This window comes from Notolabrus celidotus, chromosome 14, assembly GCF_009762535.1.
Source record: "Notolabrus celidotus isolate fNotCel1 chromosome 14, fNotCel1.pri, whole genome shotgun sequence".
Lineage (NCBI taxonomy): Eukaryota > Metazoa > Chordata > Actinopteri > Labriformes > Labridae > Notolabrus > Notolabrus celidotus.
In genome coordinates, this window is record NC_048285.1 from 2765714 (window position 1) to 2868177 (window position 102464).

The following is a 102464-nucleotide window of genomic DNA, read 5'->3' on the forward strand; positions in this document are numbered from 1 at the left end:
ATTTGCATTTTTCAGAGTGACTTTGTCTTAAGGTCTGCCCTACACTTCTTCGACTTGGCATTTCCATTCTGTAGGTTTATATTTGTTTGTGCTCCTCTCTGTATTACTGTCTGACTCACTCTCGCTCTGGCTCTCAGATACTTGAAACCTCCAGAGATTACACTTCAGCTCATCCTCTATGTTAATCCTTGAAAAGAAAAATTCTCTGCACACCCAACTTTTCAAGGGCATGCATAGTGAGCATGCACAGAGCGTTGGACTGTTTCAAGATAGGGGCAAGAGGCAGAAGAGGACTGGCTTTTGGAAAAGAAACTCTTAATAAGAAGTTTCAGATGTGTAACTGCATCTTTAAATTAAATCATGTCTCTGCTTCCCCTCAGGCAGAGTCTCCGGTCTGACGGGTACCTTGTTAAGAAAAAGCAATTTCACTTGTTGGCCCCATGTCTGAATAAGTACTCGTATAACTTTGAAGAATTTGATAAAAGTCTTATCAGGCTACATTTCTGTTACACTTTGAGCACTGCATACTTCAGTATCTAACACTGTCAGATATGTGAAGGGCTTCAACTGATAAAGCCAATAGTTTACCTTTTCCATGTCTGAAAAGAGACGCACTTTGGGTGAGAAGTGAACGAAAGGAGGAGCTACTTTGGGACTAGGGATGGGGATCATTACTTATGTTGATGTTGTGCCATTATCACGCCTCCTCAACGATCCAGGTCTTTATTGACTCCACTATTGATAATTTTCTAGTACATTATTAACAGAACTGGTAATGCTTTTATTGATTACATTTTATTTACCTTCACCTCGTAATCATTTTACTGATCCCACCTGAGTGTTACCCTTTGCCACCTTGTTCAGTTTGCTTACTTTTATCCTGCTGAGTTCATCATAGATTCTAACACACAATGACTGTTTTTAACTGAGAGGACTAGCTATAAAGTTTGTGTGTGCTGAACATGGCTGCTTTGACTGGAGGAGGACTGTTCTGCAGCAGCAGCAGCAGTCAGAGTTTAGACGATCAAATGTACTGCGTTTTGGTTTAATTTGATGCACCATGCTGATGTGCTCGGCCATAGAGGTTGTGTTCCTTCAGTTGTAAGAAATTGTTTTGCAAAAGAAATTGCATTTTGCTTCTTCTTTATCTTTTACTTTGGTAAAAAGTAGCAAAACATGGAAGGCAACATCAATACTGAAGACTTCTGTAGGATAGCCCTTTGCAAGGGTGCAGACTGGGATCAACTGAAAGTACCAGAAACCCTTAGGAGGAGATAATTCTGCTTAGGATTAGAATATTTGGATTTATTTGTTCTTTTCTTCATTTTTTCCAGATTTAGCTTCTGTGTGTCACCACAGCTTCTCTAAATTGTTTAAACCCTGATCAAATGACTTAGTGAGGGCCGGATCATAATGGGATTTGCACCAGTCGTTTTGTCAGAGCATTTTAACATTTCATCATGACAGATGCCTCATTTTCATTTCAAAACACTCCCAAGTCATCCCACAACAGTGACAGTGCTTTCTGGTACAAACACGCAGATGTTATGCTGGAACAAATGAGGAATTTGTTTCACTTTCATGTGTCTTTCAGTCTTTCATCAGAGTGATGAGAGGTTAGAATGTGATACAACAGATTTAAGCCACAAGTACTAACACAAACTCCTGCTGAGATGCCTCTGTCAGACTTTGGAAACCAGACTTCTGCTCTAAGTCTCCAGTTTCCTGATTTTATCTCACTCCCCTTCAACGACAAAGTCATCTCTTTCTCTCTCTCTCTCTCTCTCTCTCTCTCTCTCTCTCTCTCTCTCTCTCTCTCTCTCTCTCTCTTCTCAATTCAATTCAATTCAAAGGGCTTATTAGCATGGAAAACATACGTAATCATTGCTAAAGCTTAAAAGAAATAAAACACAAAATTACAAACAATTACAGAATAATAAGATTCAATGTTAAACTAACAGAGCTGTACAGATGAAAGAAAATATATGAATAATAAAAATAATAATGATAATAAAAATAACGATAATAATACTAATAACAACAAAAATAATAATTACAACAGTAATACTAATAACAACAACAATAATTATAATATTTTAATTTATCTTTTACAGATGACTCTCTCTCTCTCTCTCTCTCTCATCAAGTCTTAAGTCATAATAATGAGATAACAAGATTGAAACTACAAGTTTACAAAGTTTGCAGGATAGTAAATCATAATTATGCAAAAAAAAAAGGAAATTATGAGATAAAAATATCTAAAATATTTACATTAAATATTATGCAACAGTATCTCATAATTTTGACCTTTTATCCTCACTTTTAACTTTTTTAATACCTCATACAAACTTTCTTATATTTGACTTTTTTCTCTTATTTTTTAAGATTTTGAAATACAATAAAAAATATTTATTTCAATCATTTTCATCATGAAAGTTAAGTTTCTTCTTTTGTTGATTGTAGCAGGTGAACTGACGCCTCCATACCTGTGATTTAGAGTTTCTTAAAGAGTGGTTGCTTATTAAATTAAAAAATGAAGAAAGATTTGTAGAGGTGAATAAAAAGTGTAGTCTCTGTTGGATCCTGACTGTAAAAGTGTGAACCTGTCATAGCTGAAGTTTAGGTTAACACACTTTGATCAGGAGCATTTTGATGATGTTTCAGCCTGTTGTTGGTCCCAGCTGAGAACACCTGCTGGAGTCATTTCTAACCTTGTTAAACCAAAGACTCCTTCACACCATGAAAATAAAGAAAGGTTGATAAACTCCCGGATCTTCCTGCACAGCTGGAGTCCTCGTCCCTCCTCCGTGCAGTGACTGTCTCTGCAGAAGGTCTGCAGAGGAAAGAGGAAACCACACTCAGGGTCTCTGCTCAAACTTCCCCGAAACAAACCCTGCAGCTCATGCACTCATGTCTCTGTCCCACGCAGCCCGAGGACCAACTTTAATACATCTTCACCGACATCAGAGGAGACCTGAGCTCACACACACAGACCACAGGAGACATGTCGTGGATTTCATCCCTTTGAATTATCTTTTTGCCTTTCAGTTATAAGTTTGAAGATGGAGTTAAATTAAAAACCAAGAACTTAGATTCTCTCAAAGTCCTGAAAACTTCATCACTGCTTTATTTTTCCACCCTCTTGATCCTCCTCCCCTGTGTTTCCTGTGATTGAAGGTTCCACATGCACTTTAACCTGAATGTATTTAGATCAGAAGGAAACAGCAGAGATGATTCCTCACGGTTAAAAGAAAACTTAAAACCTGAATGAAGCTGGCTGCAGACTTTGATCCGTCTTTCTGTGGCACAGGATCTGAATCCAGGGGAGAACATGTTCTGTTGTTCTGGGTGTATTTGTAGTTTATTACATCTGATGTTCATTCCTTTTTATTTGTCTGTTTGTTTGTTGCTTTTACCTTTCCTATTTATCTATATCTTTATTCTTATTTTAAATGAACCTTTTTGTTTATTTATTTATTTTTAAATTATTAACCTATTTATTTATTTTTTTTAAATATTAACTAGTTTTTCTTCTTCTCTTCTCTATTTATTTATTTTCTATTTTAGATTAGTATAATTGTTTTTGGGGTTTTATTCATTAACAGATTTATTTACCTTTTTACTTATTTTTGTTTCCTTAAAATAAAAAAAACTCTTGCCTAAATTGTTAAAATTGACCCCCTGTATATAATGTTAAAATGTTTTAATTTTATTATGATTTGAAATGTATTAGTTTTTACAAACTTTCAAGTAATGAATAATTTCAATATGATAGAAAAACAAAACAAAAATAATAAAATAATAAAAAATAAAAATGTTTGAATTAAATAAAATGAAATGAAATAAAATAAATAAATAATCCCAAAACAAACAGACACAATTTCCTTAACCCAAAGCTCCAGGAATAATAACCCAGTAATATATATGTAACACTAAAAGAGTACATCTGTTAGGGGTGATTATTCTAACACATGAAACATTCTTAATAGTTGTAATATTAAAGTGACTCCAGGTGTTTTGACTCCATCAGACAGTGTAAAATAAAAGCCTGTTACTGAGCCTCATATAAAAGTGTGTTTGCAGCTCAGACCGCCTGCTGCTACTGTTCATTTCCTCTGAGTGTTGTGGTCGACGCACGAACACAGCTTCTAAAGGTGACAATAGACACACACACACACACACACGCACACACACGAGCTCGACGTTCACACCACACACTGCTCGATATTCTGAGTACCTCCATGTCTGTTCTGTGAATACACACAGAGCAGAGTCAGAGACGAGCTTCAGGCCGAGGAGGAGGATGGTTTCTGTCAAAGTGGGGCGCTCCTGAAACTCAGGTAAGGAAGATTTATGTGATATCAGCTTCTTGTTCTTCTTGTTCTTGTTCTTGTTCTTGTTCTTGTTCTTGTTCTTCATCTTCTTCTTAGTCTTCTTCTTCTTCTTCTTCTTCTTCTTCTTCTTCTTCTTAGTCCTTTTCTTCTTCTTCTTCTTCTTCTTAGTCCTTTTCTTCTTCTTCTGCTTCTTCTTCTTCTTCTTCTTCTTTATCTTACTCTTCTTCTTCTTCTTCTTCTTTTTAGTCTTCTTCTTCTTAGTCTTCTTCTTCTTCTTCTTCTTCTTCCTCTTCTTCTTCTTCTTCTTCTTCTTCTTCTTTTTAGTCTTCTTCTTCTTCTTCTTTTTAGTCTTCTTCTTCTTCTTCTTCTTCTTCTTCAAGTCTTCTTCTTCTTCTTCTTCTTCTTCTTCTTCTTCTTCAAGTCTTCTTCTTCTTCTTCTTCTTCTTCAAGTCTTCTTCTTCTTCTTCTTCTTCTTCTTCTTAGTATTCTTCTTCTTCTTCTTCTTCTTCTTCTTCTTCTTCTTCTTCTTCTTCCTCTTCTTCTTCTTCTTCTTCTTCTTCTTCTTCTTTTTGTCTTCTTCTTCTTCTTCTTCTTCTTCTTCTTCTTCTTCTTCTTCTTCTTCTTCTTCTTCTTCTTCCTTTACGTCCTGATAGTGATAGTTTGTTGTGTGGTTGAACTTCCTGCGTTTTCAAACATCATTCTCCAGGCCGCAGTGAGGCGCGTTCACAGACACCAGCCGCATTGAGCAGGAGACATGATGCACCATAACACCACCAGAGATCCGTGTGCAGGTGAGATTTACCTGCAGGTGTGTTTACTGACAGAGAGTGAGAGCATGTTTTAACTGAGTGTCTCTGTCCTGTGGTTGGTTCAGGTGGGCCACTGCAGCCGCTCGTCTTCGGGCTGATCGCGGCCCTCGCCTTCACCGTCATCGTGTCCTGCCTGCTCGGGGTCATTTACCTCAGAAAGTAAGAGAGAGGATTTTTATTTGATCAAGAATTCACAGCAACATCTGTCATCTTTGTGATCTGATTCTTCAAATTGAACAAGCACATCCCTCTGTTAAAGATTTTTTGTTTTACAGCTAAACAGGTCAGAGTTTCCTTCATGTTTTTATTGCTTGTACAAATCCTACAAACCGGATCAGCTCACAGCAAAACTGCGAGCTTTGGTTTAACATTAAAACAAGTTTTAATCCTATCTGGCAGCAGCAAAGGTGAAACAACAACATAAATCTGCTCCTTATTAAATGAGCATCAAGTACTTTGAAGCCTGAGCCTTGTTGTGCTCGTTGTTTTAGGGCTGCGTCAGTAAAACAGACTCAGTGCATCTCAGCAAATCAGAATGTCACGACAGAGGTTGTTTATTTCTTCATTTTAAATATTCTTTATGATCGCATGTAAATTAAAATATTTTAACCCTGTTTCTGTTTAAATTCTGATGATTTTGTTTCATAAAAATCTGAAATCCTGTCCTTAAAATTATCAGAATATTTACTAAGATAAATCCCAAAGACGGATTTAAAATACAGAAATGTTTAACTTCTGAAAACAACATTCGTTTATACATGCAGTAAATGTTACGGGCTCTTTAAGCACGAATTACTGCATCAATGCGTCATGTGGAGACGATCAGCCTGTAGCTCTCCATCAGACCACATCAGACCTGTGCTGCTCTCTATATCGGCTTCCGGTCCGTCGCAGGATTGGTTTTAAACTTTACCTTCACCTTAAGGTGCTTCTCGACCGCAGGAACTTTCCACAGGAACTACCGACCTTTGTGAGGGTCTAAATTTAGTTCTGGGGTAGTACTTTTGGGGCGGGGTCTGCAATGCTGAATGTTTCTGATTGGTAGAGTACCCGCAATGTTTTTATTTCACCCTCAGTCCACCATGACATCACACACAACTGAGTGATCTTCCCCAATGTTTATACTCCAGCTCTGAGGTTAACCAATCAGCTGCTTCTCGATGTGCCTAAAACTAGAGCCTTTGCAGGAGTGGACAGTCAAGCACAATAACATCATGCTCAGTGAACCATTTACTGGAAGTTTTGGAGCTGTGGGCAGATGCAACATCCTCAGCTTGTCCCTGAATCATCACAGACTGCAGAATCTTTACTTTGGTCTTTCCACACACACCTTGATTTTCCACACCTTGGATTCTGTGCTTACACGTCAGACTTTCTCCCACAAACCTTGCACAGTTTTAACGATGTCAACACTCACTTTCTTGCAGGTATCGTTCTCTGGCGAGGAAAGTTCGGGAGCTGCAAGGGAGCAGACTGATGCAGAGCGCTCTCTCTCGGCTGCAAACTCCCATCACACCCCCGTCAGAGACGGAGGAGGAGAGGGAGAGAGAGGGGGAGGAGGCTTCTGAGATGCCCCTGCAGCCAAGCACCACGGTCAGGCTGTCCTCCAGGAGGCTGTGGAGAGGCCTGCAGCAGGTGATCACTGACAGTTACACCACCTTCCTCATTATAGTCACATGATGCAGAAAGACATGGTGTTGAAAAGTAAAAAGTGCAAAAACTGCAGTTCCTCAAGTGTCCACTTGAGGCTGCCCCCAAAAGACAAATCAAACTGTATCTGATGCTGCAGCCTGTTCCACCTGATAAAAATCTTTACTGTCCTTTGAAGCATTATTCACCAGACTGCTCTAATATATCACTTTTCTGTCCCACCAGAGTCCCCGTTTCACAAAGTTAGACCTGAACCTGCTGCAGCTGATCAAAGCGGGGAAGGAGGGCGTCTTCTACCAGGCCAGGATGACCAGAGGGACGTGTAAGGGCCACAGCATGTTCACCTGCAAGATCAGCAAAGAAGGTACAGAGTTCTCCAGAGGAAAGACGTTTTAATCTGATACAGGCGTAATAACTTATCTCTGTGTCTTTCTCTCCTCGAGGAGTTCGTCCTAAAAGCGTGGAGGCCGAGGTTTCTATCATGAGGAAGCTGGTGCACCACAAGAACATCCTGCAGCTGCTGGACTGGAACACCACTGAGGGTAAGAGACATTTAAACACTCCTTGTTTGTCAGGTGTTAGATAAAGGTGGATGAATCCCTGTTCACACGTGCATTAAACTCCTGATAGCTTCCTGAAATGCTTTGAGGTGGGCTACTTGTGCAAGTTCTTTCAGCCTGACGTCAGCTGCCATCTTTGAAACCTTGTAAACATTATGCAGAGACCCTTGCAATGACTTTATCATGACCTTCCTTGCCTCCTGAGACCCCCGCCTCTCCTGTCCAATAAGGAAAACTTCACGTGTTGAAGGACGTGTGTGAACAAGCAACTTTTGGAGGCCGACACTCCAGAGTGAATGTCTAAAAAAAAGTTCTTGTTTGTGGATTTGTGCAGAGCCTTACATCCTGATCATGGAGTACGTGAGCTACGGCACCCTAAGGACCTTCCTGCAGACCAACAGAGCTCACCTGAGTACAGACAGTGAGCTGCAGAGCCTCCTCACCATCGCCTCCTACCACATCGCTCTGGCCATGCAGCACCTGCGCTCCAAAATGGTGACACCTCATCCTCACATATAGATTCAGTATACATAACTTAGAGCTGTACTAAGCTGAGCTGTCGTGTCTCCCCTGCAGATCCTTCACTGCGACCTCGCTCTGAGGAACATCATGGTCAACAAGTTTCCCTGGGAGGTGAAGGTCGCCGAGTTCGGCCTGGCTCGAGATTTGACGAGTATGACGAGCCGACGAAGCAGCCGCTGGAGAAATCCACGAGTAAGGCGATGACACACACATCAAACATCGTCACCGCTGCTGTTCAGGGGTTCATATCATTTAGGTCGTTTAAAACATTTGCATTGCATTGCATTATGTAAACCCTCTTTTGGAGCCTCCAAATTAACATTTTGGTTGTTTTTTTGAAACTTATTTGGAAGACAGTTTGGATTCTTAGCATTCTTGCAGCTCTATCCTGTATGTTAGGTTGTTGTGGGAGTCTAAACACCATGCTTTATTTACAAGGACTTGAAACCTCTTGAAACTCATGAAGGAAATGTTCACTGAACCAAAACTTGACTTGAAAGTCAAATCTACTTCTTCTTTATGTTCTTCTTCCACAGCAGCGTGTGCCGCTGCGCTGGTACCCACCCGAGTACTTCAAGAACAACTACTACAGCTTCAAGGGAGACGTGTGGGCGTTTGGCATCGTGCTGTGGGAGATGCAGACATTCGGTGAGCTGATGTTGTTTGTAGTTTTGATTCTTTTATGTCTGCTTGACACTTTCTCAGAAATGAGAGATGCATGTGTCTGTTAGAGAATATAGATATTTGCAGGACAAATCAGTAGAGACAGAGGAGGCACACGCTTACTCAAAGTGTGTTTAGAAACATGCAAACTACTTAAATATGTGCAGCCATTCGTTGATTTATATGTGCATGAAATTAAGAAGCACCACGACAGATCTTTGGTAGAAAAACAGAACGTTTTTGATCCGTACAAAAACCTCAGGAAGGGTTTCTTTCCCTCCTTTATGTATCCTTCATCATAAAACTGTCGCTCTTGCAGGAACACTGCCGTACCCAAACCTGGAGACCTCAGACGCCGTGGTGTATCACATCTGTATCGGTCATAAGAACCCAAACCCAGAGGGCTGCAGGCCGGAGATGTGAGATGAATAAGGATATGCAGATATAACTTGTAGGCCTTGTGTTGGATTGATTGTTTCGTACTGATACGATCCTCACTTCCAACCTCACAGGCTTCACATCATGAGGGATTGCTGGTTGGAGCCGTACACTCTGAGACCCTCGTTCTCGAACATCGTCTGCATGCTGGAGAACATCATTGAGAATGACGCAGTAAGAAATCACTGATTCATTTAGTCACAATGTGACATTATTCTGAACTTCTGTATCTTTAAACATGTGCTGATTTTTCAGTGACAATAAACTGAACCTTGAGACCAGTACTAATGCGTTGGAAGAAGGTAAACGGAATGTTTGCACTGCTTTGGCATGTAATAGATTAATGCTCTTTTGCAGGATTACGTGGACGTCGAGAGTCCGCAGCATTTGGTGAAAAATGAAGGAGAATATCATGAAGCTCAATGTCTACGAGCGGCCAGCGTCTCCTTGGAGGATCAAAACTGATTAATCTGAGTGAGAGAGGGGTAAAAAAATGCTAGACAAAAAACACAAAATCTTTAAAGTAACTGTAAAAAAATGTATATTCATTTTAATATTTCAGATGTCTGGAATATATTATATAAATAACATGTATTACTAAGTTAAATAGATATTTTTATCGTTTAAACTGCAGAAGAGTTTAGATTATGAGGTTAGAGGTGTAAATGCATTTCATTGCAGCTGAAACAGAGTGTGACTGTAAATACCTTCCTGAAAATGTGCTGATGTTTAAAATGTTAAATGTCTGCAAATATAAATATAGGTTGTAAATATTTCAAGGTTTTAAACTGGGTCATTTGTGTAAAAGAGGTGTAAGTTTTTGCAGTTGTGCAGATTCAACTTTAGATTTCCTCTTACATCTTAAATTAAAGTGTTATTTTTTAACATTTTTCATTAGTATTGAACTCTTTTATTGTTCTGCTTCTAAAGAAAGAAATAAACATAAAAAGAATGTATTAAAAATGTTTATATTGCAGATATAATATTGCACATCATCGTGCTATGCTAAAAATATTCGGTATTTCCGAGGCGTACCTGAAGCAGCCTGACCGATGCCCTCTCCTGTTCGGGACGGATGGTGCGTTCAGGAACGCCTCTGCCTTCCTGTGAGCCAATGGGATCCACTTCATGAACACGCGTTTCTACGACACACACGCCCCAGGAACTCTCCCTGCTCCACTTTATTTACGTCCTGTTCCCTGAAGAAGCTGAGGATCATGGCTCTCCGTGTTTTAGAGATCATCTTCTTCTTTTATTTCGCTTCTCACATCCCGATCACTTTATTCATCGACCTGCAGGCTCTGCTGCCCGGGCATGTGTTCCCTCAGCAGGTGAGTGTGAGCTGCAGGAGGACATGAGGACTCAAACTTCACCCAGCTGTCAGTCAGAATAAAGTTGAACTCACTTCATGTTTTTCTCCTGCAGCTGAAGGATCTTCTTCACTGGTATGCAGAGGACTTCAAAGACCCCATGGTTCTGGATCCTCCTGAGTGGTTCAGGTCTTTTATTTTCTGTGAAGCTTTGGTTCAGCTGCCTTTCTTCCCCATCGCTGCATATGCTTTCCTGAAAGGTCAGTAAGATAAGATAAGATAAGATAAGATATTACTTTATTGATTGATGGGGGGAAAATTCAGTTGTTACAGTAACCAAGACAAAAGTACAATCAAGAAAGAGTTTCAATCAGTAAAAATAAAATAAAATAAAATAAAATAATATAAAATAAAATAAATAAAAATAGAATAAAGTAAAGATAAAATACAATTTAAATATATACAATGTTACAAATGGAATTTAGATGAATTGCAGTAATTACAGGCAGTATTAAAATGATTCAGTAGTGACAGGTTGACATGGTGTGATTATGTTTGGTAATGACAGATTAAGCAATAAATAAAATAAATATGGATATGTAAGAATTAAACATGAAATAATGCATGTAACAATAGTCTAATATGTCATTTTAATGCTGTGTGGCTAATTTATGTAGAAAACAGGAGCATGAACACAACTTAACATTGTCTTGGAATGTTCAGAGCACATCCTTGAATTCGTCATCGATGAAGTCGGTTAACCGATTAACGTTTCTGCATGAAGTGACGTAATAATACTGTATTCCTGTTAACCCTGTGAGAAGATAAGACTGCACAAAGTATTCTTTCATATGATAACATACTACAAACACACTGATAGATTTGTAAGACTAAAACATTATCGCTTAGAATATAATTCATGTATACAGTGCTGTGAAAAAGTATTTCCCCCCTTCCTGATTTCTCATATTATTGCACATTTTTCTCACTTAAATGTTTCAGATCATCAAACACATTTTAATATTAGACAAAGATAACCAGAGTAAACTCTAAATGCAGTTTTTAAATGATGATTTTATTTAATAAGGGGAAAAAGTTATCCAAACCCACATGACCCTGTGTGAAAAAGTATTTGCCCCCCCTTGTTAAATCACAAATGAACTGTGATTAACCTGCTTTCTTGGAAAGCTGAGCTCAATTTCACTCTCCACACCCAGGCCTGATTACTGCCAGACCTGTTGAATCAAGAAATCACTTAAACTGAACCTGTCTGACAAAGTGAAGTGGGCTAACAGATCTCAAAAAGCAACACATCATGCCACGATCCAAATCAACTCCAGAACAGATGAGAAACAAACTCATTGATGTCTATCAGTCTGGAAAGGGTTACGAAGCCATTTCTAAGGCTTTGGGACTCCAGAGAACCACAATGAGAGAACATTATCCACAAATGGAGAAGGCTTGGAACAGTGGTGAACCTTCCCAGGAGTGGCCGGCCTACCAAAATGACTCAAAGAGCACAGCGACGACTCATCCCGGTCACAAAAGAACCCAGAACCACTTCTGAAGAACTGCAGGCCTCACTTGCCTCAGTTAAGGTCAGTGTCCATGATTCCACAATAAGACAGAGATCGGGCAAAAACAGCATCCATGGAAGTGTTCCAAGGCGAAAACTACTGCTGACCAAAAAGAACACAAAGGTCTCACATTCACCAGACAACATCTTGATGATCCCCGAGACTTCTGGGAAAACATTCTGTGGACTGACTTGACAAAAGTTGAACCTTTTGGGAAGGTGTGTCTCTCGTTACATCTGGCGTAAAACCAACACAGTGTTTAAGAAAAAGAACATCATACCAAGTCAAACATGGTGGTGGTAGAGTGATGTTCTGGGGCTGCTTTGCTGCGTCTGGACCTGGACGACTTGCTGTGATTGATGGAATCATGAATTCTGCTCTCTACCAGAAAATCCTGAAGGAGAATGTCCGGCCATCAGTTCGAGACTTCAAGCTTAAGCACATTTGGGTTATTCAGCAGGACAACGATCCAAAACACACCACCAAGTCAACTTCTGAATGGCTTAAAAAAAACAAAATGAAGGTTTTGGAGTGGCCTGGTCAAAGTCCGGACTTGAATCTGATTGAGACCTTAAACAGGCCGTCCATGCTGGAACCCTCCAGTGTGGCTGAATTAAAACAACTCTGTAAAGAAGAGTGGGCCAAACTCCTCCAGAGCGATGTTAAAGACTCATCACCAGTTATCACAAACACTTGATTGCAGTTTTTGCATCCTAGGGTGGCACAACCAGTTATTAGGTTTAGGGGGCAATTACTTTTTCACACAGGGTCAGGAGGGTTTGGATCACTTTTATCCCTTAAAAAATAAATCATTTAAAAAGTGCATTCAGTGTTTAATCTTGTTATCTTTGTCTTATATTAAAATTTGTTTGATGATCTGAAACATTTAAGTGTGAAAAATGTGCAAAAATATAAGAAATCAGGAAGGGGGCAAATACTTTTTAATAGCACTGTATTTTAATCAACTTAAAATGTTAAATTAGTCTGCGTTAAATGTATGTAGTTTGGCACAGAAGCTAGCTCAACCCTGACCTCTGTAGGACTTTTACTGAGCTTCCAGAAGGAAACTATGAGGTAAACAGTGAGTTAGTAAAAGTGAATCCAATTCAGTTTGGCTGAATATATTTAAACGCTTCATTTTATCACATTAACCCACTTGCAGTGCAGCTAGCTTTGGTTTTACATCTTGAAATTTCTGCCACTATATACAAAAATAGACTACAGATGGAAATGAAATCTAATGCCTGATTAAAATCCACAATAACATCCATAACAAAGATAAGAAAACTATCAAAAATTAGCACAATATATCTAACACGGCTACAGACCACATCACAGAGCTATCACCACCAGCCGCACTCCCAAATGACATCTGTCACCTGTGCTCGTTTACATCCAGGTAGTAGAGCTTTATAGTGGCGGATGGATGCATTACAGCTTAGACGCACCATATGACTATTTTGGGGCCACCATAATACAAAGAAAATAATCAATTAAATGTTTATACAATTAATAATTCTGATACAGACTAGCAAGGGTGTCTATGTTTAAGTTAAGTTATATTAAATACTTGATTTACTGCTGAATAGGAAAAGGAATGCCTTGAGATTTCTACCACCATAAACAAATATACAGATGTTAATGAAATCTGTTGCTTGCAGTATTAAAATCAACAATACATCCATAAAAGAGGTAAGAAAACACTCTGAAAACAGTCAACAGTTCATCTAACAGAGCTGCAGACGACATCTCAGAGTCTGGGAAATTGATTTGCAGAGTCTGTCTAACAATGGCAGAGCTAATACCACAAGCCTTCAGTCCACCTTGCAGGTTAGCGTCCTCATGCCTGTGCCGGTTCCTCATGTCTCTGGTGACGCGGTTATGTCAGTTCAACCAGACACAGCTTACGCTGCGCTACGAGAAAACATCAGTCACCTGTGCTTGTTTACATCCAGGTAGTAGAGCTTTAGAGCATTATGACAGTAGCTAATAACTGGAGCTGCAGCCCTTACTAGAGGCAGATGGCTGCGTTACAGCTTAGACTTATGACCATTTCAGGCCCACAATAATAAAAAATACATAGACTATAATACAGAGTTACAAGAAAAGAGTTAATTTACTGCTGTAGACTTATACAAAATTATATCAGTGAACTATTTCAATCATTTTGCTATATTTTATTGTTTTTAAATGTAAAATAGCAGTTTTAACTTGTGCTTAAATGTTCATTAAATGAAAACGGCTATACTTTAAGTGACAACAGTGGTGTGGTCTTGTTTATCTATGCATGAAGTTTAAAAAAGAATACCATAATCCAGAGTGTCCAAAAATGTATCTGTGTGGAGTTGTGATTGATTGGATATGTCAGAGTCTGGATCATCTTTTGACCACGTTCTCCCTTGTTGTTGTTGTTCCTCAGGCGGCTGTAAGTGGATCAGGACTCCCGCCATTATTTACTCCACACATGTCGCCACCACGCTGGTCCCGATCCTCGCTCACATCCTCTTCTATCAGTTCCCTCTGGAACCCCACGCCGGACCCCAGACCCTGAAGGAGCGCTGGCTGCTGGTCTCCATCTACGCTCCGTACCTGCTGATACCCGTGCTGCTGCTCCTCACCATGCTGTTCTCCTCCTCGTACAACACCACCACTAAAGCCAAAAAGAAGTGAACCCAGGGATTTAAATAACTCTGATTTTATGAGATGTTGTTCTATTTTTATGATTCTGTGTGTTTGTTGTACAAATATTCATGAAGCTGAGACTCAGACTGAAATACACTGTGAATTTAAGGACATTTTCATTGTTTTATGAGCAAAAGTGTGCCTTTGATACTTGTTTTGAAAGTAAACACTTGTTTGTTGAACATGTTTGTTGTTATTTTTAAGAAGAATTAGTTCACCAATAAAACATAATTATACTTTTTATCAGAGCTCTTTTACCCTTACAGTTCTGGATTAAGATTCCTGTGTATATATATTTTATTAATTTTCAAATCGGACATCAACAACAACAACAACAAAAAAACAGAAACTGCAAGACAAAAAACAACAACAAAACAACAACAAAACACATCAGTACGAGACAAAGAAGATAAAAGAGAAAAAGACAGAGCACCAAAACAACCCACAAGATACAAACAAAACAAGACAAGAAGACAATAACCTGACAGCCCCCAGATCAAGACTCACAACAAGACAGCAACACCCCATAGCACATGCCGCTCGAGTAGCAAAACACACACTGGCAAAGAGGTAAACATATACACGGCATCATGCCACAAGCCCTCCCCAGAGAAGGAGAGGGCAAACGGCAACCCGCCAAAACAGCAAAAAGAGATGGGAAAATCCAATTCTTATTTATAAAATAGGGTTCAGATTGAGAGGCACTCCGCCTTTTTGTAACAAATCTGTAATTTCATAGGGTAAATAAACTAAGACTGGTTGCCAAATTTCAAAAAAATATCTGTTGTTCCCTTTTAACTTTGCAGAGAGGCTCTCCATTGGTATAACCTTGTATATTTCTCTGTACCACTGTGTCACTGTTGGTGGTTTGTCCTTGATCCACTGAAACAAAATACACCTTCTTGCTAGTAAAAACAATTTCATTAGAAGGGTGTGTTGTGATGGATTAAGATCTAGACCATCTTGTGGAAATCCCAACAGAAACAATGCAGGTTCAAGTTATGTTTTTTTGTTTAAGATAGTATGTACCTCTTTTCTAACGTTTTTCCAGAACCATGCTATCGTACGGCACTGCCATATTGGATTAAGATTCCTAAATCAGGATTTAATTTAAATACATTTTTAAAGAGGAATAGCTTTAATGCAACACAATCATCAGACTTTATAGACTTTAGCTCTCATACCGAGGACTTTAAATGAGCCAGATCGATCACTTTTGATGTTTCTATATTAAATAAACACTTGTTTACATTTCTGCAGTAACATATTGCTATATCAACGTTTTAGGTTTTTAAAATGAGCTGTTTTGCATTTGTATTTCTCTCATTTTCAGGTAGTAGAGGACGTAGAGTGTACAGTTTCACTCGTTTGGGATGAGCGGAATTCTCACCCAGACTCTGCCTTTATATCTCTGTTTTTTCTCTCCTCTTTTTCCTCTTTGCATGTGGATATGATTGGTGTTAAAAGCTAGCATGGAGGAGGGTGGTTGTGGGACACACTGGTGCAGTAAAATGAGGGAAACACTGAATATAACCTTTATAACATAAAAGAAAGTAATGGAGAAATAATCATAATGTTCTCAGTATATAGATCTGCACATTTAAGGAGCTTGTATTACAGAGGTCAGCCTTTGTTAAAAATGTCACCAGGTTTTTATCCACTACTATTTTTCAGCCACCAGGGGGCATCAAATATAAACACAGGTTGGACATTGTAGACTCTTCCCTTGTTTCACCTGCATGCTGTATATTTTTTAAAAGAATATACTAGTTTGTTATCTATTGTGAAAGAACTGATTGTTTTCATTGGTTAAAAATGGACTAACAATCATAACAGAGACAAAGCCAGAGTTTTTTAAAGGCCGTATTAAGATCTGTTTTCATGTATTATCAAATAATTTGCCATGTAACATCTTCAAATGTTGAATTTTAATCATTACTATAAGGCTCTAACATGTGATATTAGATGATTAAAATGTGAATTTGAAGGAGAAAAAGGTACGTAAATACAAATTAATTGGATGTTAAAGTAATTCAAAGCTCCTGTGAGAAGTTTTTGACTGGTGATGAAACAGACTGAGACAAACAGAGACTGACAGCTTTTATTTTGTAATCTTAATGCCTTTAACCGCTGTCAGGTGGTAGGTGTTAAACCAAACGACTGACAACACATTGGAGAGGAAGCCTATGTTACTTTTCCACAGCAATTATTCAGAATAAGTGACACACTCAATGATACACATGTGCAGGACAAAAACAGCAAAGAGAGAAGAGGTACCACTTTGTCCACAGAGAGGGCAAAATCAGAAAGGTCCTCACTGGAGCTTTAAATATAACACATTTATACACAGCGTTAGAATAAAATTGACTTTAGCCATGCAAATCATTCTGTAGTTCTCTAGATGTAGATTATCAAATGTGGTGGTTACTCTTTTTATTTCTCAGTTTATTTTTGGTATTATTAATATTATTATTATTATTATTTTTGTTATTGTTAGTTGTTTTTTTACCTTTTGCACGAACTTAAAACTTTAAATATCAACCTACTTATTTCATTGTATTATTATTATTGTTTATTTTGTATAATTGTTATTTGACCTTTTGCACTTATTTATTATGGAATATTTATTCTATTGTATTTTCACTATAATTGATTTACTTATTTATCTTTGATTTTAAATTATTATCATTTATTGTTATTGTTTTTTTTCGTTCATTCTCTTATTTTGTTTACTTTCACAAAAGCATCACTTGCTTTAATTGTTTACATTGATCTTCTGTATATAATGTGTACAAATTCAAATAAACTGATCTTTGATGATTCATTTACTGATTAAATCGTCTCTTTACGTCGTTTTTACAGCCATAACAGAGGGACTATCCTTAGCAGCGGAAGGCACGGTTGAGCTACTCCGCGGAGGGATACTATATATATAACGAGCAGGGCTCTACCTTCCATCATTGTTTGAGTGAACTGCAGCAGCAGCGGTCCTCCTGCTTTGTGTCTGAACTGACAGCTCTGACCACTAATACCTGTTTATTTACTCACCTGGTTCACCGACAGCTGACTCACCTGGACCTATTTTCCCTGGAGGACACGGTGCTAACGATGCTGAGCTAGCTGTCGGAGGAAATGTTCTTTAATGAAATGAAGAAATGAAGCTCCGCGGATGAATCATCTGTGTTTTCAGAGAGGACACTCATCTTTCCCCCCGAACACCATCGAGATTATCTACATGTCATTGTTAACATGTTACTGTTAGCATGTTATTGTTAACATGTCTGCAGAGACTCACTGTGAGCAGCAGCAGCTATGATGTTAGCTGTAGCATCCTCCTTGTTGTTATGTCACTGTCAGGCTAACAGATAGCTCTCTGTCTGCAGCTGCTCTCTGCCTTCTGCATGCTCATGTCCTGCAGGGCTGGCATCATGTAGACTGTCCCTCTGAAGACGCCTGGAGACCGGGGACAGACTGAATGCAAAGCTGGATTGCGTCCATCCAACTGGGTCAGAGACTGACAGCTGGCACTGAGGACAGTTTAGCTCTGGATTGTTGCTTAGCCATGCTCAGAGCCTTCTGCTGTGTGTGACATTACAAACATCACAGCCTGCTTAATTACAGGGGCATGTAAGTGCAGCATGTCCTGACTGTGACTCTTATTTATGCAGTAATCAGTGAGGACTATTATTCTGCTGATCAGTGGATGAAATGTGCAGAATTTGTGCAAAAAGCTCATCAAATATTCAAAGACAGCTCATCTAAAGGCTGCAAATTACCAACCAAGAGTCCAGGACCCATGTGTGTAATGTACTGCAGCATCTATGAGACTGGGAGCAACATTTTGTGACAGCTCTGCTTAAAATATCCTTCAAACTCTCGCTCAATTATTGAAAAAGCATCCTGTCATGAAATAAACCTGCAGTGCAAACACGAAAGCATCGCCCGGATTGAGTGGACTCAGAGGTTTTACCCACCAGCTGGACCATCAACACCACCACCATGGAGAGTGTGGGGGACTTTGAGTACAGCAGGAAAGACCTGGTTGGACACGGAGCCTTCGCTGTGGTGTTCAAGGGACGACACAGGAAGGTAAATAAACAGCTCGTCTGCAGCGTTTTCTTCCATGCAGAAAAAGAAAAGGGGGCACTCAGGAGAATCTGGGTCAATGCAGGATGCAGTTCTGCAGCAGAAGCAGCATTATGTGGGCTGGCACTGCGTGGCGTGGTGTGGGACTGACTGAACATCAAGGTGAAGCCTGATGGGTGGTTTTAGGGTTTTATGCTCGTTAGTTGTGTAGATGTGTTCATGTGGTTTTGGTTCATTCATGAAACCAGGATGAGTCAGGCAGCAGTGAATGACTTGCTGACGTAAAGAGGAGGGAGGATGGAGGATGGGGTGCAGTGTTTTTCCTTCTTAAGGATGCAAGCCTCCCTTTTATGTAAGAGCTGCAAATTCAGCTATTCTAGTTGTATTCAACCTCGTTTAGGTCACACAGATCTTCAACATGTGAGACCACAACAAGACGAGGATTGTGTCACGCGTAAATCCATCAGAGGCTTCAAAGATGTCTCAAAACAGTCAGGATTTTGAAGCTTCGGGTGGGACAGATATCGATATGTCAACATATTCTCCTCCAATAATCCCTGAACACATCTGCAATCATTACCCATCATAGTCTGACGATGTGATGAACTCCTCTGGGGTCAGACTGCATCCTTTAAGTGATGCTGGTGTAGCTTGTAGTTAGTGTTCATTGACCTCCTTTTCCGTGCAGCATTTAAACCCTCCGTTACTTCCCCTGGAGTAGTGCCGTTCATTCACTTAAAGTAGGGCTCAGATTAGTAGTAGACAGTTGTTACACCAAGGCCACACTCTGGCTTTCTTCCTCCCAATAAAGAAACCTATTCTCATTGTATACTTAGGATTTACGGATCTCTAGTTGTGGAATTGGCATCGTTATTTAGATGTTTAGAGAGTAAAAAGTGAAGTGTTTGTGAGCTGTGCTTGGATGAAGATATCTCTTTATGAAGAAGCCACTCTGTCATTGCATTGCAGTATGTGTCCCTCCTGCTGTTGCTCTCCATACAGGCAGTTTTTCCCTACATACACCAAACCTGCTGATACATGAATGGTCTATACCACTCAGACAAACACACTGCAAAGTCTGCTACCTATGTCTGCTGTGCACATCCTCAAAGATGAATGCAAGATGCAGTATACACATGACCAGTAGGGGCAGTGTAAAGTCAAAGGGGATGCGACAGTGTCAACACAGCAGCATGGACGACAACAGAAGGACGCCACTGCACAGCAACAAACATGCCCATCAAATATATCTGTCCAGAGATTAGTCCTGTTTTGGTTGTTGGTGTAAAATTCTGCAGTTCGGGACTGTTGCGTTCAAGCACAGGGGACAATGTAGGAAAAACTAGGAGGGGGCGGAGCCTGCAGAATGTTCTGTCCATCGTTCATCTGTCGCCTGAGATAGCTAAGGAATCTGCCACTCACTGAGTCAATGAGACCCAACAGTGACCTCTGTTTTGTCTCTCCAGGTAGCTGCATACAGCTGGTGTCGCCCTCTAGAGGTGACCTCCAATAAGACGTGTAGCGCACAGTCAAGTTTGAGTACGGTTATATTCATGATGCATATGTCTAGACTTAGAGGCATTTTGTGTTCGAATGCATCTTTGGAGATTGTTGTGCAATTGCAGAATCGCTGTGTCATGGTATATTGTGATACAGCGATCATACAGCGGGGGCAATCACCAAAATAAGGTCGGTAAAAGGATGCAGAAAGATATAGGTTCAATAGGAAACAAGAAATGCAAGAGTTGAGATCTGTAAATCGATTTTCTCTTGCAGGAGGAGCAGAAAAACTGAGCTTTCTTTCTCAATTCAGTCTGAATTTTGGGAACAAAAGTCACTACAGTAATCTATGTCTTTAAGTTTTCAGAGACAGGATAGGTAAGAAGGAGTTTTGCCCAAATTTGAAAGTAAAAACGTCTCTGTCTTTTCGCTCTTCCAGCAGCTCCTTTCACTTTTTGATACTCTATAAAATACAGTGGTGAGTAAACCACCTTTTAAAACAACCCTCAGAAGCCTTATGAGCTCATCCCGCTGTACTCGGGTGTGGTTATGTATCACAGCGGGACTCGGTGTCGCTGGGATTGTGTGTGAACATGTGACGGTGCAGGAGATGACATCACGGTGCCCCCATCGCTGCTGGTGTGAAGCAGATGGTGCTGAATTCCTCAATGAACGCCACATTAGAGCCTCCCATCATCCCCTGCTGCTGTGGACTCGGCTCCTGTGTCTCTGCTGGGATGATCCCGTATCACTTAATCCTTTCTGACACTGGTATCAGATAGTGTTGTCATAGCATCAGGCGGATGGATGTGAAGCCCAAGCCGGGGATATTACCAGTGACTCTTTTGACTGTTGCTTTAAAAGTGTGACCTTTTGGACCACAAACCACTAATAAAAGTCAACATTTAAAATACAAAATACATATAAAAACCAAAATAAGTCACCAGAAAACTACAAATACGGACAAATTAGGAACAGTTAGCGCTTGATTAGCATTTTAGGTGCATTAATGAAACTATTTTTGAGTAATCTAGTGGTAATTCTGGCACTATTTAACGATGGTAGCTACATTTAAATCGTTAAGGCAACTAAAGCCTCTCTAACAAATGCTTAGAGCTCCCCCTGGTGGCTGGTTGCAGTGTAGTTCATAAAGCCTCCATCGAATGTAAATAAAACTAGCATCCTTTAAGTTAAATGTGTTTATCGTTTGTGAAAAAAGGATGTTAGTCCTGCAGCTCCCAGCCCAGATCGCTTCCTGTGTTGCCAACTTAGTGACTTTGTCTCTATATTTAGTGAGTTTTCAGACCCTTCTAGCGACTCTCTTGCAAAAAAGCGACTAGCGACAAATCTAGCGACTTTTTCTGGTATTAATGGAGACTTTTGGAGAGCATGCATCGTTCTTACTGCACTCAGCGAGCAGTGGATGCTGCTGTGAGTCCCTCCTAGCTGCATTCAGAGCAGGAGGAGTTCACCCCTCAGCATCCAGACTGCTAATGTATCACACATGTACGAAGACACCGCTGGCTGATCCCGCCTGCTGTCTCTTTGTGGTCCATTTAGATAGTTCATGTAGATTATAGTATACAATAAACATGTAGAAAATGTTCTGGTTGTAAAATGTAATGTTTGACTTTGATTTGTTGTAGGCTCCTAAGTGTAGTTAGAAACATATTTAGGGTGTTTTTTAAACCTCTTTTTGTCTCTCCCTCGTCTCTCCTGCAGCGTCCATTACAATTCAAATTACGCAAATTAAGTGATGACGTCATTTAGCGACTTCTAGCGACTTTTATGACAGCCAATAGCCTCTTTCCTCACTGAGGAGTAGGCAACACTGATTGCCTCTGAGCATGCTCCTTTGAGGCAGGTTTTTGGCTTCACTTCTCGCAACAGGAGAAGGAGATGAAGGAGCATCAGGCCCATTTTTCTCCTGAGAGTTTGAGAAGTACATGAAGCTGATTTTAATAACAGTATCTGTTTGTTTTGGAGGGAGAGACACTTGAAGGGTTAAATCTTCTCTGTTAAACCTCGGGAACGATGAACGATGGAAGCTTACCGACATAAAAGAAGGAGAGCGCCTACAACAAGCTCAGCTAACGTTGTTCAGCCTGCAGCTCTTGGAGAAACAGAATTTGTAATCCAGGCGTTCATTGCTGCAGGTTGCAGGTGTTAGCCTTTACACCTCCGTGCAGCAGCACAGCTGTCTCAGCTTTTGTTATGGACGAATAAGAAGAATTGATTTCAATATCGATTTTATTCCCAGCTGATAAATTACTCTTTGTTGCATTGACTGCTGTCCTCCAGTTTCCTGACTCTACCGCACACAGTCCTGTGTATCTATCCCTGCACAGCTCCACAGGCCTCCTTGCCGTGCGTTCAGTGTATTAACTGTTTAAGACGTATCATCCGCGTGTCGTTTGGCCCATTAATAGGTTAATTCTATCCACGTCGGAGGAGCAGGAAGGTCAGAGCCACCTGCATGCTGCAGACGTGATGGATGGCTTCATTGCTCAGGCAGTGTCGAATGTTACACCTGGCATGAGCTCCTGTGACAGACGCTTTAAGAAATGATGCAGAGGCTCAGGAGAGATGAGGAAGCACACTCGGCTAATTATGCTTTTATCGCTGAGAGCTCATTTTCTTCACACTTCGTCAACAAAAATTGCAAAAATTCAACGATTTTAAAGACTATTGCAGCATCTCGACACTCTGCACCCTCAGCCACCGGCACCCTCAGATTCAGACCTTTACGTTAAAGTCAAGGATGCATTCTGAAACCAGAAACTGCTGTTTCATTGCTCTCTCTTCAAAGCCAGACTGCACAGTAAACCTACCTCTCCAAAGATGGGAGTTACTCGTCTGCAGCTTCCGTCGCTTTACCAGACCTCAGACTGCACGATAAGTCACGGTTTTACTGTAATTGCAGTTTTGGCATATGCAATAAGCAAAGTGCAGAACTGTCAGTTCATCGCTGTAAATTTAGGATGGAGGCCATGGGGTTTATTTGGGATTCAGGAGGATCTTGCAAAGTCAGAAATTGTATAAAACAAGGAGGACAGAAGATAGAAACATAGAAACTGTGAGTGTAGGAGTCTTGCACATTCGTGCAGTCCTTATATGGACATGGAAACACATGAATCTGGTAGAAGGGTCAAAGACATGGCATGTCATTTCTGTCGTCCAAAGCATAATTATAATGTTAAAAATATATACAGATTTAAAAATACCACATTACAGTACTCAACTCTCTCCACTTTACCTACTCATATGAGTTTTCACTATAAAAAAAATCAAAGTTAAGGAGCAATTGAGCTCAAAAATACAGAACTGTCCTTCCTGGATAACGTCCGGGCTTAAAATCTAAGTACAAAAATATTCTTAAAATGTCAGAAATCTTAATAAAAGCATTAATTATGTACTGGGGCATAATTGTGTTGATATTTGCAATGATTCTCCACAAATATAGTCACAACACTAATCTTATATACATATTTATACAATAAATACTTTTGTCTACATATTTGGATTTCTGAATGTCCTTCCTGGGTAACACCATAGACTGTAAAAAATATGGACGTAGTATCCGTGACGTCACCCATCTGTTCCTGAGAGCTGTTTTGAAGCAAATCGACGGCAGCAGCCATATTGGTAATGCGGAACTCAACTAGGCAGAGTGTGACGTAGTGTGAGCCTCTTAGCCAATGGCTGTGTGTTCCCGACCGGGAGTCACGTCAGTCATGTCCTTATTTGGGCAAAACTCATAATCTTAATATCTTCTTAACCGTCACGTTAGAAAAAAATTCACCCCCCGTACAGTGTGTGCCATTAGAGAGATTAGCTTTGTAGGGCCAAGCCGTTTTTTAAACCAGGCTGTAAACATGTTTATTAATGCTGCAAAGATCGTCTTTTTCCCATTCATATCTATGTGGTTTCCGGTGTTTCTGCAGCCAGCCTCAAGAGGATTTTCGATGTATTGCAGTTTATATCACTTCCGCATTGGCTTCATCGTTTGAGATCGGAGTTTGCTGCTTGGGTAACACCATAGACTGTAAAAAATATGGACGTAGTATCCGTGACGTCACCCATCTGTTTCTGAAGAGCTGTTTTGAGACCAATCGGCTGCGGCAGCCATATTGCTTCTGTCGAGCCAGTGTGACGTAAAGAGGCGGGCTTTGAGCCTCCTAGCCAACAGCTGCAGTGTTCCCACAGGCAGCTGTGCCTCTCATTGGAAGACTGGTAATCTCAATGTCTTCGAAATTGCCGAATTAGAAAAAAAAATTCACCCTCCTCACAGTGAGAGGACATCTAGAAATGAGCTATTCAGACTACACTCATCTTTTGTACCAGGCTGTGAACATGTTTATTAATGCTGCAAAGATCGTCTTTTCCCCATTCATGTGTATGTGACTTCCGGTACTTCCGGAGCCAGCCTCAAGTGGATCCTCGATGAACTGCAGCTTTTAACACTTCAGCATTGACTCATATTTTTAGACCGGAGTTTGCCGCTTGGGTAACACACATAAAGTGGCTACATATCACCATATTTGGATTTGGATAGTCATGTGACAGGCCATTGCATCAGCCAACAGTTTCTGGAGGACCCCCAAAAGATATCACATGGTCAGAAAGTCTCTCTTAAAATGTTGATATTTTGACCTTTTCAGTCACAGGTGCACTATGTCCTCAAATCATGTGTCTTTCTGGATAACGCTAATAAAACTTTTATAATGTTTATATATTTAAAAATGATCTATTTCATGTTAAATATGACACTGGTGTGTTGAAGGTTAAGCTAACATTTTACACAGTAGGACTAGTTAGTGCCTGATTATAAAGGGAAAATATTGTTTTTGTCCTTCCTGGATAACAAAGATCTTCTGTTACCCAGGACATGTCCTCTGTTATCCAGAGTGGACATGTTAATCAATACAGATTTATATTAGTATATGTTGCTTTTTAGGCATTGACTTGATTTTGTTAGATTATATTAATAACAATATTATGTATTTTTGAACTTTTGTGACATTTTTTGATGTTATTTTTCACATTATTCAATGATAGCAACACTGGTCATTATCATAGATTTTTGTGAAGTTTTTGCCCAAAAATGAACCAATAATATGCTTTAATAAGCTGCAAAGCCTGCAGAGCTAGTTCAGGCAGATAAGGTTTTAGTATAGCTTTTGATATTTAAGGTTAACTTTTGTCCTTCCAGATGCAGCTGTCTAATAAAGAGAGGCAGAGACTTTTCAGGGCCAGGAAGAATGCTGACCCAGGAGCTAGGGCTGAGTATCTTGAGAAAAAGAGAGAAAGGTATTGTGATTTAGTAATGAAATGACAAGGCAGATCAGTTAAAAATAACTTGCAAAAGGCTTAGATATGTTAGTTAAGCAATGTGTCAACTTAATGAACTCATGGACAACACGCCAGAATCTATTCATGAGTCCGCTCTTGAAGCTGGATCTGAAGTTGCATTTCTGCATAAGTTACATTGTTGCATGAAATAAAATCTAAATGGAACGCATCAGGAGGCGAAATGCCTGGCACAGCTCTGCCTCTTTCTTTGCTTCTTCAGTTGATTGAAAGCTATGTTGGGCTAGCATGTCCAGGATGGAGACCGCCATTGTAAGGCATCATAACCCCTCTTTAAAAACCAATGGGCGTCCATATTTGATGCAGTCTATGCTGGTAGCTCCTTGAAGAGAGCGATTTGACTGATGTTTCTTTTTAAAAGCGTCTTTCTCTTTTACAAAATCTCTGCAGGGATTCTTTTCTGTAATGTTTTCATAAACTGAGAGCAACAATCTGAGCCTGTCGGAGGTAAAACAAACATTTCTCAGTGAACACTCTCTGATCAGGCGTATTTCTCACAGGGATTATGTAAGAGCTCGTTGCTGTACCTGGATAAAGCAATCTACTGGAGCTGCTCCAAATGTTTTGCACCAATTAGACATAAAAGCTTTAAAGTATGTTAAAAAAATACGCAAAGGGCCGAGTTTGAAAATCCCAGGTTGATCTCCTTCTGCTGCCGGTCTCATTCTCACGCCGTCAAACACTACACAAGGTCTGGCTGCGGCGCTGCTGACGCTAATCTGTTTGTTGCTCTGTAATCAGCTGTGGTTCATAAATGAGATCACGCATTATTCTGGAAAATGAGAGCTCCTGTTCCTGTCTCTGCAGAGAACTGCTTACTCTGCAATGCTTAACTCCCCATTATGTGGTGCACTACCAAGCCATTAGTTTGGTTTCTCCCCCCCTCCGCCTCCTCCTTTCGGCATTACATGACGGGCCAGCGAGGTCGTCCCTTCTTGTTTTTTCTCTGGGTGTAGTGTCGGCAGCTCGGTCACAGCTGGCTGCGCGGGCTGTCAGTGATCTGGGGATGGATGCAGCTCAGTTGGCAGCGCGTTACAGACACACAAACACACATGCACTCTCACCCTGAGTCACATTCTGTGCCAGGCTTTAGGTGAATGCGGCACCATTCATTCACAACCTCATGTTTACATCAGATGTGTTTAAATTAGGCTGAAAGGAAAGATCATGATCACATGAACTCTTATAGATCGATGTACAGCTCATTATTTCAGCGCCTCTCTGTTTCCCACAAGGGCATTGTGACGGTCTCTCCTGGGGGTTCATTCCTGCGTCCTCAGTTTGTGTGTGCAGAACACACTCCGAGCTCACGTGACCTCCAAAAGTCTTTTCACACCTGCTCCAGGAGCTCATCTGGAAACTTTACCCCTGCAAGGCCTCACTCCCCCTTCCTTTAGCTTTTAGCGTAAGTAGGCTGGCTGCTGCTCGAGCTGTCATCCGAGCGCCTCATCATTCAGCTCGTCATTCAGGTCGTCATTCAGCGCGACTGTCAGAAACTGAAGTGACCCGGTGTTATCGGAACGTATACAATTTCCTTCGTCCTTCTATCGAGCGCTCACACAGAGATGCTGACTGAGAGATTTAAGCCAACCGGCTTTCAGACTACACACACACACACACACACACACACACACACATATTTACATATTTCTCATTTAAAGGAAAATTCTCCGGCCTCAAAGAGCAGGGATGGGCGCTATTACTAAGATTATGCATCCTTATATTTAATGCACTTTTCTTTCCAGTAAGGATGTAAACGACAGTCGGATTTATAAACCATAATTAAAGCTTTAGTTTCACTTATTTGATTAAAAGTAAGTAATCCTCACAGTGTCGGGTTATAAATAAGGCAGCCTCAGCTGTATCAACAGACTGCCTCTGTTAACATTAACATATATCCACAGAGACGAGAAGCCGTGGAGTTATTTCATGCAAACAGAACTGTATTGATCAGACGATGAGACAGTTATCACCCTGAAGGAGAGAGTGACCCCTCTGACGCCCGTATGACAGCAACAAGTCTGCACACTTCCTCCAGCAGTCGTTGAGCGTCTCTTCAGAGAGTCTCAGAAAGCGACGACTGAAGGAAACACACTTTGACTGATGTGATTAGTTGATCTTTTACGCTGGTTGTCATTTCACTTCTTGTTAATCTGTGTCTCTCCTGTCCTATGTGCTCTCTGCAGAAGACAGATTGGGAGGTGGCCATCAAGAGCATCAATAAGAAGAACCTGTCCAAGTCCCAGATCCTTCTTGGCAAGGAAATCAAAATCCTGAAGGTGAGCATGCCCCTTAATCGCTTCTCAGGTATCTCAAACAACGATCTGATGCTGACCTGATGTTAGCGTGCACCTTTGACAGAGGAGAGGCCTCGACTTAATGGATAGAGATGTCATTAAAGAGACTCCATTAGCTGCTGCTAATCTCTTATCGTGTTTGTTTTAACTCAGGAGCTGCAGCACGAAAACATTGTGGCGCTGTACGATGTCCAGGTAAGATTCAAATCTTTCAGACTTTCTTTACTGAGCTGTGTTTATCTCCACTTAGCTGTTTCCTGAGTTTGTCTTTATAAAGAGAGGCAGGTTTGTCAGAGAGCTTTATGGAGCAAGAATGTAAAAATAAGCCATCAGTGAATCTCTTCTAGTTGTCAAACGGATCAATGTTCCTATTGACGAGTCCTTCAGTGTGCTGCTGAGCAAGGCTGCTCTCTGTCTCTCTGACACACCCGGCTGATTCAGGGTTCAACTGTTGCAGTCGTTCAATCCCATCAGTCCGGTCGTCAGTGTTGATCTGTGGAGCTGCAACAAAGTCAGTCTGCTGCATAGAGAGCGTGCACAAAGCTAATAAGTAAAAATAAGGATGTCCGATCGATACCAGCTCCCAGCATCACATTACACGCCAGATAATCAAGACTAGAATGGAGACATTAACCAGAAGGGTTTAGATTTTATAAGACTACATGCTCTCCTGTTCTCCAAGCTTTTTATGACTGGATTTTATTTTTTAAAGGCACTGTAAGGAGTTTTAAGCTGTTTTGAAATAGTCTCTCTCTTATTCTAATGCTTCTTCCTGACCTTCAGAGTAAAAGGAGATTATCATCAACAAGATGAGTTATTTCTTTAGACTGAAACCTGTGTTCAATATTCGTCCATCCCCCTGAAGTGTCTCTATTTAGAGCTCTGAGACGTAAGTTATGAAGCAGGGGGAGTTTCTTTTGACATCATGTTTTGTCCTCATGGCTAATACTGGAGCAAGATTATCAGCTGTTGAAAGTTTTAGACGGAGAGCTCTACAACCAGGGCTCTGCTCGCTAAGAGAGCGAACACGAAGTAAAGTTAATGCCGGCGTGTGAATGCTTCACTGCTTTTTGAGGACTACAGACTTAAACCACACGCACATTTACCTTCTTCAGACATTTTTGGAACACCGGATCTCACATCATGACTTTGCAAAAGATGTCTGAACAAAGAAAAGTCGTTGATTTGCTTGCACAACAAATGCACGCTTTTGCCAGAATAAGAACAACATGAAAACTCCTCACTGTGCCTTTAAATAACAGACATCAGTAGCCTCTTGTAGCTGCAGAAGTTGAGTCCAGCTCAGATGAATCAAACACCTCTGCAACAACTCTCCATCTGCAGGCTTTTACAGAGCAGCGTTACATCTGAAGCAATAATTCACAGTTGAGTAAAAGGCTTTAAATGTTGATTCTGCCTTTCCCCCCACGCCCTTCACACACCTCAGCTCAATGTGAAATTGCAGTTTCATGCATGCATTTCTAAGAATAGACATTTTACAAGACTACAACATCGATACAAACAGCTTCACATGCTCTCGGCTAAACTGGGCAGCCTGTGGAAAGTATGACTCAGTGGGAAAGGGTGCATTGTACTGGATGTGAAAAGCCTGTGTACAGTCTGCTCACCTGAATGCTGGAGCTGTAGTCTCACATCTCATATTCGTGTGATATTCAGCCTCAAATTCATGAGGATAAAAATACTGTGCTCTGAAAATAAACAGTCATTGCTTCAGGCAGGATATTAGACTCTGTGGCTAACACAGCTTTCTCTCTCTCCTGCTTTTATCACCGGTGCATTAAAGATGCTCACGGAGAGAAGTGTCTCCTTTTGACCCATGGTTGTTCTGGATCGAACACGTGATAACAGATCACTGTTCTGTAAAGAGTCAGGAAAAGTCCCTTCAGTTTACATTCTTTACAGAAAGTAAGGCTTTTCTGTAACGTCCTGATTTGACTCATACTCAAGAGTACTCCTGATGAAGAGGGATAAAGGCTGAATCGAAGTATAAACAGTTAAAGTGACGATGAAGCAGTTCCCACATAACAGAGGTCCTTCCTGTGTTTACGTAACGTGGCCTCCCACAGGGACCCTCCTGATCACTCCATCCATCCCCTCATCCCTCCATCAGACCAGCTGATGTAATAAACCCTCCCAGAGGCAGATGACTAAGGATGAGGAGCACAGTCATAACTCAGCAGGCAGGACGCAGCCGAATAGCTTGCCTCCATTAGTGATGAGACTTAGAGAAACAGAGGGCCTGATTTCCTGCAGGATTACGCAGCTGTTTGGAGTGCTTAATTTCCAGCACACAAAGGGTTAAATGCACCACCAACTGTGAAAGGCATAAAGCGTCTCTGTGTCTGTGCTGTTTAAATGAATTTAGATGAGACACTGAGTATGAATTTGGGAGAAATCTGCTGTAAATGTGGACAGATTTGTGCACAGCTGAGAGTGGAGATGCTAACAGCTCATCTCCACAATCGGACACCAAACAAGAGCAAGGGATGCACAACTTTATGGGCTGTGTTTGTGAACTAGACCCTGAGTCAGAGCAGATAATGGAGGCCAATGATGTGCAATTTTTCGTGCACTAGCAGCTGCAATCTACTCTCATACCCCTTTTTGACCAAGGCAGTTTCAGGGCCGGTTCTGAGCCGGCGCTCAATTGAGAACCATTTTTTCCATGTTTCGACTGCAGGTGAACCGGCTCCCGGCTGGGAAAACCGGTTCCAGAGCGGCTCTAAAAGTTGCTGGTCTAGAACTGCGAACCGCTTAAGTCCTAGGGCATGAACCGCCTACGTCAGGGGCGAGGAGCGGGGTTGCTGTGATCAAAAACACAAACCAAATGTGTGTCCGCCGTTCCGTTTCCGTCCTGCAGCGAAAAAATAAAAGAGACTAATGGATTCCAGGGCAAAGACGTGGTCGGCTGAGGAGACAAGCTGCCGTTGTCCACCATCGTTGTTGTTGTGAGGGTTTCCGGTTCGGAAAAGCGGTCATGTAAATCTGACGTCATGACGTGCCTCTTCCACAAACTCGAGCGGGCGGAGAAACAAACGGGTGCCGTGTTGGTTCGCGAGTTCAACCAGCTCTGAACCAGCTCGAACTCCAGCCGGAAATACAACCCAGTCTCATGGAGCATAGCTCTGATTCAGAAAATTGTGCCCACTTGTTAGATTTGCTGACGAAACAACATCCCGATACTAACATTTGCTGGCACCAGTTTGTCTCATAGTTTACACCAAACTCAGCTGATTGCCACAGATTTGAAAGTCACTACCAACAGTGAGGAAAATCTGCACAGTGACAAAGTCCTGAGAAAGAACTGAGTGTTTTCTTTTGAGCGTTCAGCAAAGAACACAAGAAGTGCTGAGGTAGTGCGGTGTGGCGTTCACACATTATGTCACAATGTGGTGCTGAACGAGTGAACACCTCCATTGTGAAACTAAATCAAGCATACAAAGGAGCATAAGCAGTTCTACTCTGTGTTTATTCAGTGTTCAGCTCAACACATGCCGGTCTATGTCCTCTAATAGAAACATATAGAATCAGCTGGAGCTTCAACACAGCCTGATACTTTTAATATGCTCTGTAGAGAAATCAGTTTCACTTTTATTCTAAACGTCCTGAGCGTGTTTATGTTGAACATTTCCTCCTCGTGCATCTCACAATCTGCCTTCATGCTCTCTGGCACACTAAGTTATAGCTGGTGCTACAGCCATGCTAACAGCACTGGGAGCATGTCTGAGAACAGCAACACAAACACAAGAATGTTTCTTACATGTACTGGAGGGGCTTAGGGTGTTAAATGTTGGGGTTCCTCATATTTCTTTTGGAGGTCAAGCCAATTAGCAGCCTCTAAAGTTAAGAAATAAAGCTGATGTGCAAAAAACTGCAGTTCCTTGAGTGTCCACTTGAAGCTGTTTGAAAAAGCCAAGGTATTTCCCCATTAGAGCCCGTATTAAAACGTCCATTTTGACAGCCGAAATAAACATGTTTACAGTCTGAACTGTTGTCTGTTCCTTGAGCTTAAAACTGTGAAATTCAGTCTCTCTATTGTTAAATGTGAATGAAATATTTCTTATATTTCAGATATAAAATAGTTGTGTTTGTTGACTCTCTAGATTTTAGTGTTTTGATACAGTAAGTAAGTAGTTCAACTTGACCTTGAGTCCAATCTTTTTGCTTTATGTCTGCATACAATTAACAAACTGCAGTTTCTGTAGTAAACTGAAAAAGCATTTCACACAATTATTAAGCAGCTGTAAGAAGCTTTCATTGTATGCAACGCTGTAAGGGTGCAAGAATTTAAAAACAAAGCATAAAGTGGTTTAGGGATCTTCTGAGCGTGTTGAGATGTTGGGTGAAGTTTTGAGTTTGTTGGGATGGCACACACTGGTCCTATGTTGCAGGCCTTCCTGTTATTGCTAGAGCCTGATCAGAAGGGTGTCATGTCATGTGTAGTCAGAGGTTTCTGGTGTTTGCAGAAATCCAAAAGCTCCTTAATCTTTGCTTTCAGGTTTGCTGGTGGCAAATCAAGTTTCTCATCCATGCTTGTTTGTTTTGATTTGAGACATGTGCTGCGTTTGTATTTTGCACTGCACCATGGGTGATGTTTTTCAAATCTGCCATTATAGAACTACCTATTGATTCTGTAACATGTGCATTAGTGCACAAATTGGCTAAAGGTACGTGACTGTATATTGCTATAGCATTGTTTAAGCACAGCCCTGGTTGGAGGTTAAATTACTTCATAAACCATCTGTGTTTGTTATATTCATGCTAAGAGTAATGCATCATGGAGTTGGAGTCATGACTTCCAATATGGTGGCCGCCATCGTTGGGCTTTGATACAGTCTATGGTGTTAGCATGCTAGCATTTAGAGCTATTTTACTAGAGACTGAAGAAGTTGAAGGATCTACAGACAGACTAACATCATGCATATCTGCTAATGAGGCTAAAATCTCTCTTATCCCTGAATCTGAAACGTAATCTTATCTTCAGACTCCGCTGCACAGAGACAAGAAGTCAGTCTGAACTCAGTATCCTCTGCCGAGCATGACTATCTGCACGCCAACAAAAGGTCACCTGCTCTCTTTATGAGGCCCTTATTGACTAAAAGGCCTGCCCTTTCTCAGCCACCAACACCTGTCAGCAGGTCCACCGCTATCAGGAACCACCTGCAGTGTAGACCACAGGCGGGTCAGGGCGCTGGGTTTGTGGGTCATTAGACTTAAAATAGGTAACCCACATCACAATGGTACAGGTGAGAACATCACATCAGCTGTCTTCCTGTAAATGTCTGAATACAGCAGAGAAGAGATCCCCTCACAGATGAACCACATTTTAAAGTAAGAAACGGCCGTTACATCACGTTCCAAACTCCACTGACAAAACCAGTAATTTAACACTAAAGTTGCTGATCCATCACTGCAACAACTCTGGTGATTTAAATCAGTAGTTAGGATCCAAACACAACACATTTAAACTACTAATTATGGCAGTGGTAGTCATGCAACTCTTGCAGTGTTCTGTAAGATATAATTACTGTTTTCTGTCCGTGGAGTCTGGTGACTTTGAGAGAGACGCAACAAATATGGCTCCAAAAACATCTGAGTGTTTGCAGGATATCTTTTCTGTAAAGTTTAAAAACATGCTTTTTTATAATGGACTTATTCTGAGCGGACATATTTACCAGCAAGATTGTTGGCAGAAGCAAACTACTGGAGAAGTTTCTGAAGTTTTTGCACATTGGTTATGCTAACGATGCACCGATGTGTTTGCCGAACATCGGTGCATCGTTAGCATAACAAACGTGTTATTTTAGCACATCTTATCTTTATCTGTTTTGCGTCAGTTTCTAACTAAGCTAGTTTACCTGACTGCTGATCCAGAGAAAATGCCTTTGTTGAGAGGATAGGACTTTGGATTGAGTGGAAACTGGGAGAGAGAGTGGGGGATGACATGCTGTAAAGTAGCCTCTGTACATGGGGCGCATGATTCCAGGCCAAACCAGTGCCCCATAAATGGTTATTACATAGAGAATTACACCATCTCTGAGAAAGATCAGCAGTTTGTTGTTGACGACATTCAAAGAGGGACTCATTTGCAAAACAGACCTTAAGAATGACAAAGAAGTGTGCAGAAAAACTGGTTTTGGAAGTACCAGCCCTGAAATTACCACCAGTTAACCTTCACATAAAATATATAATATACAAAGATCCAGGAGCCAGCAGTAAGAGAGATCTGACTCTTTCTCCTCTAAAGCAGAGGCTTGGCGTGACCAGACAGTTGCACAAACCAGCTCTGGTTACATTTCCTGTACTGTTGTGTAAACGCAGTCACACTGCACGTGGTTTCAACAACAGCTGATGCGTCTGGGAAGAAGCCAGCTGAGGATGCACGAAGAAGAAGAAGAAGAAGAAGCGCTGATAAACGAAAACACATGGAAAAAGTGAGCTAAATATACAAAACAAATACGGAGTGGAAACAATAAAAGGAGGGAAAGGAAAGTGGCAGCTGGTCTTGGTTACAAAAGAGGGGCTGCAACACAGCAGGGTCTATTGATAGCCACCAAGAGAGGAAATGCACACCATTATGCAGGCAGCAGACAGGAGACAGGCCGATACTGCAGGGGACAGGAAACAGAAAGCCAGCTGAGGAAGGACAGTCATACAGGAGACCTTGAGTGCTGCAAGAGCAGAAGAGTGAGTGAGACTGGAAGAAAACAAACAGACTACATCAAGGAACAAAGAGAGGAAGAGAGTATCCCACACTATCTCAAACCACAGGACTGACAGAGTGCTCTTTGAGAGACTGAGGATGCATCAAATCAAAGTGCGGCGTTATCACAGGGTAACTCATCATTTGGTATCAGACAAGATTTAGCTGACTTAACGAATAAGGGATGAAATAGTCAGCGAAAGTAAAGGATAAAAGATGGAACTAGTTAAAGAAGTGGTGGAAAAAAGAGCCGATGATTAGCTGAAAATAGGAAGCCAAATGAAATGAATAAAAGATTGAAATCTTGAGTTTTGTCAGTCGTGAAAATAGCCGATATAATGGATTAACAGTCCAAATGATCATCATCCAAACCACTCTTTATACTGACTGTTGTCAATGTACGTTGGGAATCAGCTGATCAGAGCATTACAAAGTTAGTAAATTCTTTGCAGTTCTTCTTTTTAAAACCATCTTGTACTTGTCCTTGAATTTGTGAATCCATCAAACCTCACAGTCTGCTTGAGGTTGAACCACCAGCTACTTCATTTGCTGAAGAACTACCTGCCTCTCCAAATAGCTCTGCATTAACAGAAGACTGCAGGGCTGGGTGTGGGAGTACGTGCGCCCATGACAGATTGCAGGTCCTTTATCTCCGCTGTAGTTTAGAGGAGCCCTTTTCATTTAATGACAGTCTTAAGCACACAGCTGAGCGGCTCCCCGTCCTCCTCCAATGAGCTGTTAATGTTAAGCAAGCTGCAGCCGTGTGAGGCAGACGGGTCTAATTATAAGGTGTCCTGTGTCAGGGCTCTGTGCCTCCCTCTCTCTCTCTCTCTCTCTCTCTTACTTTTGTTACACGCGACAGCTTCTGTTTGGATTTCTGTTAACTGGCAACAGAGTAACTGGAAGTGTTGATTTCACATCTTTGCATTCATCCAAACGAGGAAAGTGGGCAGAATTCAAAATGACCCCAACCTGCCAAACACAGAAAATTCAGCCTTTGTATAAATTATGTTTTTTGGCATTTTTGCCTTTATTGGATAGGAAAGCTGATAGAGGCCAGGAGTCGAACCTGTGACCTCTGCAATGAGGACTATAGCCTCTCTATATGGGGCGCACACTTTGGACAACTAGGCCAGTGGCACCCCTACCCTTTCTATGTCTGTGAGCGATGCCTAACTTGCTGTTTATTAGAATTAGGAAGGATCCAAAGTTACTTATTTCCTTGTAGTTGGAAACAGAAATTTTGATTCCGACTAACTACTAGTCCAAAGTTGAGAAAATGCTCAGAAAACAGTCATAACTGAGCAGAACGAGAGAGTCTGAGGGTATACAATGTCACATTGGTTTGCAGAGTGTGGCAACCACTAGCAGAGCTAGCACCACCAGCCTTTAGTCCATCACATGCCTGTGCTGGTTCCTCTTTGCTCTGGTGGAGGGGTTGTATGTCAGTTAAACCAGAAACAACCTACATGCAACTTTATCTCCATTTCCTAGATCAACATACTGACAAACCACGCGGTGCTACGAGACAACATCTGTCTCCTGTGTTTGTTTACACCCAGGTAGTTAAAAAATGACAGATGGGCCAATTTTTAGGAGAATCTTTTACCAAATAATCAGTGACAGGAATCCCAACAAGAGCAAAGTGTTTCTGATTTTATTCTGACACCAGAAGATAGTCTATCAGTGAGCTGAAGTCCTGCATTCTCACACTTGAACAGAATACTCTGCTCTAGGAAGATAGGGGTAAGAGGAAACTCCCAATCTTGTCATGGAGTAAGATGAAATATACAAAAATGTTTTGACAGGGGGAGATCTTCCCTAGTGGAAAGATCTATCTATTTCAGATTTTTCATCACAACCATAGTCTGAATAAAAAGATGGACAGCACAACATCTCCCTTAAAGTGAAGCCATTACAGCTCCTGTAGCGTTCTTTATCAGATATCAGAGTAGAGGAGGAACGGTGAGAGGAAACAAACACTAACACAAGAGTCATTCAACCTTCCATCACTGTGAAAGTCTGCTTCAAACCCATACAAGGATCTGTGACGCTGTGGACTGGACCCAACTGATCAGACATAGTGTGCCAAACTTTAGAGGATTAAATCATTATGTCAAAAGGAAGACTCATCAACATAACATGTTTATGTTTGCCTTAAAGAGACAGTAACAGTAAACATTAGTCAGGCTATAAGTTGGTGTAAATGTAAACAGAGGAAGAGGAGGATGAGGGTTTGTTTATGAAGTGTTCTGGGTCATTGGCTGGTCTGTACAAAAGCTGATGTAGCTCCTGAGGAACATTGTGTTCTAGCTGGGACAGGGGCCCCTAGCCTGGATTGTGTGTGAGTGTGAGTGTGTGCTTTAATTACACAAAGTATTGAAGCAGGACTCACACAAAGAGAAGGGGGGGGGGGGCTTGAAAAGAAAGCAGGGGCTGTACATGTTCTTGGGTAACTTCAAGGGTTTTTTGGAGCTTGCAGGGTTTTCCTAGAAATCCTGTGAACCTCGCTGGCCTCCGTCCAAATTCCTGCAGAGAACATTTCTTTAGTGACGTCCAACCAGGGGGAAAAACAGTTACTGCTCACTGACGCACTAACACACACACACACACACACACACACACACACACACACACACACATAACCACTAAGTCATCTGGAGCATGTGCTGAGTGTGTAACGTATGTGATGATCGCTCACATGATCTCCAGTACACATGTGCCTCCCTTATATAACACATGGTCCTCATCACGCTACAGGAGAAAGTTGAAGGTGCTTTTTTTAGGATGTTCTGTTCTTTTCACTGTGAAATATCATCGTACTGCAGAGGTACTTATTGATCCCAAACTGTGACTGTGCTCTTGTTGTTGCCTTCAGTCGTTGTTTCATAAAGTTCTTCATTAACTCCTGTTTTAAAAGGAACTAAAGAGGTAGTCTGGTGAGTAGAACTAAAGTACACATTCTCCTAAACACACTCTGTCTGCGTAAACTCAAACAAAGCCATGGAGGTGAGTGAAAAATGACTGTCTTGAGGGCCCTTTCATTATTGACTTACTCCATTAACTGACATCATTACTCTGTGATGTTGATGGCTTTTCAAAGTCGTGAGTCCCAGGAACCCAGAGGTAGTTATCTGAGTGGGTCCCTGGGAAATTTAATGCCAAATTGAGAAATTGTAGTGTTAAAATATCTAATAATATATATATATAATGAAAAGACATATTCAAAAATGTTCAAAATGTACCTCAAACTAAAAGAATAAAATCATTTTGTGTTGTATAATTTCTTTCTTTGCAATTTTAAAATGTTGCCTCCAGCTGTGAGAAATTAGTAAATGCAGAAGTGTTAAAAACTGCAGTTCCTTGAGTGTCTACTTGAGGCTGGTGTCAGAAGTACTGGAAACCACATACACACCCATTCAAAGAGCAGATCATTACAGCAGCAATAATAAACATGTTTACAGCCTGGTTCAAAGAACTGTTCAGGTCTGAGTAGCTCATTTCTCTCAGCACACTCTGTAAAGATCAGCTTTTTGAATGGGTGTGTATGTGGTTGTCGGTACTTCTGGAGCAAGCCCCAAGTGGACGCTTGAGGAACTGCATAAGTAATTTAGAAGATGTGAAGATTACAAGTTTTGCCTTATAAAAGGCACAGCTGACTTGTCTGTAGCTGTTATCGAAGAGGCTAAAGGACCGCCTTAACGCCGCCTCTTTGCGTCACACTAGAATGACCGAAGTTAGCATTTCATTTAAAATTGGTTTAGAAACAGATGGGCGATGTCACGGAAAGTACACCAATTTATATTACTGTCTATGCAGGAGCTTGCTGCTGGCGAGATACACACAGATGTCAATTATGTTACATACATTCCAGATTTACATTCAGGTCTCATTTATAACTATTGGTGGTTAAATGTTCTTTGATTTTACAAGCAGAATTGTACATCAAAATCATTAAGAATTAATAACTTATAAAAGTATGAACATCATATTATATTATATCATAGAAACATAACAAGACAAATAAGAGTTAAAATTGATACATAAATTACTAAGACAAATAAATAAATTAGTTTAAATAAAAATAAAAATGAAATGAAATGAAATAGATACAATAAATGCAATAAAACAACATTATATTAAATCAAATGGAAAAAATGATAAACAAACAAACAAAACCCTGAGTTGTCCAGAAAGTGTATGCACTATTTTAAAAGCCATTATAGATATGAATAAAGATAAAGAATGCCAAATAGTCTGCACACCAACTGTGGAAAAAGTTGTCCTTGACACCTAAAAAACAAAACATCCGACACTATTTCATGTCTATTTTTTTCTCCAGCTGTTGAAGATGAATAATTTTTCACTCATGCCTCTTTCATAAGATATAGAAACATCTATTTTAAGGCTCCATTATTAAGACACTTTCTATCTATCACAACATTTAGCAGCAACAAACAGATGAAGTGTCCCAAAACTGCCCTTTCCTAATTCTGTGACGATCATCAGATAAACATGTGTGACAGTGTCCATGTAAATCAATACAGACCAAGTTGTTACACCACGACGAGATAAGAGCATGTTTTCATGGGATGGCATGTTCTGTCCGGGCGTGACTCAAGCAGCAGTGTTTTTGTTTTCTGCTTTAATTTAAGATCATACACCTGCAGAGTAACAAACATCCTCCTCTCTTTGCGTAAGACTCTCTGAACATCAACAGTCATGACCTTTCGTCCTCGGCCATAATTAGTGTTTTCCTGCTGCTGCTGTCAGCGACACACTCATCCGTCATTTTGCACACTTTGCTCTCACATTACTTCAGTTTACTCAGAATTCCTCCAATGACTCTTGAGGGGACAAAAGCATGCCTGCTGTCCACCGTCTCCCCACCTCCACCTCCACCCCTCTCCAGTCCATCGGTACCCCATCCCCCCTTTTATTCTTACATAACTTTGTACTCCTGGAGTTGCAGCGTGACGCAATAACTGAACGACTAACCAGGCCCTGTGTTGATTTTGGCTCTCTCTCTCTTGGCAGTGCATTGTGTTTTTAAGTGTAGTCATATCTGAAGGTAATAAACTCTTTTCATCCCTCTGTCCTGCTGCTGCTTTAAAAGATAGGACGACAGAGAAGCTATTTTTACCACCGTTGTTTGGGAATGTTTTGTGCTGGGACAGATTGTTTTGGAGTCGTATCAATATGTCCAAAGTCCACTGGTTTTTATTCCAGCTGAGTATGTGAGCGGTCAAGGAAACACTGTAAACAGTTTAAACGGGTCAAATCTCACCCTACTTCCTCTAAGCTGTCACAAACAAAGGCCTCCTGTGTGCCGCTGTCCCCACCTGCCTCTTGAAATTCATTCCACTTCTGAGCAATTAGGCAACAACCCAAAGTGAGGCAACGAGAGACGACAACATGTGACGCTGCCAGAGCGCACACTCAGAAAAATAAACATTTCTCCAGGCAGCTTTTCTTAGAAGTACTCTGCTGCTTCTTGATATCTTTCTCTCATTGTGCAATAATGTTCTCCAGTCATCTCCAGCGTCGACTCCCTTGTTTATGAGCAGGTGACGTTGGAGTTACCCCCGCTCCTCCTCCTCCTCCTCCGGCACCCTGACACTGTACTCCCATCCCCCCTCTCCTACAGATTGTGCTGCATAATACATCCCCATTATGTAATCCCCCTCGTAGCCCCCCTGCCCCGGCACACACTCTCCCACTGATACAGTCAGAGCTGATACTGGTGGCCCATCCCCCCACCGTCACCACCTGCCCCAGTTGGAGAAATCACAGTGTCGGATTGAAAGCGACTGAGCTACTTAACAACCAAACACACAAGCCCATTAACATGAGGTCATACATAGGTTGACTCGTACGTTAGCACCGAGCTGTAGGAACTAAACACATCACGGGATTTGTTTTTAAGCGGAGCAGTAAGGCGGCTGTGGAAATACTGGACTGAGTTTTGTTGTTGTGGTTGGCAGGAGATGTTTATTGACCCGTTTACATGCCTGCCTTTACTCTGACATCATGTATAGTACCTTAAAGCAAAGCCAAACGTTTAAAGCTCCCTTTACTGACCGGCTGTGATTAACATCAACAACCTTCAGTGTTAAAAATGAATGCAAACAAACTGCAATTCCTTGAGTGTCCACTAGAGGCTGGCTGCAAGAGCCAAAGAAACCCCATTAACTCTCATGTTAAAGCTGAACAGGAGAGTACATTTCTTTAAAATTTTTCCAAGGGGTATGGCTTCAACTCCACTTCTTCACAGGTTTCTAGACTAGTCAGAAGTTAGCTGCATTCCCAGTATGGCGACTGGCACCATCTTTGGGCTTCTGTCGTCAGATTGGGACATCATTGTTTACAGTACATTTACATGACATCAAAAAAAATCAATGTTTGATTTACTTAGACTAAAACTGGACTTTTAGAATACAGACTGATATCACACTATGTTTAACGTCTCAAAGTCGGACTAACAAACTGAGATAACTGGGTTAGGGATTGGTTTTCTCGTGCATGCATAAACCTCAATCCACCACAAACAGGCCCAGGTGTTCTGCACATGCTCCACATTTCCCTCGCCGGGCTTTGACCTTGAAGTAGAACAGGATAAATGCATAAATATAGATGTTATGTGCCTTTTGATATCACCATAAGCTCAAGGGAGAGAGCAGGACTCTGTTGTTCGAACAGTGAAGCGTAGAATTCGTATGAAAGGTAAAGCTTTAAAGCTGATATCCACTGTAGCGTAGGCGGCCATACTTCTGTCAATCAATTCCTTACCGGGTGCAGAGTAGGCTTAATCTACCGTTAGCTGCCTGGGTAACTGAACTAACCAGCTAACAGCGGATCAACTTAAAAGCTGTGATTCATTTAGCCAAGCTGTACATCAATCTAAAACCCTGTTTGGAGGTTTGAACAAGTTCTAGCTGTAGTCCCACATACGTACAAGTAGTGTGTCCCTCCTGTTGATGGACTCATGTAGGTGAAACCTCTTGTGTGCTGAATACGAACCTCCTCTCATACTGCTGTTTTAAAAGTTGTGTGCAGATGGTTCCTGGATATGTTGTTCTGCACTTTAAGTTTTGTATTGTTTCAAAAAGCTACATCATTAAAAAGTCTTGTCCCTACATACGTAGATCATCTGTTGGGAAAACAGAATGGTTACTTGATAGAGAAGGAAAACTAAAGGAGGTGGAGCAGGACACTCTGCTGCATATAAAGACTGGAAAGCTGTTGGTGTTGTGTGTTTTAAATGTTCATTAATCAAAAGTTTAAAAAAGGAGACTCGTTCAGAGACAGCATGGCGGTCAGAAAAAGCAGCTGCTGCCGTTTTGTACTCTGGATTATGTTTTCTGCGTCATACTGAAGCCGTCAGCTGCTCCGTGAGGAATGACTTCTGTAACTGACTCTGTGTCTCTTCTCTTCTCTTCTAGGAAACACCCAACTCTGTTTTCCTGGTCATGGAGGTGAGTGGAGAAACGTGACTGCATGAATATTTCATAAATCACAACCCTCGTCCTCCTCCCCTTTAAATTCTTTCTTTAACAAAACAAGAACAGTCATACACACATTATTTCATGCACAGACTCTGTTCCCCTCTCTTGTTTTCTTTCACATCGTGTCCACATTTCTCGTCTCCGCTCCGCTGACAGCCTCGGCATCCTCCCCTACTTTCCGCGCTCCTTTCACAGCGCTCTCAGCTGGCTGCAGGGTAGAAAACAAACCACGGCTGCAACTCCTGTTACTCAAACGAGAGTACACCCCTCGGATTACTAGGAATCATATTCCCCAAAAGCCTTGGCCGGTGGAGCTTGTTGTGATCTATGTTTAGACTTGTCTACAGTAGCCGACATGAATTATCCTGTTAAACCGTTGATGACACGTTACATTAATGTGAGGGGATCAGTGTGGCGGAGGTAAAGGAAGGAGGCTGCTTCACATCAACAGACTTAACAATAAAATGTTTTGAAAAAGAAACCCAGAGTGGGTCGTTCCCTTGTTGCTTCGTCTGGCTCAGCCATCGCTCATCCCACATGTTTTTCTTAGCATGAAAAGTTAATCTTCTCCAAATATCTTTTGGAAATGTGAGATGAAGGTGTTATAAAAGATAAGAGCGCGGTGAGCCAGGTGTAATCCCGACCAAAAGAAGTCTGTTGGCGGTGGAAACTCAGTCTGGAGGCTAAAAACACAATTAATTTGTTGGAGCGATGTTTCAGAGGAAACTCGATGTTTGACTTGGAACAGTTTCTGCAGCTTTCTGCCAAACTGCAGTAGAAGGAGAAGTTTGAATCAGTCTCGGATGAGTTGCATGAAAACAATGAGCACGGCCGCATGATAGAAAGCTCGCTGCGTATCTCTGCGTTCGTCGCAGCAGCGTGCAGATCAGCTGAACCCTGTTTTTGGGGCTCAGTGGATTTAAACAGGAGAAAGGTCTTTTTCTGGTGCTCTGGCAGAAAGCTGGGGTTCAACTTAAGTGCTGTTTTCATTACCGTTAACTCCTCCAGTTTCCCCTCTTTTACAGACGACATTAACTCTTCACTGTTCTCTGAAACGCTGCTCTGTGATAGAACAGCTGCGTTTGTCCAGCAGGATTACACCGAGCAATCCTCAGGCTTTGCAGCAGACTACATCTTAAATCAACCGTTCTTCTCTTTGCTTATCCACTCAGCACTTCACTGTCTTTTAACCCACAGCAACAACAACAACGTAATCCGTCTGTTTGTGGTCCCTCTGGAGACCTCGCCGCTCTCCGGCCGAGGTTGTCAGCACGGATAACGATCGAGTCAATCAGCAGATTCATTAATGAGCAGTCGTAACACCTTTCCATCTGTGCACCTGAACGCTAACGCTGCTGATGTTTGTTTCCCCACACGCAGTACTGCAACGGAGGGGATCTAGCCGACTATCTGCAAGGTAAGCATTGTGCTAATCTGTCTGCACCCCTCACACATACACACACACAAACAGATATACACACGCACACACACAGATTATTGTTCATCATAACAAAGTTACTAATGCTGCAGAGGAGGAGAGCCATGTGACTGCAGCTGTGAGGAGTGTAGGTGTGGGAATGTGTGCACGCTACTGTGCGTTTATTATTTATGAGTAATGGTGAGTGTGTGGAGAAAAGTAGGTCTGTATCTTGTGTGTGTGTGTGTGTGTGTGTGTGTGTGTGTCTGTAAGTGACTGTATGTCTTCATGTTTCTGTGTGGGGGATGTTTGTCACCACGGCTCGGTACAAAGGGTTCCTTCTCTGGTCCAGAGTCAGTCAGCACACTGTTTCTGCTATTGTGATACTTTCCAACAAAGGTCAGCATTTCTGCTCGAAGGCAACAAGTCAGCTCAAAGGATCGCTCTGATGCTTTCAAAACAGAGTCGTAGTTCTGCATATTGTTGGCTAAAACTTCAGTTGACCGCTCCGCCTCTTGTTTTTGACTCTGACAAACACAGATTGTTATTCTAAAGCCTCTCAAACATGTGCACAGAAATTCTCTCGACCCTCTTTTGCTTGTGCACCAGTTGCATGACAGAAACATCATCAACCTGCCTCCTTCCTCGCTTGCTTGAGGTGAATTTAACATAAACTGTACTCAGACTGGATTGAGGACAAAACTTTGGGTGAAGTTAGATGAAATTTAGCTTTTGCATTCACATATGATGCCCACTTCAAACATTTTGGGAAGCTTTTAAGAGTTCCTGCATGAGTAAAAACAACCCACTGCTCTCGTCTTGAAAGCATTTCTCCTTCCTCAACCTCTGATGTTCCGTATTCATAAGCGACCCTCTTTTTGCTTTTGCACCAGTTGCATGATAGAAACGTCATCCCCCCCGAATCCTTCCTCACTTGCTTGCAGTGAATTTAACTTAGGAAAAACTTTGGGTGCACTTTTGCATTTGCATTCACAAATGTCTCAAAAACATTTCTCCTTCCTCTACCTCTGATGCTCCTTATTCATCCTGTTACATGACCCGATTTTTAGCTTTTGCACCAGTTGCATGATAGAAACATCATCCCCCTTGCCTCCTTTTTCGTTTGCTTGCAGTGAAAAAACTTTGTGTAAAATTTGATGCAACATTCAGACACTTTGGGAAGCTTTAAATAGTTTCAGCATGAGAAAAAACTACTCACAAAGCTGCAGAAAGAATCCCTGTAGTAGAAGAACATTGTGTTTTAAGAGTCTGATGCTTCATTTTAAGAAAGCCGCTCTAAAATCAGTCGTTTTGCAGAAGTCGTGGTTCACCGCTTCCTAAAAATTGTTCTATTTTCTATTATTGAGTGTTAACAAATGTTACATTGGATCAAAACACTCATAGCGCACAATTACACGAACAATCACGTCAGTCGATGCAGCCTTCACTTCTGTTTTTTGCAAGGTGAAATCATCATGTTTGTCCCTGCATCATAGAGCTATGTTAACATCTCTGTGTTGACTCGATGAAGCGTCTTACTCTTTAAAGAAGAGGTGAATCTCTGCAGCTGTCCTTCCATCATGCTGTGATACAACAAGAACATCACTGAAAAACTATCACTTCTCATGGGCATACTTTGATCAGCAGGGTCCAGATGTCATTGTTAACAAAATATGTAGGAATACAGAAATATTAAGAGCTGTAAGATTAAAGTAATAATAATAATAATAATACATTTTATTTAAAGGCGCCTTTCTCGGCACTCAAGGACACCGCACAGATAGAAATATATATATACACGAATTCACATTAAAGGAAACAAAATCAGAGTCAGAAATGAAAACAATATAAACTAACAAGGGGTAAGAAAAAAAATAGAAACAATAACAAAATGACAGTGCAATTGGAGTCAGACGGAGTAGGCGGTTTGGAACAGATATGTTTTGAGTTGTGATTTGAAATGGGGGAAAGAATCTGTGTTTCTGAGTTGAGGTGGTCATGAGTTCCAGAGACGGGGAGCAGAGCGGCTGAATGCTCGGCTCCCCATAGTGGTGAGACGGGCGGAGGGGACAGACAGGTGTATGGAGGAAGAGGATCTGAGGGAGCGGGAGGGAGTGGGAACATGGAGGAGGTCGGACAGATATGGGGGGGCGAGGTTGTGGATGGTCTTGAATGTCAACAGAAGGACTTTGAACTGAATGTGGAACTGAACAGGGAGCCAGTGGAGCTGTTAGAGGACAGGAGTGATGTGGTGGATGGAGGGGGTTCGGGCAATGATACGGGCAGCTGAATTCTGGACCAGTTGGAGTTTATGGAGGGATTTGTGAGGGAGGCCGAGGAGGAGAGAGTTGCAGTAGTCCAGACGGGAAGTGACAAGGCTGTGGACAAGGATGGCGGCAGTGTGGGGGGTGAGGGAGGGGCGGAGACGATTGATGCTACGAAGATGGAAGTAGGCAGTCCGGGTGATGTTATTGATGTGTGATTGAAAGGATAATGTGCTGTCAAGGATGACACCCAGACTCTTAACCTGGGGGGAGGGTGAGACGGAGGAGTTATCAATGGTGAGTGAGAAACTATTGGATTTGGATAGAGTGGATTTGGTGCCAATGAGGAGAACCTCGGTTTTATTGCTGTTTAATGTAAGGAAATTTAGGGTGAACCAGGTTTTTATTTCAGAGATACAATCAGTGAGGGAGGTGGGTGGGAGAGTGGACGAGGGGTTAGTGGTGAGGTAGAGCTGGGTGTCATCTAAGTAGTTTAGTTTTAAAGACTTATTCTTAATAGTCTACAACACCAAATATCACTTTTTACCCAGGTATGCAGACGCCTTTCTGTGGTCAGCGACTCATCGTGTGTGTGTGTGCAGGGTGTCTCCTCTGACAGCAGTGATTTAAGGATGAGAGCAAGAAAACCAGAACTACAAGTTTCATGTTTATGCTTTTACTCTTAACGATACCAGACAGACTCTTAAATCCACGCGCCTTGTTGGCCTGAGGCCGAGAGGTATTTTGATCTTTATGATATCTGAGGAGTGATAGAAATAATGTTGTAATCTCTGATGTGTGATAGATTTATTAAAACACAGCTTAAACATTTGATAAATCACCTGAGGAAGTTTTGCTTCATGGTGTGCAAATGTTTTTGTTCATCTTGCATTTGATGCATTCAGTGGTTTCTTCTTTCTACTGTGAGAGTTTTCAGTCTCCAGGAGTTTTTTCTTGATAATTAATGCATGACAACATGACTCCAAAAAGATCCTGTTTTTCATTGCACAACCTTTTTTTTTTTTTAAGCTAAACTGAACAGTTAACCTTAAAGCTTTAGGGCATGCCAAACTCACCACGTTTGACTCAGAAGTTCAGAGTTCAAATCACAATCACAAACATTCACAGTGTGGCCTCTTTCACACACGCACTTTGGAAAATTTCAGGAGCTCTGTCCTCAAATTTGGGGGTCTCCTCAGGGGGAAGTCTTTGCTATTGAGCAAGGGGGAGATGAGTCCGGGGAGGCAGGACATGACTTGGTTATAACTCTGTGAAAGCCACGGTGTGATGTTTGCAGCATGATGGTGGACGAAGTAAGAGAGAGACGTACCCAGTTTCTACGTTTATATCAATGCTATGTGACATCTTCTCTCTTCTCTTGCTTCTTCAGCCTCTGAGGTTTTTATTCCTCCTGTTTCCACATCGACTCTACCTGATGTCTCGTTTAATTTATTACTAAGAGGCCGTCAGGAAACGATCTAGATGAAGTCAGGGTGCAAACTTTGTCCGTGTACATTCACACATGCAGCTCATCCTGAAACTTCTCGTAGTCTTTAAAAGTCTTTTGCATGTGTGAATATATATTATATTAATGTTTCAGCTCTAGAAAGTTTCAAAGTGTTAAAATCAGGTCTGCTGCTAGAATCCCAAACCAGTTAGCCAACACATCTGTTAGATAACCGCAGGTGTTTACACCTCTGCTCCATAAAAACACTGATTGTGCTGTTAGAACAGCTCCTCTCTTATCACTGGACTTTTGCATAACGTCCCTGCTCCACATGTCCACACTGACTGCACACAGATTGGGTCACGGTCGGACTCGGGACGGTCTCACACTTCAGGTTTCAGTCACAATCATCAGTGTTTCATTATTCTGCACAAACCGCGTCCGTCACGTTGAACGCAGCGTAGGTAAACGACCCTCTCTCCCTCTTTACGTAAGAGTATCTCACTAGTGAATGATTCCACCACTTACACAACTTTTCATGTTACAGTCAGTCCGCTGCGGTGGGCAGAGAGCAGCTAACTCTTCAAATCCCAGATTAATGTTGATAAGCTTACTGGTTTGATCTCCACTCGCGCTTTAATCACAATGAGTTGATAAAGAGAGGAGGAGGAGGAAGAGTGAAGTGAGAGGGAAAGATAGAGAGAGAGGAATCCTCTTAGAATCACATCGGATTAGACTTATTTCACTACTAAAGAAGAGGAGCTCCATCGCTTCAGTTTACACTCTTTACTTCAGGATTACGACGACAAGGTGCTAATTACTCGCTCAAATCGAATGAGATGGAGGAGGAGGACTTCTCTAAGACGTGAGGTTCCTTTTTTAACTTCGGCTGTAAGAGAAGCTAAACGATGAAGAGTCGACTTAATGCATTAAATCTTGACTCTGCAGGAGGCCGGTATGAGATCACTGGTGCAGCTTTAGAGACGGCTGCACAGGAACATGATCACACATCTTTCTGTGCAGGTTTCCTTTAAGGTGTCTGGTGGAGTTTCCTGGTAAAGTTTGCATTCAGTGTCACTCTGCAGACTGCAGTTTCTGTATTGTTGAAGTCTAAAGTGCTCGACATTTCTCAGAAAACATTAGCAAAGCTGTTTCTTCTAAAAGTGTGAGATGTTTTTAAGAGAGTCCTGATGGAGGAATTCACCCTGCAGGGATTTAGAGTGGCACATCTGTGCATCCACCTGTCTTTTACCTTCTTCTTTTTGCATAATTCATAATCTATCTTGATTAAGATCTAAGTATGAATGAGCCTTATGATGCAATTGTAAAAGCAGCTTAGTTGTTTTCATATGTTCTACATGCATGGATGTGTTTGTAAAATGTGTAATGGATTCAGGAATAGGACCTGGATAGGGTGCAGCAGTGTGCAGAAATCAAGGTTAAGCATGTACGGTTCGTTTTTGGTGCAGTAAGGGAAGCAAACGCATCACATTCAATTTCTTTACCTTGGTTAGAAACTTCAAGAACTTAAAGGTGCAGCATCAACAGTTCGCCTTTGACAGATGTGTAATTGAGAAGCTCTCTCTAGCGTTCAATCTCCATCCATCCGTCCTGAGTGCTACTTCAAATGTTTTGGACAGCAGCAGCTTCTTCTGGTTTATAAAGAGCAAGAAGGAATTTCATATCTAGGCTCAAACACCTTAAAACTTGATGTGTATGCACACGACAACAAATCAGGAACATATAAAAACCTTAGGATCAACTTCATCCTAGTGGAAGGGCTCAAAAGCATCATTTTTTAAAACACATAAGGGAAAAGAACATTAAAGCAACATGAATGAATGTGATCTGAACAAAACACTTGCATTAATTCCTTGCTGATCGTCTTCAAATTATCTCTTTCTTCTAGCTAAGGGGACGCTGAGAGAAGACACGCTGAGGGTTTTCCTGCAGCAGATCGCCGCTGCGATGCGGATCCTCAACAGCAAAGGAATCATCCACCGCGACCTGAAACCACAAAACATCCTGCTGTCGTACGCCGGCCGCAAGAAGTCCAACATCAGCGGCATCCGCATCAAAATAGGTGAGGGAGTCAAAGCATAACTTTCTGTTTGGTCCTGCTGCTGCACCTCAGCATGTGTTTCATTTATTTGTCGTCTCCTACGCTCATCTTCTCGACTGTCAGATGAAGATCCTCTCTCCTGTCCTCGCTCAAACATCAGGTTCTGGCTCTGAAATAAAGCAGTCCATGATTTTCTGACAGCACTGATGATGTTTGTTTCCTGTCTCCCTGTCTTGGCTCTGTTGTGAGCGCAGCTTGTGTTTTTGCTCTCAGTGTTTTGCCTCGCGGGCATCCTGCAGAGTCCAGCTCATAGTGGTTAGTGTTACCAGTGAAAATAACTGGTGTGTTTACTGACCCGCTCTGCCTCTATATCCTGCAGCTGACTTTGGCTTCGCACGGTACCTCCAGAGCAACATGATGGCAGCCACTCTGTGCGGCTCTCCCATGTACATGGTCAGTGTGTTTTACTTTGTGCATGTGTGTGTGTGTGTGTGTGTGTGTGCAGCTGAGCTCAGTGGTTTCTAAAAACGAGCAGTCAGCTTTCTCAGCAGTCTGTTGCATAACTCTGCCTGCCTGCTCTGGATCTTTACTCCTGACCTTTGACCTCCACAGGCCCCAGAGGTCATCATGTCACAGAACTACGATGCCAAGGCCGACCTGTGGAGCATAGGCACTGTTATCTACCAGTGTCTGGTCGGCAAGCCACCGTTCCAGGTTAATATTCTGCACAACAGATGAGTAACAAACTGCTTCACAGATCCGTGTTTGAAGATCTAATGTTTGTGTTTCTGTTTCAGGCTAACAGCCCCCAAGATCTGAGGATGTTCTACGAGAAGAACAAGAATCTACAGCCCATGTAAGCCTCTTGACTTTAGTAGGAAAGCTGACGCACGTCTTCCCCAAGTCTTTATTAAACCACTCAAAGTGACGCGCGGTGAAACAATGTTGGTAATGTTCCCATGCTCTCGTTACCCAGCATCCCGAGGGAGACGTCCCCACCGCTCAGCGACCTTCTGCTCGGGCTGCTGCAGAGGAACCAGAAAGACAGGATGGACTTTGGTGAGCTGATATTAAAATAACAACTTTTTATCATCAGATTTAAATATTCATCAGTGTTTAATCTCTAATCTCTTCTCTCTGCAGATGCATTCTTCGGCCATCCTTTCCTGGAGCCGATATCCACCATCAAAAAATGTACGTTCACACACCTAACAGTCCAAGATGACTCACTGTAACTCGGACACATGATTAATCGTGTGTTTACTCCTCTCAGCGTGTCCGGTGCCGGTCCCCAGCGCCTCCAACGCAGTGACGGACAGCTCCTGTGGCAGCTCCCCGTGCATCCGCTACAACTCCCCTCCTGTGAGTTTGATTTACTTTATTAATCCTCATTCAGAAGGGATTACACTCACACTTCAACAAAGGGATTAAAATATCAAGACTCCCTGTTGTGCTCATTGTTGTCCTTCTTCTTCTACGAACAGAAATAGTGCTTAAGAGTAAAACAAGAGCCTCTCAAACATGCAGATTTGTACTGCAGAGTTTTCCCTCCCAGCACACGAGTCAAATTTCTGCAGGACGTCTGAGTGAGCTGGTGTATGAACTAACAAGTCCACAGCTAGTTGCAACAATTTGTTGCACAGTGGCAGATCTGGTCTTGCAGCAGCACTGGGAATGAAGGGCAAGTCTATTTCCCAGGATGTCAGAGTCCTCTGTAACAATGTGATTACATTACTTTGACAGTCAGCGCTGCCCTGCCTGGAAGCTTTAATTGCATCACTCAGGAGGCACACCACAATTTAATCCTGTTTTCCCTCCCTCTCTCTCTCTCTCTATCTCTCCCTCTGTCTGTCTGTGAACGCACAGTCTCTCCCGGACATGCAGACACTCGCAGAAGACGGCCTGTCGTCCCCGCCACTCGGCCCGCCCAACTTCCTGCAGCTTTCTAAAGAGTCTGCAGGAAGCACGAGCAGCAAGAACTCGTCCTGTGACACAGACGACTTTGTTCTGGTGCCCAACATCTCCACTGACAGCTGTGAGTTTCAACACACACAGACACAAATACACATACGGCACACACACAACACACGTTAATAAACTCAGGTGTTAACTCTGGATATCTTTAAAGAATATCTGCATTTATTTATTTTGTGCAAAATGCAGAAATGTCTCCTGATATCAATCCAATATGAAGTTTATCTCCATTTCTGCTGATTTTAAAGAGCCTTAAGTTCACCAGCTGACATTTGCAGACGATCTCCTTTGAAAGTAGCATACTGCAAATTCAATGGAACTCAGAAACACTTGCCAAAGTTCAAAGCAAACCAACATGTGATATAAAACATGCTGCAAAAAGTTGAAACAGCAACAAACTATCTGCACATACTCAAACCACGCAAAGCCAATACACACATGAAACCACGAAGCAACTTCAAAAGACAAACGCTGCAAACTCAGACTTCACAACGGAAGTGCTCACAGACATCACCTGGAAAGATAAATACAGTAGAGTTTAGAGTAGAATAAGACTTAAACGTCCCCGTGGGGAAGATTTCTCTGCAGACAGAAGGCTACACAGATACAACAAGAAACACACACACACCGTTGTCTTAGATCACAGTGGTCACAGTTTGTTTAAAAAGCCAATGGCTGTTTCTGTTTGAGCTGCACCTGAAGACAGAGCTTTCGCACTGATGGAAGCTTCTGAAACTCCTAATGTGACGGATGCTGAGATTCAAAAATGATGACCTGTGCCTTTAAGAGAAGGCTGTTATTGTCTCTGTAAATAAACTACAAAAACACACATCTTTTTAGGTACCTCAGTCTTTTTAAAGTAAAAACATGCATCTAAAACAATATTTTTACCATTTACATTTTTTTTTAAATTTGCAATATTTATATTTACAACATTTTTTATTTACAATATTTTTATTTACAATATTTTTTTACAATACATAATTTTTTTAACAGTATATTTTATTTACAATATTTTTATTTACAACACTGGAGTGTACAGTATTTTTTTCAATACATATTTATACAATATTTTTATTTATAATATTTTTTATTTACAATATTTTTTTATTTTTAGCACTTCATGTAAAGCGGTTTGAGTATTTTCAGAAGTGCTATATAAGTCTAAAAAATGTAATATTTATTATTACTATCTCCAGTTTGTTAGAATTTAAGTCATGTCAGTGTAAATCTGTGAGTTTAGCCTCCTAAGAAACATTTATATCCTGTTATTGGATCTGTTTCTAGAATCCTGTCAAATAATTGAACCCTAATGAAAGTTAGAATTATTTCACTTTTGTCTCTTCAAGGGAAACTCTTTGTACAAAGTGACTCGCCCTGTTTTTAAGAAAATATTACGACACATCTGATCGCTGCAGTTTCGATTATGACAGATTCTTGAGTTCCTAATTCTCTTGAAATGTTCTGCTGCAGTTTGTTTCTGTTGTTATTAAAACTCACAGACTTCATTAGTGCATGTGACGAAGCATCAAAGTACAAAACAATCAGCTGTTCAGACAACTGCACACTCGTAGACGGATGGCTTACACTCTGGATGTCAGACTGTCTGGAAGCAGTTATGTAATCCGATAAATGAAGAACTTAAACCTGTTAACATGCTGAGGAGAAGTTCCTGTTGATTTCATTCGGAGGGTGATGCTTCCTCAAGCTTTTCAAGGTTTGATCAGGTCCGAGTTTGCAGACGTGCTGGCTCTTTTTTTGCAGAAACAGAAAATAAATAGTTTAATAAATTCTGAAAATGTAGCACTTAGATACCCAGGAGTAAATGTGTAACATGTTTGCTCCTTTATATATCTCCACTGTTCTCCACATGACCCGGGCACACAGGAGGGAACATGGAGACATGCAGATGTCTGAGGGGCTACAGTACAAATGTAGAGAGGTCACATTCACTACCTGCCCATGATCCACACACACACACACACACACACACACACACACACACACACACACACACACACACCCTCACACTGACACATGTCACCATATCCACAGACAGTAAGTGAGACAGCTGCTCACCATTTCACGCTGTAATCGTAGACATCAGTCCACAAACTGAGGACGCTCACACTTAGCCTATTGACTGGTAAACTGAACCCTCCTGCCCTGCACCTGCTGCACACACACACACACACACACACACACACACACACACACACACACACACAATTGACATGCACACACGCACACGCACACGCACACGCACACGCACATGCACACACACACACACACACACACACACACACACACACACACACACACACACACACACACACACACACCTGCTCGTCCTTCAGTCCAACAAAGAACAAAAAGCGAGCACTGGAAGTGTCAGCTGGCGTCCTGAGTGGCGTTCAGTCAACTCGTTACTGCAGATTAAAACATCAGTGCTGCCGTTTGGAGCTTCATCATTTTGTCCTCTTCCTCCTCTTCTTCAGACGATCAGCCAATGGGAGTGGCCCGCCGGCCGTCCAGTGAGTTCCTCATGTGTGGAGGGTGAGTACAACTCAAACACTGGAGACTTAAATGCTGCATGTTGAGCTTTTGTACTGTTTGAAATCATCTTTGGAGGTTTTTAAAAGATCAAAGGAATGGGCGCTCTGAAAATAGTTTTACGGGGATCTCAGGTGTTTTTAAACAATGAGCTGCACATAACATTTAAACGGTATGGTTCATATTTAACACGAGGCATCACACTTGAATCAGAGTCTCAAAAGGAGGGATGCACTCTCAGATCACCTGCAGGCTGCAGCAGAGCGAGTTTCATACCTGCTTGACGGTTCACACAGCTGTCTGTGGATGGGTCTGTGTAAAAACATTAAGAACCTCTGATGTAGTTCACTCTCAGGCAACGATGTTATACGAATCAGAGGAATCTGGAAATGATCGGGAACATACTTGGGTGGCCGAAAATATAGTTGGGCGGCCTGCCCAGGTACTGTCTCAGTGTGGGAAACACTGAAGAACCCTTCTATAAATATTTTGGGATTGGAAAGACCAACAGGCGGGAGAGAGGTTTTTATAAATACATCTGCCTTACAGGACACGAGACCTGCAGGATGATTTCTGTCTCAATCAGTTTGTTGTTTTGTGATTTTGGTGTTTAAACTTGTATTCTTAAACTTGAATCCTGCGCAGTGTTTGTGTAACTCACAACCACACAAAGAAACAAACAGTTGAAGAAGCAGTCGACTTTAAACCCTGTTTTCTGAGAAGTGAAATCACTGAATTAGTCATCAGTCTGCAGGCTTTGAGGATTAAAGGAAATATTTATGCGTTATGTTTGAGGAGACAATACAAAACAGTTTCAGGAAGCCCCTCAAATAATAATAATAATAATAATAATACAAATAATAATAATAATAATAATAATAATTAAATGATAACTTTTAGTTATATAGCACCTTTGCAAAGGGCTTTAAAAACAAAGCATGGCAGAATAAACCGTTAACAGAGAGGAGTGTAGAAAAGTCTAACAATGCAGAAAACAAAATACAAAACAAAAGGTTTAATAGAATGAAAACAAATTGAATAGATTCAATCATAATTCACAATAATAATTTTATGTATAGAGCACTTTTCAAAAACCAAGTTACAAAGTAGATAAAGAAATAAAGAGGAAATATAAACATACAATACAACATATTTTAAAAAACAGAAGAATCCCCTTAAATAACTCTGAAGGAATACAATTATTTTAAAATATATTTCTTAAAATGGTCAAATTAAATAAAATTAAATTCAGATAAAATCAGTAAAGGCTCTACGATAAAAGTATGCTGTAAGAAAAGATTACATTTCCTAAAACAATAAATGTAGTGATGAAACAGTTGAGTAATTCATCATTGTTATTGAGGTTTACATTTTTTTTTTAAACTAAAGCATTAAAGGAAGATAAAAAGGTTTGAAGAGGAAGACGACATCACATCAGAGAATTAGAAAAAGATTGATTCAAAATATTTGAATTATAAATGACAAAGGAAACAATAATGCAATAAATAATCAAGTAAATAAATTCAAATTAATCATTTAAATAAAATGAATAGAAATAAAGATCAATTAAAAGGTGAATAAAGTGCAGTTAAAGGGGGAAACAAAGTGCTGGGGGTTATGATTGCAGACAGGATATATGAAATAGTAGAAGGCTAGTGAAATGGTTATATGCATTATCATAAAGTGATCATATAGAAACGTATGAAGGACATTAAAAAGAGGATTTAGAGGATGTTTTGAGAGGAAGAGTTCATGGAGGATGAGGTGGATGTTGACGGCTATAGGAGCAGAAAATAGACTGACTTTGCACTTGTAGTGTGACACGATGCTGTGACTCAGATTCCTCTCTACACACAGCCTGGAGTTCACGTGTGTGTGTGTGTGCATAAGGTCATGTCATCTCTTCTTCATGTGTTTTTATGTCAACAAGGCTTCATTTGTTTTCGTCTCTCTGACCACCGACAAAACCTCCCTCGCCTCAGCTCCACGCCAGAAATCACACACACACACAGTCTCTGTCCGTGTGTCACGAGTGGATCCTTCCACCCACCCTCAAATCTGCATGATGAGCCACTCATGATTCAGACGCAGAGTTAAACAACAAGGTGGAACTGAGCTAAATAAAGCACCTGACCCAGCGAGGGCTGCAGGATAAGAATAGACTCTTTACACACATATGCACGCTAAAACTGGCGTGCAATAACAAAGTGAGTGTTATTAGTGAGCCTCAGCTGTGCTTTAAGAGATCTGAGTACACGCTCATATGATCCACATGACAGCATTCATGCACCTGCAGGTTTGGTCCTGTTAATAGAGTCTATGCAACATATTAAATACATAGTTAAACTTCAGGTGTTCTAGTGAACGTTTGTAGTCCGGTGTCTGTAGGAAAAACAGTCTGTATGGAGAGCAAAAGCAGGAGGAACACAATCCAACATAACATGAATCTGAGGGGAATTTATTTCTCTGTAGAAACAGATATCTGCATGAAGAGCAGCTAACAATCTGTTCTGTTCTCAGTATTAACAGTGAAACTGAGACTAAATTGCCCTCAGATAGTCACCTATATGATTTGAGATAATTTGTTCCTTTAGTCTTTAATATTTTGGTTTGGAGTCATGGATGAGATGATTTGTTCCTTTAGTCTCTTTAATATTTTGGTTTTGGAGTCATGGATGAGATGATTTGTTCCTTTAGTCTCTTTAATATTTTGGTTTTGGAGTCATGGATGAGATGATTTGTTCCTTTAGTCTCTTTAATATTTTGGTTTGGAGTCATGGATGAGATGATTTGTTCCTTTAGTCTCTTTAATATTTTGGTTTTGGAGTCATGGATGAGATGATTTGTTCCTTTAGTCTCTTTAATATTTTGGTTTTGGAGTCATGGATGAGATGATTTGTTCCTTTAGTCTCTTTAATATTTTGGTTTTGGAGTCATGGATGAGATGATTTGTTCCTTTAGTCTCTTAATATTTTGGTTTTGGAGTCATGGATGAGATGATTTGTTCCTTTAGTCTCTTTAATATTTTGGTTTTGGAGTCATGGATGAGATGATTTGTTCCTTCAGTCTCTAATATTTTGGTTTTGGAGTCATGGATGAGATGGTTTGTTCCTTTAGTCTCTTTAATATTTTGGTTTTGGAGTCATGGATGAGATGGTTTGTTCCTTTAGTCTCTTTAATATTTTGGTTTTGGAGTCATGGATGAGATGATTTGTTCCTTTAGTCTCTTTAATATTTTGGTTTTGGAGTCATGGATGAGATGGTTTGTTCCTTTAGTCTCTTTAATATTTTGGTTTTGGAGTCATGGATGAGATGATTTGTTCCTTTAGTCTCTTTAATATTTTGGTTTTGGAGTCATGGATGAGATGGTTTGTTCCTTTAGTCTCTTTAATATTTTGGTTTTGGAGTCATGGATGAGATGATTTGTTCCTTTAGTCTCTTTAATATTTTGGTTTTGGAGTCATGGATGAGATGATTTGTTCCTTTAGTCTCTTTAATATTTTGGGTTTGGAGTCATGGATGAGATTATTTGTTCCTTTAGTCACTTTAATATTTTGGTTTTGGAGTCATGGATGAGATGATTTGTTCCTTTAGTCTCTAATATTTTGGGTTTGGAGTCATGGATGAGATGATTTGTTCCTTTAGTCTCTTTAATATTTTGGTTTTGGAGTCATGGATGAGATGGTTTGTTCCTTTAGTCTCTTTAATATTTTGGTTTTGGAGTCATGGATGAGATGATTTGTTCCTTTAGTCTCTTTAATATTTTGGTTTTGGAGTCATGGATGAGATGATTTGTTCCTTTAGTCTCTTTAATATTTTGGGTTTGGAGTCATGGATGAGATTATTTGTTCCTTTAGTCTCTTTAATATTTTGGTTTTGGAGTCATGGATGAGATGATTTGCAGGAAATATTCAGGATAATTCTCTGTGAGTGAGTGGGAGTGGGTGATGACATTAGTATCATGCAACTGGTCTAAAAACTGGAGGAGTATCACGTGACAGGATGTTTAAAATCATCCGAGGTTGACATTGAGGATCATTTTCAGGAACAGTGAAGATGTTTATATAAATGCTGAGTGTAAACACAGAGATGTGCAAAGTCATCAAAGCGTAGGTTTTGCTTCCTCCACTGTCTTACTGTAAACATTACACTCCTCTTCCTCCTCCTCCGTCTGACGGGGAGAACTTCACGCTGTGAGGGAGGGTTCTGACGTGAAAGAGGCACACGATGGCCCACTGGGAAAGCCTTACATTTCTGATACTCTTTTGTAAAACACATCCGCTGTCAGGCCAACATTGGTGGGAAAAATCCTAAGCAGCATCCTTCACTCCGCCAGAGAGAGTAGGTGGAAGCATGAACAAACATAAAACGACTCAAATGTTGGAAACAAGAGCAAATTCACAATACACGATTTGGATGTCCACGCAAAAAAGTCTGTCCATCAGAGAGGAAGCAGTTTGGATCTGTCTCACACTCCCTGTGCTTTGAAAAGCTTTACAGGACTCGAGTCAAACATATAAACTTCCTGCCCTCCGTCAGCCTTTACTCTCCCTCTCGTTCGACTCTTCCCCCTCTTGCTTCATCGCCTTGAGCAAAACAGTTTCCTTTTTCCCGTGACAACCGGCTCAGTTCGGCCTTTGTTGCCGTTCTGTCTCGTCCTCGTCTAACCGTTAACGCCGCCGGCCTCACTCCCTCCCTCCCTCCCTCCCTCCCTCTCTCTACTGTGCACTTCTCTTCCTCCCATCGCAGCACTTACTCTTTTACTGCACACATAAATTAGTCACCAATTGACACAAGAGGAGCCGTCTTTTTATTCATTACAGGAGGCATCCTGTGCAATTTAGTGGCGCGGCTCTCTCTCCTAAATCAAAGCCCTGTTTGTCCTCAGCGCCCTGCGTGTCCTCAGCTGAAGGTAGATGAAGTGAAGGAGGAGAAATAAGAAGTGGCAGATGATAAAAGAGAAAGAGGCTGGTATGGTTTGATCCCATCCCCCTCTCCTGGTCTGTTAAACCAGGTCAGTGTGGAGGATCTCTTCTCTCTCTTTAAAAGCAGCTGACCTACAAACCCTCTCTTTACCAGCCTGCTCCTCCATCCTCCTCTGCTTGGATCAATGAGGCTCTCAGCTACCTAGAGGCTCTATCATGTGTTCCTCCATCAGATATTTTCCTGGAGAATCTGAGCATGAGGTTTTTTTAATCTCAGAATCCAACAAAGAACCTGCTGTCTGCCTCTTTGTCTGTACTAGTCTGTGCCTCACGTGTCCTTCACTCTCTCCCCCGTAGACCCTCCCAGGCTTCACATCATTACATAATCGTGGTTTCCAACTGGTGCTGCTCTCTAAACGGCCGTTTCCTGCGCTCCTCCTCTTTTCGTCTCTCTGCATTAGAGTGGGAGGCTTCTGTGGGTGACTCGGTCATGACTCTTGACGATCGAGAACATTTTGTCTCCTCTGGAATAACAAAAGAATGCAAATGAGCTGTGTCTCTCTGCACTTCCCCTTCTGTGTTCAGCAGACACAGGAGGACGTGCCTCACACGTGCCCTTGGCTGGCCCGTCCTCTTGCCCCACCCACTGCGAGATGATTGGTGCTGCTTCTGTGTTTACATGGAAGCCCGGCCCCCTTTTTTTTTCTGCTCCCCCTGACTCTGCCCTGTGCAAAGCTAAAGTTATGTTCCTCAACCTGCTGCTACAGCGAAGTAAACAAAGACCCGGAGGCTACAGGGACAAGCTCACATTTTAGAGTCACTTTAAATGTATTCCACACGCTTCTTAGACTTTAACTCGTAGTCATGGGTGTGGATACACCTCTGGATGTCCTGCACGTGTGGAAACTGCAGCAGCAGCTTCGAGCAGAGCTGATAACAGCCTTCGTCTCCCCAATTTTCTCCTCCAGGCAGCCGCCGCCCACCTCAGGACAGACCCCCATGGTGTCCCCACGAGCCGAGACCACACCGATACCCGTTCCCACGCAGATCCGCAACTACCAGAGGATAAAGCAGAACCTCTCCAGCAGCCCGACCACCACCCAGTACAGCTCACCCAGGTAAGAGCTTCTCTTTCTATGTGTGAGACTGACAGAAGAGCGATTAACTCTGCAATATGTGATTTATGTATAAAGGATGACACCTGAAACAAGCCGGGGAATCATCCTCTGACTCATGCTTCAGTTGTCATGTTCAGCCCTAATATCGTCAGGATGGTTTTGCAACTCAGACTCTTGTTTCATCAGCCATTAAGTTTCACTAAAGTTACATCAGCTGGAGTTTGGGTCTTCCTGATGTGAAGACAAAGAAGAAGGGAGGGCAGATGAGGAGAGAAGGAAGGGTGGCAGCTTGTTTTACAGGAAGAAGAAGTAGAGAGAGAACTCCTGTTGGCTTCATTGTTTGTGACTGCAAAGAGTCACAGTGTCAGCTCCATGTGTGGGCTCATTTGTCATTAAGTCCCCCCTGTGGTGATCCAGGAGGAAAGGTACTGGTCTTTGTTCACCATCCCTGTGTTATCAGTCTGGATTAAAGCCCTGACGCTGTGTCCCTTTCACCCTTTGACCCTTTAGATCCCCACAACACTGCAGCTCCTTTGCATCTTAAATGATTTGAGTAATCTGTGCTGCAAATGTTCCCACACAGGTTTGACTTCAGCGTGCTTTAAAACTGTGTCAGAACTTGCAGCAGGAACAAAACAACCACAAAACCTGCTAACATAAGAAACAGGGAGGAGACGCTTAAACGCACTTTGAGCTGTTTTTAAAAAGTTATCTAACAGTCTCCTTTTATTGCTGCCGACTTTTTACGAGCTGCAAAAGTTAACCAGACCTGCTGCGATGAATTAAGACAACAAGAAACAACAGGCAGGCTTGAAGCTGCTTTGTTTACATGTGTTCCTGCAGACTCTCACACTGACAGCTGAAATGAAGCAGAGCAAGATGTTTTGCAGGATACATGTAAAGGACAAGCAGTTGCACCAGACGGGTGTGAGTCCCACATATCTCTGCATCCTATCTCTTGACCTGTCCTCAACCTTTCCTCTCAGAGTCTAGTCCTGTGTAAAAACTCTCCAGTGTTCATGTCGGTGTGTAATCTGCAGTTTTAGGCTCCTCCAGCGTGTTTATCTCCCAGTCTGAGTCCTACCTGGTGGCACAGTTAATGGAGATAAAGCTCTGCCTGCTGGTCTGGTTTGCTTTCAGAGGTCATAAAGAGTCTCAGTTAAAAGCTCCTCGAGGCATTTTTAGAGACGGAGGGGACAGAGGATGGAAAGAAGGAGGGAAGGAATGTTTTTAAAGAGCAGGATTGAGCTTTTTACGTCAGTGTTAGTTTTTGGTCCAATAAAACGAGAAGCATCGCTGCTTTGACTCTCCGGCTGAAAGATGCACAGGCAGCCCGGTTTTATCATCACTACACCTGCTTTCCATCTTCCTCTCTTGTGTTCACACTTTGTCTTTTTGTTTACTAGATCTGGTACAGTGAGGCGCTCAAACACCAGTCCCATGGGGTTCCCAAAGGTCGGCTCAGGGTCTCCCAGCTCCGCAGACGTCCCCCAGACGGTCAGCCGTCGTCTTTCCACCGGCAGCTCTCGTCCGTACTCTCCCTCTCCTCTGGGTAAGAACATGTCCAGACTTGTCCCTGACCTTTTTATAATAACACCGCCCAGACGTGATTGGATATAACTCGTGTTTTGTGTTTGCAGTCGGGACGATCCCCGAGCAGCTGGGTCACTGCTGCTGTCATCTGCAGAACCACGAGCCCCGCAGCCGCAGCTCATCAGGAGGTCAGTTCACACAAAGCGAGGTTAACCCACATCTCACCGAGCCAACTAGTTCACTAACGTTAAGCTGAGAACTCTGGCATGACGGGAACGAGCTGCAGGCACACGGCTTTGTTTTGATTCCTGACTTTATTATTGACAGAGCATGAGTCAGCGTGAGTCACGGCCCTTTATAATGACGCCGTCGTCGTTACATGAGCTCCTCAGACGTCTGACAGATCCTCAGACGCTGTTTGTGTGCAGAGATCTGCTGTCATGGTGATCCTGTTTTAAAAGAGGGAAGCGACAGAGCTCACAGTGTCTGACCGTGAGCAGCTCTCACTGTCCCACACAAACAGGCTGGTTTTAGGAGCGAGGTGGAGTCTGTGTGAGAAGTCGCAGCAATGTTATGAAAGTGTCACAAGTGGCATCTCTCCCTGCTGCTATTTACTGCTCCCGGACAAATGAGTCATAGAGTTATGTCTCCTCTGACATAAATCAGATCATTAAAGGAGTTCATGATCAATCTATTCATACGTCACAAGCTCTTTATGATCCCTGATGTACTCTGAGGATGTTTGAGGGGAATCCTGATTCAAAGATCTTCTATTTTGACACATTTTTGAGTCTGGAGGTTCAGAAACAGGATGAATGGCTCTAGTTCTGCTGTATTGGCTGCATTATTATCTAATTGGGCCAAGGCTCTTCATCAGTGGAAGTCCAGGGCGTTAATGTCTGACCCTGACATAATCAGATAATTATTCTAAGATTCTGCCAACATTAAGAAATCATCCCGACCAAGAAAGGAAGATTGTAGGATCGTTTTAATGACCTGAAACAGCCGTTACATCGCTCTCTTTTGCGGCCACATGAGTTTCTGGTTTGTTTGTTTTCTTAAACTTTAGTCAGTTTACTTTTGGAATAAACCAAAATCAAACAAACTATAACAATAAAGAGTAAACCCCATGCTCTATGGGATAAAATTACACTTTTTAAATGCTGTCTGGTTGCTTTGAAGAGAGCTTCCACTGTTTGTGTTTCTGGTTAAAAGAAAAACATGGAGCCTCTTTCACCAAAGTCTTCCTCAGTTATTCTTTTCATTTGTTCTTGAGAAGGTAAAGTCTAAGGTAGATCTATGACCCTACTCTTTAACTGCAGAATTTTCTATGCCCAAATAAGGGCGTGAAACTACAGCGCCACTCAGAATTCACACCAGATTAAAACAAAAGGTAGACATCGCTTATATTGCTCTAAAGTATAGGTTGAGCTCCTGTAAATAAAACACTAACAGGCAGATTTTTTTATGATATATTTAGTAGCATTTGTGTGGATGTAAAATAAATACTACACAGGTACATTTGATGATCGTCAGATGAAATACAAAAGTTTGATCTCAAATTTGACTTTTCAGTGATTCAAAAGCTGTCCCTGCAAATCAAGCGAACTTGCAACAGAAAAATCTTTAAATACTGCTTTATAAAGTTAGGGTATCATGCTTTTTGACATATATTATCAATTAAATTGAAGCTGTTATCAATGTTCCTTTGTAGGCGTTTCAGTTTGAGCTCAATATTTAGGTTTCATATTTTTACTCAGACATAAAGAGCAAATTAAACCCTCGTCAAATTTAATGTATGCCTTCAAAATTCTCACACGATGAGATAGTAGATACATTAACTATTATGACGATATAACTTGTATACATGATTTGAATACAAGTTATCTACATTTAGATCATTCATCTAAGTGTCTCTTAATAATGTAAAGGTGTTAAATTAAAGAGCCATCATTTGTGCATCTTCTGTCCCAATGTCTTCCCCGTCTCTTGTTTTAAATTTGGTGTATAACCCCCAATCCTCCTGATTCTAATCCAGCTCTTCCTCCTCCTCCAGGTTCCCCCGTCCCGTCCTCTCAGCTCCTAGGAGCTCGTCTTCAAAGCGCCCCGACACTGACCGACGTCTACCAGACCCGGCAGAAGCTCCACAAGCAGCTATCAGACCCTCTCCAGCCCTCCTCCTCCTCCTCCTCCTGCAGTCACTCCCCACAGCTCGGCAGACCAGCCAACCTGGGCTCGTCCCCCACCAAGCTCCTGGGCTCGTCCCCGCGCACGTCCGACTGGCTGCAGAAGTCCCCGCTGCCCACCATCATCGGATCTCCTACGAAGGTGAGCACAGCTATGTTCATACCTGCAGGCTGTCCTTGTAAAATCATTCAAAGTTATAGAAGTTAAAGTTTCCTTTGTTCACTTTCAGACCATTTCTGCACCGTTCAAAATCCCTAAAACGCAGGCGTCCTGTAACCTGATGGCGCTCGCTGACAGCCCCGTGCCCATGAAGACGCTGGCTGATGCACGAGAGATCTGCGCTCACCACTGCAGCCCCTACCTCAGCGGACGCCCCGCTGCGCCTGAGGGCAGCAGGACCTTCGGCAGGTAATGATAAGATGTCCTACTTGCTGATAAGTCTATGATTAAAGATCATGTACGTCAGCTTTAAGAGGAAAGCATGTGAAAACTGGAATGCCGTAAAAGTGACGTAACATAGTGAAGAGTCAAACTCCTGCGCCATGTGTCGTCATGTTTCCTGCTGTTTGACTTCACGCTGACGTTATTTGATGTTCTCCTGCAGGTCGGTCAGTACAGGTCGTCTGTCTGAGCAGCCAATCAGAATCACTCTGGGTGGACAGGCCTATCAGGGTAGCAATGACAGCCTGAACACGGAGCGCCCCATGGACACAGGTACGCCCACGCTGCTGCACACAGAGCTCAGAGTTTAAACAATGTGTTTGATTATATATATATCTTTTTTTATTATGCATTGAAAATAAACCCAAGCATGCTCACAGTGCTTCATTTTTAAGGCTCTAAGATCTAAGTGTCCTCCTCTCATAGCCCCTGCAGGTCCCACCGGGTTGATCCATGGAGGATCTGCGAGTCCTCGTACCGTCCTTTTCACCGTGGGATCCCCGCCCAACAGCTGCACTCCTCCCACCTGCAGCCACCTGGGCACACGACCGCGCACCACCTCAGGTAAAGACCCTCCTCTTACTCGAGCTGACGTGGTGAAGTTTCCTGTCCGCCGTATTTATCTCACGATCCTTCGCTCTCCCCTCAGTCGGCTCCAACAGCTCGGCCGGCTCCCTGTGCTCCACCAGCGGGCGGGTCTACGTGGGCTCTCCTCCGGGCATGGCCATGGGCACCTCTCCTCCAGGAGGGTTTGGCGGACAGATCCTCACCGGGGCTGAAGGGGCCCCCAGCAGCCTGCGATACGTCCCCTACGGGACCTCGCCTCCCAGCCTGGAGGGATTCATCACGTTTGAAGCTCCTGAGCTGCCGGAGGAGACTCTCATGGAGGTGAGGGGCTGATGGAGCCTAACCGTCATGTTTTTACTGACAGAAGAATGAAAGGTCACTCACAGTTTGTCTTTCTATTTTATTTTTCAGCGTGAGCACACAGACACGCTGATGCACCTGCGGATGATGCTCTCGTTCACCGACTGCGTCCTGGAGATGGCGGCAGTCCGAGCTGGAGGGACGGAGCTTGGTGTGTCGGCTGCCTCCATTTACCCTCCTCAGGACAGTGTGGTCGTGGACCAGATCAGCCAGCTCAGCAAAGAGTGGGGGTAAGGAGAGACTTCATGTTGAGGCTCAAACTCAAACTATGAAAAATGTTTCTTGTGTCTGCAAAAAGTTTTTAGAATCAAGTTTTCCTCACTTGTTTGTTTGTTGATTAAACTTTGAGGTTTATCATGTCAAATATGAGAAACTAGAAGTAAGACTTAATGTAGAACTGGACTCAGATCTCCTGTAGGGTCCCGGGCCGAGTCTCGAGTCCCAAAGTCTGAATGAACATGTGAATCCCTCCGACCTCGTGTGGTCTGAGCAGTCTCTTTGTTCTGTGATGCAGTCTTTAAACGTCTCTGTCTGTGTATTAAACTGTGCGTGTGCTGCCCCCTACAGGCAGGTGGAGCAGCTGGTGCTCTACATGAAGGCTGCACAGCTCCTGGCGTCCTCCCTGCATCTGGCTAAAGCTCAGATTAAATCAGCCAAACTCAATCCCTCCACGGCCGTCAAGCAAGGTAAGAGGAGTTCAGTGATCGACGGAGATAAAGAATCTGTTCATCACGTTTACCTGAAAGAGATAGAGGCAGAGACTTAACGTTACCACTTCTTCTGCCTCTGTCTCACAAACACTCCTGAGGCGTTCTAGCAATTTGCAGGATCTCTGCCCCCCATTTTTCCAGAGTTGCAAGTTGATGCATGTTCCTCGTAGCGTGAAGGATGAGAGGATGAGACATCTGAAGCAAGATGCAAAAGCTGTTGCATGATATTGCAACAATGATGACACCCTGACTTGCAGAAATTTTACTAGACATCTGCAAAAAGTCAGCTGGAAGTTTCATTTGATTGCAGCTCACCTCAAAAAGTTTCCAGAGGTTTCTAGGAGTGTTCTTTGTGTGTGAAAACATCTGGATTTACCTGATAGTCAGATAATGCATGTATTTCATCCCTCTCTTCTTCTTCTTCTCTCAGTGGTGAAGAGTCTGAACGACCGCTACAAAAGCTGCATCTCGCTCTGCCGGCGGCTGACCGACAAACTGAACCACTTCTTCTCTGACAAGCAGCGCTTCGTGGACGAGATCAACAGCGTGACAGCCGAGAAACTCATCTACAATCACGCCGTGGAGATGGTACGTCAGGAGCTGATCCACTGATTTTAATGTGACATGGATAGAAATCATTCCCAGATTTAAACATGCTTCCACTCTGCAGAAGACAAGCTTTTTGGATTCTGTTTTCTGACACGTTGAGTCGTAAATGAAGTCACGCTGAATCCAAGCAGAAACAAACTCATGCATGTCATACAAACAGCTTTTATTTGTATATGTAGTTAACCTCTTCAATCCTGGACCTCATTCATGCATCTTAATTCCCTACGTGTTGAGACGCCTGTAGCATCCTCTCTGATGCTTTTGACCACATTCCTCTGATGCAGTCTTCACTAAAGTGCTGCTATAATCCGTGCTGCTCGTCCTAACCCGACGCTGTGTTGTGTCTGTGTGTGTCAGGTTCAGTCGGCCGCTCTGGATGAGATGTTCAAGCAGACTGAAGACATCGCCTACCGCTACAGCAAGGCCGCCATGCTGCTGGACGGCCTCTCCAAGATCCTGCAGGACCCCACCGACATCGAGAACGTGGTCAAGTGTGAGTACAGACTCCGCCCCTTGAGAGGGAGTTTAAAGGCGTGCTCGTGTGTTTAGTTTCGTGTGGATTATTCCAGGAATGTAAGGAGCGCCTCCCTAACGCCTGTAGTCTCATATTTGTGTCTCAGTGTTTGTTTCTGACTCGCTCTCGTTTGTGTCTCGTCCCCGCAGACAAGGCGAGCGTGGACCGCAGGATCTCAGCCCTCTGCTACTGCACCGTCACACTGTACGAGTAGCAGCGCTCACACAACCACACCACACGGAGGGACCGCAACCTGAGACCGCCGCCTGCCCCCCTCCCCCTCACAGAGCCGCTGGTCCCTCCTGTAGCAGTCCAAGCACTTTTCCTTCATCTGTATTTATCATCTGTCAGTTTCTTTTCTCTGGCCGCATCACAGACTGACTGATGCTCAAACTTCCAACCAAAGATGACGAACAGATCCAGAGACTGAAGCTGAAACTGGACGTGGACATACGTTTGTTTTCTTACACTTTAACGGAGGATCTGATCGACACGAACACAAAAACTCACATCCATCATTCAGGATACGTTTGTTTGTTTTTTACCAGATAAAGACGATGATCAGACGCTCTGAGCTTCACGAGTCTGCAGCTCCACATGAAGCAGTTCCTCTTTTTTAATCTCTGCTCTCTCTGTGTGATATCAGTGGTTATTTACTCTGTGTTTAAGTTGTTATTGTTCTTATTTATTGGTTCAGAAGAACACGGATGTTGGAGTCTCCTGCCTGTCTTGAAAACCTCGAGTATCAGAGTGGAAGGAAAAGGAAGAAACATTATGAACGCTTACATGAAAACATGAACTCCTGTTACAGACGGCAGGCGGAGCAGGAACCTGTAGATGCTTTGTTTTTATTTTTGTTGTCAGCCGAAGCACTTTATCGCCATTTGTGGAGATCTGAGAGAAGGTCGAAATGTGAAGGCGGAGGGGGGAAGGGTTTCCAAATCACTCCTCTCCAACCCTCAAAACTCACCCGCTCTGTGTGCATGATCAACAGGTAATCAGAATGCATACATTTCCCATAAGGCCGAGCGACCAGGGAAACTCGGACAGCCAAGACTCTTTGGCTTCAGCTCAACTTGACAAGTTACCTGAATAAGTTTCATTTGACTAAAATACTACAGCTGTTTTCGTTCTGTCAGTATCTGTAGCTCCTTTTTTTAACCAGACTTGATGTTTGCAAACTTGTATATATTTATAAATATGTGGTGCATGTGATGAGTCCCTCCTCCTCTTTTCGGGAGGAGGAGTGTGTGCGCGTGTGTGTGGGATCAGAGTTTTTTTTTGGGGGTGCTGATGAAGCCGTCAGCCTGTCAGTCAAAGAGCACAAATCTTTATATGTACAGAAATGACTTTGATACGTTTTATTCATGTCTGCCAAGGGGGTTTGATAAGGATGAGACTTTTTTTGGCACAACAGGAGTGTGCTCAAATAAAATACAACTCGTGGCAGCTTCAAAACTTTCCAGAAAACCTTTCTACCAGGACTGTTGAGATCAACACACACTTATCTGTTCCGTGAGTCTGACTGAATTCCCTGAGACGAGCGTGACGTCGTCTCATCGAATACTCAGACTCGATTCGTCAAATCTGCACTGCCTAACGTCCACTCTGTCCCTCTGCCTCCCTCAGTCTGCTGTGCTCCTAACAGTGTATGTACTGTATTTATGTATGTATGGGTGTGTATTTATGTATAAAATATACACATGAGCACTTGCCAGGTGTGCATTAAGGCCAGTAGTAACGGTTAACGGTGGAAAAAGGAGGTGCCTTCTTCTCACGAGAGCAGACGTGGGCCTACTCCTCTGTACAGGTGTGAATACATTCTTTTTCAGTGTACAGATGCATTCACAGGCGGCCGGCAGCCTGCTCCTCTCCGACGTACTGTCCTTTTCCTACACATATCCAGGTTTTTAAGTTCCCCTCGTCCTCGCCATGAGCACTCTGAACCACACGAAGCCTTTTACTGCACACAGAGTGAAGAGGGAAGTCTGACGGAGAACCTCACCCGAGTCCTCGCTCATGTTCCATGGACTGTTTTAATAAAAAGCATGGGTACCAACCGAGTCTGCATTTGACCCTGTAGAACCTCTAGATTATTGAATGTATGTACCCTGTCGTTTTACGCCTCTCCAGCTTGTTCTGAATGCATTTTGAAGAAACCCCGCCGTCAGTCTTCGACCCTGAAAATGCAACACTTTCCAAGCACCGATGTTTCAAAGAGAAATGTCAATGTTGTGTCTCTCACAAAGAGGTGTCTCTCTTTGTTCTTTATGGAACACAAATACAGTCTTTGTTATTAAAAAGAGAAAAATAAACATGTCTCTGGGTGGTTCTTTTAGAATTTTCTGTGTTTTGAGCCACATTTGTTTCTTGTAAACATGACGAGTCTGAAAAACACAAGAAATTGAGGAGGTTTCTCTGTCAGGATGTTTTGCACATGAAAAAGTGAACGCAGAAAATAATGTGAGGGAGAACTATCATTCACATGTGCAGTGAAGCAAAAAGTGCACCATGAAAAACTTAAAACCAGACCCCTGCAAGAGAGAAAGTCACATCATGAACTAGGAAAAGACCGAGGTCATCCTCTCAGAGTGACAGATACCCGCATTGGATAATGGAGGCTGTAGAGACCAGGAAGCGAGCACAGAGGGCGTAAAACCAGGATGAGGGAGTGGGCAAACATGATGTCACACACCTGGGATGTTGTCCTCAGACTGTCGGACCACACCTGTGAGTCAGCTGACGGACAAGTCACAACAACAAGACGAGACTCTTCTGAGGACAGCTGCAGGAACAAGTCCAGGTCAAAAGAAAACAGGGGTCTAGTAAATGTGCAACTAGGATTATAATCTATCTGCAGCAAGGAAGTTGATTAAAAACTAGAATGATAAGTCTGTTGATCATTTGAAAGAACTGCAACTGTTTTACTCAATCAGTTTAATTCAAACAGACTTAGTGAGACAATATTTAACAGTTCAATAATATCAATTGTGATAGGAAACGTTATCACAAGGTTCCAATTATTTGTTTTCAATTTAAGTTTTATCATTTTTTTGTTTCTCAGAGATGACACCTGTAATGAAGCAGAAAAAGTATCATGTAATGAACAATGAAAACTTAGAATCTCAAAATGTTAACAAATACAAGAGATGAAAATCAAAAGACAAACCCTAAAGATTTTTCTAAGACAGTTTGCTCATGTATATATTTTTTATTAGTTTTAGGTGTTTTGTTAACAAAAAAAAAAACTGTTTCTGTCTTTATTTCTTCATAGAACCTCTTTTTTATTTAATCATTGTTCAGAAAAATGTTCTTGCCAGCCTTGTTTTTGTTATTTCATCATTATTTTGAACGTAATTAGATCATCATATTAATATAACCTCAAATCCCATGTTGGTATTGTGTGACAGCATTCCTTACACATCAAATGATCACTTATCCAGCTATTAAAGTCAGGACATCAAAGGCTTAATTACCTGAAACACTTAGACTGCCTGAAATGCTCCCTGCGGAGGTGTTTTTGTTATTGCCACATTAGGGGGAGGAGCTCATACTCTCTTCCGCAGCTGATTGGTTCTTGCTTTGATTGACGTGAAACCAGACCAGTTGCTGACGCGTGTATGACCGTGTATACGTGACGTAGCAGGAAAATCGAATAAATGAACTTCCAAGTGTAAAAGAACATCACAAAATGCTCCTTTAAATCTGAACAACATCTTAAAAAGCAAAGGGAGCATGTTTATAGGAAACATAGTGAGTTACAAGACATCACGTCATTATAGGGAAGAAAAGGGCAGCCAAACTTTGGTATTGTTTACATTTTTTAAGTTAATTTAAATAATAACTTCATATCAGGTTATATGTGTAAGTTGAAATCCACAAACTCTTACCTAAATTAGTTTGGGCAGTTATTCCTCTCCCCTCAGGGGTAGTATTTTACTCATTTAACAATTTAACTCTCGATTACGCCAATGAAAACGGATCTTCCGAGGAGTACTTGAACGCAGCACCACTCCACTGCTAGCTGCCAGCGTTACCATCAGGCTAAAGCGACCCAGCTGCTCTGAAAGGTGAAACTCTAAGGTGTTGTCGGTTGTTTTCAGAGTCTAATTTGATGCATAGTTTGTCCTTGTTGGTATATTTGATATACTTTGTTATCTAATGACAATTCTCACTGATATTATGTGGTTAGCACCAATATCAGGCCGAAGTGTAGGTGAATGAGAGAATGTAAGGATGACAGGGAGCTAAAGTAAAGTTTGACTGACTTTGATTTGATCCATTACTTTGATTAACTTTGTATTAATTATAACAGAGGATGTTTTTTTTAAGGCTGATAAGTTAGTCTGAGCTATTAAAGAAAAGTCTGCTGTATTAATATGCACTGAAACTTACCTGTGACCTCATATTCATGCTGTTTTGATAATGACATTAGATAAGGCAGGGGCGCGTCCAAAAGGGCGTGGTCACAAGGGGCGTGGCCACAAGGGCCCACCTGGCCCCCCCTGCACATCTGTGTACACCTGAGATCCCCTTTGTTTGTGAAAGGGTGTCTGCACCTATGAGGACTTGATTCTTATTCATTTCTACTGTTCAAGATGTCTCGGGAGGAGCTGGTCGTGCAGCGGGCGAGGAAGTCCTTCCTGACCGGGAAGACCAAACCTCTGGAGTTCAGGATCCACCAGCTGAAGTGCCTGAAGCGCTTCATCACAGAGAGACGAGGGGACATCGCAGATTCAGTTAAAAAAGACCTCGGAAAGGTACAAAACAATACGTAATATTAAAGGTAACACACGTTTGATTTGAATACTGCGTTGTGACTTATTTAAAGGAAACCAGTGTGGTCTAAAAACCAGGGAGGGCTGGATAGCGAGCTGGTTTTGGACAAGTCTTTAAAGTCCGTCTTACCTGTCCTCTCCTCACTCCTAAATCTTCAAACCATCTCTCTCTCTTTCTCTCTCTAAACTCTCCAAACCATGTCCACGCTATCCAAACTCTAATATCCAAACTATCAAAACTCTATCCGAACTCTGAACTGACCTCAACTCTCCATCAAACACCCACATCTTGAATGGTACCTGAGGGGTTTATATTGCTGTCAAACCTCGCAGCAAGATCTGAACCACTTGCCGAAGCAGTCACGTGGTACAGCCGGGCAGCGAGGCTTCCGATCATTTTCAGCTCCTCCCCTCAATGAAGCAATACCTATGGTCGATACGCGCTTCTCGGAAACACCCCCTCCATTACTCGACACGCTTCGAAGCTTCGGCACATCTCGTAACATCACTACTTCACATACGAAGTCAAATTAAAGAGTCATATGTGGCATTAAATCAAGGGTCACCCTAGTGTTCAGTGTGGGTATTGCATTCATGTACACACACTTATTACATGCATGAAACAAAGATAACAATAATTAAGAATAGCAGAATTTAGTGAAACAAACTTAAGAATAAGAGTAACAAAGATATGCATGTGTGTTGCATTTATCTCTGAAGGTGAAACATGATCTTCTAACCTCACCTGAGAGTTTATGATACTTTAAATTCTGCCTTAAAAATTCCATCAGCAACATATTTAAATTACTAAAGCAGTTACGTCCAAAAAATGTGTAAACAGAACACAATGTCACTGAGATTATTTATAGAATAAATTATAAAATAAATGGGAATAACTTAGTCTCTGCATCGGCCACCATTATCTTTTGGAATTAATTTAAAGTTGATTTTATTGGTTTTTAAATCTCTTAATGGTTTTGTTTCTTCTTATTTGTCAGATTTGAGATTTAAGACCAAAAATTGCCCACGTCTGGGGACCTTACTTTATTTGTTTATTTATTATCTTGTATACGTATGCATTATTTATTCAGATTTCTTTTTAATTTATGAATTTATTGTTAATTAATTATTTATTTATTTATTGTATCTCATCATCTTATTGCAGTGATTTTTTTCTTAAAATAATGTTAATTTATTATATTTTATTATTATTATTATGTTGGTTCGATAATGGTAAATCTTTGGTGTTAATGTAGAATAAAATAGAGAATAGTAGAATATAATGTGCTTTTTTCTGTTTGTGTACATAAGGCAGAAGTTTGTCTTTGACTTGAGTGTGTAAATATTTAAGTTTTAAAACACGAGGTGACTCATTTTAAATAATCAAACACGTTTTAAGCACATTTAAGTGCTTTCTTTGGAGGATTTGAGGATAAATTATTGAAGTAGGTCACATTTATGTAAAAATAAAATATTTCCGTAGTTTTTTTTCTGCATGAAGAAGCCTTAAAGTCCGTAATAATGTTCCTGAAACATGAAGCTATGTCTTATTGTCCTTGTATTATAAATATTTAATCTAAACAACATAAATTGTGCAGTAATTTAAAATAAATAAATGGGCAAAGTCAGCAAAGAAATAAGAGGTATCACTTTTGTCAACAGGGGGCGCCAAAATCAACACAGACAGAAAGCTCCTCACAGGATCTTTAACGACAACACTGAAGTTTAAGTTAAAGTTTGCACTGTAAGTGCGAGTAGCTCTGTACTTTTGCAGAGGGCTGACATGTACCTCCTCAAAAATGTGACCACACGTTGAAACAATGCACATCACAAGCCCTGTGATTGGTCCGCTGAGGGGAATCTCACTACCTGAATTTCCAGTATTGCTGCTTACACTGATTCAGCAGCTGTACATTTCATCTGTCATTGCAGCACAGAGTCACTGTAAACCAGTTTAAAAGAAGCTTGTACATGCAGTGTTTTTAAAGTAAAGGTGATTTATGTTTCTTTGAATAAACATGAACTTTTATTCGATCTGAATCCTGCAGAGCGAGAAGGGGACCGAGCTGTTCGAGACCATTGGTCTGGAGGGGGAGATCGAGCTGGCTGTGGAGAAGCTGTCAGAGTGGGCGGCTCCTCGCCCCGTGGAGAAGAACTTCCTCACCATAGCAGATGAGGTTTACGTGCAGCCCGAACCTCTGGGAGTGGTGCTCATCATCGGGGCCTGGAACTACCCGTGGGCCGTGACCCTGCAGCCGCTGGTCGGAGCCATCGCAGCGGGTACTGAACACATCCACACCGATGTGAAGTCATATTCACTCATACATGCTGGGAAAGCACGTCACAGTGAAGGCTGCAAGCATAGATTCCCCTTAATCCTGACACGTCTTCTCTCTGTGTAATTTGGGTTTTTGTACATTATCTTCAGGGACCGGTTTAACCTGGACCAGAAGGGTCTGAATCTTTTTCAAGTTAGGAAACTTGTCTAACATGTTTCAGGATTCACAAAGAAAATCTGGATTTGATTGACTTCATCCTGATAAAAACTTTAAAAGATGACTGAATCTCTTTAAATGAGTCTTCAGAGTGCACACATTGTCCACAGGGGGGCGCCAAAGTCCATCTAAACTGAGAGATCCTCATGTTTACATCCAGTCAAATGCTTTGTTTTGGTAAAATATTTCAATCCTTTCTTTTTTTTGACTCTTCAGATGTCTTCTTAATTTACTCTGTCAGCATAAAGAGGAAGAGCAAAATACTTCAAATATTTCTAAAGCATCAACTTTGTACTAATGTTAATTTATTTGCTTTGATTTAAAGTTTTATTTCATTCAGTTCCTGTAATCCAGCCTGAATTCAGCGTTCTGCAGGGATCAGGATTATTCTGATTCTTTGGATCAAATTCATCCTGATCCCGCTCAAATGTTTGAACCACACAAACTGGAGGGATTAAAAACAAGATAGGGTCACCTGATTTGATCTGATAACATAATCCTACTCTTTACATTTGGAACAACCCGTTTTAAAGATTTGAAGATTAAATCCAGTCCAGTTGCTATAATTTGACCAGACGACTTTTGTACAATGGAGCTCATCTTGTAAACTTTTTGAAACTAGTTTGAATCAGAATTTGAAGTATTGTCATTTAAGGACAAAGGAGTAGAAGTTCAGCTGTTTCTCAGAACTCTAAACACCAACTGAAAAGAGTTTACTACTTCCTCAGAACTACTCCTGTTGGAAATAAGTTTCCTCTTTCTTGTTTTGGCTGCCATATTGCTTCTTGGTCTTGCCTACGTCATCAGTATAAGTCACCTGAGGCCTCTTTTACACTCTGACTCATGACTGAAGTGTCCTTCAGGAGCAACATGAGGAGGTAACATTCAGGGTGCTGCATTTGGAAGTCCGGTGCTCCTAGGATGTACAGTGGGGCAAAAAAGTATTTAGTCAGCCACTGATTTTGCAAGTTCTCCCACTTAGAAAGATGAGAGAGGTCTTTAATTTTCATCAGAGGTACACTTCAACTATGAGAGACAAAAAGAGAAAAAAATAATCCAGGAAATCACATTGTAGGATTTTTAAAGAATTTATTTGTAAATTATGGTGGAAAATAAGTATTTGGTCAATAACAAAAGTTCAACTCAATACTTTGTAACATAACCTTTGTTGGCAATGACAGAGGTCAAACGTTTCCTGTAAGTCTTCACCAGGTTTGCACACACTGTAGCTGGTATTTTGGCCCATTCCTCCATGCAGATCTCCTCTAGAGCAGTGATGTTTTGGGGCTGTCGCTGGGCAACGCGGACTTTCAACTCCCTCCACAAATGTTCTATGGGGTTGAGGTCTGGAGACTGGCTAGGCCACTCCAGGACCTTGAAATGCTTTTTACGGAGCCACTCCTTCGTTGCCCGAGCGGTGTGTTTGGGATCATTGTCATGCTGGAAGACCCAGCCACGTTCCATCTTCAATGCTCTCACTGATGGAAGGAGGTTTTGGCTTAAAATCTCACGATACATGGCCCCGTTCATTCTTCCCTTAACACGGATCAGTCGTCCTGTCCCCTTTGCAGAAAAACAGCCCCAAATCATGAGGTTTCCACCCCCATGCTTCACAGTAGGTATGGTGTTCTTGGGATGCAACTCATTCTTCTTCCTCCAAACACGACAAGTTGAGTTTTTATCAAAAAGTTCTATTTTGGTTTCATCTGACCACATGATATTCTCCCAATCCTCTTCTGGATCATCCATATGCTCTCTGGCAAACTTCAGACGGGCCTGGACATGTACTGGCTTAAGCAGGGGGACACGCCTGGCGCTGCAGGATTTGAGTCCCTCTCGGCGTAGTGTGTTACTGATGGTAGCCTTTGTTACTTTGGTCCCAGCTCTCTGCAGGTCATTCATCAGGTCCCTCCGTGTAGTTCTGGGATTTTTGCTCACCGTTCTCATGATCATTTTGACCCCACGGGATGAGATCTTGCGTGGGGCCCCAGATCGAGGGAGATTATCAATGGTCTTGTATGTCTTCCATTTTCTTACAATTGCTCCCACAGTTGATTTATTCACACCAACCTGCTTGCCTATTGTAGATTCACTCTTCCCAGCCTGGTGCAGGTCCACAATTTTCTTCCTGGTGTCCTTGGACAGCTCTTTGGTCTTGGCCATGGTTGAGTTTGGAGTCTGACTGTTTGAGGCTGTGGACAGGTGTCTTTTATACAGATAACCAGTTCAAACAGGTGCCATTAATACAGGTAACGAGTGGAGGACAGAAGAGCTTCTTAAAGAAGAAGTTACAGGTCTGTGAGAGACAGAAATCTTGCTTGTTTGTGGGTGATCAAATACTTATTTTCCACCATCATTTACAAATAAATTCTTTAAAAATCCTACAATGTGATTTCTTGGATTTTTTTTCTCATTTTGTCTCTCATAGTTGAAGTGTACCTCTGATGAAAATTACAGACCTCTCTCATCTTTCTAAGTGGGAGAACTTGCAAAATCAGTGGCTGACTAAATACTTTTTTGCCTCACTGTATGTTTGTGCAAAACTTTAATTTAGAACGACATTCGAGTGAGACGATTGTGTTTCAAGTTTTCAGAGTTGTGTGCATTGCACTTTTTTATGTGTATAAATAGAGAAAAACTGTAATCACACACAGGCGCTCTTTGGAAATGTCAGGTTTGCTGCAGGAGCGTATCATGGATGAGAAATAAAGTCAGTCAAAATGAAAAGTCCTTCAAAATGCACTCTTAGCCGCACTGTAGTGTTTGTGTTGGACTTAAATGCTTCATCTCACATGTTAATTGAATTACCTATCAGATGATTTATCAGACTGATTGATATGATGCGTCCTTGTGTGTTTCTCTCTCCTTCTTCAGGTAATGCAGCCGTGATAAAGCCGTCAGAGGTCAGCTCTCACTCTGCGAAGGTCATGGAGGAACTCCTGCCTCAGTACCTCAACAAAGTGAGCCTCCTTTATCTTTTCATTATGATTCATCCTTTCTTCTCTCTCAGCTTCACTGCTGGAGGTGTTAATGTCTTTATCTTCTCTCTCTGTAGGATCTGTACCCGGTGGTGACGGGTGGCGTGTCAGAGACTCAGGAGCTGCTGAGGCAGAGGTTCGATCACGTCTTCTACACGGGAAACAGCACGGTGGGCAAGCTGGTGATGGAGGCCGCGGCCCGACACCTGACTCCTGTCACACTGGAGCTTGGGGGGAAGAGTCCCTGCTTCATCGACAAGAGCTGTGACATCACGGTGGCGTGTCGGTCAGTCAAACATGAAAAACAAACCTCTGTCTTCCCTCTCGTACAGGGTAGGAGCTGGTGCTACTCTGAAACCAGGTTTTCTGGCTTAGGCTAGGTCCAGATTAGGCACTGGCTCCAAACCAGCCCTCAGACGGAGTATTTTTTTGTGTGCATGAGTCTCTTATGAAAACCGTTGTGCTCTGTTTTGACTCTTCACAGACGCATCACGTGGGGGAAGTTTGTAAACTGCGGTCAGACCTGCATCGCTCCGGACTACATCCTGTGTGAGCCGTGCATCCAGAGCAGAGTGGTGGACGAGATCAAGAAGTGCATCAAGGTGGGACCTTCAGAGTTCAGAGTTTGAAGGGAACGTGTCTCCAGAAACAATCTGAGCCTCATGGATCTTTGATTTCTTTGCAGGAGTTTTACACGGAAAACCCAAAAACCTTTGAGGACTACGGGCGAATCATCAACCAGCGACACTTTAAGAGGGTCATGTCTCTGATGGAGGGGAGCACGGTGGCAGTCGGGGGAGACAACGATGAAACTGAGTGCTACATCGGTACGAGGAGCTGTCCATAAAATCAAACGTCAGAGACATTCTACCTGTGATATCAGTCAGTACCTCTGTGTTCTCGTCCTCCTAGGTCCCACCGTGCTGCAGGACGTGACGGGAGAATCCAAAGTGATGCGGGAGGAGATCTTCGGTCCGTTGCTCCCGATCATCTCAGTGAGCGGGGTGGACGAGGCCATCCAGTTCATCAGTGAGAGAGAGAAACCTCTGGTGGTGTACGTGTTCTCTCATGACAACAAGGTAAACACATCACCTGCCTTTGAAACATGCAATATGTTTTCAAGCTCCTGGATCCACAAAAACTGACCATCATGTTTAAAAAGTGTACCCACAATCCTCTGTTCTCTTCCTCTCTGATGATCAGCTCATCAAAAGAGTGATCGCTGAGACATCCAGCGGAGCTCTGCTGGCTAACGACTGTTTGGTCCACTTCACCGTCAACGCTCTGCCGTTCGGAGGAGTGGGTGAGTGTTCGAGCGTCTAAATCAATCTCCAGAGATTCATCCTTCACAGCTGACCTCTCTCCTTCTCCCTCTCTCGTTCAGGGAACAGCGGCATGGGCTGCTACCACGGCCGGCACAGCTTCGACCAGCTCAGCCACCTGCGCAGCTGTCTGATCAAGCAGCTGAAGATGGAGGGTGTGAACGTTATGCGTTACCCTCCTCACACAGACAAGAAGCTGGGCTGGGCTCGGTTCTTCCTGCTGAAGAGGCTGAACATATGCAGGCTGCGGCGCATGTTCATGCTCACCGCGTTGGCTGGTCTAGCAGCGTTTGTGATTCAGGTAAAGAAATTAAAGATATGTGATTCTTTAATTTTACACTTCAATATTAAGCTTGCAGATAACTCAACTGCACATAGACTGATTCCCCTTCTTGCAAGTTAGCGAGCTCTAAATTTACAGATACAAACCACTTCATTTTTGGGAAGTTACAGCTCGATTAAAAACACAAACATACGCAGCAAATTGTGTCAATGGGGGACATGAAACTGCATTTTTTTTTCGGATGGAAATATTGTTTTCTTCAGTGGAGTCTGGTGGTTTTAAAAGGAGGGATGTATGAATGTTTCAGGTTTAAAAACGCAACTTTGGACTCTTCATCCTATCCAGTAAAGTGCCTCTCTCACCGGTAGTTGTAGAGAGTAGATCCATTGAAGGTAAAACTGAAGTAAAAATGGTCACTGCTCCTTTAATGCACATTCGCTGGATAATTTCAGGACAACATCCAGTAAAGTGCTGCATTGTTTGTTTTCTTGGCCCTTGGATTGGAAACATTAAATGTCTTTTTAAAGTATTTAAACTTTCCTTAAATTCCCTTGATCTCAGGACCTCCGTGCATGTCGGTGGCGCCGTTTGACTCCTAAGTTGGCTCCTTCATTCTGAAACTGCAATGAGCAGAGTGAGCTGTGTTCTCAGAGGGGAAAAGAGACAGTCTGGCTGCAGACCTCCGCACTAAGGTCCTGACCTCTGCAGACCTCCGCAGTGATGCACCTCCACAGTCAAGGCCGGAAACACATGCTAAAAGTTTCAACATAAAACCGTGTTGACCTTCCGGTTTAACATCTCAGTCAATTTTTTCCTCTAATCCATAAAAAAAAAGTATGCAATTAATTGGAAAATAAAATCTTGTGTTCACTTCCGGGTTAAAGGTTTTAGTCATTTATTTTGATAACTTATCATTTCTCATTTACACCTGCAACTGATTTATAAAGTAAGAATGGAAAATGATCTCTACTGAAAGTTCTTATGTTGTTACCTCTTTACTCTCATTTTATTCTGAGACAGTACAACACTACCTGCTGCAAACTCTACATAAAGTAAAACTTGGATTATTATGGCACCCCCTTGTGGACAAAGTGATACCTGTTATCTCTTGTCCTGTACATGCAAAATAATTGTCTTCAGACAATAACCTCCTCCTGTTGTCTTTTAACATTTAGACTTATCTTACAATGTGATTATTTGTAATGAAAACAGCCAAAAAAGGGTGTTTCTAAAGCGAGACGTCAATCATCTGTTCTGACACCTACCCCCTCAGAGCAGTTTTAGACATTAAAATGACTACAGAGAAGGTATCAGGGTTGTTGTAGATGGTCTTGTTTGCTTTTGAGGGTCATAAAGAGGCATCAGTATCAGTTTCAGTCTGTTTCTCAGCCAGTTCAAAACTCCTCATAGTGCCTTTAAGTGCTTCACTTTAGAAAAGCAAACACACAGACTGAAAACAAAGGGGCTCTTTATTAAGGAAATGTATTATGACCCTTGCCAGCCTTAAACATCATGAGGGACCCATAACGTCTCAGACACTCTGTGGGTTTTCATTTAGGGCACACAGGTTACACCATCTTTTGCAGCATTCGGCTGCAGGCTTTGAGCTTCATGAAGTGATGGAATGATGAATCTACAACAGACAGAAATACTGTAATAAGTCTAATCCGCCTGGTAAACGAAGTTCTGGTTAATCAGGATTCAATCCTGCAGCACAGCAAAGTCTTTTTGTGCTGCTTCAGTTCACATTTTGTCCTTACGGTCAGAGCGTCAGTCTAAGTATTCATCTTTATTACAAACTTTAAATCTTTTTAGACTGCAAACCCTCCTTACAGAACTTTTGAACCAAGCTCAAAAATAAAGGCTTATCTTTTCACTGTTTTGGATTCTTAACAATAGACACCTACCGTTGTCTCCAGACGTAATCACTACAACAAATGATACCACTTCAGGACCCGAACACAGAGGTGCATCACTGGAGAGATCTGCAAAGGTAGGGGCCTGGCTGTGGAGGTCTGCAGCTGGACCCCTCTTGCATTTCACATCAGTTACATTATAAAGAGCTAACAAACATCCACAGCTCCACACAACTAGACAAGAAAGAGCTTTCATACGGCTGCTCTTCAAACTGCCCGCTGTGTGTGTTCTGCTCTGCTCTCTGTCACACCTGCAGCTCTCACACAGACAGGCAAACTCACAGGTCGAGTTGTGTGACTTCTTGTGAAGATGCAGAAGTAAAATTTGTGTAGGTTGAGGATCGCCTGCAATTTCATTTATCACTGCGTGTCAGTCTGTGAGTGAAACAGAGGCAATAAGTGAGGACAGGAACCCTAAAGGATGGGGAACTCGGGTGCATCTGCAAGTGGGTTTCTTGCAGCAAAGTGAAGCTCTGAAAGACAACTAAACTTAGCATGCACCTTACTCCGTGATGACTGTTTGCGTAGGACTTAGATTCAGCTAATTTATGTGGGAAATTAACCCTTTCTGCCTGGGATCGACACTTAAAAAAGCATCCTGTCCCTTTAACATCTCCTCAGAAGTTGAATCTACATTGATGTTTTACGTAACAGTTAGATTTTTCAGAGAGATGTGTGGTTTTATAACAGCAACACGTTTGTGTGACGCATGTTTACAGATTTTTAAATAAAGACAAATACATTTTTTCCAGGAGAGCCAGATCTGAGTCCTCCTCCCACCCACATACCCTCAGTCCTACAGACCCGGTCCTTCACACAACAATGGCTTTGTCTGCTGCAGACAATGTGCGATGTTGTCCAGGAAATCTAGCCTCATAACGCCCCCTCATCTACCCTCCCTTTAATTACCCAGCATGCTTCACTGTCCTCTGCTAAATGGCTCCTTTTGTTGTGGTCCACCCCACCACCTTTGTTGACGTGCAGCTCTTGTTTTGCTCCTGGGAACACTTTAACTATCTGTTGTGTTTCTGTTTGATAACTTTGAGTCTGTGTCGTGTTTCTCTCAGAGATTTCTCAGGTGAGGAGGAGGAGGAGGAGGAGCTGAAGGCCTGAGGTGATACCTGTGCAGGTGGAGGCGACACTACCCTATATCACCGTCCATATCATTTCTAATCATAAAAATATTTGTATCTTATTTATATCTTTTAAAAAACGTCTTTAACATTTCATTTATTTTACAAAATATCCTGTTGTCCTAGTTTGTATTGTTTAACATGAATTTAATGCACAGTAATGTATAATATTTACATTTATCTGAATATAAAACATGATTTAAGATTCTAAGAAGCTTCCTCTGCTGAGGGAGCGAGCTGTTTCTGATGATTCATTGTACAGACAGAAAATCAAAGCACGCACAACAACCTGTAAGATAATCACTGTAAGATGTTTTAAAATCTTTCGTCATCTTTCATTGTAGTTCACACTTTCTGTTATTAAACATAAACTTCCACTGAAACAGCTGATCTGTCTGTCCGGTGTTTTCACTTTGTGGTAATCAGTTTAATGGAGGAGCATAATTTAAATCATTGTTTACTTCTCTCTTTGATTATTTCTCTATGGGTTTCTTTTTCTATATTTCCTTATATTAAATATTTTTCTCCTCCCATTTTACTTCTATTCCATTTTTTTGTTCCTTTTGATTTTCTTACCTTTTTATCTTTATTTTATTTCTGTTTATTTCATTCTCATATTTTTCTTTTATTCATTTCATTCAGAGGCCAGTTTAATGTTCAGAAAATAACATTTATAATCTCAGGCAAAATTTTACAAGTTGCATGAATCAGAAATGTTTACTCCTTATCCACTACTTTTACATTTTATTCTCAGCATCTTCAATGAATTCTGAACAATATAATAACCCAACACTACATATTTTATTAATATTACTTACCCCCAATTATTTACTTCATCTCTGAAAACTATTTTGTTCTCAATATTTCAACATTATTCTCTGGGTTTAAGTTTTGACTTTTTGACTCAGCTTATTTCAATTTAATTGTTTGAATTGCAATTATAATTCTTAATATTCTAACATTGAAACAATCAAAATTTGCTTTATTTATCGTATTCCCAATTGTAGCCTCACATTTGACTCTGTTTCTGACTGTTATATATTACACTCAATATTTTACTTTAATTCAGACATTTTTGACCGATCACTGCAAATTTGGACTTAATTATCACATCGTTGACTTCATTTTCACATTATTTTAAAACTTAATTCTCAGCATTTGTACTTTACTCTCAAAATGTCAACTGTATTGTCTTTATTTCTGCTTTTCAAATATATTTCAACCTTATTCTAATTATTTCCTGTATTTATGTTTCAGCGTTGTACTTAATTACAATTCCATTTTTTATTCTTAAATTTCCACTTAATTCTAAAAATATCTTCATTAGTCTTGTCTTTTTCACTCTTTCAACTTTATTCTCACTATTTGTAATTCAGTCTGGATATTTTGAGACGTTCTGCACAGTTTGACTCCAATGTTTACATTTCTGTCCAGATTCGTACCATTCTCTGCTCTCAATATTTTCACTTTACCATAAGAATATCAATTTTTTTTTCATATCTCTTTAATTTCAATTTAGTGTCAACATTATTCTTTACATTTTTTTTTAAAATTTTTACCTTTTTATCAGCATCATTAAAAAAAAAGCCAAAAAATCTTTCTCTTGTCTTTACATCAATTTGCCTTTAGAAAAGATATTTACCTGAACACTAAGATATTATTGATAAGCTCCAAATATTACTGTAATTTATAAGAGAGAGTGAACTCTCTGAGGAACAGTTATAGTCATTTTATTTTGATTATTAAACTTCACAGTCGGATCAGAAATGAAATAATTATTCCATCATTTAAAACCTGAGAATAATCACCAACGAGCTTCATCTGAAGGTATAAATCTTTAATTCAAACGTGTTGCCTTGAATGAATCGTCTTTGTGTGTGTGTGTGTGTGTGTGTGTGTGTGTGTGTGTGTGTGTGTGTGTGTGTGTGTGTGCGTGTGTGTGGAGGTGGGGTCTGCTGTTATCAGTGCTCTCAGTGTTTGAGGCGGTCTGAATGAAGCTGCTGGTCTCAGTGAGTAATCTCCTCTGTAAACTGATCCTGGAGCAGCCTGTAGGCTGAACTCTGCACAATAAGGTCAGTCAGTCAGTGAGAGAGTCTGCAGCGTGTCGGACATCTGAACCGCTTTCAGATCAGATCTGTGACCCAGTATTTCACCTTTTTATTGTACACATAATCTGCTGGATGCTGGTTTACCTGACCTCAGGTGAGTCAACTTCTTATACATTTTTGACTTCAATTAAAAATCTAAAAAATAGCTATTTCTTGAAAATGCAGAAGTTATAAAATCAGACTTCTAGTTTCACATTCATAGTCTCAGATGTTTGCTTTGACCTTTTAATGCATAGACTTAAAACAAATATCTTACTCCTAATTTTTGGGTGGTGAAGACTTCTTTCAAACTCAAACTAGAACAAATCTGATCATGCATATTCTTCAATCTGTTCAACTCTTTACCTTGCAACAGAAAATGTTGATATTTTGAAGCATTTCACATGACAAGAGGACTATTCAGGTCAAACTCAGTGAAGAGGAGGGATGACGTATGAGGGAGGAAAGTTAGGATGATTCTGAAGGGCCCATAAAAAATGTTTGCAGTAGCTGGCATCAGATTGTTCTCCCAGCAGAATAAATGCTGGCCTAACTTGGTGTGGAGTTTGGATACTGATGCCTTGTTATGAGCAGAACATTTAGCAAAGAAGACCATCAACATAACAACTCATTATTGCTATACAGTTATTCTTAATGCCTGATAACGGTGCGGTAGGTAAGTGTTAGATGAGTTACCAGTTAGCCTCTTTTGGGGTGATATTTTAAGAAAGTAGAATGAGACTTCTGGTAAAAAAAAAAACAACACAACTTCCACATGTCAACAAGAGGCTCAAAGTAAACTTACTTATAGTAGCTTTATTAAATGATTGTTTTGTTATTGTAGAATTAGTTTTTACATAATAGTAAAAAAAAAAAAAGCTGGATAAAGATTTGAGATTTTTAACGTCAGTTTGATTAAAAAAATAATAATGTTTAATATTCCAACAGAATGCATATAAATGTAAAATTTAAAACAGATGATATAACACAAGATCAAAATGATTATAAAAATAAACTACATGATATATAAGGTGCATACTTGATTCTGATTGGTCAATACACCATAGAACTGGTCTGTTATTATTTTTGACACACACTCTGAAGGACAAACTGTGTCGAATCAATGCGCGGAAAGAAGTCTGGTTAATTTGACGTGTATGGCGGGAAAACCAAGAAAACGAGACCCAAACAGGAATGGCGGAGGACTATAAAAAAGTACAAACTCTGGACTATTAAAATGTTCAACTTTGAAGACGACACATGAAGCCAGTATCACCTTGTGTGATTTGGCGGTGCTTGAGGACTGATACATGGAAAAGACTCCACAATGACGAGGCAGAAAATGTCTCTCAGGTCAGGTGCTACGCAGATTCACGGTGTCATGTTCGCCTCGTTTTACTTCACTATCAGTGGAAATGTTCAGTTTAATGTGAGTTTTAACAGCTATGTTAGATAATTTAAAGACAGTTTGATTTAAAAAAAAAACATTGACAGCTCATTAAGCTAGTTAGAAGGCTGCGGAGTGATCTGTTTGGCTGATATGGAAGCAGATTCAACGGACTACTTTCAACGGTTTTTCAAATCACTAAATATAACGGTCGGTTATTACATGGATATGAGATACACCGTTGTTTTTTCTCTTGACACAGTTAAATATCGATATTTTAATTTAGAAAATAATACTTCTAATTTCATCCCTCACTATGACTTCACGAGGCAGCACTAGTTTAACATTAATCTTACATTTAACATTTTAGGGGTATTTCAGTGGATCAAATATTGTGATATCATTATTTTATATTCTTGTAGTTTATTTATTATCCACAATCACAGTATTCTCCCCTATACTGGACTGAGCAGGTTGTTATAACAGAGAAATCCCTTCAGGGTCTGAATTCCAATCCGGTTTAACAACCAGATCACTATACATTACAATAATAATATTTATCATAATAATGGCATTGAAATGACGTATATAGTTTAACAAAAAAAAAACAGACCAGAAACAGTCTTTTAACTGCTTTTAATTCAGAATACTCAACCTCAGTCATCTTGATTTATTTGTTATCATTATTTTTTTTTAGGTTCTCTCTGTACATGGGGCGCACTTAGACTGCTAGGCCACCAGCATCCCACCATCTTGATTTATAAAGCAGTTTTTTAGGCAAACAAGCAGCCCAGGGCTTCACTAAAACACAATTATGACAACAACACAAAGAACAGAGATGTACCATGTATCATCTCCATAAAATGATAACAGGTGATGTTAAACAATGCTCTTCATTTGTAGCTTAAATAATAAATTGGTCACTTTGTTTTCCATCCTCAATAATTGTCTCTGCAGCTCCAGAGACTCGTCCCGCAACGGTCTGCATGGAGAGACAAGCGGTGAGGCGGGCCCGAGAGGCCTTCCTGAGCGGCAGGACCCGACCGGTGGAGTTCAGACTGCAGCAGCTTCACGCTCTGCAGAAGATGATCACCGAGAAGGAGACGGAGATCTCCACTGCTCTCAAACAGGACATCAACAGGGTGAGTGCAGACGGAGGCCTCAGTTTCAAAATGTGTGCAACACAGCATAAAGCTCAGATCTAATTACAACAAGTCACATCAGCGTTTCTTTGTCGTCTGCATGAAACGTTTCCTCTGCTGTTTTCTCTCAGAGTCAGTACGACACGCCGCTCCTGGAGCTGATTGGCATCGAGAACGAGATCAAGCTGGCCATAGATAAGCTGTCAGACTGGGCGGCTCCTCGGTCGGTGGAGAGGAACCTGTTCACCTTAAAGGACGAGGTTTACATCCAGCCTGAGCCTCTGGGAGTGGTGCTCATCATCGGGGCCTGGAACTATCCCTGGGCCGTGACCCTGCAGCCGCTGGTCGGAGCCATCGCCGCTGGTAAAATATATCACTAAATAACTCCTTATATTAAAGCAGAATCCAACAGACTGAGGTAAGATGCACTTGGAAAGTCCTGCAGTATGGACTGTATCAATCATTTTAAAGTTGGTGAAGGTTGAGGGCAGTCAGGTTTATGCTGTTTTTTGAAGTAAGTTTGGTCACACAGCAGAAGTTATACCAGGACATTCAGTCGAACCTCAGATGAGCAAGGAGAATACAGAATCCTCCTGTTGTTGGCTCAGGGTCCACCGTGCATTCTCAGCGTCCTACTCACCGCTCTCCGTCACTCAGTGATCTCACTCCATTCACAGGAACCTGTGTTCTCTCTGTGCAGGGAACGCAGCTGTGGTGAAGCCGTCAGAGCTCAGCGAGTGCTCCTCCCTCCTCCTCCGGGCTCTGCTGCCTCGCTATCTCGACAAGGTCAGAACACCGGAGCTATTGTTGAGGGAAAGAGCTGGCTGGTGCAACGTCAAAGCCTTGCACCAGCAGGGAACAGTGCACCACACACTTGTTTGACTCCAAAAGGAAACGGCACTACAGCACAATCATTCTCCGTAACTCTTAGGAGTGTCAATGAATACCCACACTACGTTTGAATATCCAAATAAAGCTCTTATGATGGATCTGTTGGATCACAGCAGAGTTGATCATCCTTGTTTGTTTCCAGGACCTGTACCCGGTTGTGACAGGCGGCGTGTCAGAGACTCAGGATCTGCTGAGGCTCCGCTTCGATCACATCTTCTACACGGGGAACAGCACGGTGGGCAAACAGGTGATGGAGGCTGCGGCTCGACACTTGACCCCAGTCACCCTGGAGCTGGGAGGGAAGAGTCCCTGCTACATTGACAAGGACTGTGACATCAGGATCGCCTGCCGGTAAGACATGACTCAGCACAACACGCATCACAACAATCCTCCTTTCAGAAGCTCACACAGTGTGTGTTGATGAATAAACGTGGTGTGGACTGCAGGTTGTGTCATTCTGCATTAAAAACAGAGTTGAAAACGTAACTTCTGAAAATTGAAGAAAGCAGGTGAAACAAATGTTCAGGGGTTTCTTCGTTCTGTGTGCAGTCGCATCACGTGGGGAAAGTTTGTAAACTGCGGACAGACGTGCATCGCTCCAGACTACATCCTGTGTGAGCCGTGCATCCAGGGCCGCGTGGTGGAGTGCATCCGACAAACTCTTCTGGTACCACTCTCCTTTAAACCTGCTGATTCCTCCATCTTTGTTTTAAATAAACACAGTTTGTAGTTTCACCGACTCCTTCCAAACGTCTCAGGAATTTTACGGCGCCGATCCTAAATGCTCCCCAGACTTTGGCCGAATCATCAACCAGCGTCACTTCATCAGGATCCTGGGTCTGATGGAGGGTTACACTCCTGTGATTGGAGGACAGAGCGACGCCTCACAGCGGTACATCGGTACGTGGACGTAAAGAAACACAAACTTTAAGAGCTTTCATGTTTCTGAAAACTTGTAATTTATCTTGGTTAATAGTGACACAAACATCTGAACTTTACAGTCCTTACATTTTTAAAAGAGGCCGGTTACTTTAGCTTAAAGGGATGTTTGAGGTACTGGTCATAGTAAGTATATTAATCACAGGGGATCCGGGTCAGCTCGGCCCCATTGTTGAGAGACTTGTCAGAGAAAGTCAAACCCAAACATCCAACATTACAGATTTTTCAAACCTTTATATTTCTGTCAGAAAGTCACTTTATTAGGCACTAATCTCAGTCTGAGGAAAGTGGATTAAATACAGGTTATTAGATTTTAAAAAAGGAAACTAAACCTGCTAAGATCAGGTACTCCTATCTTCTGTTTTTGACTCAGATAAAACCTTTAGTTTGTGTCATTTAAACTTCTGAGGAGGATAAGATTAAACTTTGATCCAAATCAAAGTCTAGCTGCAGCTGAGAGCTGGATTGACGCTGGATTAGAGGAACTAAACGTCAGAAAACCTTTAAATTGATCAAATAATACAACATTTCTACAAAGTGGTTAATTTTTATAGATATTTTTTAGATGAGATAGTTATTAAAGTTATGAAAAAGATGGGTTCTTTCCTCCTTAAAATGCTGTTTATGTCAAAAATAAGATATTAAATTTAAAGTGAGTAAGGATCTTTTAGTTAATCTGGATTGTGGCGCCCCCTTGTGGACAAAGTATGTAGTATCAAATTAAATTAAGAGCTCTTATAATCCAGATTTGGTATTTCTTAACAGTCTGTATCTGGATCAGGATGATTAAAGGACTCAGGGAGCTGGATTATCTGATCCTGGATAGCAAAAAACAGACTTTTCAAATCTGGATCTCTCTTATCAGCATTTAAGCTTCTTTGACCTTTACCAGAGGAATAAATAAGTCAGACTGTTCTTATTGATATCTCCCTGCAGCCCCCACAGTGCTCAAAGACGTGCCCCCCCACTCCAGACTCATGCAGGAGGAGATCTTCGGCCCCCTGCTGCCCATCGTCACCGTGAGCGACATGGACGACGCCATCCGCTTCGTCAACGAGAGAGAGAAGCCACTGGCTCTCTACATCTTCTGCAAAGACAAGAAGGTGAGACTGAGCAACAGCAGCAGCATCAAGGTTCACACAAGTTCAAACCTTCACTTATGTTCCCTCCTCTCTCTCTCTCTCTCTCTCTCTCTCTCTCTCTCTCTCTCTCTCTCTCTCTCTCTCTCTCTTTCTCTCTCTCTCTCTTCTCTCTCTCTCTCTCTCTCTCTCTCTCTCTCTCTCTCAAGGCGATTAAAAAGATGATCGAGGAAACAACAAGCGGAGGAGTGACGGTCAACGATGTTCTGATGCATTACACGCTGAGCTCGCTCCCTTTTGGTGGAGTAGGTAAGAGTCAGAGACTAATATTAGAGAGTAATATTGTTTAACTTCTCATCTCTTCCTCGTCTTACTCTGGTTCTGAAGAGTCAAAAAGGTGACTCATCAGCATAGTTTATTTCCACCTCCATCTTTTTTCAGGTCAGAGCGGGATGGGTCGATACCACGGCAAACACTCCTTCGACCAGCTGAGCCACCAGAAGGCGTGCCTGGTCCGCTCTCTGGGCATGGAGAGCCTCAATCTGTCCCGGTACCCGCCCCAGGACCGGCAGCGGGCGCGCAGGGTGCGGAGGGTGCTCAAGTCCTCGCTCATCGACATGTCGAAGAGGACGCTCATCTGGGCCGTCACCGCCACCATCATCGGCTTCGGCCTCTTTGTCACCCTGCTGGTCATCCTCCTCATCGCTGCAGGACTCAACTGCACCTGCTGGTACTGGAGAGGCATCTATAACTACTACTGGTGAAGCATCAGCAGACAGAAACAGCTGACACCAGAGACATGTTTGTATTTTATTATCGTTTGTCCACAATTAAAGATTTGTTGAGATGTTCTCTTCTACTTTTATTTACCACCACATCAAATATAACATGAGATGTATCTGCCGTGTGTTTCAGCAGATAAAGAGGCAGGAAAGAGAACTTCAAGTGAAGACTTAATGTAAGTTTCAAATCAGAATAAACATCTAAGACGATTCCATCCTTTAGATTTTAAATTATTGTTATAGTTATATTTATTAAAGTTTTAGAAAGCTTTAGATGGATATAAACTCTAAACTTGTTGGCCTGGAAAATACAAAATAAGACATTAAATTTATCTTCAGCCAAAGTCTTCACATTAAACAACTATAGGCTGTAAATAAAAGTAAACGACACAGCCCCAAAAAGGTTTCAAATGCTGTCAAAACTTAGACTGTTGTTCACAAAGTGACCACTAGAGGTCACTGGTTGCCTTTGATTTATAGTACTGTACACATTTAACAGCTTGTGTGACCAAAACGACACATTATTTATTGTTTATAAACCAGCTGCAGCCTCTAATCTACAGATAAAACCCTTGAAAGATAAGAAAGCATCATATATTAGATCACATATTCACAGAAACTCCCTCAAAGATAATAAATAAAATAAAAATACAAAGGTTTTCTTTACTTTTTCCCTCTCAGAGTCTCAGCTGTCCGAATAAAAATATAACCGACTGAACAAGTGAACATATTTCACTATTCACCTTTATTTCTGTGTAGAATGAGTAAAAAAAAGAATAAGGCTGGAGACTTAAACTAGTTAAAAAGTCAAATAAATTAATGATCTGACTGCACCATGAGATATCTAATTTTATTAGGCAAGGCAAGGCAGCTTTATTTGTATAGCGCATTTCATACACGAGGGCAACTCAATGTGCTTTACATTAAAACATTAAAAGCATTGGAGACATTCAGACAAGCATAAAAGAAGAACACAATTAAAATGACAAATATAATTAAACAGAAAAGAAAAGGAAAATTAGAAATATATTAAAAATCACATTAAAATTTTAATTTAAAGTGGGTTAAAATAATCTAAGATAGGAAGGCAGTGTTAAATAAAAAGGTCTTAGTCTTTGAGAGTTGGAGCAGACCTACAGCTTTCAGGGAGTGTGTTCTAGATATGTGGTGCACAATGACTAAACGCTGCTTCACCATGTTTCCTTCTGACTCTAGGGACTGAAAGCAGACCAGTACCTGATGACCTCAGAGGTCGAGGTGGTTCATAAAGTAGCAGCAGATCAGCAATGTATTTTGGGCCTAAACCATTCAGTGCTTTATAAACCATCAGCAGGATTTTAAAGTCTATTCTCTGACAGACAGGAAGCCAATGTAGAGATCTAAGAACTGGAGTGATGTGGTCTACTTTGTTGGTCCTTGTTAGGACTCGAGCAGCAGCATTCTGGATGAGCTGCAGCCGTCTGATGGACTTTTTAGGGAGTCCTGTAAAGACCCCGTTACAGTAGTCTAGACTGCCTAAAGAAAATGTTAAATATTAACATGCTTAACGCCTCAAAATAACTCAAATATCAGAAATGTTTATTCATTCTTTCTTAAATTAAACTGCAGAAGAGTCTTAATTCTGTCTCCTTAAGTTTAGGGTATATCGCCGCATTCATACAGAAAAATCAAACACCAAATGTGTCTTAATTTAAAGCTTTAAATGGATCTTAAGCACAATGGACAATGTGGGCTTTATTTTTATTCTTTTTCAAAGATCTGTTTATTTGAATTTTTACTCATTACATACAAAAGATAAATGTAAACAAATAAAGCAAGTGATGTTTTTTGTACAAGACACACAATAAGTGAATGAACGAAAAAGCAACCAATGATAATAAATGATCATTTACAATAAAAGATAAATAAATAGAAAGGAAAATAAAAAATAGTGAAACTACAATAAGATAAATATGTTAAATTAACCTTTATTACCAATAAGAATAACAATAAACAAAATACAAATGAATAATTAAATAAATAATAATAATAATAGTAATAATTATAATACCAGAAACAAATTGAGAAATAAAATAAAAAGAAAAACACCACATTTGATGATCTACGATGTGGTCTTTTTACAGGGCTCAGAAATCATGATGACACCTTTTACTGTACCGTGAGCGAGCAACAGGGGGCAGCAGAGAGCTACAGAAGAGATTTTAGAGCTCAAATTAACAACAGATCAAGATTCTTTAGATTTATTAGCATTTGTTTACATGATTTTAAAGATCCAGTTTCATCTTATTGGTTTAATTTGAAATTCAACAACAAGAAATCTTGGTTTCAGCAGCAGAAAGACAAACTCTCAGCCCTGACTTCCCAAACTCAGGCATCCAAATAACATCTGACAAATTGACTGAGCTGCAGTCCGTCCCAAAGTGCACTTAAGCCTCTCTGAGTCGAGTTAGCGAGCGCCCCATTAGCATCAGGCCCTCCCTGCTCCTCTGAGATGCTGCTAAGCTGCAAACAGAGGGTTTTATCACTTAATAGTTCTCTGCGTTTCAGGGATTCAGCTTGTAAAGACCAGCAGCAGGAAACAGCTGACATCCCGGCACCCTGTTTCAGCTCTAACAGCCTGGGATCAGTTTTCTCAGTGAGCTCCTGGAGGTCTGAAGACCTGCTGAGTACCGCAGTGCAGGGAGGCTGTTTGTTGTGCATGAGCAGATCTCCGTCTATCCCGTGTATGTTTACAGCGCCTGTTTCGAGTTTAGAAGAAGCGTCTGTCTGTGTAAGGATCCTCCTGAAATGTCACTTAAAGTAACAATGTGTGACTTTCAGATCCTCCTTATCGGACGTTTACACCCCAATAGAGCCCAGGTTAAGGAACACCAGACGTCCTCTCACAGCTGTCAGCATCAGGACTTAAAACAGACGTTTATTACTTCAGCTTCAGTCTCTCCTGACTGGATCTGCTGTAATGAACCTGCAGTGTGGACGCCACCTTGTTTGTGTCAGAAACTGTCTGTCACTCAGGACAGATTGATGCTGTCAGTGCTGCTGCAGCTCCCACAGGTTACTGAGCATCAGGGAAAGGTCACAGATCACTGAGGGAACAATCTGCACTCTCAGATCGTGAAACGTTCTGTGGTTTGACGTTTGCTGCAGCTGTGATCTTGTTTTTGCAGCCAGACGTTGGTTCACGGTCAAAGAGAAGCAAAGGGTTAATAACATAAATAAAGCAGAGCTCTTATCGATGCTCCTTGTATTTGATCCATGAAGGTTTGGTCATGAATTGTAATGCTCAGTGGATCAAAAGTTGGACAGCTGATCTAAAACTGGAGCTCAGGTATTTAAATTTTCTCATCCCCCTCCATAGACCGAGGTTCATTCGAGTTAAATATTTTCAGAAGAACTTTGTTGACACTCGACTTTCACTCTGACGGGTAAAGCAGCAGGATCTGACATTCCTCCGTGTCTCTGACCTCCTGTCGGGGTTTCTCCTCCCAGTTGTCGGATGACTCACGCTCTGCAGGAGAGTCCTCTCTTCCTTTCTGCAGGATCTCAAAGTTTACTTTTGCAGATATTTGCCCTCATTTGTCCTCTCTGCAGAAAACACACCCTGCCAAAGAGCCGTCAACGCAGCAGCTGGTTGACTGAACTCTGCTGGCAGCGAGCCTCTCTCTCACACACACACACACAGTCACACACACAGTCACTAACACGCACACTGCATCTTTAAACAGAAGATATCCCTGCACACACACATTCTATCCTGCTGACTTTTGGCTTGAGGATGCTTCATGTGAGGGTCAATATTTCTCACGTCTCTTGTTTTTATTTGAACTTTGATCTTTTGATTTATGCAACATTTTCATTTGGAATATAAAAGTTGTAAATCTGGATCAGGTGTGAAGCTTAACACACGCCTGCATGCTTTTAAAACATGTCTAAACTTCTGGTTTGGAGGCTGAAGAATCAATCAGGTTTTTGGAGGTCCATGCAGACACATTACTTGTGCTCGAACATCAAAATAAAAAACTGATGCATGCAAAACAAAGAGAAAATGAATGATGTTATATCTTAAAATCTTTGTCTCCTTGAGGTGACGTTTCAAAGGCTAGGTGAAGGAAACAAGAGAGCGACCTTTGAGCCAAACGTGGGTACAGTTTGAACGGGAGAGAGGAGGACGTTCAAGGTCAACGTCATGCATTTTTGCATTATTTGCATTAAATTATTGTTATGAGACTATCTAATTCTCTTCAAACACACAGAGAGAGAAATTATTCATGCACAGTTAAACTGTATCGTTCTGCATCAAAGCTGGAGCAGGTGTCACTTTGTGCTGCAAACAAAGGAGGAGGACTCGTGTGCAGAGATGTGAGGAATTATTAAAAGAACAAAAACGCAAAAGATAAAACGAAATAATGTCCAAATGAAAACATCGGGGAACACGAGAAGGAGAATCATAAAGAACACAGAGACTAAACAAGCTACAGGTGTGGACACAGGACGCAGGTGACACCAAAGAGGGTCGTTAAAGTGGAGAGCTTTAAAAGGAATCAGTGAAATCTTAAAATCATTCTAAAACATGCAGGAAGCCGGTGTAAATACTGTGCATGCTGTCAGTAGGTGGCGGTATGCAACATTAAAAGTCGGTTTGCAATCTGCGATTAAAATGAGAGAAGAAGAAGAACCAGAAAACTCTGTTATCTTTAAAAATATTTAAAAGTTTGAATGATTTAATGTTTGCAGTACAATCTTTAAATATAATCTCTTTAGATAAATAAAATCTGCATATGTGGAGCACAGGAACACATCCAGACTAATCAGTGAGAGAGGTCCACACCTGAGCTCCAGGTAATCAGGCAGAGGGCGGAGTCGTCTCTTTGTCTTCTTGAGGAAGCTGCAGAGCGAGCAGCCTGCGTGTGAACATGTGGTCCCTGCAGCTCCTCGTGGTCGCCTTGATGCTAGCATGTTTCAGTCTGAGTGACGCTCGAGTCCTCGGTGTGAGAGAGCCAACGCACCGGGGGACGGAGGAGCAGAGGCCTGCAGAGGTGGAGGCTGAACCTGAGAGAGGGAACTCCAGGGAGGCTGCACGACTAGCTGACGGGGTCTACCAGAAGAGGATCTGGCCTCAGATTGAACCGCTCACTTGGAGGTTTCCAGAGCATTCAGTGGAGCCTGAGGTCAAAGCTCCTGTTCGGATCGAAGCCAGGCCGCTGAAGAAGAAAGAGCGAGTCGCTGTGAGGTGTGGGGAGAGCAGGATTCAGGTGGAGGTGAGCCAGGACCTGCTGGGTCTCGGCAGGAGGATCAAACCAGAGGAGCTCACACTTGGTGGTTGTTCAGCCACAGAGGTGGACGACTCCTCTCACGTGCTGGTGTTTGAAAGTGAGCTGCACGGCTGTAACAGCAGACTCGTGGTATGATGTTTATTTATTTGTGTCACTGTTGTTTGAGTCGGGTGATGTTGATCAGATTTTAAAGCAGTCTTTGTTTCTACTCAGATGACGGATGACGCCTTTATTTACGCCTTCACGCTGGTCTACGAACCCAGAGAGTCGAGCAGAGGAGGCATCACGAGGAGTCAGAGCGCTGTCATCGGAGCAGAGTGTCACTTCCCTAGATGAACCTGGACACCTGTCAGACACTGAAAAGTAAAACAGATGATGTGTTTTATAAGGAATAAAAATAAAAGCTTTTACATCTTACCTTTTCAGAAAATCTGTCATCCTCCCAAACTCAAAACCAGAGCCGGTCTAGACCGTCCTCTATGTTCTATTATTGACAAAGACCCAACATCAAGACAGGACTCGGTCTGATCTCATCTTAATCCACCATGAGCAGAGCACTTTGTAGCATTTAGCAAGTTACAGTGGCAAGGACAAACTTCCTTTAACAGGCAGAAACCTCCAGCAGGACCAGACTCATGTTAGACACACATCTGCTGACACCGTGTTGGAGAGAGGGATAGAGGGAGATGAAGAGAGAGAGAGAGATGATAGTGGTGAGATGGATAGTAGTAGTTGTAGCAGCTGGAGTCTGGCAAGTCCACAGCAGCAGAGATCCAGAGGAACCTACGAGACAAGGGAGCTCAGGGACTCCAGAAAGGTCTATGAAAAGAGAAAAGTGAGGGAGATGAGAAGAAAGAAAAAGAGTGGAATAAATTTAGAATGGAAGGGCGGGACAAGAAAAGGAGACATAAAGGATGAAGAAACATGGAGAGAACAAAGAGAGAGAGAAAGAAAGAAAGATAGAAATAGGGAAAGAAAGAAAGAAAGAAAGGAATGAAAGGACAAATGAATAAAAGACAGAAAGAAGGAATGAAAGAGAAAAAATCAAAGGAATGAATAACTGACCCAAAAAAGGAATCTACAGCAGAGATCCAGAGGAACCTACGAGACAAGAGAGTTCAGGGACTCCAGAAAGGTCTATGGTTAGTAACTTTAATGGGACAGGAAGAGTTAAAGTAAGAGACAGGCAGAGAGAGGAGAGAGAGGGAAAGACAGGATATCAGTGTGTCAGTCTAAGCCTATGGCAGCATAACTAAGAGCTGGTCCAAGCCTGATCCAGCTCTAACTATAAGCTTATCTTAAGTCGGGAGGAAATGACAGATGGGTCTGGTGACGCCAGACTACTGGCATTCAGGTGTGGAGGATGACAGGATGTTCGGTTTACTGTTCAGTTTGGAGAGTCAAGTTCAGCCTATTTATGGCACTGCGTGTAGGGCAGCGTGAACATGAACTTTCAGTGTGCAGAAAGCACATTTTCCAAAGAGCCTGCAAGAAACAAAAAACAAAGATATAGCTTTGATGAAGTCTAGTGATGGCCTGATGAGAGAGAGGTGTCTGTAGCCTGCAGCAGTAGAGCTAACACAGTAGCTACATGTTTCTTCACATCCCTCGACAGAAGAAGGCGGAGGTCTGATCTCACTCCTCAGTTTGAGATGTATTCGTTATCTGTCTCGTGTGAAAGCAGACCCGTGCTGATGGTGACCTCCTTTCTGTCTCTCACTGTCTCACGCTGAAGCTTGTCCCAACATGCTGCTGATTCACTCCGGGTTTTGACTTCAGCACGAGCGGAAATCCTTCCTCCTCTGAGCTGCTGAGGACAGTAAAGACTCTGATCCTGCAGAAATGAACAATAACAGTCCTGGTTTCAGATCCAAGAGGGCCAAGAGGGCCGAGCTGGGGTTGTAATTGAACTTGTTTTCCTCCTCCTGATGTTTGAGCGCTGCAGGAGTTCAGATCAAATCAAATCATCTCAGGGTTTCTGCCTCACGCTGGAGCCCACATTGTTGACAGAATGAGTCAGGGCGAGGTATTTTTATGCTCTGTTTGTGTTTCGTGAGCGCTTATTCATGGAAACACTTCACTGTAGATCACCGAGCAGCTGTTCTACATCCTGTCAGATCGGAATCAGAAAATAACTTTTACATTTGGCGTATGATTATCAGGATTTGTCCTCCAGGGCTGAGACTTCAGAAACACGGCTCTTCTCTGCGTCACCGTGTGCTGCATGTGCAGATTCAAAATACAAACAACAAGCTGGATTTTAATTTTGCATTTCAGTGTTTATACAGCAGCATCTGTGCGGTGTGTGAGTCTTTCATCTCGCCCACACTCCTCCTCCTCCTCCTCCTCCCCCTCCTCCTCACAGCTGGAGAGGCTGGTTCTCAGCAGCACATGTGGCTCAGGACCCGCTGTGATACCTCCAGTGTCTGCATGCTTCTTATAGATCTGCAGATTAAAAAAAGAGGCCCAGCTCTTCAGCCTGTCTCTGCAGAAGCACACACATCTAGCTTAGCAATTTAGCTTAGCATCTCTCTGCTTTTTATAAGAATCAGGTGTGTGAGTTTGTCTTTAATGAGACGATCTGATTCAGGGATGATTAACTAAAATATGGAGCGTTTACTTTTGATTTGGTGTAGATTGAAAATCTAATTAGATCTCCATCATAGTGACCACAAACCCCAAAGATTTACTTCACCAGCTACCAAAATCCCCGGCGCAAACTCTCAAAACAAATCTTGCGGTCAAATGTGACTTTAAAGTAAACAAACATGGCGGACAACAGGAACAACTGTTGCAAGCTGCATAGCTTTCTGGTACATTTATTGCAGTATACATTTCTGTCCTCCTCTTGTTTGGGTTGTTGTGGTATCTTTTACCGAACACGTTGTGTAAACACTCGTGTTGTTGCCACAAATCAACAAGTGGCTTCTCTATTTCTGTTGGAAGTTTATTCTTCACGTCGACCATTGTTGCCAGGATGAGTTTGTTGTGCTTCCCCCAATCCACAGAGTGCGTGCTCAGCCATCCTCAGGGTTCCCTCCACACAAGAGAGTCTGACCCCTAATATTCAACATGTTTAATATTTAAATCCGAGCAAATAGGGGGAAAGAGAATGACTCTAAACACACCTCACACTTCAGGAGGGTCTGGCAGGATAACCTTAAGAACAATCGGATAATCAGGTCTTTGCTTACTATTGTCAGAAGGGGGATTTAATCAATCAAGCTTTAGTAATAGAGAAACTTTCATTCAAATCAAATGCAATTCAAAGTGCTTTACAGCGGTGAAAATTACAAAAAAAATTATATATATATATATATATATATATATATATGTATATCACGACTTAATATTAAACAGAAATGGATTTAGAAGTAGAGACTAATGCACAAAAATTGCAATAATTGCAGCAGAGATCCAGAGGAACCTACAAGACAAGGGAGCTCAGGGACTCCAGAAAGGTCTATGAAAAGAGAAAAGTGAGGGAGATGAAAAGAAAGAAAAAGAGTAGAATAAATTTAGAAGGGAAGGACAGGACAAGAAAAGGAGACATAAAGGATGAAGAAACATGGAGAGAACAAAGAGAGAGAGAAAGAAAGATATAAATAGGAGAAGAAAGAAAGAACAGAAAAGGAGGAAAGAAAGAAAGCAGAAATGAATGAAAGGACCAAGGAATAAAAGAAAGAAAGAACAAAAGAAAGAAGAAAAAAGAAAGACAGAAAGAAGGAATGAAAGAGAAAAAATCAAAGGAATGAATAACTGACCCAAAAAAGGAATCTACAGCAGAGATCCAGAGGAACCTACGAGACAAGGGAGCTCAGGGACTCCAGAAAGGTCTATGGTTAGTAACTTTAATGGGACAGGAAGAGTTAAAGTTAGAGACAGGCAGAGAGAGGAGAGAGAGGGAAAGACAGGATCCCATTGTGTCAGTCTAAGCCTATGCCAGCATAACTAAGACCTGGTCCAAGCCTGATCCAGCTCTAACTATAAGTTATATATGTATATATATATATATATATATATATATATATATATATATATATATCACGACTTAATATTAAACAGAAATGGATTTAGAAGTAGAGACTAATGCACAAAAATTGCAATAAAATGTATATGAATAAAGGGACATATTTAAGAAATGAGTAAATAAAAGATAAAACATTAAGACAATTAAAAAAGGTAAAGATAAAAGTTGAAGATAAATAAAAGCACAAAAAATATCGAAAAATTAGTAATTAAATAATAAAGAAAGAAAATAGAATATCTAATTAAATATAAACTGACGTTTAAATGATAAATTAAAATAATGTATTAAATACCTGTGTGTTTTATTCTTGGGAATTGGTCACACCAATGTTAATTTTTTTGCTGATTAAAACTGTATCAAAGGTGGGTCTTATATACTAAATATATTTTATTATATTTCTGTATTTATTTTTAAATGATTTATAGCCAATTTATCAGTTAAAGTAGATGAAAACAAACCCTGTGTGACTGAACTCACAGAAAGAGATTACAGAAAGAGAAACAACCTTGATGTACACTTCCACAGCAGAGTCTAAATAAGAGATGTATTTTACTGTTAAAAGAAAGCAGGATGATTTTAAAAAAATAAATCTGAGAAAATCAACAAAAAGTTCCTGTTTTGACCACAGGAGGCGCCAAAATCAACCCAAACCAAAAGTTGCTCATTGGAGCTTTAATACTGAAAACAATTCAAGTCATAATTTTCTGTCTGACTTTGCTCATAATCTAATGAACATTTCCGTCACGCTCAGTTTGATGCTCTCTGCCTGGTGGTTTGTAACTCGACCACCAAAACATTGAGTCCACAAACCAATAAGTCCATGAGAGGGAAACTGCAAAGAGGTTCAGACTGCAGACACAGACTGTCTGTCAGAATAAATGTTAAACCAGGAATACACATTTTAATATGGATGCATGAAGACAAAGAACATTATAAAAGAGCACTCTTAAAGCCATCATGCTCCATTAGCTTCATCATCTCCTATCTCTGTCAATGTTTGTGCACATATGTTAATGTGGGTTCATCTTTGTCCGCTGATAGTTTGTCAATATCAAAATGTTCCATGTGTGTACTGAGGATGCATTTGGGCCTGCAGTATTGATTCCTCTGAAGGTTGGTCATTGTGTACCATCCGTCAGAGCTGTAAGTCATTACCAGCCACGCACGCAGACGGAGCCTCTGTCACTCATCTGTTCTCATTAGAGCATCGACTCGCTGAGATTACAGTTCTGCAAACAGTAAAACATCCGCGATTTCCTGAGGAGGGGATTTTCTGTTTCCATTAGCTGCTCTGATGTCAGCGACAGTGTAAACACATCTGTGTGTTTACTGAGTCATATTTACAAGACTCAGGAGGACTCAGAGCTCTGTTTGAATCAGGGAGAGAGGAGGAGTACCTGCACACGGCCTCATCTGCTCTCTATCTTCAGACTAAACTTTACAAACTCTGAGGTTCTGCTGGGTGGTTAAATTGTGCTGAGGTTACAGTCCTTGAAGCAGGTAGTGATATCAAAAAAGAGGCAAGACCCAACGCAAAGCTAGACTGTCCCTTATAATCCCTAAGCTAGTGCTAATTTCGTCATACACTTGTATTGAGTTGCTAAATGCTAGCAGCATGTGGCGACATTAGAGCAATGATTTTGTTTTTTTGTGGGTTTTTTAAAATATTTTTGGGGCTTTTACACCTTTAATTATAGAGGAGAGGACAGTGGATAGCACAGGAATCTGGGAGAGAGTGGGGGGAATGACATGCAGGAAAGAGGCCGCAGGCTGGATCCAGACCCGGGCCACCCGCTACATGGGCATGCATCTTAACCATCAGGATAAAGGCTGATTTATACTTCTGCGTCTCCCCTATGCAGCAGAGGCTGACATGGACACGAGTACCACATACTAGTGCGTTGATGTGTCTGTGTCGCGCAGCGATTCTCCGCCGAAACACTTGAGGGCAGTGTGGTCTCTCTGATAGCCGGTCGCCTCCTTCCGGCCCCAATCTGTTTACTTTTCCACCAAGTGGCAACCTCAGTTCTCAAACGATGAAGCCCATGCGGAAGTGATCTAAACTGCAATACATCATGAATCCGCTTGAGGTTGGCTGCAGAAACACCGGACACCACATAGACATGAATGGGAAAAGGACGATCTTTGCAGCATTAATAAACATGTTTACAGCCTGGTTTAAAAAACGTCTTGGCCCTATGAAGCTAATCTCTCTATCAACACACACTGTACAGGGGTGATTTTTTTCTAACGTGACGGTTCAGAAGATATTAAGATTACCAGTTTTTGCCCAAATAAGGACATGACTGATGTGACTCCCGGTCGGGAACACATAGCTGTTGGCTAAGAGGCTCACACTACGTCACACTCTGCCTGGTTGAGTTCCGCATCTCCAATATGGCTGCCGCCGTCGATTGGCTTCAAAACAGCTCTCAGGAACAGATCGGTGACTTCACGGATACTACGTCCATATTTTATACAGTCTATGTTTTCCACATAGATTCAAAGCGTGTTCTGTTAATCTACAGCTGATACATGTTGCTGTTTATCATACAGACATGATTACATGAAGAATAGAGAGGAGGAGAAATACAAGGCTGATGTGTGATAGGTACGATTCGATGCAGAAGTATAAATCAGGTTTAAGTCTGCACCCTAGAGCAATGTTTAACATGTCGATATGCATAGTCAACTGAATTATTGTTTTTGTTAATAAGGTCATTTGTTTTTTGTTTTCAGTTTCACTAAAAGAGAACCTGAGAAGTCTTCATGAAAGTTAGTGTAACCATGGTCAACTGCACTTTACTGCAGCTGGATGGTTCAATAAACTCTGCGTTGTGTTTTCAAAGGATGAAGGAGGCTTGATAGAGTATCCAGACCAACACTTTATATCAGAACAGGGAAGGACATAACAAATGCTGGTCAGCTGCACAGTGGCTCGTTCAGTGTTTCATACAGCACACTACAAAGAACAATGACATGGTTAGCTACTAGCTTGCTAGCTTAATTCTAAATGTACACGGTGCTGCGTTCTGACACTCACCTTCGGCAGGTCTACAGTCATGGCCAAAAGTTTTGAGAACGACACAACTATTCATTTTCACAAAGTCTGCTGTTTCAGTTTTTATAATGGCAATTTGCATATACTCCAGAATGTTATGAGGAGTGATCAGCTCAACTGCAATTAATTGCAAAGTCCCTCTTTGCCTTGAAAATGAACTTTATCACCAAAAACACATTT

The 102464-nt window shown here is 41.7% G+C and overlaps 5 protein-coding genes across 17 annotated transcripts; all 5 read left to right on the forward strand.

Annotated features, from left to right (window-relative positions):
- Positions 1-4215: 4215 nt before the first annotated feature.
- Positions 4216-10045, forward strand: si:ch211-167j9.5 (tyrosine kinase receptor Cad96Ca). Of its 2 annotated transcripts, XM_034700345.1 has the most exons (13): positions 4216-4340; positions 5041-5125; positions 5209-5302; positions 6571-6778; positions 7019-7157; positions 7237-7335; positions 7688-7848; positions 7930-8067; positions 8412-8523; positions 8858-8957; positions 9051-9150; positions 9334-9450; positions 10018-10045. In XM_034700345.1, exons 2-12 carry the CDS (start codon positions 5089-5091, stop codon positions 9439-9441), a joined length of 1296 nt encoding a protein of 431 aa, XP_034556236.1. In that variant the 5' UTR covers positions 4216-4340; positions 5041-5088; the 3' UTR covers positions 9442-9450; positions 10018-10045. The 2 variants fall into 2 exon arrangements, with proteins under 2 accessions (XP_034556236.1, XP_034556237.1); XM_034700346.1 differs by lacking the exons at positions 4216-4340; positions 5041-5125; positions 5209-5302; positions 10018-10045 and adding an exon at positions 5391-5426 and having other exon boundaries at positions 9334-9868.
- A 42-nt stretch (positions 10046-10087) lies between these two features.
- Positions 10088-14727, forward strand: tmem97 (transmembrane protein 97). Its single transcript, XM_034700347.1, has 3 exons — positions 10088-10307; positions 10402-10546; positions 14283-14727. The coding sequence occupies exons 1-3, from the start codon at positions 10194-10196 to the stop codon at positions 14531-14533; spliced, it is 510 nt and encodes a 169-aa protein (XP_034556238.1). The 5' UTR covers positions 10088-10193; the 3' UTR covers positions 14534-14727.
- Positions 14728-17501: 2774 nt separating this feature from the next.
- On the forward strand, positions 17502-69023 carry ulk2 (unc-51 like autophagy activating kinase 2). Of its 2 annotated transcripts, none has more exons than XM_034701160.1 (27): positions 17502-18634; positions 27688-27780; positions 27952-27993; positions 41965-41997; positions 43408-43444; positions 49065-49238; positions 49597-49670; positions 49830-49931; positions 50015-50073; positions 50194-50276; positions 50361-50411; positions 50491-50579; positions 51084-51252; positions 53690-53747; positions 59638-59787; positions 61194-61339; positions 61428-61508; positions 63377-63648; positions 63737-63915; positions 64112-64221; positions 64375-64512; positions 64598-64836; positions 64927-65105; positions 65443-65561; positions 66016-66173; positions 66552-66687; positions 66858-69023. In XM_034701160.1, exons 1-27 carry the CDS (start codon positions 18545-18547, stop codon positions 66920-66922), a joined length of 3126 nt encoding a protein of 1041 aa, XP_034557051.1. In that variant the 5' UTR covers positions 17502-18544; the 3' UTR covers positions 66923-69023. The 2 variants fall into 2 exon arrangements, with proteins under 2 accessions (XP_034557051.1, XP_034557052.1); XM_034701161.1 differs by having other exon boundaries at positions 17505-18634; positions 63773-63915.
- A 1556-nt stretch (positions 69024-70579) lies between these two features.
- On the forward strand, positions 70580-82003 carry LOC117824848 (aldehyde dehydrogenase family 3 member A2-like). Of its 2 annotated transcripts, none has more exons than XM_034700333.1 (11): positions 70580-70778; positions 71307-71468; positions 73535-73766; positions 76856-76941; positions 77037-77245; positions 77444-77561; positions 77645-77786; positions 77872-78038; positions 78163-78262; positions 78344-78582; positions 81548-82003. In XM_034700333.1, the coding sequence occupies exons 2-11, from the start codon at positions 71307-71309 to the stop codon at positions 81560-81562; spliced, it is 1470 nt and encodes a 489-aa protein (XP_034556224.1). In that variant the 5' UTR covers positions 70580-70778; the 3' UTR covers positions 81563-82003. The 2 variants fall into 2 exon arrangements, with proteins under 2 accessions (XP_034556224.1, XP_034556223.1); XM_034700332.1 differs by lacking the exon at positions 81548-82003 and adding an exon at positions 79126-79447 and having other exon boundaries at positions 70584-70778.
- Positions 82004-84784: 2781 nt separating this feature from the next.
- LOC117824847 (aldehyde dehydrogenase, dimeric NADP-preferring-like) lies at positions 84785-95610 on the forward strand. 10 transcript variants are annotated; one of them, XR_004633732.1, is made up of 13 exons: positions 84785-84915; positions 86045-86229; positions 86361-86592; positions 86930-87015; positions 87263-87471; positions 87670-87787; positions 87879-88020; positions 88996-89162; positions 89348-89447; positions 89580-89939; positions 90057-90096; positions 92468-95322; positions 95407-95610. XR_004633732.1 is itself a non-coding variant. In XM_034700331.1 (10 exons), exons 2-10 carry the CDS (start codon positions 86074-86076, stop codon positions 89900-89902), a joined length of 1533 nt encoding a protein of 510 aa, XP_034556222.1. In that variant the 5' UTR covers positions 84786-85129; positions 86045-86073; the 3' UTR covers positions 89903-89989. The 10 variants fall into 10 exon arrangements, 2 of the variants coding, with proteins under 2 accessions (XP_034556222.1, XP_034556221.1); XR_004633731.1 differs by having other exon boundaries at positions 84786-85129; XR_004633730.1 differs by having other exon boundaries at positions 84786-85053; positions 90054-90096.
- Positions 95611-102464: the final 6854 nt, after the last annotated feature.

Coding starts and splice junctions, on each gene's coding strand:
- si:ch211-167j9.5 (XM_034700345.1), top strand. CDS start 5,089: ATGATGCACCATAACACCACCAGAGATCCGTGTGCAG. Junction 7,336..7,687: donor GGACTGGAACACCACTGAGG/GTAAGAGACATT, acceptor GGATTTGTGCAG/AGCCTTACATCCTGATCATG. Junction 7,849..7,929: donor AGCACCTGCGCTCCAAAATG/GTGACACCTCAT, acceptor TCTCCCCTGCAG/ATCCTTCACTGCGACCTCGC.
- tmem97 (XM_034700347.1), top strand. CDS start 10,194: ATGGCTCTCCGTGTTTTAGAGATCATCTTCTTCTTTTATTTCGCTTCT. Junction 10,308..10,401: donor GGCATGTGTTCCCTCAGCAG/GTGAGTGTGAGC, acceptor TTTCTCCTGCAG/CTGAAGGATCTTCTTCACTG. Junction 10,547..14,282: donor TGCATATGCTTTCCTGAAAG/GTCAGTAAGATA, acceptor GTTGTTCCTCAG/GCGGCTGTAAGTGGATCAGG.
- ulk2 (XM_034701160.1), top strand. CDS start 18,545: ATGGAGAGTGTGGGGGACTTTGAGTACAGCAGGAAAGACCTGGTTGGA. Junction 59,788..61,193: donor ACCCAGTACAGCTCACCCAG/GTAAGAGCTTCT, acceptor TTTGTTTACTAG/ATCTGGTACAGTGAGGCGCT. Junction 63,916..64,111: donor GGCAGCAGGACCTTCGGCAG/GTAATGATAAGA, acceptor GTTCTCCTGCAG/GTCGGTCAGTACAGGTCGTC.
- LOC117824848 (XM_034700332.1), top strand. CDS start 71,307: ATGTCTCGGGAGGAGCTGGTCGTGCAGCGGGCGAGGAAGTCCTTCCTG. Junction 77,246..77,443: donor GACATCACGGTGGCGTGTCG/GTCAGTCAAACA, acceptor GACTCTTCACAG/ACGCATCACGTGGGGGAAGT. Junction 78,039..78,162: donor TGTTCTCTCATGACAACAAG/GTAAACACATCA, acceptor TCTGATGATCAG/CTCATCAAAAGAGTGATCGC.
- LOC117824847 (XM_034700330.1), top strand. CDS start 85,933: ATGTATCATCTCCATAAAATGATAACAG. Junction 88,021..88,995: donor CGCCTCACAGCGGTACATCG/GTACGTGGACGT, acceptor ATCTCCCTGCAG/CCCCCACAGTGCTCAAAGAC. Junction 89,448..89,579: donor GCTCCCTTTTGGTGGAGTAG/GTAAGAGTCAGA, acceptor ATCTTTTTTCAG/GTCAGAGCGGGATGGGTCGA.